Source organism: Macaca fascicularis, chromosome 10 (assembly GCF_037993035.2).
Source record: "Macaca fascicularis isolate 582-1 chromosome 10, T2T-MFA8v1.1".
NCBI classification, from domain to species: domain Eukaryota; kingdom Metazoa; phylum Chordata; class Mammalia; order Primates; family Cercopithecidae; genus Macaca; species Macaca fascicularis.
In genome coordinates this window covers 13,974,140-14,083,933 of record NC_088384.1, presented here as the reverse complement: position 1 = coordinate 14,083,933, position 109,794 = coordinate 13,974,140, and the positions used below count along the sequence as shown (strand labels likewise).

At 60.6% G+C, this 109,794-nt stretch overlaps 2 protein-coding genes and 1 long non-coding RNA gene across 11 annotated transcripts; 2 read left to right on the top strand and 1 right to left on the bottom strand.

Moving 5' to 3' along the window:
* Positions 1 to 48,359: 48,359 nt before the first annotated feature.
* On the top strand, positions 48,360 to 74,695 carry GGA1 (golgi associated, gamma adaptin ear containing, ARF binding protein 1). 4 transcript variants are annotated; one of them, XM_005567350.4, is made up of 17 exons: positions 48,360 to 48,426; positions 53,362 to 53,446; positions 56,399 to 56,474; positions 58,227 to 58,325; positions 60,018 to 60,141; positions 60,590 to 60,690; positions 61,429 to 61,509; positions 63,048 to 63,188; positions 63,273 to 63,354; positions 64,693 to 64,800; positions 65,508 to 65,660; positions 70,525 to 70,589; positions 71,060 to 71,232; positions 72,023 to 72,219; positions 73,125 to 73,294; positions 73,532 to 73,642; positions 73,728 to 74,695. In XM_005567350.4, the coding sequence occupies exons 1-17, from the start codon at positions 48,384 to 48,386 to the stop codon at positions 73,836 to 73,838; spliced, it is 1,920 nt and encodes a 639-aa protein (XP_005567407.2). In that variant the 5' UTR covers positions 48,360 to 48,383; the 3' UTR covers positions 73,839 to 74,695. The 4 variants fall into 4 exon arrangements, 2 of the variants coding, with proteins under 2 accessions (XP_005567407.2, XP_045219613.1); XM_045363678.2 differs by having other exon boundaries at positions 53,297 to 53,446; XR_012418759.1 differs by lacking the exon at positions 71,060 to 71,232.
* Positions 69,489 to 80,726, bottom strand: LOC123567192 (uncharacterized). The gene is made up of 3 exons (XR_006690037.2): positions 80,544 to 80,726; positions 70,762 to 70,871; positions 69,489 to 70,295 (listed from the first exon to the last, which is right to left on the bottom strand). It is a non-coding gene; the product is annotated as an uncharacterized lncRNA (long non-coding RNA).
* Positions 80,727 to 80,792: 66 nt separating this feature from the next.
* Positions 80,793 to 109,201, top strand: SH3BP1 (SH3 domain binding protein 1). 6 transcript variants are annotated; one of them, XM_065522157.2, is made up of 19 exons: positions 80,793 to 80,970; positions 82,227 to 82,269; positions 82,473 to 82,577; positions 83,654 to 83,730; positions 84,010 to 84,121; positions 84,212 to 84,288; positions 84,760 to 84,904; positions 85,752 to 85,820; positions 85,986 to 86,076; positions 86,478 to 86,623; positions 87,925 to 88,036; positions 88,381 to 88,462; positions 88,556 to 88,636; positions 89,440 to 89,556; positions 91,214 to 91,311; positions 91,604 to 91,781; positions 94,535 to 94,629; positions 96,034 to 96,282; positions 96,313 to 96,829. In XM_065522157.2, exons 1-19 carry the CDS (start codon positions 80,912 to 80,914, stop codon positions 96,474 to 96,476), a joined length of 2,100 nt encoding a protein of 699 aa, XP_065378229.1. In that variant the 5' UTR covers positions 80,793 to 80,911; the 3' UTR covers positions 96,477 to 96,829. The 6 variants fall into 6 exon arrangements, with proteins under 6 accessions (XP_065378229.1, XP_045219612.2, XP_065378230.1 ...); XM_045363677.2 differs by lacking the exons at positions 96,034 to 96,282; positions 96,313 to 96,829 and adding an exon at positions 107,848 to 109,201; XM_065522158.2 differs by lacking the exon at positions 94,535 to 94,629.
* The last annotated feature ends 593 nt before the right edge of the window (positions 109,202 to 109,794 follow it).

The window sequence follows — 109,794 nt, the reverse complement described above, 5'->3', positions numbered from 1 at the left end:
TTAGCCAGGATGGTCTCGATCTCCTGACCTGGTGATCCGCCCGTCTCGGCCTCCCAAAGTGCTGGGATTACAGGCTTGAGCCACCGCGCCCGGCCGGACATGTAGGTTTCAAAACCAATACATGGATTCAAAGAAAAGATTTCAAAGTATTTACAACAAATTGTCAAAAGCAGAGAAGAGCTGGGTGCAGTTGCTTAAGCCTGTTATCCCAGCACTTTGGGAGGCCAAGGCGGGTGAATCACCTGAAGTCAGGAGTTAGCCACCAGCCCGGCCAATGGTGAAACCCCGTCTCTACTAAAACTACAAAAATTAGCCGGACACGGTGGCTCACGCCTGTAATCCCAGCACTTTGGGAGGCCGAGACGGGCAGATCACGAGGTCAGGAGATCGAGACCATCCTGGCTAACACAGTGAAACCCCGTCTCTACTAAAAATACAAAAAATTAGCCAGACGTGGTGGTGGGCACCTGTAGTCCCAGCTACTCGGGAGGCTGAGGCAGGAGAATGGCGTGAACCCGGGAGGCGGAGCTTGCAGTGAGCCGAGATCACAACACTGAACTCCAGCCCGGGCGACAGAGCGAGATTCCGTCTCAAAAATAAATAAATAAAAAATAAATAATACAAAAAGTAGCCGGACATGGTTGCGGGCACCTGTAGTCACAGCTACTCCAGAGGCTGAGGCAGGAGAATCGCTTGAACCCAGGAGGTGGAGGTTACAGGGAGCCGAGATCAGGCCACTACACTCCAGCCTGGGCGACAGAGTGAGGCTCCGTCTCAAATAAAAAATAAATAAAAGTGGAGAAGGACTGGGAGGGCTGAGTGGGGGACATGGAGGATTAAAATGCTTTGCTGTTGACTTCTGTTACTTATGTAACTGGCATGCTTACTATAGACAATTAGAGATATTAAATAAGAAGAAAAATAATCACTCATAATGCCACCGGCAGGACGGAACCGGCTTACTCTATTGGCACATTTCCTTCCAGGCGGTTCTCCACAGATTTATATTATAGACATCCCTCTGTCTGCGCATTTGTTTATCTTTCTTCATTTGGGAAACATTAAAGACCACAAATTTATATTTCAGAACCATACTTTAACGCCTGTGAAATATTCTACCTTTCAACAACTGGATTTATTTAACCAATTTCTTTCTGTTGAATACTCACATTAATTCTAAATTTTTGCTATTAAAAATACTGCTGCATTAAATCTATTTGGACATAAAGTTTGGCTGCATTGTGACAACTTATGGAGGGCAGATTCCCAGAAGAACTTTTCTAGAGCCCAGGATTTGGTGAGCCAGTGCCTTTTCCATCAGAGTTGGCGGTGGCCACTCCGGGCAGGATGTGGGGAGCTGGCCTTGCCCAGGGCCCTCGGTGCCAGGAGTCTGCAGGTGGTTCACTGCCCAGTGCCCATGTAGGACACCACCTTCAGTCCCCTGCCAGCCCGGAGTGGGGAGTGACTTCCCCCTTTCACCCACAAGGAAATTAATCCTCTCTTGGCCTTCCTCCCAGAGGCATGGTAAAACCCCAGTGAGATAAGGAATTTTAAAACGCTTTCTCCCTGGAAACTAATCAACAGAAACTATACCTTTTAAAGGTGGCACTTTTCTGATTATCATAATAATATTATCTCACCATAGAAGGTTCCAGAAAGTACACAAAGTTAAAGGAACTTAAAGTTCACTTGTTTTAAAAGAATGTTCAAAAGCAGGAGAACATGACCATACATATGATTTATATACTTTGCTGTGTATATGTTTTATACCAATGAAAGATTTAAAAAAAAAGAAAAAAGAATGGCTGGGCGTGATGGCTCACCCCTGTAATCCCAACACTTTGGGAGGCTGAGGTGGGTGGATTGCTTGAGTCCAGGAGTTCGAGACCAGCCTGGACCACATAGTGAGACACTCTGTCTCTACTAAAAAAAATTTTTTTTAATTAGCCGGGAATGGTGGTACACGCCAGTAGTCCCAGCTACTTAGGAGGCTGAAGTAGGAGAATCACTTGAGCCCTGGAGATCCAGGCTGCAGTGAGCCGTGATTGTGCCACTGCACTCCAGCCTGGGTGACAGTGACGAACCTTGTCTCAAAGGAAAAAAAAAAAAAGAAGAACAGAAATCCCGATACTCACTTCTGTAACCTTGTCCTCTTAACAATGGCTACCTTCTGAAGGGCATTCTGCACTTTGCAAACCACTTTCTCCAGCCCTCATCTCTGTTCTCACCCCATTTTTCAGGTGGGGAATTAGGGATCCCAGGACTCATGTGACTGGAAAGTAGCAGAGCTTACTGTCTAGCAGCCAATCCCTGGCTTAGGCACCTGCCAAGGTGTGTGGCACTGCCCTCACTTAGCAAAAAGAACATTTGACCTCCAGTGTGACCTCGAGCCCTCTGTGTGGTGGTCGCCTCTGAGATGGCCCCAATGATCTCCAGCTCCTGGTAATCACACACTTGCCTAATCAGCTCCCTTGAGCATGGCTGGACACGGGACTCGCTTCTAACTAAAAGAATACTAGAATATGGCAAAAGTCATGGGATGTCACTTCCAAGGTTAGGTTACAAAAAAACTGTTGTCTCGGTGTCTCTCTCGCCCTCTGCTCTGCTCTTGCCCTGGGGAAGAAGCAATGAAACCACCCTGTGAGTAGCTCTATGGAGAGGCCCATGTGCCAAGGAACTGACGTCTCCAGTCAACCACCAATGAAGACCAGGACCTGCCAACAGCCACGTCTTGGCATTGGATGTCACCCCACGCCAGCCTGGAGACAACTCGTGCAGCCGACACCCTAACTGCAGCCTTGTGAGACCCAGAGCTAGAGGCTCCCAGCTAAACCCCAGATGGATTCCTGCCCCAAAGAAACCATGAGAAACGTGTTTCTTATTTTAAGTCCCTACATTTTGGGTTAACTGATATATTTTGCCAAGCAATTGTTACTGGAAGGTTGGTAGGAGGAAAAAATATTCCTCCCTCCCTCCTGAGTAAAGAATCTTTGGTCCATAGATGTCCACAGATATTCTATACTACTATGCTGATTTTTTTTTTTTTTTTTTTTTTTTTTGAGATGGAATCTTGCTCTCATCACCCAGGCTGGAGTATAATGGCACCATCTCGGCTCACTGCAACCTCTGCCTCCCAGGTTCCAGCAATTCTCCTGCCTCAGCCTCACAAGTACCTGGAATTACAGGCACCCACCACTACACCCAGCTAACTTTTTGTATTTTTAGTAGAGACAGGGTTTCACCATGCTGGCCAGGCTGGTCTTGAACTCCTGACCTCGTAATTCGCCCTCCTCGGCCTCTCAAAATGCTGGGATTACAGGTGTGAGCCACCGTGCCCGGCCTATACTAATCTTTTTAAAGAACCAGACCTTGGTTTTTGTTTCCTTCATATTTTTTTTCTGCATTTTTTTTTTCCAGACAGGGTTTTACTCTGTTGCCCAGGCTAGAGTGGACAGTGGTGCAAAGACGGTTCACTGAAGCCTCGACCTCCCAGTCTCAAGCAATCCTCCTGCCTCAACCTCCTAAGTAACTGGAACCACAAGTACATGCCACTATACCTAGCTAACTAAAATTATTTTTTTCTTTTTTCTTTTTTTCTTTTTTTTTAGAGATGGAGTCTCACTGTGTTGCCCAGGCTGGTCTCAAACTCCTGGGCCCAAATGATCCTCCTGCCTCAGCGACCCAAAGTGCTGAGATTATAGGTTCGAGCCACTGCACCTGGCATTCTTTTAGTTTTTCTTTTATTTAACTGCTGTTTTTGTAGTTTGTTGGGTTGAATGCTTCACTCACTTGTTTTTCATCCTCTCTGTTTACTAGTAAATGTATCGAAGGCTCTAAATTTTCCTCTGACTGCCGCTTTGGCCATTTCTCACAGGTTCTGAGGTGTTCCCCTCAACGCTGTAAATGTTACCCTTGAATTAAGACAGAGGGTCAGAAAGTTGTTCTCAGCATTCAGTAACTGTGCTTAATAAATCTTTACTGACTGATTAACTGGATGCCAGTCATCCGCACCGTCATCTTCAGGGAGGAGTTAGAATGTGAAACATCAGTAAAACAGGATTGACTACGTAATAATAAATGATGCTACAGGCCAGGCACGGTAGCTCACACCTGTAATCCCAGCACTTTGGGAGGCCGAGGCATGTGGAACACCTGAGGTCAGAAGTTCGAGACCAGCCTGGCCAAACATGGTGAAACCCCCGTCTCTACTAAAAATACAAAAATTAGCCGGGTGTGGTAGTGGATGCCTGTAATCCCAGCTACTTGGGAGGCTGAGGCAGGAGAATCGCTTAAAACCAGAAGGTGGAGGTTGCAGTGAGTAGAGATCGTGCCACTGCACTCTGGCCTGGGCAACGGAGCGAAACTGCGTCTCAAAAAAAAAAAAAAAAAAAAAGCCACTTGGCAGATAGTATGGGACTCAAATCTTGGTTCTACCTCTTCCTAACTGTGTGACCTTGGGCCAAGTCAGTTGACCTCTAAGTTCAGATTCCTCGTGTGTGAAATGAGAACACTAAGTATAAAGGCAGATAAAGTCCAGCCCTTCATTAATACTTAACGGGTGCTGTTTATTATTATCAGAGAGCCCAGTGCCCCACCTGTGTCAGCTATGCAGGAGGCAGTCATCTCCACCTGGCAGATGTGTCTCAGCCCTAAGGACTCTGGGAATGTTCTCCTTACAAGGCCCCAGGGTTCCATTATGACTTTCGTCTGCCTGAGGCACTTCCGCCCCTTCCTACACACATATACATAGTTAATATACATAAATATGTGTGCACATATATGTAATTCTATTTTACAGCTTCATCAAATGAATATATTCATATTATACATTAAAAATGTGGGAGCCAGGTACAGTGCCTTAAACCTGTAATCTCAACGTTTTAAAGGCCAAGGCAGGCGAATCGCTTAAGCATAAGACTTTAAGACCAACCTGGGCAACATGGAAAGACCTCATCTCTACAAAGATATTTTATTTTTTTTAATTTTTATTTTTATTTTGAGATGGAGTTTTGCTCTTGTCGCCCAGGCTAGAGAGCAGTGGCGCAATCTCGGCTCACTGCAACCCCCACCTCCTGGGTTCAATGATTCTCCTGCCTCAGCCACCAGAATAACTGGCCGCGATCCCGCCCCCAGCAGCCGCCCCGGCCCGCCCCCTGCGATCCGGCCCCCAGCAGCGGCCCCGGCCCGCCCCCTGTCGGCTGGGAGCCAGGGCGGACTCACAGCCTGTTTCCGACATTCCGAGTAATGTCATCTCCCCCTCTGAAAATTATGAACTCTTTCACAAACGGGTGTACACCCCTAGTGTGTACACCCTCAGAGGGTGTACAACCGTCTGTATTGGGAATCATATCATCCTCTTCCCCCCGAATATTAAGAACGGTAGCCCAAGAATGTTTCTCCTACATGTGATGTTGGGTGTCCTATCCTCCTCTCCCAAGTGGATATTCGCAGCAATATCAATGGGGGCGTGTACACTTTTTGTGATATTTAAGGTAATATCATCCTCCTTCCAGTGGATATCAGGAACAAATCTATTAATTATTAATATTAATAAATATAATAAAAATTAATAATAATAATAGAAATTAATGATCACAATGAAGATAGTAAACACTCATAGTGGTTTAAAATGTGAACGATTTGTAATATTAATTAATAATAATATCACTATTAATAATCAAATAATGATATCAGAAATTAATTTTACTTATATCCATACACAGTGATGCTGGTAACAAACTAATACTTAGTATTAGGGACTAATCAGATTGTTAAATGACATTAATATTAATCATTAATTTTTAGCCTGCATACTCATGTGTTTGAAATGATTATCCGTAATTAATGATGGTATCCTATTAATTATTAGTAAGATTGATAATTATTAAAATCGATCATTAATGTTTAATAATCATATTATTACTCCTAATACCACAGGCAGGGTACACCTACCTGTGATGTTCCTAATATCCTGGGACGGAGAGCATTATTTTAGTTTTAATATCGCACTAGCTGTACACACACCCCGTGACCCTGATCCTAATATCCCGGGGAGTAGAGTACAACATGACTCCCAACATCGCCGTGACTGGACAGCCACCCAGTAATATTGCTCCTAATATTCCCGGAAGAAGCCTATTCTATGACTTCCAATATCGCAAGGAGGGTACAGCTCTTCTGTGATATTGTTCCTACTATCCGGAGGGGGAGAGGATGATAATAATGATTCGCAGGCTGTGTTCACCGGCCCTGTGATATTGTTATTAATATCCTGGAAGGGAGAGGGTGATATTACACTCCGTACAGCAGGAAGCGTACACACAGCCTGGGATATTGTTCCTAATATCCAAGGAGGGCACAGGCTATTATTACTTCCAATACCGCAGAGAGTACATTCACCCTGTTACATTCTTCTTAATATTCGAAGGCCGAGAGTTTGATATTACTCCCAGTATGGCAGAGACTGTACAACCCCGTGTGATACTCTTCCTAATATTCGGAAGAGGAGAAGATGGTGTTAATCCCCAAATGGCAGAAGGTGAACACAAACTCTGCGATATCGGTGACGCACCCTCAGCGTCTTGGGGACTAAGAGCCAAACACCATGGCCCTCGGCTATTGGGAGCCACATCGCCAGGGAGTGAGCCAACCCCTGGGATCCGAACCCCAGCAGCCGCCCCAGTCCGCCCCCCGGTGGCTGGGGGACCCATCGCCACAGGGAGAGCCACGACCCCCGATCCGGCCTCCAGCAGTCGCCCTAACCCGCCCCCCGGCGGCTTGGGGACCCATCGCCGGGGGATGGTCCACCACCCCCGAACCGGACCCCAGCAGTCGCATCGGCCCGCGCCATCCCGGCTGGGGAACGCAACGCCGGGGGGTGGCCCACCACCGCCGATCCGGAACCCAGCAGCCGCCCCGGAACGCCCCCCGGCGGCTGGGGGCCCCATCGCCGGGGGGAGGCCCACCACCCCCGATCCGGACCCCAGCAGCCGCCCCGGAACGCCCCCCGGCGGCTGGGGGCCCCATCGCCGGGGGGTGGCCCAACACCCCCGATCCGGACCCCAGCAGCCGCCCCGGAACGCCCCCCGGCGGCTGGGGGCCCCATCGCCGGGGGGAGGCCCACCACCCCCGATCCGGACCCCAGCAGCCGCCCAGGAACGCCCCCCGGCGGCTGGCGGCCCCATCGCCGGGGGGTGGCCCACCCCCCGCGATCCGGACCCCAGCAGCCGCCCCGGAACGCCCCCCGGCGGCTGGGGGCCCCATCGCCGGGGGGTGGCCCACCCCCGCGATCCGGACCCCAGCAGCCGCCCCGGAACGCCCCCCGGCGGCTGGGGGCCCCATCGCCGGGGGTGGCCCACCCCCCGCGATCCGGACCCCAGCAGCCGCCCCGGAACGCCCCCGGCGGCCGGGGGCCCCATCGCCGGGGGTGGCCCACCCCCGCGATCCGGACCCCAGCAGCCGCCCCGGAACGCCCCCCGGCGGCCGGGGGCCCCATCGCCGGGGGGTGGCCCACCCCCCGCGATCCGGACCCCAGCAGCCGCCCCGGAACGCCCCCCGGCGGCCGGGGGCCCCATCGCCGGGGGTGGCCCACCCCCGCGATCCGGACCCCAGCAGCCGCCCCGGAACGCCCCCGGCGGCCGGGGCCCCATCGCCGGGGGTGGCCCACCCCCGCGATCCGGACCCCAGCAGCCGCCCCGGAACGCCCCCGGCGGCCGGGGGCCCCATCGCCGGGGGGTGGCCCACCCCCCGCGATCCGGACCCCAGCAGCCGCCCCGGAACGCCCCCCGGCGGCCGGGGGCCCCATCGCCGGGGGGTGGCCCACCCCCCGCGATCCGGACCCCAGCAGCCGCCCCGGAACGCCCCCCGGCGGCCGGGGGCCCCATCGCCGGGGGTGGCCCACCCCCCGCGATCCGGACCCCAGCAGCCGCCCCGGAACGCCCCCCGGCGGCCGGGGGCCCCATCGCCGGGGGGTGGCCCACCCCCCGCGATCCGGACCCCAGCAGCCGCCCCGGAACGCCCCCCGGCGGCCGGGGCCCCATCGCCGGGGGGTGGCCCACCCCCCGCGATCCGGACCCCAGCAGCCGCCCCGGAACGCCCCCGGCGGCCGGGGGCCCCATCGCCGGGGGTGGCCCACCCCCCGCGATCCGGACCCCAGCAGCCGCCCCGGAACGCCCCCCGGCGGCCGGGGGCCCCATCGCCGGGGGGTGGCCCACCCCCCGCGATCCGGACCCCAGCAGCCGCCCCGGAACGCCCCCGGCGGCCGGGGGCCCCATCGCCGGGGGTGGCCCACCCCCCGCGATCCGGACCCCAGCAGCCGCCCCGGAACGCCCCCCGGCGGCCGGGGGCCCCATCGCCGGGGGGTGGCCCACCCCCCGCGATCCGGACCCCAGCAGCCGCCCCGGAACGCCCCCGGCGGCCGGGGGCCCCATCGCCGGGGGGTGGCCCACCCCCCGCGATCCGGACCCCAGCAGCCGCCCCGGAACGCCCCCCGGCGGCCGGGGCCCCATCGCCGGGGGTGGCCCACCCCCCGCGATCCGGACCCCAGCAGCCGCCCCGGAACGCCCCCCGGCGGCCGGGGGCCCCATCGCCGGGGGGTGGCCCACCCCCCGCGATCCGGACCCCAGCAGCCGCCCCGGAACGCCCCCCGGCGGCCGGGGGCCCCATCGCCGGGGGGTGGCCCACCCCCCGCGATCCGGACCCCAGCAGCCGCCCCGGAACGCCCCCGGCGGCCGGGGGCCCCATCGCCGGGGGGTGGCCCACCCCCCGCGATCCGGACCCCAGCAGCCGCCCCGGAACGCCCCCCGGCGGCCGGGGGCCCCATCGCCGGGGGGTGGCCCACCCCCCGCGATCCGGACCCCAGCAGCCGCCCCGGAACGCCCCCCGGCGGCCGGGGGCCCCATCGCCGGGGGGTGGCCCACCCCCCGCGATCCGGACCCCAGCAGCCGCCCCGGAACGCCCCCCGGCGGCCGGGGGCCCCATCGCCGGGGGTGGCCCACCCCCGCGATCCGGACCCCAGCAGCCGCCCCGGAACGCCCCCGGCGGCCGGGGGCCCCATCGCCGGGGGTGGCCCACCCCCGCGATCCGGACCCCAGCAGCCGCCCCGGAACGCCCCCGGCGGCCGGGGGCCCCATCGCCGGGGGTGGCCCACCCCCCGCGATCCGGACCCCAGCAGCCGCCCCGGAACGCCCCCGGCGGCCGGGGGCCCCATCGCCGGGGGGTGGCCCACCCCCCGCGATCCGGACCCCAGCAGCCGCCCCGGAACGCCCCCCGGCGGCCGGGGGCCCCATCGCCGGGGGGTGGCCCACCCCCCGCGATCCGGACCCCAGCAGCCGCCCCGGAACGCCCCCGGCGGCCGGGGGCCCCATCGCCGGGGGGTGGCCCACCCCCCGCGATCCGGACCCCAGCAGCCGCCCCGGAACGCCCCCCGGCGGCCGGGGGCCCCATCGCCGGGGGGTGGCCCACCCCCCGCGATCCGGACCCCAGCAGCCGCCCCGGAACGCCCCCGGCGGCCGGGGCCCCATCGCCGGGGGTGGCCCACCCCCGCGATCCGGACCCCAGCAGCCGCCCCGGAACGCCCCCCGGCGGCCGGGGGCCCCATCGCCGGGGGGTGGCCCACCCCCCGCGATCCGGACCCCAGCAGCCGCCCCGGAACGCCCCCGGCGGCCGGGGGCCCCATCGCCGGGGGTGGCCCACCCCCGCGATCCGGACCCCAGCAGCCGCCCCGGAACGCCCCCGGCGGCCGGGGGCCCCATCGCCGGGGGTGGCCCACCCCCCGCGATCCGGACCCCAGCAGCCGCCCCGGAACGCCCCCGGCGGCCGGGGGCCCCATCGCCGGGGGGTGGCCCACCCCCCGCGATCCGGACCCCAGCAGCCGCCCCGGAACGCCCCCCGGCGGCCGGGGGCCCCATCGCCGGGGGGTGGCCCACCCCCCGCGATCCGGACCCCAGCAGCCGCCCCGGAACGCCCCCGGCGGCCGGGGGCCCCATCGCCGGGGGGTGGCCCACCCCCGCGATCCGGACCCCAGCAGCCGCCCCGGAACGCCCCCCGGCGGCCGGGGGCCCCATCGCCGGGGGTGGCCCACCCCCCGCGATCCGGACCCCAGCAGCCGCCCCGGAACGCCCCCCGGCGGCCGGGGGCCCCATCGCCGGGGGGTGGCCCACCCCCGCGATCCGGACCCCAGCAGCCGCCCCGGAACGCCCCCCGGCGGCCGGGGCCCCATCGCCGGGGGGTGGCCCACCCCCCGCGATCCGGACCCCAGCAGCCGCCCCGGAACGCCCCCGGCGGCCGGGGGCCCCATCGCCGGGGGTGGCCCACCCCCGCGATCCGGACCCCAGCAGCCGCCCCGGAACGCCCCCGGCGGCCGGGGGCCCCATCGCCGGGGGTGGCCCACCCCCCGCGATCCGGACCCCAGCAGCCGCCCCGGAACGCCCCCGGCGGCCGGGGGCCCCATCGCCGGGGGGTGGCCCACCCCCCGCGATCCGGACCCCAGCAGCCGCCCCGGAACGCCCCCGGCGGCCGGGGCCCCATCGCCGGGGGTGGCCCACCCCCGCGATCCGGACCCCAGCGGCCGCCCCGGAACGCCCCCGGCGGCCGGGGGCCCCATCGCCGGGGGGTGGCCCACCCCCCGCGATCCGGACCCCAGCAGCCGCCCCGGAACGCCCCCCGGCGGCCGGGGGCCCCATCGCCGGGGGTGGCCCACCCCCGCGATCCGGACCCCAGCGGCCGCCCCGGAACGCCCCCCGGCGGCCGGGGGCCCCATCGCCGGGGGGTGGCCCACCCCCCGCGATCCGGACCCCAGCGGCCGCCCCGGAACGCCCCCGGCGGCCGGGGGCCCCATCGCCGGGGGTGGCCCACCCCCGCGATCCGGACCCCAGCGGCCGCCCCGGAACGCCCCCGGCGGCCGGGGGCCCCATCGCCGGGGGGTGGCCCACCCCCCGCGATCCGGACCCCAGCGGCCGCCCCGGAACGCCCCCCGGCGGCCGGGGGCCCCATCGCCGGGGGGTGGCCCACCCCCGCGATCCGGACCCCAGCGGCCGCCCCGGAACGCCCCCGGCGGCCGGGGGCCCCATCGCCGGGGGTGGCCCACCCCCCGCGATCCGGACCCCAGCGGCCGCCCCGGAACGCCCCCGGCGGCCGGGGCCCCATCGCCGGGGGGTGGCCCACCCCCGCGATCCGGACCCCAGCGGCCGCCCCGGAACGCCCCCGGCGGCCGGGGGCCCCATCGCCGGGGGTGGCCCACCCCCGCGATCCGGACCCCAGCGGCCGCCCCGGAACGCCCCCGGCGGCCGGGGGCCCCATCGCCGGGGGGTGGCCCACCCCCCGCGATCCGGACCCCAGCGGCCGCCCCGGAACGCCCCCGGCGGCCGGGGGCCCCATCGCCGGGGGGTGGCCCACCCCCCGCGATCCGGACCCCAGCGGCCGCCCCGGAACGCCCCCCGGCGGCCGGGGGCCCCCATCGCCGGGGGGTGGCCCACCCCCCGCGATCCGGACCCCAGCGGCCGCCCCGGAACGCCCCCCGGCGGCCGGGGGCCCCATCGCCGGGGGTGGCCCACCCCCGCGATCCGGACCCCAGCGGCCGCCCCGGAACGCCCCCGGCGGCCGGGGGCCCCATCGCCGGGGGTGGCCCACCCCCGCGATCCGGACCCCAGCGGCCGCCCCGGAACGCCCCCCGGCGGCCGGGGGCCCCATCGCCGGGGGGTGGCCCACCCCCCGCGATCCGGACCCCAGCGGCCGCCCCGGAACGCCCCCGGCGGCCGGGGGCCCCATCGCCGGGGGGTGGCCCACCCCCCGCGATCCGGACCCCAGCGGCCGCCCCGGAACGCCCCCGGCGGCCGGGGGCCCCATCGCCGGGGGGTGGCCCACCCCCCGCGATCCGGACCCCAGCGGCCGCCCCGGAACGCCCCCCGGCGGCCGGGGGCCCCATCGCCGGGGGTGGCCCACCCCCGCGATCCGGACCCCAGCGGCCGCCCCGGAACGCCCCCCGGCGGCCGGGGGCCCCATCGCCGGGGGGTGGCCCACCCCCCGCGATCCGGACCCCAGCGGCCGCCCCGGAACGCCCCCGGCGGCCGGGGGCCCCATCGCCGGGGGGTGGCCCACCCCCGCGATCCGGACCCCAGCGGCCGCCCCGGAACGCCCCCCGGCGGCCGGGGGCCCCATCGCCGGGGGTGGCCCACCCCCGCGATCCGGACCCCAGCGGCCGCCCCGGAACGCCCCCGGCGGCCGGGGGCCCCATCGCCGGGGGTGGCCCACCCCCGCGATCCGGACCCCAGCGGCCGCCCCGGAACGCCCCCGGCGGCCGGGGGCCCCATCGCCGGGGGTGGCCCACCCCCGCGATCCGGACCCCAGCGGCCGCCCCGGAACGCCCCCCGGCGGCCGGGGGCCCCATCGCCGGGGGGTGGCCCACCCCCGCGATCCGGACCCCAGCGGCCGCCCCGGAACGCCCCCGGCGGCCGGGGCCCCATCGCCGGGGGTGGCCCACCCCCGCGATCCGGACCCCAGCGGCCGCCCCGGAACGCCCCCCGGCGGCCGGGGGCCCCATCGCCGGGGGGTGGCCCACCCCCCGCGATCCGGACCCCAGCGGCCGCCCCGGAACGCCCCCCGGCGGCCGGGGCCCCATCGCCGGGGGTGGCCCACCCCCGCGATCCGGACCCCAGCGGCCGCCCCGGAACGCCCCCGGCGGCCGGGGGCCCCATCGCCGGGGGGTGGCCCACCCCCCGCGATCCGGACCCCAGCGGCCGCCCCGGAACGCCCCCGGCGGCCGGGGGCCCCATCGCCGGGGGTGGCCCACCCCCCGCGATCCGGACCCCAGCGGCCGCCCCGGAACGCCCCCGGCGGCCGGGGGCCCCATCGCCGGGGGGTGGCCCACCCCCCGCGATCCGGACCCCAGCGGCCGCCCCGGAACGCCCCCGGCGGCCGGGGCCCCATCGCCGGGGGGTGGCCCACCCCCCGCGATCCGGACCCCAGCGGCCGCCCCGGAACGCCCCCGGCGGCCGGGGGCCCCATCGCCGGGGGTGGCCCACCCCCGCGATCCGGACCCCAGCGGCCGCCCCGGAACGCCCCCGGCGGCCGGGGGCCCCATCGCCGGGGGTGGCCCACCCCCGCGATCCGGACCCCAGCGGCCGCCCCGGAACGCCCCCGGCGGCCGGGGGCCCCATCGCCGGGGGGTGGCCCACCCCCCGCGATCCGGACCCCAGCGGCCGCCCCGGAACGCCCCCGGCGGCCGGGGGCCCCATCGCCGGGGGGTGGCCCACCCCCCGCGATCCGGACCCCAGCGGCCGCCCCGGAACGCCCCCGGCGGCCGGGGGCCCCATCGCCGGGGGGTGGCCCACCCCCGCGATCCGGACCCCAGCGGCCGCCCCGGAACGCCCCCGGCGGCCGGGGGCCCCATCGCCGGGGGGTGGCCCACCCCCGCGATCCGGACCCCAGCGGCCGCCCCGGAACGCCCCCGGCGGCCGGGGGCCCCATCGCCGGGGGGTGGCCCACCCCCCGCGATCCGGACCCCAGCGGCCGCCCCGGAACGCCCCCGGCGGCCGGGGGCCCCATCGCCGGGGGGTGGCCCACCCCCCGCGATCCGGACCCCAGCGGCCGCCCCGGAACGCCCCCGGCGGCCGGGGGCCCCATCGCCGGGGGTGGCCCACCCCCGCGATCCGGACCCCAGCGGCCGCCCCGGAACGCCCCCGGCGGCCGGGGGCCCCATCGCCGGGGGGTGGCCCACCCCCCGCGATCCGGACCCCAGCGGCCGCCCCGGAACGCCCCCGGCGGCCGGGGGCCCCATCGCCGGGGGTGGCCCACCCCCGCGATCCGGACCCCAGCGGCCGCCCCGGAACGCCCCCGGCGGCCGGGGGCCCCATCGCCGGGGGGTGGCCCACCCCCGCGATCCGGACCCCAGCGGCCGCCCCGGAACGCCCCCGGCGGCCGGGGGCCCCATCGCCGGGGGTGGCCCACCCCCGCGATCCGGACCCCAGCGGCCGCCCCGGAACGCCCCCGGCGGCCGGGGGCCCCATCGCCGGGGGTGGCCCACCCCCCGCGATCCGGACCCCAGCGGCCGCCCCGGAACGCCCCCGGCGGCCGGGGGCCCCATCGCCGGGGGTGGCCCACCCCCGCGATCCGGACCCCAGCGGCCGCCCCGGAACGCCCCCCGGCGGCCGGGGGCCCCATCGCCGGGGGTGGCCCACCCCCCGCGATCCGGACCCCAGCGGCCGCCCCGGAACGCCCCCGGCGGCCGGGGGCCCCATCGCCGGGGGTGGCCCACCCCCCGCGATCCGGACCCCAGCGGCCGCCCCGGAACGCCCCCCGGCGGCCGGGGCCCCATCGCCGGGGGGTGGCCCACCCCCCGCGATCCGGACCCCAGCGGCCGCCCCGGAACGCCCCCGGCGGCCGGGGGCCCCATCGCCGGGGGGTGGCCCACCCCCGCGATCCGGACCCCAGCGGCCGCCCCGGAACGCCCCCGGCGGCCGGGGGCCCCATCGCCGGGGGGTGGCCCACCCCCGCGATCCGGACCCCAGCGGCCGCCCCGGAACGCCCCCGGCGGCCGGGGGCCCCATCGCCGGGGGTGGCCCACCCCCGCGATCCGGACCCCAGCGGCCGCCCCGGAACGCCCCCCGGCGGCCGGGGGCCCCATCGCCGGGGGTGGCCCACCCCCGCGATCCGGACCCCAGCGGCCGCCCCGGAACGCCCCCGGCGGCCGGGGGCCCCATCGCCGGGGGTGGCCCACCCCCGCGATCCGGACCCCAGCGGCCGCCCCGGAACGCCCCCGGCGGCCGGGGCCCCATCGCCGGGGGGTGGCCCACCCCCCGCGATCCGGACCCCAGCGGCCGCCCCGGAACGCCCCCGGCGGCCGGGGGCCCCATCGCCGGGGGGTGGCCCACCCCCGCGATCCGGACCCCAGCGGCCGCCCCGGAACGCCCCCGGCGGCCGGGGGCCCCATCGCCGGGGGGTGGCCCACCCCCGCGATCCGGACCCCAGCGGCCGCCCCGGAACGCCCCCGGCGGCCGGGGGCCCCATCGCCGGGGGGTGGCCCACCCCCGCGATCCGGACCCCAGCGGCCGCCCCGGAACGCCCCCGGCGGCCGGGGGCCCCATCGCCGGGGGGTGGCCCACCCCCGCGATCCGGACCCCAGCGGCCGCCCCGGAACGCCCCCGGCGGCCGGGGGCCCCATCGCCGGGGGGTGGCCCACCCCCGCGATCCGGACCCCAGCGGCCGCCCCGGAACGCCCCCGGCGGCCGGGGGCCCCATCGCCGGGGGTGGCCCACCCCCGCGATCCGGACCCCAGCGGCCGCCCCGGAACGCCCCCGGCGGCCGGGGGCCCCATCGCCGGGGGTGGCCCACCCCCGCGATCCGGACCCCAGCGGCCGCCCGGAACGCCCCCGGCGGCCGGGGGCCCCATCGCCGGGGGTGGCCCACCCCCCGCGATCCGGACCCCAGCGGCCGCCCCGGAACGCCCCCGGCGGCCGGGGGCCCCATCGCCGGGGGTGGCCCACCCCCGCGATCCGGACCCCAGCGGCCGCCCCGGAACGCCCCCGGCGGCCGGGGGCCCCATCGCCGGGGGGTGGCCCACCCCCGCGATCCGGACCCCAGCGGCCGCCCCGGAACGCCCCCGGCGGCCGGGGGCCCCATCGCCGGGGGGTGGCCCACCCCCGCGATCCGGACCCCAGCGGCCGCCCCGGAACGCCCCCGGCGGCCGGGGCCCCATCGCCGGGGGTGGCCCACCCCCGCGATCCGGACCCCAGCGGCCGCCCCGGAACGCCCCCGGCGGCCGGGGGCCCCATCGCCGGGGGTGGCCCACCCCCGCGATCCGGACCCCAGCGGCCGCCCCGGAACGCCCCCGGCGGCCGGGGGCCCCATCGCCGGGGGGTGGCCCACCCCCGCGATCCGGACCCCAGCGGCCGCCCCGGAACGCCCCCGGCGGCCGGGGGCCCCATCGCCGGGGGGTGGCCCACCCCCGCGATCCGGACCCCAGCGGCCGCCCCGGAACGCCCCCCGGCGGCCGGGGGCCCCATCGCCGGGGGGTGGCCCACCCCCGCGATCCGGACCCCAGCGGCCGCCCCGGAACGCCCCCGGCGGCCGGGGCCCCATCGCCGGGGGTGGCCCACCCCCGCGATCCGGACCCCAGCGGCCGCCCCGGAACGCCCCCGGCGGCCGGGGGCCCCATCGCCGGGGGTGGCCCACCCCCCGCGATCCGGACCCCAGCGGCCGCCCCGGAACGCCCCCCGGCGGCCGGGGGCCCCATCGCCGGGGGTGGCCCACCCCCCGCGATCCGGACCCCAGCGGCCGCCCCGGAACGCCCCCGGCGGCCGGGGGCCCCATCGCCGGGGGTGGCCCACCCCCCGCGATCCGGACCCCAGCGGCCGCCCCGGAACGCCCCCGGCGGCCGGGGGCCCCATCGCCGGGGGGTGGCCCACCCCCGCGATCCGGACCCCAGCGGCCGCCCCGGAACGCCCCCGGCGGCCGGGGCCCCATCGCCGGGGGGTGGCCCACCCCCCGCGATCCGGACCCCAGCGGCCGCCCCGGAACGCCCCCGGCGGCCGGGGCCCCATCGCCGGGGGTGGCCCACCCCCGCGATCCGGACCCCAGCGGCCGCCCCGGAACGCCCCCGGCGGCCGGGGGCCCCATCGCCGGGGGTGGCCCACCCCCGCGATCCGGACCCCAGCGGCCGCCCCGGAACGCCCCCGGCGGCCGGGGGCCCCATCGCCGGGGGTGGCCCACCCCCCGCGATCCGGACCCCAGCGGCCGCCCCGGAACGCCCCCCGGCGGCCGGGGGCCCCATCGCCGGGGGTGGCCCACCCCCGCGATCCGGACCCCAGCGGCCGCCCCGGAACGCCCCCGGCGGCCGGGGGCCCCATCGCCGGGGGTGGCCCACCCCCGCGATCCGGACCCCAGCGGCCGCCCCGGAACGCCCCCGGCGGCCGGGGGCCCCATCGCCGGGGGGTGGCCCACCCCCCGCGATCCGGACCCCAGCGGCCGCCCCGGAACGCCCCCGGCGGCCGGGGCCCCATCGCCGGGGGGTGGCCCACCCCCGCGATCCGGACCCCAGCGGCCGCCCCGGAACGCCCCCGGCGGCCGGGGGCCCCATCGCCGGGGGTGGCCCACCCCCGCGATCCGGACCCCAGCGGCCGCCCCGGAACGCCCCCGGCGGCCGGGGGCCCCATCGCCGGGGGTGGCCCACCCCCGCGATCCGGACCCCAGCGGCCGCCCCGGAACGCCCCCGGCGGCCGGGGGCCCCATCGCCGGGGGTGGCCCACCCCCCGCGATCCGGACCCCAGCGGCCGCCCCGGAACGCCCCCGGCGGCCGGGGCCCCATCGCCGGGGGTGGCCCACCCCCGCGATCCGGACCCCAGCGGCCGCCCCGGAACGCCCCCGGCGGCCGGGGGCCCCATCGCCGGGGGTGGCCCACCCCCCGCGATCCGGACCCCAGCGGCCGCCCCGGAACGCCCCCGGCGGCCGGGGGCCCCATCGCCGGGGGGTGGCCCACCCCCGCGATCCGGACCCCAGCGGCCGCCCCGGAACGCCCCCGGCGGCCGGGGGCCCCATCGCCGGGGGGTGGCCCACCCCCGCGATCCGGACCCCAGCGGCCGCCCCGGAACGCCCCCGGCGGCCGGGGGCCCCATCGCCGGGGGGTGGCCCACCCCCCGCGATCCGGACCCCAGCGGCCGCCCCGGAACGCCCCCGGCGGCCGGGGGCCCCATCGCCGGGGGGTGGCCCACCCCCGCGATCCGGACCCCAGCGGCCGCCCCGGAACGCCCCCGGCGGCCGGGGGCCCCATCGCCGGGGGGTGGCCCACCCCCCGCGATCCGGACCCCAGCGGCCGCCCCGGAACGCCCCCGGCGGCCGGGGGCCCCATCGCCGGGGGGTGGCCCACCCCCCGCGATCCGGACCCCAGCGGCCGCCCCGGAACGCCCCCGGCGGCCGGGGGCCCCATCGCCGGGGGTGGCCCACCCCCCGCGATCCGGACCCCAGCGGCCGCCCCGGAACGCCCCCGGCGGCCGGGGGCCCCATCGCCGGGGGTGGCCCACCCCCGCGATCCGGACCCCAGCGGCCGCCCCGGAACGCCCCCGGCGGCCGGGGGCCCCATCGCCGGGGGTGGCCCACCCCCGCGATCCGGACCCCAGCGGCCGCCCCGGAACGCCCCCGGCGGCCGGGGGCCCCATCGCCGGGGGTGGCCCACCCCCGCGATCCGGACCCCAGCGGCCGCCCCGGAACGCCCCCGGCGGCCGGGGCCCCATCGCCGGGGGTGGCCCACCCCCGCGATCCGGACCCCAGCGGCCGCCCCGGAACGCCCCCGGCGGCCGGGGGCCCCATCGCCGGGGGTGGCCCACCCCCGCGATCCGGACCCCAGCGGCCGCCCCGGAACGCCCCCGGCGGCCGGGGGCCCCATCGCCGGGGGTGGCCCACCCCCGCGATCCGGACCCCAGCGGCCGCCCCGGAACGCCCCCGGCGGCCGGGGGCCCCATCGCCGGGGGGTGGCCCACCCCCCGCGATCCGGACCCCAGCGGCCGCCCCGGAACGCCCCCGGCGGCCGGGGGCCCCATCGCCGGGGGTGGCCCACCCCCGCGATCCGGACCCCAGCGGCCGCCCCGGAACGCCCCCGGCGGCCGGGGGCCCCATCGCCGGGGGTGGCCCACCCCCCGCGATCCGGACCCCAGCGGCCGCCCCGGAACGCCCCCGGCGGCCGGGGGCCCCATCGCCGGGGGGTGGCCCACCCCCGCGATCCGGACCCCAGCGGCCGCCCCGGAACGCCCCCGGCGGCCGGGGGCCCCATCGCCGGGGGTGGCCCACCCCCCGCGATCCGGACCCCAGCGGCCGCCCCGGAACGCCCCCGGCGGCCGGGGGCCCCATCGCCGGGGGGTGGCCCACCCCCCGCGATCCGGACCCCAGCGGCCGCCCCGGAACGCCCCCGGCGGCCGGGGGCCCCATCGCCGGGGGTGGCCCACCCCCGCGATCCGGACCCCAGCGGCCGCCCCGGAACGCCCCCGGCGGCCGGGGGCCCCATCGCCGGGGGGTGGCCCACCCCCCGCGATCCGGACCCCAGCGGCCGCCCCGGAACGCCCCCGGCGGCCGGGGGCCCCATCGCCGGGGGTGGCCCACCCCCGCGATCCGGACCCCAGCGGCCGCCCCGGAACGCCCCCGGCGGCCGGGGGCCCCATCGCCGGGGGTGGCCCACCCCCGCGATCCGGACCCCAGCGGCCGCCCCGGAACGCCCCCGGCGGCCGGGGCCCCATCGCCGGGGGGTGGCCCACCCCCGCGATCCGGACCCCAGCGGCCGCCCCGGAACGCCCCCCGGCGGCCGGGGGCCCCATCGCCGGGGGTGGCCCACCCCCCGCGATCCGGACCCCAGCGGCCGCCCCGGAACGCCCCCGGCGGCCGGGGGCCCCATCGCCGGGGGGTGGCCCACCCCCGCGATCCGGACCCCAGCGGCCGCCCCGGAACGCCCCCGGCGGCCGGGGGCCCCATCGCCGGGGGTGGCCCACCCCCCGCGATCCGGACCCCAGCGGCCGCCCCGGAACGCCCCCGGCGGCCGGGGGCCCCATCGCCGGGGGGTGGCCCACCCCCGCGATCCGGACCCCAGCGGCCGCCCCGGAACGCCCCCGGCGGCCGGGGGCCCCATCGCCGGGGGGTGGCCCACCCCCGCGATCCGGACCCCAGCGGCCGCCCCGGAACGCCCCCGGCGGCCGGGGGCCCCATCGCCGGGGGTGGCCCACCCCCGCGATCCGGACCCCAGCGGCCGCCCCGGAACGCCCCCGGCGGCCGGGGGCCCCATCGCCGGGGGTGGCCCACCCCCGCGATCCGGACCCCAGCGGCCGCCCCGGAACGCCCCCGGCGGCCGGGGCCCCATCGCCGGGGGGTGGCCCACCCCCGCGATCCGGACCCCAGCGGCCGCCCCGGAACGCCCCCGGCGGCCGGGGGCCCCATCGCCGGGGGGTGGCCCACCCCCGCGATCCGGACCCCAGCGGCCGCCCCGGAACGCCCCCGGCGGCCGGGGGCCCCATCGCCGGGGGTGGCCCACCCCCGCGATCCGGACCCCAGCGGCCGCCCCGGAACGCCCCCGGCGGCCGGGGGCCCCATCGCCGGGGGTGGCCCACCCCCGCGATCCGGACCCCAGCGGCCGCCCCGGAACGCCCCCCGGCGGCCGGGGGCCCCATCGCCGGGGGGTGGCCCACCCCCGCGATCCGGACCCCAGCGGCCGCCCCGGAACGCCCCCGGCGGCCGGGGGCCCCATCGCCGGGGGGTGGCCCACCCCCGCGATCCGGACCCCAGCGGCCGCCCCGGAACGCCCCCGGCGGCCGGGGGCCCCATCGCCGGGGGGTGGCCCACCCCCGCGATCCGGACCCCAGCGGCCGCCCCGGAACGCCCCCGGCGGCCGGGGGCCCCATCGCCGGGGGTGGCCCACCCCCGCGATCCGGACCCCAGCGGCCGCCCCGGAACGCCCCCGGCGGCCGGGGGCCCCATCGCCGGGGGGTGGCCCACCCCCGCGATCCGGACCCCAGCGGCCGCCCCGGAACGCCCCCGGCGGCCGGGGGCCCCATCGCCGGGGGGTGGCCCACCCCCCGCGATCCGGACCCCAGCGGCCGCCCCGGAACGCCCCCGGCGGCCGGGGGCCCCATCGCCGGGGGTGGCCCACCCCCGCGATCCGGACCCCAGCGGCCGCCCCGGAACGCCCCCGGCGGCCGGGGGCCCCATCGCCGGGGGTGGCCCACCCCCGCGATCCGGACCCCAGCGGCCGCCCCGGAACGCCCCCGGCGGCCGGGGGCCCCATCGCCGGGGGTGGCCCACCCCCGCGATCCGGACCCCAGCGGCCGCCCCGGAACGCCCCCCGGCGGCCGGGGGCCCCATCGCCGGGGGGTGGCCCACCCCCCGCGATCCGGACCCCAGCGGCCGCCCCGGAACGCCCCCGGCGGCCGGGGGCCCCATCGCCGGGGGTGGCCCACCCCCCGCGATCCGGACCCCAGCGGCCGCCCCGGAACGCCCCCGGCGGCCGGGGGCCCCATCGCCGGGGGTGGCCCACCCCCGCGATCCGGACCCCAGCGGCCGCCCCGGAACGCCCCCGGCGGCCGGGGGCCCCATCGCCGGGGGGTGGCCCACCCCCGCGATCCGGACCCCAGCGGCCGCCCCGGAACGCCCCCGGCGGCCGGGGGCCCCATCGCCGGGGGGTGGCCCACCCCCGCGATCCGGACCCCAGCGGCCGCCCCGGAACGCCCCCGGCGGCCGGGGGCCCCATCGCCGGGGGTGGCCCACCCCCGCGATCCGGACCCCAGCGGCCGCCCCGGAACGCCCCCGGCGGCCGGGGGCCCCATCGCCGGGGGGTGGCCCACCCCCGCGATCCGGACCCCAGCGGCCGCCCCGGAACGCCCCCGGCGGCCGGGGGCCCCATCGCCGGGGGGTGGCCCACCCCCCGCGATCCGGACCCCAGCGGCCGCCCCGGAACGCCCCCGGCGGCCGGGGGCCCCATCGCCGGGGGGTGGCCCACCCCCGCGATCCGGACCCCAGCGGCCGCCCCGGAACGCCCCCCGGCGGCCGGGGGCCCCATCGCCGGGGGTGGCCCACCCCCGCGATCCGGACCCCAGCGGCCGCCCCGGAACGCCCCCGGCGGCCGGGGGCCCCATCGCCGGGGGTGGCCCACCCCCGCGATCCGGACCCCAGCGGCCGCCCCGGAACGCCCCCGGCGGCCGGGGGCCCCATCGCCGGGGGTGGCCCACCCCCGCGATCCGGACCCCAGCGGCCGCCCCGGAACGCCCCCGGCGGCCGGGGGCCCCATCGCCGGGGGGTGGCCCACCCCCGCGATCCGGACCCCAGCGGCCGCCCCGGAACGCCCCCGGCGGCCGGGGGCCCCATCGCCGGGGGTGGCCCACCCCCGCGATCCGGACCCCAGCGGCCGCCCCGGAACGCCCCCGGCGGCCGGGGGCCCCATCGCCGGGGGGTGGCCCACCCCCCGCGATCCGGACCCCAGCGGCCGCCCCGGAACGCCCCCGGCGGCCGGGGGCCCCATCGCCGGGGGTGGCCCACCCCCGCGATCCGGACCCCAGCGGCCGCCCGGAACGCCCCGGCGGCCGGGGGCCCCATCGCCGGGGGTGGCCCACCCCCGCGATCCGGACCCCAGCGGCCGCCCCGGAACGCCCCCGGCGGCCGGGGGCCCCATCGCCGGGGGTGGCCCACCCCCGCGATCCGGACCCCAGCGGCCGCCCCGGAACGCCCCCGGCGGCCGGGGGCCCCATCGCCGGGGGTGGCCCACCCCCGCGATCCGGACCCCAGCGGCCGCCCCGGAACGCCCCCGGCGGCCGGGGGCCCCATCGCCGGGGGTGGCCCACCCCCGCGATCCGGACCCCAGCGGCCGCCCCGGAACGCCCCCCGGCGGCCGGGGGCCCCATCGCCGGGGGTGGCCCACCCCCCGCGATCCGGACCCCAGCGGCCGCCCCGGAACGCCCCCGGCGGCCGGGGGCCCCATCGCCGGGGGTGGCCCACCCCCGCGATCCGGACCCCAGCGGCCGCCCCGGAACGCCCCCCGGCGGCCGGGGGCCCCATCGCCGGGGGGTGGCCCACCCCCCGCGATCCGGACCCCAGCGGCCGCCCCGGAACGCCCCCGGCGGCCGGGGGCCCCATCGCCGGGGGTGGCCCACCCCCGCGATCCGGACCCCAGCGGCCGCCCCGGAACGCCCCCGGCGGCCGGGGGCCCCATCGCCGGGGGTGGCCCACCCCCCGCGATCCGGACCCCAGCGGCCGCCCCGGAACGCCCCCGGCGGCCGGGGGCCCCATCGCCGGGGGTGGCCCACCCCCGCGATCCGGACCCCAGCGGCCGCCCCGGAACGCCCCCCGGCGGCCGGGGGCCCCATCGCCGGGGGGTGGCCCACCCCCGCGATCCGGACCCCAGCGGCCGCCCCGGAACGCCCCCGGCGGCCGGGGGCCCCATCGCCGGGGGTGGCCCACCCCCCGCGATCCGGACCCCAGCGGCCGCCCCGGAACGCCCCCGGCGGCCGGGGGCCCCATCGCCGGGGGGTGGCCCACCCCCGCGATCCGGACCCCAGCGGCCGCCCCGGAACGCCCCCCGGCGGCCGGGGGCCCCATCGCCGGGGGTGGCCCACCCCCCGCGATCCGGACCCCAGCGGCCGCCCCGGAACGCCCCCGGCGGCCGGGGGCCCCATCGCCGGGGGTGGCCCACCCCCGCGATCCGGACCCCAGCGGCCGCCCCGGAACGCCCCCGGCGGCCGGGGGCCCCATCGCCGGGGGGTGGCCCACCCCCCGCGATCCGGACCCCAGCGGCCGCCCCGGAACGCCCCCGGCGGCCGGGGGCCCCATCGCCGGGGGTGGCCCACCCCCGCGATCCGGACCCCAGCGGCCGCCCCGGAACGCCCCCGGCGGCCGGGGGCCCCATCGCCGGGGGGTGGCCCACCCCCGCGATCCGGACCCCAGCGGCCGCCCCGGAACGCCCCCGGCGGCCGGGGGCCCCATCGCCGGGGGTGGCCCACCCCCCGCGATCCGGACCCCAGCGGCCGCCCCGGAACGCCCCCGGCGGCCGGGGGCCCCATCGCCGGGGGTGGCCCACCCCCGCGATCCGGACCCCAGCGGCCGCCCCGGAACGCCCCCGGCGGCCGGGGCCCCATCGCCGGGGGTGGCCCACCCCCGCGATCCGGACCCCAGCGGCCGCCCCGGAACGCCCCCGGCGGCCGGGGGCCCCATCGCCGGGGGGTGGCCCACCCCCGCGATCCGGACCCCAGCGGCCGCCCGGAACGCCCCCGGCGGCCGGGGGCCCCATCGCCGGGGGTGGCCCACCCCCGCGATCCGGACCCCAGCGGCCGCCCCGGAACGCCCCCGGCGGCCGGGGGCCCCATCGCCGGGGGTGGCCCACCCCCGCGATCCGGACCCCAGCGGCCGCCCCGGAACGCCCCCGGCGGCCGGGGGCCCCATCGCCGGGGGGTGGCCCACCCCCCGCGATCCGGACCCCAGCGGCCGCCCCGGAACGCCCCCGGCGGCCGGGGGCCCCATCGCCGGGGGGTGGCCCACCCCCCGCGATCCGGACCCCAGCGGCCGCCCCGGAACGCCCCCCGGCGGCCGGGGGCCCCATCGCCGGGGGGTGGCCCACCCCCCGCGATCCGGACCCCAGCGGCCGCCCCGGAACGCCCCCGGCGGCCGGGGGCCCCATCGCCGGGGGGTGGCCCACCCCCGCGATCCGGACCCCAGCGGCCGCCCCGGAACGCCCCCGGCGGCCGGGGGCCCCATCGCCGGGGGTGGCCCACCCCCCGCGATCCGGACCCCAGCGGCCGCCCCGGAACGCCCCCCGGCGGCCGGGGGCCCCATCGCCGGGGGGTGGCCCACCCCCCGCGATCCGGACCCCAGCGGCCGCCCCGGAACGCCCCCCGGCGGCCGGGGGCCCCATCGCCGGGGGGTGGCCCACCCCCCGCGATCCGGACCCCAGCGGCCGCCCCGGAACGCCCCCCGGCGGCCGGGGGCCCCATCGCCGGGGGGTGGCCCACCCCCGCGATCCGGACCCCAGCGGCCGCCCCGGAACGCCCCCCGGCGGCCGGGGGCCCCATCGCCGGGGGGTGGCCCACCCCCCGCGATCCGGACCCCAGCGGCCGCCCCGGAACGCCCCCCGGCGGCCGGGGGCCCCATCGCCGGGGGGTGGCCCACCCCCCGCGATCCGGACCCCAGCGGCCGCCCCGGAACGCCCCCGGCGGCCGGGGGCCCCATCGCCGGGGGGTGGCCCACCCCCCGCGATCCGGCCCCCAGCGGCCGCCCCGGAACGCCCCCGGCGGCCGGGGGCCCCATCGCCGGGGGGTGGCCCACCCCCGCGATCCGGCCCCCAGCGGCCGCCCCGGAACGCCCCCCGGCGGCCGGGGGCCCCATCGCCGGGGGGTGGCCCACCCCCCGCGATCCGGCCCCCAGCGGCCGCCCCGGAACGCCCCCCGGCGGCCGGGGCCCCATCGCCGGGGGTGGCCCACCCCCCGCGATCCGGCCCCCAGCGGCCGCCCCGGAACGCCCCCGGCGGCCGGGGCCCCATCGCCGGGGGTGGCCCACCCCCGCGATCCGGCCCCCAGCGGCCGCCCCGGAACGCCCCCGGCGGCCGGGGGCCCCATCGCCGGGGGTGGCCCACCCCCGCGATCCGGCCCCCAGCGGCCGCCCCGGAACGCCCCCGGCGGCCGGGGGCCCCATCGCCGGGGGTGGCCCACCCCCGCGATCCGGCCCCCAGCGGCCGCCCCGGAACGCCCCCCGGCGGCCGGGGGCCCCATCGCCGGGGGGTGGCCCACCCCCGCGATCCGGCCCCCAGCGGCCGCCCCGGAACGCCCCCGGCGGCCGGGGGCCCCATCGCCGGGGGGTGGCCCACCCCCCGCGATCCGGCCCCCAGCGGCCGCCCCGGAACGCCCCCGGCGGCCGGGGGCCCCATCGCCGGGGGGTGGCCCACCCCCGCGATCCGGCCCCCAGCGGCCGCCCCGGAACGCCCCCCGGCGGCCGGGGGCCCCATCGCCGGGGGTGGCCCACCCCCCGCGATCCGGCCCCCAGCGGCCGCCCCGGAACGCCCCCCGGCGGCCGGGGGCCCCATCGCCGGGGGGTGGCCCACCCCCGCGATCCGGCCCCCAGCGGCCGCCCCGGAACGCCCCCGGCGGCCGGGGGCCCCATCGCCGGGGGGTGGCCCACCCCCGCGATCCGGCCCCCAGCGGCCGCCCCGGAACGCCCCCGGCGGCTGGGGGCCCCATCGCCGGGGGTGGCCCACCCCCCGCGATCCGGCCCCCAGCGGCCGCCCCGGAACGCCCCCGGCGGCCGGGGGCCCCATCGCCGGGGGGTGGCCCACCCCCCGCGATCCGGCCCCCAGCGGCCGCCCCGGAACGCCCCCCGGCGGCTGGGGGCCCCATCGCCGGGGGGTGGCCCACCCCCCGCGATCCGGCCCCCAGCGGCCGCCCCGGAACGCCCCCCGGCGGCCGGGGGCCCCATCGCCGGGGGGTGGCCCACCCCCCGCGATCCGGCCCCCAGCGGCCGCCCCGGAACGCCCCCCGGCGGCTGGGGGCCCCATCGCCGGGGGTGGCCCACCCCCCGCGATCCGGCCCCCAGCGGCCGCCCCGGAACGCCCCCGGCGGCTGGGGGCCCCATCGCCGGGGGTGGCCCACCCCCGCGATCCGGCCCCCAGCGGCCGCCCCGGAACGCCCCCGGCGGCTGGGGGCCCCATCGCCGGGGGGTGGCCCACCCCCGCGATCCGGCCCCCAGCGGCCGCCCCGGAACGCCCCCCGGCGGCTGGGGGCCCCATCGCCGGGGGTGGCCCACCCCCCGCGATCCGGCCCCCAGCGGCCGCCCCGGAACGCCCCCCGGCGGCTGGGGGCCCCATCGCCGGGGGTGGCCCACCCCCCGCGATCCGGCCCCCAGCGGCCGCCCCGGAACGCCCCCGGCGGCTGGGGGCCCCATCGCCGGGGGGTGGCCCACCCCCGCGATCCGGCCCCCAGCGGCCGCCCCGGAACGCCCCCGGCGGCTGGGGGCCCCATCGCCGGGGGGTGGCCCACCCCCCGCGATCCGGCCCCCAGCGGCCGCCCCGGAACGCCCCCCGGCGGCTGGGGGCCCCATCGCCGGGGGGTGGCCCACCCCCCGCGATCCGGCCCCCAGCGGCCGCCCCGGAACGCCCCCGGCGGCTGGGGGCCCCATCGCCGGGGGGTGGCCCACCCCCCGCGATCCGGCCCCCAGCGGCCGCCCCGGAACGCCCCCGGCGGCTGGGGGCCCCATCGCCGGGGGGTGGCCCACCCCCCGCGATCCGGCCCCCAGCGGCCGCCCCGGAACGCCCCCGGCGGCTGGGGGCCCCATCGCCGGGGGGTGGCCCACCCCCCGCGATCCGGCCCCCAGCGGCCGCCCCGGAACGCCCCGGCGGCTGGGGGCCCCATCGCCGGGGGTGGCCCACCCCCGCGATCCGGCCCCCAGCGGCCGCCCCGGAACGCCCCCGGCGGCTGGGGGCCCCATCGCCGGGGGTGGCCCACCCCCGCGATCCGGCCCCCAGCGGCCGCCCCGGAACGCCCCCGGCGGCTGGGGGCCCCATCGCCGGGGGGTGGCCCACCCCCCGCGATCCGGCCCCCAGCGGCCGCCCCGGAACGCCCCCGGCGGCTGGGGGCCCCATCGCCGGGGGTGGCCCACCCCCCGCGATCCGGCCCCCAGCGGCCGCCCCGGAACGCCCCCCGGCGGCTGGGGGCCCCATCGCCGGGGGGTGGCCCACCCCCGCGATCCGGCCCCCAGCGGCCGCCCCGGAACGCCCCCCGGCGGCTGGGGGCCCCATCGCCGGGGGGTGGCCCACCCCCCGCGATCCGGCCCCCAGCGGCCGCCCCGGAACGCCCCCGGCGGCTGGGGGCCCCATCGCCGGGGGGTGGCCCACCCCCCGCGATCCGGCCCCCAGCGGCCGCCCCGGAACGCCCCCCGGCGGCTGGGGGCCCCATCGCCGGGGGGTGGCCCACCCCCCGCGATCCGGCCCCCAGCGGCCGCCCCGGAACGCCCCCGGCGGCTGGGGGCCCCATCGCCGGGGGGTGGCCCACCCCCCGCGATCCGGCCCCCAGCGGCCGCCCCGGAACGCCCCCGGCGGCTGGGGGCCCCATCGCCGGGGGGTGGCCCACCCCCGCGATCCGGCCCCCAGCGGCCGCCCCGGAACGCCCCCGGCGGCTGGGGGCCCCATCGCCGGGGGTGGCCCACCCCCCGCGATCCGGCCCCCAGCGGCCGCCCCGGAACGCCCCCGGCGGCTGGGGGCCCCATCGCCGGGGGGTGGCCCACCCCCCGCGATCCGGCCCCCAGCGGCCGCCCCGGAACGCCCCCCGGCGGCTGGGGGCCCCATCGCCGGGGGGTGGCCCACCCCCGCGATCCGGCCCCCAGCGGCCGCCCCGGAACGCCCCCGGCGGCTGGGGGCCCCATCGCCGGGGGGTGGCCCACCCCCGCGATCCGGCCCCCAGCGGCCGCCCCGGAACGCCCCCGGCGGCTGGGGGCCCCATCGCCGGGGGGTGGCCCACCCCCCGCGATCCGGCCCCCAGCGGCCGCCCCGGAACGCCCCCCGGCGGCTGGGGGCCCCATCGCCGGGGGGTGGCCCACCCCCGCGATCCGGCCCCCAGCGGCCGCCCCGGAACGCCCCCGGCGGCTGGGGGCCCCATCGCCGGGGGTGGCCCACCCCCGCGATCCGGCCCCCAGCGGCCGCCCCGGAACGCCCCCGGCGGCTGGGGGCCCCATCGCCGGGGGGTGGCCCACCCCCCGCGATCCGGCCCCCAGCGGCCGCCCCGGAACGCCCCCGGCGGCTGGGGGCCCCATCGCCGGGGGGTGGCCCACCCCCCGCGATCCGGCCCCCAGCGGCCGCCCCGGAACGCCCCCCGGCGGCTGGGGGCCCCATCGCCGGGGGGTGGCCCACCCCCGCGATCCGGCCCCCAGCGGCCGCCCCGGAACGCCCCCCGGCGGCTGGGGGCCCCATCGCCGGGGGTGGCCCACCCCCGCGATCCGGCCCCCAGCGGCCGCCCCGGAACGCCCCCGGCGGCTGGGGGCCCCATCGCCGGGGGTGGCCCACCCCCGCGATCCGGCCCCCAGCGGCCGCCCCGGAACGCCCCCGGCGGCTGGGGGCCCCATCGCCGGGGGGTGGCCCACCCCCGCGATCCGGCCCCCAGCGGCCGCCCCGGAACGCCCCCGGCGGCTGGGGGCCCCATCGCCGGGGGTGGCCCACCCCCCGCGATCCGGCCCCCAGCGGCCGCCCCGGAACGCCCCCCGGCGGCTGGGGGCCCCATCGCCGGGGGTGGCCCACCCCCCGCGATCCGGCCCCCAGCGGCCGCCCCGGAACGCCCCCGGCGGCTGGGGGCCCCATCGCCGGGGGGTGGCCCACCCCCGCGATCCGGCCCCCAGCGGCCGCCCCGGAACGCCCCCGGCGGCTGGGGGCCCCATCGCCGGGGGTGGCCCACCCCCGCGATCCGGCCCCCAGCGGCCGCCCCGGAACGCCCCCCGGCGGCTGGGGGCCCCCATCGCCGGGGGGTGGCCCACCCCCCCGCGATCCGGCCCCCAGCGGCCGCCCCGGAACGCCCCCGGCGGCTGGGGGCCCCATCGCCGGGGGGTGGCCCACCCCCGCGATCCGGCCCCCAGCGGCCGCCCCGGAACGCCCCCGGCGGCTGGGGGCCCCATCGCCGGGGGGTGGCCCACCCCCGCGATCCGGCCCCCAGCGGCCGCCCCGGAACGCCCCCGGCGGCTGGGGGCCCCATCGCCGGGGGGTGGCCCACCCCCGCGATCCGGCCCCCAGCGGCCGCCCCGGAACGCCCCCGGCGGCTGGGGGCCCCATCGCCGGGGGTGGCCCACCCCCCGCGATCCGGCCCCCAGCGGCCGCCCCGGAACGCCCCCGGCGGCTGGGGGCCCCATCGCCGGGGGGTGGCCCACCCCCCGCGATCCGGCCCCCAGCGGCCGCCCCGGAACGCCCCCGGCGGCTGGGGGCCATGGTGCACTCACAGCCTGTTTCCGACATTCCGAGTAATGTTATCTCCCCTTCTGAAAATTTTGAACCCTTTCACATACGGGTGTACACCCCTAGTGTGTACACCCTCAGAGGGTGTACAACAGTCTGTATTGGGAATCTTATCATCCTCTTCCCCCCGAATATTAAGAAGAGTAGCCCAGGAGTGTTTCTCCTCCATGCGATGTTGCGCGTCCTATCCTCCTCTCCCAAGTGGATATTCGAATCAATATCAATGCGGTCGTGTACACCTTTTGTGATATTTAAGGTAATATCATCCTCTCTCCGGTGGATATCAGGAACGAATCTATTAATTATTAATATTAATAAATATAATAAAAATTAATAATCGAAATTAATTATCACAATGAAGATAGTAAAAATAGTGGTTTAAAATGTGAACGATTTGTAATATTAATTAATAATAATATCACTATTAATAATCAAATAATGATATCAGAAATTAATTTTACTTATATCCATACACAGTGATGCTGGTAATAAAATAATACTTAGTATTAGGGACTAATAAGATTGTTAAATGACATTAGTATTAATCATTAATTTTTAGCCTGCATACTCATGTGTTTGAAACGATTACCCGTAATTAATGATGGTATCCTATTAATTATTAGTAAGATTGATAATTATTAAAATCGATCATTAATGTTTAATAATCATATTATTACTCCTAATACCACAGGCAGGGTACACCTACCTGTGATGTTCCTAATATCCTGGGACGGAGAGCATTATTTTAGTTTTAATATCGCACTAGCTGTACCCACACCCGGTGACCCTGATCCTAACATCCCGAGGGGTAGAGTATGACATGAGTCCCAACATCGCCATGACTGGACAGCCACCCAGTAATATTGCTTCTAATATTCCCGGAAGAAGTCTATTATATGACTTCCAATATCGCAAGGAGGGTACAGCTCTTCTGTGATATTGTTCCTACTATCCGGAGGGGGAGAGGATGATAATGATTCGCAGGCTGTGTTCACCGGCCCTGTGATATTGTTATTAATATCCTGGAAGGGAGAGGGTGATATTACACTCCGTACAGCAGGAAGCGTACACACAGCCTGGGATATTGTTCCTAATATCCATGGAGGGCACAGGCTGATATTACTTCCAATACGGCAGAGGGTGTACATCCACCCTGTGACATTCTTCTTAATATTCGAAGGCCGAGAGTTTGATATTACTCCCAGCATCGCAGAGACTGTACAACCCCGTGTGATACTCTTCCTCATACCCAGAAGAGGAGAAGATGGTGTTAATCCCGAAATGGCAGAAGGTGAACACAAACTCTGTGATATCGGTGACGCACCCCCAGCGTCGTGGGGACTAACAGCCAATCACTCTGGCCCAGGGCTATCGGGAGCCACATCGCCAGGGAGTGAGGCAACCCCCGGGATCCGGCTCTAAGTAGCCGCTACGCCCCGCCCCCCGGCGGCTGCGGGACAAATCGCGGGGGGGAGGGCCACGACCCCCGATCCGGACCCCAGCAGCCGCCCCGGCCCGCGCCCCCGCGGCTGGGGGACCCATCGCCGGGGGGTGAGCCACCCCCCGCGATCCGGCCCCCAGCAGCCGCTCCTGCCTGCCCCCCGGCGGCTGGGGGCCCTATCTCCGGGGGGTGAGCGTCGACGCCCGATCCGGCCCCCAGCAGCCGTCCCGCCCCGGCCCCCGCGATCCGGCCCCCAGCAGCCGCCCCACTCCCTCCCCCCCCAGCTTAGGATGCTGAGGCAAGAGAATCACTTGAACCTGGGAGGTGGAGGTTGCAGTGAGCTAAGATCACGCCATTGCACTCCAACCTGGGTGACAAGAGTGAGACTTCACCTCAAAAGAAAAACAAAAACTTTAAAAACAGAAATTCTTCCTTAAAGAAATTCTCTGATCGGCCGGGCGCGGTGGCTCAAGCCTGTAATCCCAGCACTTTGGGAGGCCGAGACGGGCGGATCACGAGTTCAGGAGATCGAGACCACCCTGGCTAACATGGTAAAACCCCGTCTCTACTAAAAAATACAAAAACCTAGCCGGGCGAGGTGGCAGGCGCCTGTAGTCCCAGCTACTCGGGAGGCTGAGGCAGGAGAATGGCGTAAACGCGGGAGGCGGAGCTTGCAGTGAGCTGAGATCCGGCCACTGCACTCCAGCCTGGGCGACAGAGCGAGACTCCGTCTCAAAAAAAAAAAAAGAAATTCTCTGATCTACCTTTTCTGATTACGGGTCATAAGGCCCTCTTTTCAGAAGGGGTCCTGCCCCATTTGTTGAAGTAAGAAATGCTGCACAGACAGGCCAAGAATCATCTGAACAAACAGGCCTTGTGGGGGTTCCACACTTCGTCTGGTAATATTAGATCAGATCCTTTTTGCCCATTCACAGTTCTTTTTTTTTTTTTTTTTTTTTTGAGACGGAGTCTCGCTCTGTGGCCCAGGCTGTAGTGCAGTGGCCGGATCTCAGCTCACTGCAAGCTCCGCCTCCCGGGTTTACGCCATTCTCCTGCCTCAGCCTCCCGAGTAGCTGGGACTACAGGCGCCCGCCACCTTGCCCGGCTAGTTGTGTTTTTTTTGTTTTTTTGTTTTTTAAGTAGAAACGGGGTTTCACCGTGTTAGCCAGGATGGTCTCGATCTCCTGACCTCATGATCCGCCCGTCTCGGCCTCCCAAAGTGCTGGGATTACAGGCTTGAGCCAACCGCACCCGGCCCCATTCACAGTACTATGCAGAGGTCAATCATACAGGCACAATTAAGTCCCCATAAAAGGCACAGGGGGATCGCGTTTGGGCATCTTCTGAGAGAGCTGAACACTTGGTGGTCCTAAAGGATGGTGCCCCCAGGTGGGAGGGGACGCTCTGTGTCCCTTCCCCATAATCTGCCCTATGCATCTCTTCATCTGTGTGTTTTATAACATTCTTTGTAATAGACCAGTAAACCTAAGTGTTTCCCTGCTTCAGCAGTCTGTCCATTTCCTAGCAAGCAACTGACACTTGTTTGGTTTTATAAATTAAGGTTTCAATTCTTGGCCAGGCGGGGTGGCTCATACCTCTAATCCCAGCACTTTGGGAGGCCGAGGGGGGTGGATTACCTGAGGTTAGGAGTTCAAGATCAGCCCTGCCAACATGGTGAAATCCCGTCTCTACTAAAAATACAAAAATTAGCTGGGCATGGTGGCTCATGCCTGTAATCTCAGCTACTCAGGAGGCTGAGGCACAAGAATCGTTTGAACACAGGAGGTAGAGGTTGCAGTGAGCCAAGATCTCAGCACTGCACTCCATCCAGCCTGGGAAACAGAGCAAGACTCCTCAAAAAAAAAAAAAAAAAAAAAAAGAAATTCAATTCTTGTATAATATGTTGCTAGTGGGAATGTAAAATGTTGCAGCTGCTATGATAAATAGTTTGGCAGTTCCTCAAAAAGCTAAACATAGAATTACCCTATGATCTAGCAATTCCACTCCCAAGTATGTACATACCCAAAAGAATCAAAAGCAGGAACTCAAACTAATATTTGTAAACCAATGTTCATAGCAACATTATTCACCAGACCAAAGGTGGAAAAACCCAAGCATCTACCAACAGATGAAAGGAGCTGGGCATGGTAGCTCATGCCTGTAATCCCAACACTTTGGGAGGCTGAGGCAGGAGGACTGATTGAGGCCAGGAGTTCAAGACCAGCCTGGGCAACATAGTGAGACTTCATCTCTACAAAAAAAAGAAAAAATTTTTTTAATTAGCCAGGTATGGTGGTACACACCTGTAGTTCCAGCTACTTGGGAGGCTGAGGTGGGAGAATCATTTAAGCTTAAGAGGCCAAGGCTGGGCCGGGCCCAGTGGCTCACGCCTGTAATCCCAGCACTTTGGGAGGCCGAGGTGGACGGATCATGAGGTCAGGAGATTGAGACCATCCTGGCTAACACGGTGAAACCCCGTCTCTACTAAAAATACAAAAAATTAGCCAGGCGTGGTGGCGGGCGCCTGTAGTCCCAGCTACTCAGGAGGCTGAGTCAGGAGAGTGGCGTGAACCTGGGAGGCAGAGCTTGCAGTGAGCCGAGATCATGCCACTGCACCCCAGCCTGGGCGACAGAGCGAGATTCCATCTAAAAAAAAAAAAGAGGCCGAGACTGTAGTGAGCTACGATTGCACCATCGCACCCTAGCCTGGGCAACAGACCAAGACCTTGTCTAAAAAAAAAAAAAAAGAAAAAAAAAATGGATAAACAAAATATGGTATATATAGACAGTGGAATTTTTTTTTTTTTTTTTTTTTTTTTTTTTTGAGATAGAGTCTTGCTCTGTCTTCCAGGCTGGAGTGCAATGGCATGATCTTGGCTCACTGCCACTTCTGCCTCCCAGGTTCAAGCAATTCTCTTCCTCAGCCACTCGAGTAGCTGAGATTACAGGCATCTGCCACCACGCCCAGCTAATATTTGTATTTTTAGTAGAAACGGGGTTTCACCATTTTGGCCAGGCTGGTCTTGAACTCCTGACCTTGTGATCCACCCACATCAGCCTCCCAAAGTGCTGGGACTACAAGAGTGAGCCACGGTGCCTGGCAGATGATGGAATATTATTTAGCCATCAAAAAGGATGAAGTGCTGATACATGCTACATGCTACAGCATGGATGAAACTTGAAAACATTATGTTCAAAGAAAGAAGCCAAACACAAAAGGACAAATATTGTATGATTCTACTTATATGAAATTTTTACAACAGACAATTATGGAGACAGAAAGTAGATTAGAAGTTACCGGGGCTGAGGGGATGGCAGAATAGTGGAGTTACTGTTTAATGGCTCACTGAGGCTTCACCCTCCGGGGCTCAAGCCATCCTCCCACATCAGTCCCCCAAGTAGCTGGGACCACAGGCACACGCCACCACCACCACACCCAGCTGATTTTTTATTTTTTATGGAGACTGGTTTTCACCACGTTGCTCAGAGTGTTCTCAAACTCCTGAGTTCAAGTGATCCACCTGCCTTGGCCTCCCAAAATGCTGGGATTACAGGCATGAGCCACCTTGCCCAGCCTTTATAATGCAATATACTAAAAATTTTTCACACTTTAAATGGGCCAATTGTATGGTGTGTGAATTATATGTCAATAAAGCTATTTTTTAAAATCATGTTTTCCCTGGAGTTCTTAATGGCAACTTATTTTCACTGCCTTTCCTTTTAAGGCCCCAACTTTTTTTTTTCTTTTGAGACAGAGTCTTGCTCTGTCACCCAGGCTGGGGTGAAGTGGAGTGATCTCAGCTCACTGCAACCTCCACCTCCAGGATTCAAGCAATTCTCCTGCCTCAGCCTCCTGAGTAGCTGGGATTACAGGGGCCTGCCACCACACCGGGCTAATTTTTGTATTTTCAGTAGAGACCGGGTTTTATCATGTTGGCCAGGCTGATCTTGAACTCCTGAGCTCTTGATCCTCCCCCATCGGTCTCCCAAAGTGCTGGGATTACAGGCGTGAGCCACCGCGCCTGGCCTAAGGTTCCAACTTTTAAGGTGAGTCCCTGCCACAAGTACAGCCACTACTCCCCATCCCCCGCCCACTCCCTGAGACGGGAGTCTTGCTCTGTTGTTCGGCCTGGAGTGCAGTGGTGCAATCTCAGCTCACTGCAACTTCCGCCTGCCAGTTCAAGCCATTCTCCTGTCTCAGGGGGAGTTACAGCCACCACTTTTTTAGATGGTTGTCAACGGGGGGTGGTTTCGATGTTTGAAGAGAGAAAGCATTTGCCTCCCCCTGCTGGCCACTAAGAGAACAATCTAAATTAGGAAGAGAAACAGCTTGTCAATTGATAAACCTCTGCTTAAAAAAAATGACAAATTAAGACAAGCATGTGATTAAAACACTTTACACAGCTCAAAAGGGCTTTACAGGGAAAAGCAAATCTCCCTCTTTTCTCAGTCCCCACAGCCAATATCTTTCTCATGCTTCTTTCCAGGGATATTCTATGTGCCACACAGGTGAAAATATGCCAGACACTGGCTGCATCTTTTTTTATTATTATTATTTTATTTTTTCGAGATGGAGTCTTGCTGTGTCGCCCAGGTTGGAGTGCAGTGGCGCGATCTCGGCTCACTGCAACCTCCGCCTCCCGGATTCAAACGATTCTCCTGCCTCAGCCTCCCGAGTAGCTGGGATTACAGGCGACCCCCCCACCACGCCCCCAGCTAATTTTTTTGTATTTTTGGTAGAGATGGGGTTTCACTATGTTAGCCAGGACGGTCTCGATCTCCTGACCTTGTGATCAGCCCACCCCGGCCTCCCAAAGTGTTGGGATTACTGGTGTGAGCCACCTGCTGGATTTTTTTTTTTTTTTTTTTTTTTTTTGAGACAGTCTCCCTCTGTCGCCCAGGCTGTAATAAAATGGTGAGATTTTGGCTCACTGCAATCTCTGCCTCCTGAGTTCAAGCGATTCTCCTGCTTCAGGCTCCTAAGAGTAGCTGGGATTACAGGCGTCCACCACCATGCCTGGCTAATTTTTTCGTATTTTTGGTAGAGACGGGGTTTCACCATGTTGGTCAGGATGGTCTCAATCTCCCGACCTCGTGATCCACCCACTTTGGCCTCCCAAAGTGCTGGGATTACAGGCTTGATCCAGCGTGCCTGGCCCTTTTTATTTATTTATTTATTTTTTATTTTTTCCAACAGGATCTCACTCTGTCACTCAGGCTGGAGAGCAGTGACTCAAACATGGCTCCCTGCAGCTTCAACCCCTTAGGCTCAAGTGATCCTCCTGCCTCAGTCCCCCAAGTAGCTGGGACTAGAGGTGTGTACCACCACATCTGGCTAATTTTTATATTTTGTGTGGAGACATGGTCTCGCCATGTTGCCCAGGCTGGTCTTGAACTCCTGGGCTTAAGCGATCCTCCTGCCTTGGCCTCCCAAAGTGCTAGGATTATAGGCATGAGCCACTATGCCTGGCCCATACTGGCTGTTCTGTACTTTGGTTTTATTCCCTTAACGTGTCTTGGAAATTGTTCCATGTCAGTGAAACACTTTTCTCTTTCTAAAGGCTGGGATGTATTCCACCGTTGAAATTTTCAGCCAGTCGCCTACTGGTGAACATTTAGGTTGTTTCTAGTCTTTGACTTTTACGAGCAAAGCTGCTTGATCATCTGTGAACGTGGCCCTTTGTGCAAGCGCGTCATGATTTCTGGGGCATAACTGAGCGCTGACTTTGTGCATACGCTATCACTTTAACCACATGCCAACCCCTGAAGTAGGTATTACAATCTCCATTTTACAGAGGAACAAACTTACAGAGGTTAGGTAATTTGCCCCAAGTTGCCCAGGAAGTAAGAACCCAGGTCTGGGATCAGGGTTGATGGTAGCCCATCAGCGCTTTTGTGCAAATTAAGAAAAGGTATAACCCCACCCCAGGATGAGGGGTTTGGCAGATGGAGGTGAGCTGGATGTCTGATTGAACATTTAGCCAGGTGCTATGCGCAGTGCACAACCTGCCAAACCCTTCCCAGTGGCGCTGTGGGGTTCTTGAGTTGTCACCTGAAGGTGAATTGTGGGTTCGGGTCTGGAGGTCAGTGAAAAAGTGATGCATGCGAACTGGATAAAGACCAAGTGTTTGTTTGCATTCATTCCATTCATTCAACCACCATCTCCTGAACGTCTGTGTGCAGGGCCCATGGATACACAGAGAAGCAAGTGGAAATGGCCCCTGACCCAATCCAGCCCCCTACCAGCAGAAAAAGAGACCCACGGCCGGGCGCGGTGGCTCAAGCCTGTAATCCCAGCACTTTGGGAGGCCGAGACGGGCGGATCACGAGGTCAGGAGATCGAGACCATCCTGGCTAACACGGTGAAACCCCGTCTCTACTAAAAAAATACAAAAAACTAGCTGGGCGAGGTGGCGGGCGCCTGTAGTCCCAGCTACTTGGGAGGCTGAGGCAGGAGAATGGCGTAAACCCGGGAGGCGGAGCTTGCAGCGAGCTGAGATCCGGCACTGCACTCCAGCCTGGGCGACAGAGCAAGACTCCATCTCCAAAAAAAAAAAAAAAAAAAAACAAAACAGAAAAGAGACCCACGGCAAAAGGCAGCCCAAAGGGAAAAGGTGTTTCATGTGGGCAGAGAAAAGGCCCACAGGCTGGGAGGCAGGTGACACAGCTCTGGGGCTACTGGTTCTGTGACTTTCAGCAAGCCACTAATCCACTCTGGACTCAAATTAGACTTGGACAAGCACCTTCTATCTGCAGGCTGCCAAAGAGAATAGAACAGAAAATGCCAGTCAGTATGCCTGGCACGCAGGGTTAGCATTGCTGTGTGAAACTTGATTATGTGTGTGTGCGCGCGTGTGTGTGTTTAGGTCTGAGTCAGAGATGGATTTTTTGTTTTTGTTTTTTCTCTTTTTGAGATGGAGTTTCACTCTCATTGCCTGCGCTGAAGTGCAGGGGCGCAATCTCGGCTCACTGCAACCTCTGCCTCCGGAGTTCAATTGATTCTCTTGCCTCAGCCTCCTGAGTAGCTGGGACTACAAGCACACGCCACCATGCCCAGCTAATTTTGTATTTTTAGTAGAGATGCTGTTTCTCCATGTTGGTCAGGCTGGTCTTGAACTCCTGACCTCAGGTGATCTGACCACCTCGGCCTCCCAAAGTGCTGGGATTACAGGCATGAGCCATGGCATCCAGCCTAGTCAGAGATGGATTTTCCATGACACTAACAGACCTTGAATTCCAGGGCCCCTCCCTTATCTTCGGAGAGGCCCTAGCAATGTATTCATATGTTCAACAATTTGCCAAAGTAAGAGGATTTTTCGTTTGTTTTTTTGTTTGTTTGTTTGTTTTCGAGACGGAGTTTCACTCTTGTTGCCCAGGCTGGAGTGCAATGACATGATCTCACTCACTGCAACCTCCGCCTCCCAGGTTCAAGCAATTCTCCTGCCTCAGCCTCCCGAGTAACTGGGACTACTGGTGTGCACCACCACACCCAGCTAATTTTTGTATTTTTAATAGAGACAGGGTTTCACCATGTTGGTCCGCTCGCCTCGGCTTCCCAAAGTGCTGGAATTACAGGCATGAACCACCACGCCCAGCCCAAAAGTAAGAGTTTTAAGTCACAATCACGGCCACTGCTATCTCTTTACACTGACTTGCTCTCTGTCACACTCTCCCTGGTGAAGGGGATACTGAGGTGGCCATAAGCATTTTTGAGAGCCCACTAATGGGAGGTTGAGTTGGGCATACACTTAATTTGAAATTGGTCAGGCGTGGTGGCTCACACCTGTAATCCCAGCACCTTGGGAGGCTGAGGTGGGTGGCTCACTTGAGGTCAGGAGTTCAAGACCAGCCAGCCAGCCCAACATATAGTAAAACCCCATCTGTACTAAAAATACCAAAAAAAAAAAAATTAGCCAGGTGTAATGATGGGCACCTGTAATCCCAACTATTCGAGAGGCTGAGGAAGGAGAATCACTGGAACCCAGAAGGCAGAGGTTGCAGTGAGCTGAGATCACGCCACCGCACTCTAGCCTGGGCAACAGAACAAGACTCCGCCTCAAAAAAAAAAAAAAAAAATTGAAATCACTGGGTTATAGTTATAAGGTTCACAGTCACTTCTATGAATAGTTACGTGATTGCTAGTGACCCTAGTGTAGGAATGGCTTCCAGAAATACTCCTGGTACCCCCCTGACACACCTGGTATCCTGACCTAAAGGTGCAGGGACAGGGATCGCTCTGTGACCACGGTATACATCCTAGACGCCCGACATAGGAAGAATATAGTCCTGGGAGGAGAAACAAGGTCTGCATTGTAGGGAAGCAGAAGTTTGTAGAAAATTCTTCAAATTTATCAGATGCATTAAATTATGAATGGGCTGGGCGTGGTGGCTCACTCCTATAATCCCAGCACTTTGGGAGGCCAAGGCAGGTGGATCACAAGGTCAGGAGATCGGGACCTTCCTGGCTAACACCGTGAAACCCCATCTCTATTAAAAATACAAAATATTAGCCAGGCATGGTGGTACGTGCCTGTAGTCCCAGCTACTTGGGAGGCTGAGGCAGGAGAATTGCTTAACCCTGGGAGGTGGAGGTTGCTCTGAGACGAAATCGCACCACTGCACTCCAGTCTAGTGGACAGAGCAAGACTCCGTCTCAAAAAATAAATAAATAAATAAATAATAGAAAATAAAATAAAATAAAATCATTGCTACATAACAAGCATGTGGCCCAAAATTGTAGGAAAAAAAATGTATTACAGTGGCATATCAGGTGCTTAAAGTAAAAATATCTTATTGTTCTGATTTAATAATTATGGTATTTGCCAACATTTTAAAGTTTTTAATTTGTTTCTCACTCTAAATAAATATATAAGCAGGGCGCAGTGGCTCACGCCTGTAATCCCAGCACTTTGGGAGGCCAAGGCAGGTGAATCACCTGAGATCGGGAGTTCGAGACCAGCCTGACCAACATGGAGAAATCCGTCTCTATTAAAAATACAAAATTGGCCGGGCGCGGTGGCTCAAGCCTGTAATCCCAGCACTTTGGGAGGCCGAGACGGGTGGATCACGAGGTCAGGAGATCGAGACCATCCTGGTGAACACAGTGAAACCCCGTCTCTACTAAAACTACAAAAAACTAGCCGGGCGAGGTGGCGGGTGCCTGTAGTCCCAGCTACTCGGGAGGCTGAGGCAGGAGAATGGCATGAACCCGGGAGGCGGAGCTTGCAGTGAGCTGAGATCAGGCCACAGCACTCCAGCCTGGGCGACAGAGCGAGACTCCGTCTCAAAAAAAAAAAAAAAAATACAAAATTAACTGGGCGTGGTGGCGCATGCCTGTAATCCCAGCTACTCGGGAGGCTGAGGCAGGAGAATCGCTTGAACCTGGGAGGCGGAGAGTGCGGTGAGCCAAGGTCCTGCTATTGCGCTCCAGCCTGGGCAACAACAACGAAACTTCGTCTTAAATAAATAAATAAATATACATACATACTTACATAATTTTGCATCAGTCATTTTATATCATTTTTTCTTAGAAGTTCCCCAATTTTTTTACAAATTTCAGGCTCCACAAAACCTGAATTCACCCCATCCTGATGTAAAATGTATTTCTTTTTTTTTTTTGAGACGGAGTCTTGCTCTGTCACCATGGCTGGAGGGCAGTGGTGCCGTCTCAGCTCACTGCAACCTCTGTCTTCCGGGTTCACACCATTCTCCTGCCTCAGCCTCCTGAGTAGCTGGGACTACAGGCGCCCGCCACCACGCCCGGCTAATTTTTTTCTATTTTTAATAGAGACAGGGTTTCACTGTGTTAGCCAGGATCTGCCTCGGCCTCCCAAAGTGCTGGGATTACAGGCGTGAGCCACCGTGCCCGACAAAATGTATTTCTTAAATTGGATATCTGCCAAAAAAAGATCGAAAAGCTCTGGACTAGACAGATGATCTCAAAGATTTCTTTTTTCTTTTTTTTTTTGTTTTGAGATAGAGTCTCGCTCTGTCGCCCAGGCTGGAGTGCAGTGGCCGGATCTCAGCTCGGCCATGTACATGTTATTTCTAACTTCCAGCAACAGAGGCTGGAGAGGTGAAGCGACTTACCCAGTCACACAGCTCTGCACTCTCCTGCCCCGCACTTCCTCCCCTCCAACGTTGTCATGCTCCCCGGTTCTAAAGATTTTAGTTAGCAGGCTGGGCGCAGTGGCTCACGCCTGTAATCCCATCACTTTGGGAGGCCGAGGCCTGCAGATCACTTGAGGTCAGGAGTTCGAGACCAGCCTGGGCAACATGGTGAAACCCTGTCTCTACTAAAAGTACAAAAATCAGCCAGGTGTTGGTGGCAGGTGCCTGTAGTCCCACCAACTCGGGAGGCTGAGGCAGAAGAATCACTTGATCCCAGGAGGCGGAGGTTGCAGTGAGCCGAGATTGCACCACTGCACTCCAGCCTGGGTGACAGAGCGAGATTCCATCTAATAAATAAATAAATAAATAAATAAATTAGCCAGGCACGGTGGCTTGTGCCTGTAATCCCAGCTACTTGGGCAGGCTGAGACAGGAGAATTGCTTGAACCCGGGAGATGGAGGTTGCGGTGAGCTGAGATCAAGCCACTGCACTCCAGCCTGAGCCACAGAGTGAGACTCCATCTCAAAAAAAAAAAATTGATTTAGCAAACACCATCTACCCTGACCCACCTTTGGGGAGGAAATTCCTCCTCATTCTCCATTCACTTCCCCTTCTGTCTCACCCTCATTCAGCCACCTGTCAGATAACTGGTCTCTCGGCCTCCTCTGCAGCACTTTAAATAAACCCACACAGCACTTCGGACAGCCCCGCCAGCCTACAGCTTCTTGGCTGACTGTCTTTGTGGCACCATCCAATCTGAAAGTATACTGTTCATTTATGGACTGAGTAATTTACTTGAATGTAAATTCTACCAGGGCAGGGCCTTGCCTCTCTTACTCCCCCCAACTTCCTCCCCTCTCCTGCCACAGGGCTTGGCACAAGGTGGGCGCTGAATCATTAATTGCTTTCTTGTGTAACCTCGACCTCAAAGTCATGCTGTAAACTCCAAGTGCTAGAGCACAAGAATGAAAAGTAGCAACTGTCCGTCAGACAACTAACACGGGGCAGTATCTGCATATTGCCTTCCCATTGGTGAAATCCGCTGTCTCTAGTTTCCTTCTGGCCAGTGGGGTAAGGGCATAGTATCAGCCTCAGTGTCCACACCCCTGTAATTTACATCTTCCTACTCAATGAAAAGGTGTGGGGCGGGGTGGGGAAAAGGGAGTTGCCCAGACTCTTCATTCCCCAGCTCTTTCTGTCCCCCAACTGGTTGGTACACAATTCAGTCACTGGCAAACATGACCCTGTCTGGTACACCTGAGTACCTAGAGTAGGGAAAGGCTGATATTATGAAGAGCTGGGGCAGAGGAGGCTTGGGACCAGAGTCCTACTCTGCAGCAGAGATGGTCCACACCATGTAATCAGACCTTGAGGTGAGTCTACATAAGCTCATCTCAGATCTAAGGTCCTTGGGGAGCCAGAGCAGGCAGGAACAGTTGGCTTGGGGAGCATGAGATGGACTGAGCAGAGGTTAGGTTCTCTAACTTTGGGCGGACATTCCCGGGCTGGCTAACTACAGCCTTGACCTCCTGGGCTCAAGGGATCCTCCCGCCATATGGAGCAGCTGGGACTATAGGTGCATACCACCACACTCAGTGCTGAGCTAATTTTTTTTTTTTTTTTTTTTTTCTGGTTGCCCAGACTGGTCTCAAACTCCTGAGCTCAAGTGATCCTCCTGCCTTGGTCTCCCAAAGTGTTTGTATTACAGTCATGAGCCCCCTGTGCCTGTGCCCAGCCTCTCCAAGGGGTTTTGACATGGTAGTCACCTAGAGGAAACCAGCACAGTACAGCCTGCAGTACCTTGGAAGTCAAGCAGAACTTGGCCCCAGCTCCCCATTTATGGCTTCAGGCAAGAGTTTTTGTAACCTTACTGGCCCTCTAGTTTCCTCCTCTGTAATTTGGGAAGACTAATACCTACCTTAAAGTACTAGTATGATACGGCTGGGCGCAGAGGCTCATGCCATTAATCCCAGCACTTTGGGAGGCCGAGGCAGGCGGATCACCTGAGGTCAGGAGTTTGAGAGCAGCCTGGCCAACATGGTGAAACACCGTCTCTACTAAAAATACAAAAATTAGCCGGGCTAATTTTTACCCGGGTGGCAAGTGCCAATAATCCCAGCTACTTGGGAGGCTGAGGCGAGAGAATCGCTTGAACCTTGAAGTTGGTAGTTGCAGTGAGCCGAGATCGCACCACTACACTCCAGCCTGGGCAACAGAGCGAGACTCTGTCTCAATAAAAGAAAAAAGAAAAAAAAAAAAGAAAAGTACTGGTATGATACAGATGAAAAAGCCATGGCACATAGTGGATGAGTCAATAAATGGTAGCAAATTATCTTGATTTGGAATCAGATCAAAGGTAGTGAAATGAACTGTCACATGGGAGATTCCCAACTGCCCCTCAATCTTCCCAGGACATGAAAAAGCCCAGTGAACAAATCCATTTCGTTAGTGGCCACAGTCCCTTCACTCCCACCCTGAAATGGCCCAGCTTTCCCTTGCAGCAGATTTTTTTTTTTTTCTTTTTGAAATCTCACTCTGTTGCCCAGGCTTAAGTACAGTGGCATAATCATGGCTCACTGTAGCCTCAACCTCCTGGACTTAATCCATCCTCCCACCTCAGCCTCCCTAATAGCTGGGGCTACTGGCAGGCGCCATCATGCCTCGCTAATTTTTTTTTTTTTTTTTTTGAGACAGAGTCTCACTCTGTTGCCCAGGCTGGAGTACAATGGCACAATCTCAGTTCACTGCAACCTCTGCCTCCCAGGTTCAAGCAATTCTCCTGCCTCAGCCTCTCGAGTAGCTGGGACTACAGGCACGTGCCACCACGCCCGGCTAATTTTTTGTATTTTCAGTAGAGACAGGGTAGGGTTTCATCATGTTTGCCAGGATCTACTGACCTCATGATGATCCGCTTGCCTCTGCCTCCCAAAGTGCTGAGATTACAGGCGTGAGCTACTAGCCCTTTTTTTTTTTTGAGATGGACTCTTACTCTGTCGCCCAGGCTGGAGTGCAGTGGCGCGATCTCAGCTCACTGCAACCTCCCAGGTTCAAGCAATTCTTGTGCCTCAGCTTCCTGAGTAGCTGGGATTACAGGCACGTACCACCACACCCACCCAACTAATTTTTGTATTTTTAGTAGAGACGGGGTTTCACCGTGCTGACCAGAACATGAACAGGCTGGTCTTGAACTCCTGACCTCAAGTGATCTACCCATCTTGGCCTACCAAAATGCTGGGATTATAGGCTTGAGCCACCCCGCCCAGCCTGCTTCTGTGCTTTCCATCCTTTGACGGCAGGGACTTGTTCTAATGTGGGCTCTTGTGATGGAGACACGTGGGGGCCTTGGCCAACCACATCCTTGCTCAGAGTCTCAGATTTCTCATCTGTAAAACAGCAAGAATAGAACTTAACTCTGAGGTCTGTGTGAACATCAAAGGCAATAATGACAACCATGGTCCTCTGTGCCCCCCTCCCCTGAGGTTCTCATGCCCAGAAGGGACATGTAGGATCTGACTGGAGTCACAGGGGCTGAAGTTGGGGCCATGTCTCAGTCTGTTTCCTGAACCTTCTACAATCCCCCTCCAAGAAAGAATTGCATGTCCTCCCCCATATCTCTCCTCCATGTTTGCAAGGATGCCCACCTCCCCAGCTCCTATTCCCTCGCCCCAGCCCTCCCTCATCAATGTTTCCAGTGTTAGAGGGGTTCTCCTAGGAAGGAGCTGAGGTGTTAAATCCTTAGAAGTCAGCATGGCTCAGGGGATTATAGCTGAGCTTTACCTGCCCTTCTCAGGGGTTCCTCAAGTCTCTCAGAGCAACACATTTGCTCATGGTGGGGAATGGGTGGAAACGTCTGCCACAGGCCAAATCCCTGCAGTTCGTCCAAGTTTCCTGTGTTGGTCCTCCTTCCGTTCAACATCCTTAGTTTCCTCCTACTGTACCTCCTACACTGATCCCCAGTTTGGGCCAGGCCCTTCACACATAGACACAGCTCCTGAGCCTACCTTACCATGCTCTGCTCCCCAGAACTCAGAGGGACACCCTAGAGCCTTTGTTACAAGCACAGCCTGGCTCACCTCTCAAACCCCATACTCACTGTGCAATGTTGGGCATATTCATTCATTTATTTGATGCATATTTATTGAATACCTATTGTGTAACAGTTACTGTTTTAGGACTCGGGGATATATTTTTAGTGAAGTAACTAAATAAAATCCCTTGCCCTTGTGGAGCTTACATTCTGGTGGGAGAGAGAGACACAAAACACAACAAAGAAATGATGTAGTGGAAATAAGCGTTCACGAGAAAAGTTCAGCAGAAAATGTGGTAGGGAGTATGTGGCAGGGGATTAATTTTGCAGACACACTTGTTCAAGATCATCCAGAAACAGTGAAGTCAGAATTCGCACCTAAATCAAATCTATGTTGTCTTTAAAAGTGACTCCTGGCCGGGCGCGGTGGCTCACGCCTGTAATCCCTGCACTTTGGGAGGCCGAGGCGGGCGGATCACAAGGTCAGCAGATCGAGACCATCCTGGCTAACATGGTGAAACCCTGTCTCTACTAAAATACAAAAAATTCGCCGGGCGCGGTGGCGGGTGCCTGTAGTCCCAGCTACTCGGGAGGCTGAGGCAGGAGAATGGCGCGAACCCGGGAGGCGGAGCTTGCAGTGAGCCGAGATCGTGCCACTGCACTCCAGCCTGGGCGACAGAGTGAAGACTCCGCCTCAAAAAAAAAAAAAAAAAAAAAAAAAGTGACTCCTGACAGCCTAGATGTGTCCCTAAATGAATGCAGTAAATGCAGTGTGTGTTTTATTTCAGTAATAATTCATTTCAGGCTGGACGTGATGGCTTACGCCTTTAATCCTAACACTTTGGGTGGTTGAGGCAGGCAGATCACCTGAGGTCAGGGGTTCGAGACCCGCCTGGCCAACACGGCGAAACCCTGTCTCTACTAAAAATACAAAAATTAGCCGGGCATGATGGCGCATGCCTGTAATCTCAGCTACTCAGGAGGCTGAGGCAGGAGAATCGCTTGAACCCAGGAAGCAGAGGTCGCAGTGAACTGAGATCGTGCCACTGCACTCTAGCCTGGGCGACAGAGTAAGACTCTGTCCCAAAAATAAATATAATAGGCTGGGCGCAGTGGTTTATGCCTGTAAAACTTAGCACTTCGGGAGGCTGAGGCGGGTGGATTACCTGAGGTCCAGAGTTCGAGACCAGCTTGGCCAACATGGTGAAACCCCGTCTCTACCAAAAATACGAAAAAATTAGCTGGGCATGGTGGCAGGCACCTGTAATCCCAGCTACTTGGGAGAGTAAGGGAGGAAAATCACTTGAACCCGGGAGGCAGAGGTTGTGGTGAGCCGAGATCGCATCACTGCACTCCAGCCTGGGAGACAGAGTGAAACTCCGTCTCAAAAACAAAATAAAACAAATATATATACATATAAAATTCATTTCAGCAATAAAGGACACAAAAAGCTATAAGTATACACTACGTTACAGCTTTTATCGAGGAATGCAATAAACATACGTATCACTTCCCTGTATAATCTCAATGGCCTGCGGGAGAGAATTTAGACAAGCATCCCAGTTGCTGAATGGTTGAGTTTAGGGGAAAAACTGACCCAGCACAACCCCCTCATCTCCTGGATGAGGTTACTGCGTTTCTGCAAGGTGAATCGAGGTCAGTCGCCAAGGCAGAACCGGATTCGCCAGATTCCCTAGTCTTAGTTGAGCTTTAACCCTCCCAGGCACAGGACCGCTGGAGACGTCGCCACGGGCCGGTTTCCCAGCCGGCCAGGAGGGGGCGACAGAGTGTGATGGACCCAGGTGAGTCGGGGACCAGGAGCCGCCAGGTCGTGACGACACAAGGTGAAGGAGGTCTTTGATGGAGGGAGATACAGGAGAAAAGGCGCCGAGCTTAGGAAGTCTGTTCGTACTGTCCTCCTCGATTCTGGTCTGGCCCCCACTGCTATCTTCTTCCCACTGCTGGACCTTTCTAAAACAAAAGCCTGACTTTGCTACCATCCGTAAAACTAACGACACCTCCAACGTTGCTCACAGTGGAAAAAAAAAAAAAAGGCAGCAAAACATGGGACCTAGGTGATCTTGCCCCAGCCTAATTCCAAGATATCTCCTGCAAATAGATATCTATTTGCAGATATCTGGGAGCCGTATTGAAATACTTCCAATTCCCTGGACTTATTCTACTTTTTGGGGAGCCGGGGGTGGGGACGGAGTCTTGCTCTGTCGCCCAGTCTGAGTGCAGTGACGCAATCTCGGCTCACTGCAACTTTCACCTCCCGGGTTCAAGCGATTCTCCTGCCTCAGCCTTCTAAGTAGCTAGAAATACAGGCACGCCCGGCTAATTTTTTTTTTTTTTTTTAGTAGAGACGGGGTTTCACTGTGTTAGCCAGGTTGGTTTCGATCTCCTGACCTCGTGATCCGCCCGCCTCGGCCTTCATCTTACTTTTTCTCCCTGAATATCTTTTCGCACCAGCTCTACGTGGAGAAATCCGACTTTCAGCCAAATACAGTATCACTTCCTCTTGAAACCTCCCCTGACACGACCCCTCCCCTGACAACACTCCCACCCACCCCACCCCAGTTTGGGGGAGGAGCCCCCTCCTTTGTTCCCACTACCCCGTGGGCTTCCCCTATCACACTGTGTAATAAATATCTGGCCTTGTCTATCTCCTCCCGTGCCCTGTGCTTTGCATTTGCAAAGAGCTCATTAAACGTTTACTGGATGAATGGAGGAGACGGCACAGGGTTCAGCCTCTGCCACTTCTGCAGCCTCCGAATTATCTGGTGGGTTTGTTGCAAGGAGTCAGGAGTAAATGGATTAATTACAAATAGTGCTTAGGACAATGCCCAGAATACTGTAAGCACTCAAGAAACTGATTTATTTTCGTCATTTTCACAGCAGCCAAGGTACATAGCGACGTACCTTATCGCCCTTTTAAGGGCCTTTCCCACGTTCGCCTCTGAGCGGAAGTACCCGCTCAGGGCTCCGGAAGTGGCCTCAGAGCCCCTCAACAACATGCCTGCAGAGCATTCTTCCGGAGGCGGTCACAGACATCTCCGTGACGCAGAACGAGTTAGAGCGTCCCTTGGAGTTTCCATGGTGCTGCCCTTACCCTCCAGTCTCTCCGCTTCCCCTCCCGCCTGAGCGCCGGGAACGGAAAGGCAGGCGGCTGGTCCCAGCCGCGACGTAGACACCGCTTGCGGAAGGGGCTGGCCGAGTACGTGACGCTCTAGGCGACCTCGTTGGCCTCTCTATGGTGCCAAGCGCGCCCGTGCGGACGTTGCCCCTTTAATCGACAGAGGGCGGTGCCCAGGAGGTCCCGCGAGAGCTGGGGGGGCGGGGGGGCGGTGCCGAGGCTGGGGGCCGGTGGCGGATGGAGCCCGCGATGGAGCCGGAGACTCTGGAGGCGCGAATCAGTGAGTGTCCGGGAGGGGCGCGGACCGGAACCGGAACCGGAACCGGGGGCACGAGGCGGGCCCCTTCACGGTGGGGGCGGGGTACGGGGCGCCCCCTCCTCACGCCCCGCCCCCGGCCCGGGAGGGGCGGTGTCCTCAGTCGGCCCCTCAGACCCTGGAGTGATGGAGGACCCGGTCCTCTGCGCGGTCCAGCGGTTGGAGCGGGCGCCGCCCACCTGTCGGATCCCTGGGCCACGACCCCTGGGAGGGGGAGTGAGCTGCGCCCCAACCCCCCAGGCTCACATTGCTTCGCGGAGTAGCGGCCCGGGGAAGGAGCGCGCGAGCGGTGCCCCGGGGTTGCATCTCACACCCGGGAGGGAGGGACCCTACAGTTCTCAGGCCCCGAATCCTCCACTCTCTGGCCCTGCATGGCGTTCCTGGAGCACGCAACTACTCACATTTGCTCATTACCCCGTCCTGGAAGGGAGGACCCTTTTGATTCCTCCCGCAGGTCCCAGTCTCTGGCCACACAGTGAGAAACCCCCACACCCTACAGGCTTGGAAGAGTCTTAGACTCCAGAAGTATTAATAACTCCAAGCTCCCTGTCACTACCTTCAGCCTGGCCCCTCAGCCTCCAAGATGCCTTTCCCAGCTCTTGCTGAACTTCCTTCAAAGGCCTCTACACCCCTTTTTTTCTTGTTTCTCCTCAGACACAGCTTCCTATTGCTTAGGCTTCCTAGCCCCCGACCCCTCCACCTGAGCTCCTTAACCCATAGCCCTGATGATCCCCCGCTGTCACAGCCCCGCTCCTGGACTCTGCCCCTGAAAGTCGTGGCTGGCTTCTCCCTGGTCTAGTGAGGGCTGTCTCCCAAGGCTTTAACTGCTGTTGGGGCCTCATCGTTGCCAAGGCCTCAGGGAAGCCTCTTGGACCCGGGCACACCGGCCACTGTCTAGCGTGGCTTGGGGTCATGGCCAGCCGCTTTTAAGGCAGGCTTGAGCAGAGTTGAACCATGAGGTTGGCCCCAGAACCAAACCTCTGGGGATGTTGGAGAGTCATCCTGGCCAGCAGAGAGGCAGGGGGTGGAAAAGGGGCACTCAGCAGCCCTTGACCGTTGTGAATGCCACAAGTGTCCGCCTGGATCTCAGCAGCAACTGGGCTGGGGGGATGGGTGGGCCCCTGGCTCACTGATCTCAGACACAGGACTTGAGCTGTGGGTCATACAAAACATTCTCAGGTTTAGCAACAGTGCAGGTTTTCTGAGAGTCCAGAGAGTGTAAAACCAGGCAGAAGTTAGAGATACCTGGGTTTGGCTGGGCCCTGACACATTGGGGCTGGAATTTTCTCCTTTCCTTCCCCTTTGTGTCCTAGGAGAATTGTAAGATCTTCCCTCTTCCCTTGTGGAGGCTGGAGGTAAAAGGTAGCTTCTTTATTTATTTATTTATTTTTATTTTTATTTTTTATTTTTTTTGAGACGGAGTCTCACTCTGTCATCCAGGCTGGAGTGCAGTGGCACCATCTCAGCTCACTGCAAGCTCCGCCTCCCGGGTTCGCACCATTCTTCTATCTCAGCCTCCCAAGTAACTGGGACTACAGGCGCCTGCCACCACACCCAGCTAATTTTTTTTGTATTTTTAGTAGAGACGGGGTTTCACCATGTTAGTCAGGATGGTCTCGATCTCCTGTCCTCCTGATCCACCTGCCTCGGCCTCCCAAAGTGCTGGGATTATAGGCGTGAGCCACCGTGCCCGGCTTTTTTTTTTTTTTTTTTTTTTTTGAGACAGGTCTTCGCTCTTGTCACCCAGGCTGGAGTACAGTGGCACAATCTCGGCTTGCTGCAACCTCCTCCTCCCGGGTTCAAGTGATTCTTCTGCCTCGGCCTCCTGAGTAGCTGGGATTACAGGTGTGCACCACCACACCCAGCTATTTTTGTATTTTTAGTAGAGACGGGCTTTCACCATGTTGGCCAGGCCGATCTCGAACTCCTGACCTCAGGTGATCCGCCCACGTCGGCCTCTCAAAGTGTTGGGATTACAGACGTGAGCCACTCATCCGCCCACATCGGCCTCTCAAGGTATTGGAATTACAGGCGTGAGCCACTGCGCCCAGCCTGGTGAGGTAAATGATGTTATTGCCAGAGTGGCAGGGTGGAGCCTTACCCTGTTGTGAAACACCTCCCTCCCTCTCTAGGTGTTCTCCCCAACTGGCTGCAAGGGAGGGTATTGCCCTTAGATAGAATTAAGAGGGCCGAGGGTCAGGGGCCAAGGGCCAAGGAGGTCGGTCGGATCTCCTTGGACCTGGAGGCCCTGGCTTTCAGCCAGATGCAGGGGGAGAAAGATGATGTCTCATGATGCCAGCGCTTCCTCTTCACTGGCGTCGGACCCGGGAACAGTCCAGAATCAGCTTCTCTGACCTCACTCCCACTCACATGTCTCTGACACTTGAAGGACTTCCTGTTTTAGGGTCTTCCCGCTGGGTGTCACAGCCTGGGCAGTGATTCTCTAACTTTAGACTGGTGTTCCCCAGCTTTTGGGGACTCGGAGGCAGAGTAGACAGTTACCCTTACCCCTGGGGTGGGGAGGGTCATATTCGTGGTATCCCCAGGAGGTCACCAGGGGCTTCGTTTTTCTGAAGGACTGGAGGGTCTTGTGGAGCTCCTGGGACAGAGATCTAGATCCAGAGAGAACGTTCATCCTTCTGATCTCAGTTCAGCTCTGAGAGCCCTCCCAGAGAGCAGCTCCCAAGGGCTCCAGAGTCCTCCGAGAGCCCTCTGGGAGAGCAGCCCCCCACCCCCTAGGCTTTCTGCACTTCTCCTTGCTTTGCTTTGCTCTGTAACATTTCGCAACAGTCTGCAGTACTGCTGGGTTTGTTAATCTCAGTATTCATTGTTTCTCTTGCTGGGCAGTGAACTTCAGGAGGGCAGGATTTTGTCTGTTCACTGCTGGAGCCCCAGCACCCAGAATACTTAAATCTGAGTTGGATGAATGGCTGCCAGCCACTGGGATTCCAGGGCTTTGGGCCCCCTGCCATAACATATGGCCCAGGGCAGGCGTCACATGCTGGGTCAGTCCCCAGCCTCCTGTTCACACATCCTTCTCTGTTCTGCCTCCTGGGCTGTCCTTCCACACCCTCAGCTCAGTGCTTAGGCTTGGGCAGAACTGGCTGGGAAGGGGTGATAGTTAGAGGTGGGGTGTGGAGAAATGAAGATCGGGCTCTGGCTGTCCCCATGGCCTTCCCATGCAAAAAGTATTTTGTCATCCAAAATCCATATTTCAGCAGGTGCAGTGGCTCATGCCTGTAATCCCAGCACTTTGGGTGGCCGAGTGGGTGGATCATTTGAGGTCAGGAGTTCGAGACCAGCCTGACCAACATGGTGAAACCCTGTCTCTACCAAAAATACAAAAAAATTAGCCAGGCATGGTGGTGGACACCTGTAATCCCAGCTACTCTTAGGAGTCTGAAGCAGGAGAATCGCTTGAACCCAGGAGGCAGAGATTGCAGTGAGCCAAGATCTCGCCATTTTACTCCAGCCTGGGCGACAGAGGGAGACTCCTTCTCAAAAAAAAAAACAAAATCCAGCAGGTGGCTCACACCAGTAATCCCAACACTTTGGGAGGCCGGGGTGGGCTGATCACAAGGTCAGGAGATCGAGACCGTCCTGGCTAACATAGTGAAACCCCATCTCTACTAAAAATACAAAAACATTAGCCGGGCGTGGTGGCGGGCACCTGTAGTCCCAGCTACTCGGGAGGTTGATCCAGGAGAATGGCGTGAACCTGGGAGGCCGAGCTTGCAGTGAGCTGAGATCGCACCACTCACTCCAGCCTAGGCGACAGCACGAGACTCTGTCTCAAAAAAAAAAAAAAAAAAATCCATATTTCATTCCAACTTTACAAGATGGGGAAATCGAGGTTCAGGGAAGCATGTAACCTAGATTGTTGTTTAACCAGTATTGGGGGTTAAAGGGGTGACCGTCCGGTCGTGTTCACACCCACTTCATGTAGACCTGTTGGCCCTCTTTCCTTGCCACTACCCATTTCTGGATTCAGACTTCCCCAGAACCTCACCCCTTGCCTGCCCTCAGCTGACTGCTCATTCATTCATTCATTTGCCAAGGGGAGACAGGTGTGGACATGAGTGGCTGGGATGCAGTGCCGTAGCAGGCTGGGGGACATGAGAGAACCGATCCAGCACTGCTACCCTGGGCAGGAGTAGAGGATTAGGGAAGGGGACACCGGAGCCACTCCCAAGGGAATGAAGGCTTTCTGAACCTGTTGTGATGGTAAGACCCATAATCCTTACTGAGGCCCCTCATTCTCTGCCTCATGCAGCTACCCACATCTTTCCTGCCCATGCAGCCACGTGCGGGTCAGAGGTGGACCAGCTCCAGCCTGGGTGACTCCTGGCCCCTGCTTGTGTGTTGCCTCTTCCAGGCAGTCTCCCTAACCCCAAACTGAACTGAGTCCCCTCCCCTGTGTCTCTGCAGCTCCTTGGCTTCCCTCTGTCACACTTTATTGAGAACCTAGCTTCCCTTAGCACACTTCCCGGCTACACGGCTCCTTGAGGGCGGGACTCTGATTTTTTTCTCCCTTACTTCTGGATCTCCTCTGAGCATAAATTCCATGAGAATTATGGAGACACTGTTCTCAGCAGAATCAGAGGAGATGGGGCTGGCCTGATGGGTCCAGCTGCAGGGGTGGGGGGAATGGGGAGGAGGGAAAGAGCCCTGACCATAGTCTCTAAAAGTGGGGCCCTTAGGAGAGCAGCTGTGCTCATCTGTCTGTTTACACCCGCGCTCAGGTCTTGAGGCTGTCTGGGCAGGAAGGCAAGGGGAGAGCTTTCCCACGTGCTCAGTCGCACTCCCCTCCCACTCCTGACCACACCTTTGTCAGGGTCAGGAGCGGAAGAGCAGGAATCCCACTGCCAGGCCACAGTGACCCCAGCTCTCCTCTTCCAGATAGAGCCACGAATCCCCTGAACAAGGAGCTTGACTGGGCCAGCATCAACGGCTTCTGCGAGCAGCTCAACGAGGACTTTGAGGGGTAGGTAGCCGGCCCCGCTTGTTTGCACTGCCCTGCACTCTCCAGAACCCAGTCTCGGGTACAGAAGCCTGAGTGGGTGGACACCCGGTTTTCATTCTGAACATACTCACAAAGTGATGAGGATAAGGTCACTTGGTACTGAATGCTGTTTGGGTGTCACTCTCTGGGGTGGGCCTTGCTGGTTCCATGTAACAGGTAAAGAAATCAAGGCTCAGAGGACTCAGATCTGCCCCCACATCTCACAGGGAGAAAATGCTAGTCCTGAGCTTGGTAAGACCCAGGCCTGCTGGACCCGCAGCCAGTGCTTTGTGGGGAAGGGCCCCCCAGAGGGAGAACTGCGTGTTCCCCAACTGGGAGGAGGCCAGTAGGCCCTTTCCTCAAGGAAGAACCAGAACTTCCTGTGTTAGAATCACCTAGAATGTTGGCCAGGCACAGTGGCTCATGCCTATAGTACCAGCACTTTGGAAGGCCGAGGTGGGCGGATTACTTGAGGTTAGGAGTTTGAGACGAGCCTGGTCAACATGGTGACACCCCGTCTCTACTAAAAATGCAAAAATTAGCTGGACATAGTGGTGCATGCCTGTAATCCCAGCTACTCAGGAGGCTGAGGCAGGAGAATTGATTGAACCCAAGAGACAGAGATTGCAATGAGCCGAGATTGCGCCACTGCCCTCCAGCCTGGGCAGCAGAATGAGATTCTGTCTCAAAAAACAAAGAATTACCTAGAATACTTGTGAGAAATGTACATTCTTAGCCAGGCATGGTGGCGCACATCTGTAATCTCAGTTACTGGGAAGGCCAAGGCGGGAGGATCCCTTGAGGCTACCCTGGGCAACATAGCAAGACCTCATCTCTTAAAAAATTTTTTAAAAAAGGGCCGGGTGCGGTGGCTCATGCCTGTAATCGCAGCACTTTGGGAGGCCTAGACGGGCGGATCACGAGGTCAGGAGATCAAGACCATCCTGGCTAACACGGTGAAACCCTGTTTCTACTAAAAATACAAAAATTAGCCGGGGGCGGTGGCGGTGCCTGTAGTCCCAGCTACACGGGAGGCTGAGGCAGGAGAATGGCAGGAACCCGGGAGGCGGAGCTTGCAGTGAGTGGCGATCGCGCCACTGCACTCCAGCCTGGGCGACAGAGAGAGACTCCGTCTCAAAATAAATAAATAAATAAATAGATAGGCCGGGTGCGTTGGCTCATGCCTATAATCCCAGCACTTTGGGAGGCCAAGGCAGGCGGATTACCTGAGGTTGGGAGTTCAAGACCAGCCTTACCAACATGGAGAAACCCTGTCTCTACTAAAAATACAAAAAAAATTAGTCGGGCATGGTGGTGCCTGCCTGTAATCCCAGCTACTTGGCAGGCTAAGGCAGGAGAATCACTTGAATTCCGGAGGTGGAGGTTGCAGTGAGCCGAGATCGTGCCATTGCACTTTAGCCTGGGCGATGAAGTGAAACTCAATCTCAAAAAAAAAAAAATAAATAAATAAATAATAAAAAATAAGGCCAGGCGTGGTGGCTCATGCCTATAATCCCAGCACTGTGAGAGGCTGAGGCGGGCGGATCATGAGGCCAAGAGATCGAGACCATCCTGGCCAACACGGTGAAACCCCGTCTCTACTAAAAATACAAAAATTAGCAGAGTGTGGTGGTATGTGCCTGTAGTCTCAGCTACTTGGGAGGCTGAGGCAGGAGAATCACTTGAACCCGGGAAGCCGAGGTTGCAGTGAGTCGAGATTGCACCAGTGCACTCCAGTATGGTGACGGGGCGAGACTCCATCTCAAAAAAATAAATAAAATAAATGCCCATTCTTGGGCTGCCCCCAGACTCGACTCTCCAGTGAGGGGTTGGGAGTGGACAGTCTTTTTTTTTTTTTTTTTTTTTGAGACAGAGTCTTGCTCTGTCGCCCAGGCTGGAGTGCAGTGGCGCCATCTCAGCTCACTGCAAGCTGTGCCTCCCAGGTTCATGCCGTTCTGTCTCAGGCTCCCGAGCAGCTGGGACTACAGGCACCCGCCACCATGCCTGGCTAATTTTTTTGTATGTTTTAGTAGAGACGAGGTTTCACCGTGTTAGCCAGGATGGTCTCGATCTCCTGACCTCATGATCTGCCCGCCTCGGCCTCCCAAAGTGCTGGGATTACAGGCGTGAGCCACCGCGCCTGGCCGGAAGTGGACATTCTTAGTGGCCTCCCTTGGTGATACTAAAGTTTCGGGACCACAGACAGTGGTATGTGTGTGCTTTGGAGTCATGTTGCTTGGGTATGAGTCCCGTCCCCTCTCTTAGCTGAGCAACCTTGGGTGAGTGGTTGTCTCCGAGAGTCAGTTTCTTCACACTTGAAGGAACTTCCCACGGTGAGGTGGGAATGACAGTGCTGCCTGCCTTATGCAGCTTAGGCAGGAAAGTGCATGTGAGCCTCCTCACACGTGACCAGTTCAGCACATGTGAGCTCTTACCGTCGATGGCAATGGGTCTTTTACAGTCTGGTAGATGAATGTCACCACCTCCACCATGAAGCTGCTCTGATTTGCCACAACAGAACATCCTTTGCCATCTTGAGTTCCTGGGGAACTGTGTCAGCCCGTCTCTCGTGGCATATTGTACTTGTTTCTATGGCAAGCCAAGCCAAGGACGTGACACGTCAGAGTTCTTAGGCCAGCCCAGGAGCTGAGCTCACACCTTTTGAAGGTCCCCGCCTGCACTCTCTGCCTGGCCCCGCCTTGCCACAATCCCAGGCCGTATCTGATCTGGAGGGGGAGCTGGGCCTTTGCATATGCCTGCAGAAACCTTGGAGGGCCGCAGTCTCAGCGGCAGGCTGGAGTGGTGACCCTCCCCTAGGGTGACCAGGGCTCCTTGGAGGAGGGCTGCAGTCCCGGCGGGCTGGGGTCACGGCCCTCCCCTAGGGTGACCGGGACTCCATGGCGACTCTGGCTCTGTGTTGTTCCTCCCACCCAGGCCTCCACTCGCCACCCGACTGCTGGCCCACAAGATCCAGTCCCCGCAGGAGTGGGAGGCGATCCAGGCCTTGACGGTGAGAAGGGGAGAGACCACCATCCGTCCCCGGCCATGTGATGACACCAAGGGAGGCCAAGACTGAAGTTCTTGGGGTCCATAAGGCTCTTCAGAGCCCAAGAGAGTTGTGCTAAGATGGCCCAGGATAGAGGTCCGGGCCCGCCCCAAGGGTCCCACCACAGCCAGCAGGCTGGCCTCCCACCGCAGCATGCATACACATAGGCCTCTTGCTGAGCAAAGGCCCTCTACGGTCATCTGGTCCAGGGGTTCCTTGCTTCAGCTGCACATCGGCTGCCTTTCAAGGAAGCGTATTTAACACATGGAATCAGGGCTCCACCCAGACCTGCCAAGGCCACACTCCTGGAGTATCTGCATCCAGAGATCTGCACGTTTGTAAAGCTAAGGGGTGGCGCTTGGGCTCAGGCCTGAGGTTTCGCATCTGTTCAATAGCAGAGGAGAGAGGGGTGTACGTCTGTGGCCTCCAGCATGGGCCACATACCAACCCACCATAAAGCAAAGCTGATTTTAAGTGGTGGTAGAGAAACAGTTTCTCTCTTTTTTTTTTTTTTTTTTTGACGTGGAGTCTTACTCTCGCCCAGGCTGGAATGCAGTGGCGCGATTTTGGCTCACTGCAAGCTCCTCCTCCTGGGTTCACGCCTTTCTCCTGCCTCAGCCTCCCTAGTAGCTGGGACTACAGGCACCCGCCACCTCGCCCAGCTAGTTTTTTGTATTTTTTTTAGTAGAGACGGGGTTTCACAGTGTTAGCCAGGATGGTCTCGATCTCTTGACCTCGTGATCCACCCGTCTCTGCCTCCCAAAGTGCTGGGATTACAGGTTTAAGCCACCGCGCCCAGCCAACAGTTTCTCTTTTAGTACTTATGTGTTTAATTGGGTGCAGTGGCTTATACCTGTAATTTCAGCACTTTGGGAGGCAAAGGCAGGAGGCTTGCCTGAGGCAAGGAGTTCAAAGCTACAGTGAGCTATGATTGTGCCACTGTACTCCAGCCTGGACAACAGAGTGAGACCCTGTCTCTAAATAATAATCGTTATTGTTATATATTTGTTTTAACATTTTTTCTTGAGTATAACTAGTCCTATGATTTCATAGATATACCTTAGGATGAGGCCAAGGTAGATGTTGCTCATATAAGGTTTTTTTAAAAAAGGAAAAATAGGCCAGGCACAGTGGCTCACGCCTGTAATACCAGCACTTTGGGAGGCCGAGGCGGGTGGATCACCTGAGGTCAGGAGTTCGAGATCAGCCTGACCAACATGGAGAAACCCCGTGTCTACTAAAAATACAAAATTAGACAGGAGTGGTGGCGGGTGCCTATAATCTCAGCCACTCGGGAGGCTGAGGCAGGAGAATCACTTGAACTCAGGAGGCAGATGTTACAGTGAGCCGAGATCATGCCATTGCATTCCAGCCTGGACAACAAGAGTAAAACTCTGTCTCAAAAAAAAAAAGGAAAAATAGTAAGAAAATAATGTACAGTTGGTACTCAGATGTGGGGCCTAAGCTATGAACGGGACTAGAGCATCGCTACAGGTTGGGCATTGCTGGGCACTGCAGGTCACCTGACCCTATCTCCCAAGGGGGTGATGATCAATCCCAGAGGCCGCTGTGACTCAGAATCTTCCATCCTCACAAGCCGTTCCCTCCCTTCTGAATGCCCACCCATGGGCTTCTGGCCCCTGGCCAAGGCTTGGGAGGGAGGCTGTGGCCTCTGATGCTCCTGGGCGTCCCCTCCCATCCCCCATCCCTGCACAGGTGCTGGAAACATGCATGAAGAGCTGCGGCAAGCGGTTCCACGACGAAGTGGGCAAGTTCCGCTTTCTCAACGAGCTCATCAAGGTCGTGTCTCCCAAGGTTGGTGCCCCCAGCCCAAACTCAGACTTGCCCTATCAGATGTGGGGAGAGGAAAGGGGACCTTCAGACTGTGGAGCGACTTTTCCAGGGAGCCTCCTGCTGGGGTGTCACCTCAGCCCCCCATTAGAACTCAGACATAGGACAAACACAGATCCCCTCATACTTGATTCTGGGACAGCCTGGGGTCTCAGAGGAGTGTTTCCAGGCTGGCCAGGGGCGGGGCAGCCATGGAACTGCCCGGTGCTTAGGGAGAAATGATCCCAGGGAATACGTACAGCCGACAGATGGCTGTATGTGTCAGCGATCTCTGGCCTGAAATCACTCCCTGTGGACTTGGCCATAGCACCCTACCTGGTCTCTGGCAGGTTTCCCTGTCCCCACCACACAAGAGCACCCTCCCTGGACCTCAGCATCCAAGGCCACAGACCTGAGTGATGGAGCCTGCTGGCTCCAGATGGGCCATCATCCCCAGCTCAGCCCAAGGAATCTTCCCACAGACCGTGAACATTTCTTTTTTTTAAAGTTTTTTGGAGACAGAGTCTTCCTTTGTCACCCAGGCTGGAGTGCAGTGGCACGGTCTCTGCTCACCATAACCTCCGCCTCCTGGGTTCAAGCAATTCTCCTGCCTCAGCCTCCCAAGTAGCTGGGATTACAGGCGCACGCCACCATGCCCTGCTAATTTTTTATATTTTTAGTAGAGATGGGGTTTCACCATGTTGGCCAGGCTGGTCTAGAACTCCGGACCCCGTGATCCGCCTGCCGTGGCCTCCCAAAGTGCTGGAACTACAGGCATGAGCCACCATGCCCGGCCTACCTACCAGAAACTTTTTTTTTTTTTGGACAAGGAGTTTCACTCTTGTCACCCAGGCTGGAGTGTAATGGCACGATTTCAGCTCACTGCACCCTCCACCTCCCGGATTTGAGCTGTTCTCCTGCCTCATCCTCCCGAGTAGCTGCAATTATAGGCGCCCACCACCACGCCCAGCTAATTTTGTATTTTCAGTAGAGGCAGGGTTTCACCATATTGGTCAGCTGGTCTTGAACTCCTGACCTCATGATCCACCCGCGTTGGCCTCCCACAGTGCTGGGATTACAGACGTGAGCCACCGCCTCCGGCCTACTGTGAACATTTCTCAAGCTGTTTGAGTGACAGCCCACCCCCTTGGCCCTTCTTTGCTCAGACCCATCCTTTGACCAGAGCTACTGAATGGCCCATATGGCCTCCCATTCTCCTCCCAAGAGGGGACTCTGGTGTGAGAGCCACTTTCCCCAGCCCAGTTTGCTGGTAGGAAATGGGGAGTAGGCCCAGGGCCTCCCAGTTCCACCCTCACCCCTCCCTGGGCAGCCTGGAGGCCTCTGGCTCCTCCTTCCTGGGATGTCAAGGCTAAGTTCCCAGAGCCAACCATGAGCAGGCCTGTCCCTCATGTCAGTTCTGCATCCTCACCATGGTGCCACCCAGCAGGTGGGGAAACAGACACTGAGGGCTGACCCAGCTAATAAGTGGCAGGGGTAGTAGGTGAACTCAGTCTACCTCAGGCTGGTTGGGTGGGGCTGTGAGGACCCTGTAGGCCAGAGGGCTTCCTGGGGAGTCCTGCCTCGAGTCCTGGGGAGGCAGTAGGGTGTGGACAGGGCTTGAGGCTGAAGTGAGTGGGGCCGGGCAGTATCAAAGGCCTCCCTACTGTGTCCCTGAAGTATCTGGGCTCTCGGACATCGGAGAAGGTGAAAAACAAGATCTTGGAGCTCCTCTACAGCTGGACAGTGGGCCTGCCCGAGGAGGTGAAAATCGCAGAGGCCTACCAGATGCTAAAGAAGCAGGGTAAGGCACACAGAGGGTGGGGGGGTGACCAGGGCCTGCCCTCCCCTCCCCCACCATGAGCTGGGGCTCCAGCAGCTTCAGGGGCTTCTGAGCCAGCAAGGTCATGGGTCTGTCCTTTAACTCCTGGAGAACATACAGCTAGTGTGGCCTTCTGTGCTCTGCCCGAGGCTAGCTTGGGTGGAAAGAAGGTGAGTTCGAATCAAGCTTCCCCTCAAAGAGTGGTCTCCAGGGAGTAGCCTCAAAATATGGGTCCCCAAACCATCTCCCCCAGGCAATTTTGATGGAGTAGGTAGGAGCAGGCCCAGGCCACCAAGAGTCCAGAGCCAGCGTGCTGGCAACAGACTGACCTCCCTCTTCTGTCCTGCCCTTGCCTGCCCCCGTCCCCGTGTCACCCCTACCCCTGGGCCTGGGACATATTGACAGCCTTTCTGACACTCATCTAATCCAGGAATTGTGAAGTCCGACCCCAAGCTTCCAGATGACACTACCTTTCCCCTTCCTCCTCCACGGCCCAAGAATGTGATCTTTGAAGATGAGGAGAAATCCAAGGTGAGACTCCAAGGAGGCACACTGGGGACTCCAAGCCCAGGTTGGGGTCCATGGGTTCTGGCCCCTAGCTGCTCTGGCATCAGCTGTTGGAACAGAGGCACACAGTGAGCCCAGGCATCGTTGTGGATGGTGGGTGCTGTTTACTGGGCACTTGATGTGTGCTGAGTGTGTCCCATACAGCATCCCCACGTTTAATAAATAGGAGTGTGTCTAGTGTCCCTGGAGTTTGTTTGAGGGCATTTCATAGGTTGATCAGGAGTTTACATATCTCTACGTATTTTGACCTTTTCAATAAGAATTTTACTAATTTTTTGTTAATGTTAATAAAATTAAAACTTGTGGGTGAAAAATTAAACAGCCCAGGAGGAGGTAAGATTAAAATAAAGAGGTTAAAGTTAAAGCTCCCCTCTCCCCAGTCCCAGCCCTAGCGCTGGAGGGTATCTACTGCTAAGGCTCTCGTACATTGTCCCAGAAAGGTTCTCAGCCATGGGGATATAAGGAGCAGCATTTGTTGATTACTTATTTCTGCCAGGCGCTGTGATGTGCACCTTACACGCAGTGTCTCCACTGGCCTGTGGCCACCCTATCAGATGTCAATAAATTCTCACCATTTCACAGAGAGCTTAAGTAACTTATTCATGTCCCACAGGCAGGAAGCGGGGAGCCATCATGTGACTCCAGTCTTCTGACCCCTGGCCCAGGTGTTGCCCTCACGGTCACATCCCTCTGTCTCTGCAGATGCTGGCCCGCCTGCTGAAGAGCTCCCATCCCGAAGACCTCCGCGCAGCCAATAAGCTCATCAAAGAGATGGTGCAGGAGGTAGCAGCTGAGCCTATAGCACAGGGAGGAGGCGGGATGGGGGTATTGAGCTGGGCCACCGAGATGGGACTGTATGTGTCTTCACGTGGAAGGAGCCCTGCAGTGACCCAGGGCTGGCACAGCAGAGAAGCTGATGGCTGGGCGACCAGGGTGTGCAGGGAAGGATTCCTGGCAGCCTGGGTGACTTGCTCTGGATGGGCCTTTGGGAGGCTGGCTACCTCTTTGTCAAAAGTTAGAAACGAATTAGGCCTTAGTGTATTTTTAAAAATACATAAATATATGTAAGTATGTATATGTGTATGTATATGAGGAGATTTCTTTTGAGACAGGGACTCACTCTCTTGCCCAGGCGGGAGCACAGTGGCATGATCATGGCTCATTGCAGCCTCAACCTCCTGGGCTCAAGCAGTCCTCCTACCTCAGCCTCCCAGGCCTCTGGCACTAAATACATGTGCCACCACACCTGTATAATTTTTGTATTCTCTTTTTTGTGGAGAAGGGGTTTTGCCATGTTGCCCAGGCTGGTCTGGAACTCCTGGGCTCGAGCAATCTGCCTGCCTTGGCCTCCCAAAGTGCTGGGATTACAGGCATGGCCAAATGTTTAATTTTTAAGTAAATATACATATGTTGCCTGGGTGCCTGCTGAAACTTTTTTTTTTAATTGAGACAGGATCTCATTCTGGAGTGCAGTGGCACGATCATGGCTCACTGCAGCCTTGACCTCCTGGGCTCAAGCCATCCTCCCACCTCAACCTCCCGAGTAGCTGGGACCAAAGGCACATGCTCCAACACCCAGCTAATTTTATTTTTTGTAGAGACAGCGTCTCCCTTTGTTGCCCAAGCTAGTCTCGAACTCCTGGACTCAATGTCCCTCCCATCTCAGACTCCCAAAGTGCTGAACAAAAAGTTTCAAAACTGGATGTGGTGGCTCATGTCTGTAATCCCAGCACTTTGGAGGCCAAGGTGGGAGGATGGCATGAGGCCACCTTTCACTCTGCAAAGGAGGGGCACGCACAGTAAGCAAAGGGGCAGGGGAAAGCCAGGCCACTCCCGACAGCAGCTTTTAAAGGCACGGGCTCCCCCATCTGCCAGGCACCAACACTGGAAGGGTCTTCGTGCTCGTTTCTAGGCTGTACCTGATGACCACAGAGGTCCCCTTCCACTGTAAAGTACAGGAACCTCCTTTGAAAGGGCAAACACAAGGAGGGCAGGAGTCACTGAGAACCACAGTGGAGGTGTAGGGCCCTGGGCCTTCAGAAGCACCTGGTGAGGGGCTTGGAAACCCAGGTTCCTGGGCCATCTTGGGAGATCCTGATGAGCTTGTGCAGAGGCCTGGACACTGGGGGCTTCTTGGACCACAGTGCCCTTCCTGGGCATGAGGGGCTTCTGGCAGGGCCTGCTAGAGCCCCACCCGGAGTCTGATCCCACAGTCACCCAGCTGTCAACCCAGATCCCAGCACACACTCTCTCAAGTGGCAGGGGGCGGTGCCTTGTCCAGGCCAAAGGTTCTCAGGGGCCCTTGGCCAATGTGTCCCCAGGACCAGAAGCGGATGGAGAAGATCTCGAAGCGGGTGAATGCCATCGAGGAGGTGAACAACAATGTGAAACTGCTCACAGAGATGGTGATGAGCCACAGCCAGGGCGGCACAGCAGCCGGCAGCAGCGAGGACCTCATGAAGGTGCACCTGCCTCCCTGACTCCCCCACTCCCCGCCCACTCCACAGCCCACGCAGACCCTGACCCGCCCACCCTGCTGCCCTCAGGAACTGTACCAGCGCTGTGAGCGGATGCGGCCCACGCTCTTCCGACTAGCCAGCGACACAGAGGACAATGATGAGGCCTTAGGTGAGCCCGGGGCAGGTGCTGAGGTCAGGTCCCCCACTCTCTCTCCATCTCCTGCCCCGACCTCCCCCAGGCCTGCTAAGTATCTGCAGTTGGAAGGAGCCACCACCAGGGGGCCCCCCTTCTCCAGCACCGACCCTGGGTTTTTCCACTCTGAGGACACAGAGGGGCTGCCCCGCAGTTGAGAGGCCCTGTGGGCCAGCCCCCTTAACAGGCACCTCATTTACTGCCTGCAGCTGCACAGGAGGCAGAACCATCCCCTTTTCACAACTGGGGCTAAGGGAGGAAAATGACTTGCCCAGATCACAGAGCAGAACCGTGGCAGAGCCGGGGGAGACGGAGGGCCATCTACCCCTAGACCTTCCTCCCTGGTGAGGGCGAATGGAAGCTAAGAGTGCATCCCACGGCCCTGGGCAATTCCAGACCTGAGCCTGAAGGCTTCTGCCAGGGCCACATACCAGGTTCTTTTCCTTGATCTCTGCCCACGTGTCAACCTAGGCCACTTGGGCTGCGGTCTGGGTACCATCCACTCCCTCGTTAAGCAGGAGCCCCACCCAAAAGGCTCACTGCCCAGATTGCCCCACACCCTGGCACCCGGGCAGGCAGTGTTGCTGAGGGCCTCATTGGTGCCAGGCACTGTTCTAGGCCCTCAGGAATCTGGCACTGACCAAAGTTTGCAAAAGGCCGGGTACGGTGGTTCACACCTGTAATCCCAGCACTTTGGGAGGCCAAGGTGGGAGGATTGCTTTAGGCCAGGAGTTCAAGACCAGCCTGGGCAACATAGACCCAGTCTCTATTTCAAATATATTTGTATTTTAAAAAAAAAAAAAAAAAAGGTTGACAAAAGCTTCCTTGTGGTAGTTTAGCGAGAGGAGACAGACAATAACCAAGTCCATGAGCACCGACAGTTTGTCACGGTGGTGAGTGACATGGAGGAAGGGAAGCAGGGAAGGGATGAGGTAGTGCAGGAGGGGTTTAGGACAGGCCGCCCTGAGGTGAGCCTTGGGTGAAGACCTGAAGGCAATAAGGGATGAAGCTGTGCAGAGATCCGGGACAGCCAGAGAGCACAGCTGGAGTGGAGGCCTGGAGGCGGGAGCAGGCCCAGTATGTTAAGACAGCCCAAACAGTATGGCAGGGAGCGAATGAGGGGAGGGTGGGAGATGAGACCAGGGAGGTAGCGGAGGGCCAGAGCCTCAGCAGACAAGATGGGCTGTTCCCCTGCCCCTGCCCCTACCCCTTCCGCTCACACACAGGCTGTGATGGATGTGGGGTCCTCGTCTCCTGCCGCCCAGAGGCCCCCACAGTCCTTCAGCCTGGCCTCTCCCCTCCTGCCTGTTCCAGCGGAGATCCTGCAGGCCAATGACAACCTCACCCAGGTGATCAACCTATATAAGCAGCTGGTGCGGGGTGAGGAGGTCAACGGTGATGCCACAGCCGGCTCCATCCCTGGTGAGAAAGTGGGGCAGGAGAGCTGGGAGGGCACCCATCAGGCTGGAGGGGCACAGAGAGTGCAGGGTGGTGTGCTGTTCTCAGAGCTGCTGGAATGACTGCCAGGGTGACCCTGGCCCCTTAAGATGGGAAGGCCCCAGTGAGGGAGCTGGGGGTGAAGTCTGTGCCAAGCCTGCAGCTGTGGGGGAAGAATCTGGATGCTGCGGGGGGAGCTGAGGGTTTGGTGAGGACAGTCAGAAGAAGGCTTTCTTTGACAAATCTGGCACCTGTTGTATAGGGCTGGATGACACCCCCGAGGCTTTATTTATCAGAAAGTGGGAGGGGGTTTAGGAAAGTAAACATTACAGACTCAGTTCTAATAAGGGTAAGATAGGAGCCTTGGGGGTTCACAAAAGGGGTTAGAATTGGTTCTGTTAGGGAGAAGTGGGGATGGAGGCGCCACACGGAAGCAGCCAAGTTTCAGCAGGGCCTTAAGGATGGGTAGCAGTTTGCCCAGTAGAGCTAAGAAGGAAATACATTCTGGACAGAAGTACCAACATATGCCAAAGAGAGGTCCTGTTGAGCAGCTTCCAGGCAGGGGCTGGTGTGGCCAGAGGCAGGAGGCTGGTGATAAAGCATCAGGGTTAGGTGCTGCTCCCCCGCAACCCGTGGGCTCCAAAAAACACGTGTACACCCAGGACTTGCCAGCCTCTTCTTTCCCACCCCAGGGAGCACCTCAGCCCTGCTGGATCTCTCAGGCCTGGATCTCCCGCCTGCGGCCACCACCTACCCAGCCATGCCCACCCGCCCTGGCGAGCAGGCCAGCCCCAAGCAGCCCAGTGCCTCAGTTTCCCTGCTTGACGACGAGCTCATGTCTCTGGGTGAGGAAGGGGCCAGGCCTGGAGGAGGGCGGGCTCAGCAGCAGATGGGGCATGATCCCAGGGCGCACTCACAGCTAGCAGAATACCAGCACCATGTACCCCAGGTGTCAATCCTGTGGGGCACGTGGATGAGCATTAGGCCCACTTCACAACGGAGGAAACTGAGGCTCGGGGAAGTTAGGAGCTTGTGCGAGGCCACACAGCCAGAGGGTGAGGCTGGCAGCCTCTAAGCCAGCCTCAGATAAGCTAACCAGCATTCAGGCTCTGGCAGCCTGGGGGGAAACCAGGGGATTTCCCTGCAACAGGTTAGAGCCTGGAATTGGGAACTGTCTGGGCAAAAGTTCAGCAGTTTCTTCATCCACCAAGAGGAAAGGGAGGGTTCCACAGCACCCAGAGGCTCCAGAGAAACTAGCCAGAGCATGAGGGACTCGGTGATCCAAGTTGGTCCAGGGCCAGGCCTGCTGTTACTCCCGGGCAGGCTCAGGCTCACCCCGGGGAAGCAGCAAAGCGGTCCCAGCTGCCCAAACCACGTTTGGGTTTCAAGCTGCTCTCAGGGCAGCAGCCCTATCCGAGACCTGAGATCAGAAGAGCCTCCTCTTGAGAGCCACTGAAGGGATGAAGAGCAGAAGTGTTAGGGCCCATCAAAGGAATCCTCAGGGATGTGTTGGAAGCCAAGAGTCAGACTGTGGTCTCCTGAGCCAGTTCTGAAGCAAAAACCAGACCCGAAGGCCTTGAAGAAGTTATGGGGGCCCGGGGTGTCCTGGGCGGGGTCTGCCTGGGTTCCAGGAGTGCTCCCTTAGGTGGTGCCCACTACTGCATTCTGTCATGTGTTAGGTGGTCCTGTCTTAGGTGACCCTGTGTTAGGTGGCCCTGCCTTAGGTGACCCTGTCTTAGGTGGTCCTGTCTTAGGTGACCCTGTCTTAGGTGGTCCTGCCTTAGGTGACCCTGTCTTAGGTGGCCCTGTCTTAGGTGACCCTCGCAGTCTCCGCAGGCAGGCACCGTTAATAGCTCCACTGCACGGCGATGAGGAAATGGCAGCACAGAAAGGCATGGTGGAGGCCGGGTGCGGGGGCTCACACCTGTCATCCCAGTACTTTGGGAGGCCAAAGCCGGCGGATCACGAGGTCAGGAGATCGAGACCATCCTGGCTAACATGGTGAAACCCCATCTCTACTAAAAATACAAAAAAATTAGCCGGGCGTGGTGGCAGGCACCTGTAGTCCCAGTTACTCAGGAGGCTGAGGCAGGAGAATGGCGTGAACCCAGGTGGCGGAGCTTGCAGTGAGCCGAGATCATGCCACTGCACTCCAGCCTGGGCGACAGAGCGAGACTCCGTCTCAAAAAAAAAAAGAAGAAGAAAGGCGCGGTGGCTCACGCTTGTAATCCCAGCACTTTGGGAGGCCGAGGCGGAGGGATCACTTGAGGTCAGGAGTTTGAAACTAGCCTGGCCAACATGGTGAAACCCCGTCTCTATTAAAAATACAAAATTAGGCCGGGCGTGGTGGCTCAAGCCTGTAATCCCAGCACTTTGGGAGGCCGAGACGGGCAGATCACAAGGTCAGGAGATCAAGACCATCCTGGCTAACACAGTGAAACCCCCGTCTCTACTAAAAAATACAAAAAAATTAGCCAGGCGAGGTGGCAGGTGCCTGTAGTCCCAGCTGCTCGGGAGGCTGAGGCAGGAGAATGGCGTGAACCTGGGAGGCGGAGCTTGCAGTGAGCCCAGATCACGCCACTGCACTCCAGCCTGGGCAACAGACCAAGACTCCATCTCAAAAAAAAAAAAAAAAAAAAAAAATTAGCTGGGCGTGGTGGCACATGCTTGTAATCCCAGCTACTGGAGAGGCTGAGGCAGGAAAATTGCTTGAACTGGGGAGGCGGAGGTTACAGTGAGCTGAGATGGCGCCACTGCACTCCAGCCTGGGTGACAGAGCAAGGCTGCATCTCACCAAAAAACAGAAAAGGAAAGGCTGGGTGACTTGTGCAGAAAGGACTCCAGGACTTGAGCTGGGCCCTGATCCTGAAGCCACACTCTGAGCTGCTGGGCTGCTCTAACTCATCGTTCATAAGCAAGGAAAGGGAAGTGAGGACCCGGAGTGTGGAGGGAGAGCTGAAGGAGAAGGAGAGCTGAGGGGAAAGGAGGCCCAGTTGTGAGCTCCCTTTGTGAACCCAGCAGCCAGCATCCTCCCTGAAGCCGCTTACAAGCCCCATGCAGCTGCCCCCTCTTCATTCAGAGCCAAGGGTGACTGCAGGGAGAAGACCTTTACCCCGTTCTACAGAGAACAGGGTAAAGGTCAAGGGACAGGAACGCTCATGCAAGATTTATCTTCTCCTGTGGAGCCAGCCCTGGGCAGCAGCTACCTGAGGGGCAGTGGTAGGGAAGTACTGCAGGGCCACCAGCCCCCAGCCAGTAGCTGCAGCAACACCTCTACGGGAAAAGCGAGGTGCGACCGCACTTCCTGTCCCCGCACTGCACTGGCACAGTCCTCAGCTACCAGCTTCCTTCTGGTTTCCTCTCAGAGGCAAAGCATGGGGACACAGGAGCCAGAAGTGCCAGGGCAACCTGCAGCCTGGGCCTGGGGAATGGAGGAGGCCCTGGGGCCACACAGGGGGCTGGTCCTCACTCTTCTTCATGGCAGGGGTGGGAGACAGGTTCCTGTCCGTCAAGGAGGGTGTTCAGGCAGCCTTAACCTCCCCCGTCTCAAGCGCGCCTCCCATCTCAGGCTCCTGAGTAGTTGGGACTACAGGTATGTGCTGCCACGCCCAGTTAATTTATTTTTTGTAGACACAGGGTTTCACCTGTGTTGGCCAGGCTGGTATTGCACTCCTGGCCTCAAGTGATCCACCCACCTCGGCTTCCAAAAATGCTGGGATGACAGGCATGAGCCGCTGCACCCACCTCTTTTTGGTTTTGAGATGGGGGTCTCACTGTATTGCTCAGGCTGGTCTCAAACTTCTGGCCTCGACTAATCCTCCCATTTCAGCCTCTCAAGTAGATGGGACCAGAGGCACTGGCTAATTTTTTTTCCTTTTATTCTTTTTTTTTTCTTTTTTTTTTTTTTTTTTTTTTTGAGACAGAGTCTCGCTCTATCACTCAGGCTGGAGTGTAGTGGCGTGATCTCGGCTCACTGCAACTTCTGCTTCCCAGGTTTGTGCCATTCTCCTGCCTCAGCCTCCCTAGTAGAAGGGACTACAGGCACCTGCCACCACACCCGGCTAAATTTTTTTTTTCTTTTTTGAGACGGAGTCTCGCTCTGTCGCCCAGGCTGGAGTGCAGTGGCCGGATCTCGGCTCACTGCAAGCTCCGCCTCCCGGGTTTACGCCATTCTCCTGCCTCAGCCTCTTGAGTAGCTGGGACTACAGGTGCCCGCCACCTCGCCCGGCTAGTTTTTTTGTATTTTTTAGTAGAGACGGGGTTTCACCATGTTAGCCAGGATGGTCTCGATCTCCTGACCTCTTGATCCGCCCGTCTCAGCCTCCCAAAGTGCTGGGATTACGGGATTGAGTCACTGCGCCCGGCCTTTTTTTTTTTTTTAGTGGAGACGGGGTTTCACCATGTTAGCCAGGATGGTCTCAATCTCCTGACCTCATGATCCGCCCGCCTCGGCCTCCCAAAGTGCTGGGATTACAGGTGTGAGCCACCACGCCCGGCTATTTTCCTTTTATTCTTTAGAAATAGAGTCTCTGTGCTGCCTGGGCTTATCTCAAACCCCAGCTTCGGCTTCCCAAATAGCTGCGATTACAGACATTAGCCACTGCACCTGGCTGGTGTCTGCATTTTACAGCAGAGGCTGTCACCCCCCAAGATCACACAGCCAAGTGGCAGAGTTCTGTTCAAATGCTTGTAGTCAGGCCATGCTCTGTCCGAGTCCAGACTCTGCCACTTTCCAGCTGCGTGTTGTCGGGCAGGTTATTTACCAAGTCTGAGTCCATTTTCTTACCCCTAAAAGAGGGCTGAGAAGCTCACCCCTACCTTTGAAGGTTGTTTGAGGATTAAGCAAGACCAGCATCTGAAGGGCCTGACGCATCTAGAGCATCATCAATGTACTTTATCTCTGGCCTCTTAAGAAATGCATCTAGAAGATACCCAACTGTCACAGCTTCCTGGTACCTTTGCCTTGCCTGTCAGGTAGCACTTCGGTTTGGACCTCATGTTTTCAGGATTTGCTAGAAACAAGATCCCTTATCTTCTCTAGGTCAGATCTGGGGTGAACTTGGCGGACAGTATTCCAGGGCAGGCAGAGGTCAGGCTGGCTGGTGACCTGCTACCTCCTTCCCATCGGCAGCTAGTTCCAGGGCCATCCACAGGGCCCCCCAGCCCTCCATAGTACCAGTGAGCCTCACTGGCATGTGCCAGGGCCAACAGTGTCTTAAGCGTCACCCCCAGTCCAGCCCTGTCCTCGTATTCTTGGAGACACTGTGGCTTAGCCAGCACGGTGCCTAGCCCATGGTCATGCAGCAGGCGTCCCTCGAGTGGACCAGTGGTGGGCACAGAGCTGCTCTCTGCTTGCCTGGATGCATGAGGAGAGGAACCTCTTCTCCCTGCAGCCCAGCCCTGTTCTCTGCTGCCAGATGACAAGTGAAGATGAAAGTCCTGATGTCTGTTGTCTGTGTGCACAGTAGCTTTGGAGTGGCCTGGCCAGGAAGAGGGGAAGCGTGTGTGGGGTCAGCACAAGGGGCTGCTGGGATCTTGGTTTCTAGTTCTGCTCTGCTGCTGGTTCCCTCTGAGAGTGTGAGTTTCTCCCCTCTGTGCCGAGCGTCAGAAAGGGGCAGGGAGCCCCACGCCAGCACACATGGCCCCTCGGCTGTCTAGCGTCTGCAGGGTCAGCCCAGCTCCTTCACCTCTCTCCTGCTTTCCCCTCAGGCCTCAGTGACCCCACACCCGCTTCAGGCCTGAGCCTGGATGGTACCGGATGGAACAGCTTCCAGGTAGGAGGGGACTACAAACTAGCCTGGCCTGTCCCAGTCCCAGGGTCAGGGCAGCTGGGACAAGCAGCCTGGGGAAACTGAAAGGATGGGTGGGCTCTGCTCAAGGGCCCAGGACCAGGGGGTGGTCCAGAGACCTGGAGGCACCCACCCAGGGTAGAGGGCCTCTCCTTACCTCCAGCTGTGTCTTCACCACGTCTCAGCCTTGGGGCTGCAGCCCAGCCTTTAGGATTGGGATTGAGATGGGCACTCCCTCTTCCTTTCCCTTGAGGGTGACGGAGGCCCCTGGAATATAGAACCTCAACCAGACCCAGCCACCCTGCATCATGGACACGGGTGGTCTGGGGTCCTCACCTCTGTGACTGCTTTCCCAGATGTCATTTGCAGGGAGGACACTGAGCCTCAGGGCAGGATCAGGTGATGCTGACACCTCTCTAGACAGCCCCACCCCACCTGCATCCTTTTCCCCACAGTCGTCGGATGCCACTGAGCCCCCAGCCCCTGCTCTGGCCCAGGCCCCCAGTATGGAAAGCAGACCCCCAGCGCAGACATCCCTGCCAGCAAGCAGCGGTCTGGACGACCTAGACCTCCTGGGGAAGACCCTCCTGCAGCAGTCGCTGCCCCCGGAGTCCCAGCAAGTGCGGTGGTGAGGGCCCACCATGGCTGGCATGGGGTGGGGAGCACTTCCTGTTCCCACAAACCAGCAGCTTCTCCTGGGCTTGTCCAGGCCCAGCAGGGAGAGGCTCGTTGCTGTCTTATTCTATAAGCAGCAGATGCCAAGCACTGCACCTGCTTCTGGAAACACAGCAGTGCCCAAGGCAGACCTGGGCCCAGCTCACAGAGCACAGTTTATGAGACCTAGGCCCACTGGCCTGGCCTCCCCTCAGGCTTTCCCAGCTCCCTTGAGAAAGGCCCAGAAGGCCAGCAGAAGGGAGGACACTGGGCTGGAGTGAGCAGGTGGGGTACAGGGGGTAGGGAGAACAAGAGCTGCTCCTTCTAAAGGTAAGAAGACCCAAGGCCAGAGAGACAGCCACGTGTCAGGGACAGAGCCAGGAAGCCCAGCCTTTCCTGTGCCCCTGATCTCTCCATCACCAAAGAATCACTTCTTTTTCTTTTTTTGAGAGGGAGTCTCACCCTGTCCCAGGCTGGAGTGCAGTGCCATGATCTCGGCTCACTGCAACCTCCATCTCCCAAACTCAAGCGGTTCTCCTACATCAGCCTCCTGAGTAGCTGGGACCACAGGTGCGCGCTACCACACCCAGCTAGTTTTTTGTATTTTTTATAGAGACTGGGTTTTGCCATGTTGCCCAGGCTGGTCTCAAACTCCTTAACTCAAGTGATCTGCCCGCCTCAGCCTCCGAAAGTATTGGAATTACAGGCGTGAGCCACCACGCCTGGCCAAGAATCCCTTCTTAATGCACTGTCCCCCCATTAAGGGAGAAGCAGCAGCCAGCCCCCCGGCTCACACTCCGGGACCTGCAGAATAAGAGCAGCAGCTGCAGCTCCCCCAGCTCCAGCGCTACCAGCCTTCTCCACACCGTGTCCCCAGAGCCCCCCAAGCCTCCGCAGCAGCCCATACCAACCGAGCTCTCACTGGCCAGCATCACTGTGCCCCTGGAGTCCATCAAGCCCAGTGAGTAGGGCTGGGGCAGGCTGGGCTGGGCTGGGTCAGCTTGCTGCCCTGTCAGGAGCTCTGTCTGGGGAAGCTGGTGGGAAAGCGGGGCTCCCCTGGCTCTGCCACTGGCCAACCAGTGGGGAGCTCTGAACAAGGCCCTGCCCTTCCCAGGAGTTAGTTTCCTTATCTGCCCCAGAGTAATCAGAGGACTGCTGTACAAACTCCAGGCTTATACAAGCAAGAAGACCTCTAGGGAATGGACTCTGGGGCTCTCCCTCCCCAGGAAGGCAGGGCTTAGGACACAGAGAGGTTTGGGGTCTCCCCCAAATTACAGAACTGAACCATGATAAAGACCCAGATCCAAGGCTGGGCTTTTCCAGCCCCAGAGCCGTAGCGGGACCATGGCCCAGCCCCAGGCCCCGAGCAGACACATGAGGCCTGGTGGTCCTCAGATTCCCCTCTATGAGCTCCCTGTGACCAAAGACACTACCCCCGCAGTGTCTCCCAGCAGTGGGCAGAGCTGGCCCTTTCACCAGTAGGAGAACCCTGAGCTCAGAGAAGGGGAGTGACTGCCGTGAGGTCACACAGCGTGAGCCTCACCCTCGCCCAGAGTCCCTCACCCCAGCACTCCAGGCAGCAGCCACACAGCACTGGGGGAACCTGGGCTGTGATTCAGCTCTGGGGTGGGTGTCCTGCCTTCACTATCAGACTGGGGGTTCACCTGCCCTCTCTGGGCACCGCTCTGCACCGCTCTGCGCCCCTGGCTGCACTGCCGCCCATGGTCCAGGTAAGGCCCCAAGGGAGGGCTTTGCTCTTGTAGCCAGTACAGCAATCAGCTCCTGAGGTGAGCCAGGTGGGGGCCGGGGGCTGAGCGAATGTGCTCCAGCTCAGCTGTCCCATCTCCCTCCCACCTTCTCCCACAGGCAGCATCCTGCCCGTGACTGTGTATGACCAGCACGGCTTCCGCGTCCTCTTCCATTTTGCCCGTGACCCACTGCCAGGGCGCTCCGACGTGCTGGTGGTGGTAGTTTCCATGCTGAGCACCGCCCCCCAGCCCATCCGCAACATCGTGTTCCAGTCAGCTGTCCCCAAGGTGACAAGCCAAACAGGGCATGCTTCTGTCCTCTCAAGGCAGGGTGACATGGAGCTGGGTGGGGAGCCACCTGTCAGGGGACAGGTCTCCCTCCCTTGTTGCGTGTTCAGGGGGTAGAAGGGACCAGAAGGACTGAACCCCAGGACCCCCGGAGGGGAGCTGGCAGGCTGGGCCTGGTTCCTCGGAGCAGGGCAAGCAGCCAGGGCTAGCTGTGCCCATCCTGCTGTCTGCCTGCAGGTTATGAAGGTGAAGCTGCAGCCACCCTCCGGCACGGAGCTGCCAGCGTTTAACCCCATAGTCCACCCCTCAGCAATCACCCAAGTCCTGCTGCTTGCCAACCCCCAGAAGGTAAGGCGCCCCGAGGCGGTGCTGCAGGGTGGAGGCGGCCACTTCTCCTCCTCTGACCCCTCTGCCTTTGCCACCTCTTCCCCAGGAGAAGGTTCGCCTCCGCTACAAGCTCACCTTCACCATGGGCGACCAGACCTACAACGAGATGGGGGACGTGGACCAGTTCCCCGCACCCGAAACCTGGGGGAGCCTCTAGAACAGAGAGGGGCTGGGGAGAGGAAGGGGCAGAGGGACCGGTCACTGTCCAGCCTGGAGGGAGGCAGTGGTGGCCAAGGACACCCTTTGTTGCCCATGGCCATTCACCCCCAGGCCTGGTGCTTCTCCCCACACCCTTGTAGCCCTCAAGTGACTCTTCCCCCTCCTGCTCAGCCCTGCCCCTGCTGAGCCAAACCCAGTAGGAGGCTGGGCCTGGGTTTGCGCCACTGGGGTCTCCATCACCGGGACCTGGAGAGGGAGGGGCTGTGTAGCCTTGGAAGAACTTGGGGTCATGGGGAGGAAGCACAGCTGTCGGGGAAGGGCCAGGACCTCAGGCCCAGCCCCAACTCCAGCTGGGGTGGGGTCTTCCCTGCCTGTGTCTTATGCCTTATGGGAAGGCCCAGCCATAACTCGGGGGCCATGCTGGAGCTGGGGACCAGCTCAGGCCTCCTCCATAGGAACCCAGTGACTGGGGGGTGACGCCTACACCCCCAGCTGTTTGCACTCTGGTGTGTGGTTTGACTCTGCTTTTCTTCCGGATTGGCCCTATGGTCACAGCCACAGGGGACCAGGCTGGGGGAACCTCACCTGGCCCCTACTCCTCCTGGGGGTCTCCCTTTGCCATTGGGCCTCCGGAGGGACTGTGGGGGCCCAAGGGTAATGCCCGAGGCCATGGCCCCAGTGAGGGGCTGTGGGGCGCCTAGAGTTCTCAGTGTGTCTCCTTCATTCATTGGCCTCTGCTGGGGCCTCCTATGGGTGTCTCACGTCTGTCTATCCATCTGTCCGTGGTCAGAAGTGGGGTCAGTGTGTGAGTGAGAGCAGGAGTATTTATGAAAATAAAACGTCGTTTTTCCTGGACCACCTGCTCTCGTGGCCCTTTGGAGGTTGAGGGAGACGGGAGGGGTTGAGTTCGAGGTCCCCAGGGCTGCCCTGTAGACCTCTCCACTTCCATCTTTGGAGGTCAGGCCGTGGGCCCCCTCCCCACCGCCCCCAGGCCCTGCACCGGAAGAGGCCCTGCAAAGGGGCCTGTGGCCAGTGCTGAGTCATCAGAGAGGGCGCTGGGCTGTGGCGGACCAGGACCGTCCCAGCTGGAAGTGGGCGACCGCCAGGGCCTGGCAGGAGCCCCAGCTGCTACAGACACTGAGGGGGAGGCCCCTGGCTGCTCACGACTTCCTCCTGCTGTGCTCAGCCCTCCACACAACCTCGATGCTGCAGCACCCCGGAGGGAAGTCCAAGCCCAGCTTCTCCCTCTCCCCAGACGTCGCTCCCTTGCCCAGCACCAATCGCAGTTTGTTTCAGAGCCCACCCAGGGACCCTGAGCTGGGCCCCTGCCACTCCCAGCGGCAGCTCTCCCCGACATAGTGCTATCAGAGTTTTCCCCAACCAGGAGGCTGGGGTCCAAGCTTGGGCGTGGCTTCGAGGCCACACAGCTGGGAGAGCCCTCCAGCGAGGGGGCGCAGGTCCAGGCAGATGGGCCCCGTTGTGTGGGAGGCCAGCCCCGCGTGTGGCTCTGCAGGAAAGTGTTCCCTGCTCAGATGAGTCGGGGGAGACTGCCCACGGTTTCTCCTGAACTGACGAGCCCATACTAGACCCTGGGAAGTCCCTCATTTAAGAAGCCATTTTCACTTTGTCTAATCTAGTGTTTCCCAATCAGAACTTGGCCACTGAACCCTTCTCCTTAGATATGGTTGTGACATGCTGGAGAATTGCCCAGCACACCCGTCTCCCAGCCTGTACTCTCCTTAACACTCATCAGCAAGCAAGGGGCCCCTCTCTGCTGGGCCCACACTGGAAGCACAGGCTGAGAGCTCCTCCATGTCCACCTGACTGCTGAGGGGACAAGAGGCATTAGCTGCGCCCTGCGGGAGCCTCCTATCAATCCCTACAGTGGGACTCCCACCCTGGCACAGCCCTCCAGACAGATGTCTGGCCCCTGGAGGCTTCCAGACACCCTGTCCCAGCCACGTGGCCTCGTTCCTGTTCCCCTCCCCTACCCTGCAGGACTCACACTTGTGATGTCTCCTGAAGATAACTCAGGTTGGAAATTTATTCTACCTGAAATGAAACCATATCACCTGCAGCATCCACCTGGGGTGCTGGAGTCCCACCTCCAGCACAGTCTCATTACTGGCCATGGCAGGGAGGACTACAGGTTGGCGTGGGGAACAGGTGGGACTGTGAGCTGGGAGTCTGGGGGCTGGTTCTGGCTGGGTCACTGGCTTTCTGTGTGATTTTGAGGAAGGTGCTTTCCTTTCTGGAAGAGGGGAGAGGGACTCAATGAGCTATAAGGTCCCTCTGAGGAGTCCTTGGGCAAAGGAGCCAGGCTGTCAGCTTTGGAGGGACCCAGGATGTTGTTCCGGGGATGGGGAGGTGGGGTCCCTTCAGCCTTTGGACCTTCTTCCTTGCCTCGTCCTTAACCCAGCCATCCTGTCAGTCATGCCAGTGTTTCCTGAGCAGCCCTTGGACCAGCCCCTGTCCTAAGAGTTCACAAGCTGGCAAGGACTTGGGAGCTAGTGTGGCACCCTGAGAGTGAAGACATGAGGTACCACAGAAGCCCTGCATCTGTCAGAGAGTCTGGGGTGGGTTTAACCAGAGGAGAGGACCCTGGGCCTCCACTTCCCCAAATACCGTGTTGCTGCACAGAGGTCCGGGCCACTACACCCTGCAGTCTCGGGCTGGGATGCAGTGCACTGGGGAGGCGTGTGCTCTGTCTCTTGAAGGGTGACCCCCAGTGCTATGCCAAGACCAGTGGGACTTCCCAGATCTCGAAGCCACACTTCCATTTCTGTTGGTTTGGCCGAGGCAGCAGTTAATTTTGGTTTTCAGCAACCGCAGCACACTCTTTGTTTATGGCAGCCAGGAGAAGTGGTAAGGGCCTGGGAGCCTGGGAGCCTGCTCCTGCCTAGTCAGTTTTTTTGTTGTCATCGTTGTTGTTTTTATGGAGTTTTGCTCTTGTTGCCCAGGCTGGAGTGCAATGGCACAATCTTGGCTCACTGCAACCTCTGCCTCCTGAGTTCAAGCGATTCTCCTGCCTCAGCCTCCCAAGTAGCTGGGATTACAGGCGTGCACCACCACATCCTGCTAATTTTGTATTTTTAGTAGAGACAGGGTTTCTCCATGTTGGTCAGGCTAACTCCTGACCTAAGGTGATCCACCTGCCTTGGCCTCCCAAAGTGCTGGGATTACAGGTGTGAGCCACCGCACCCGGGCCCCAGTCAGTTTTTTGGGGTTTTGTTTGTTTGTTTGAGGCAAGGTCTCTGTCACCCAGGCTGGAGGGCAGTGTTGTAAAAGCAGCTTCCTGCAGCCCTGACCTCCTGGGCTCAGCCAATCCTACCCTCTGAGCCTCCTGAGTAGCTGGGACCACAGGTGCATGCCACCACGCCCAGCTAATATTTTTATTTTTTGTATAAACGGAGTTTTGCCAGGTTGCCCGGGCTGGTCTAGAACTCCTGGGCTCAAGCGATCCACCCGCCTCAGCCTCCCAGTGTTGTGGTGAGCCACTGTGCCTGGTCTGCCTGGTCTCTCGACATACCCCCTCCCCCAGTATCTTTGGGCCTTCCAACCAGGGCACTGGCCTAGCAAGGCAGGCAAGAGGAGCCCCCAGACCTAGTACAACGCTAGACCTGATGCCTGTAGCCTCCCGCATTAAGCCTCTGAACTGCCCTGTGAAATGGGAAGTGAGGCTCAGAGAAGTCACACATTAGGGGCTGAGCCTGGGCCAGCAGTCTTGAAGTGTCTACCAGGATGGAACATTGCCCCCTACCTCCCAAGTCCTCCCCCTAGCCTCTGTCGGGCTGTCCTCTGGAGCTGGGCTAAGGGTACACACTCCTCCAGGGCTATCGCGATTAAAATGGAGTCCTCAGGCCTTAGGGCCACCCCAGGACTTCCTGGAAAGTCCTTTGGGCTTGGGGAAGGAGGTGAGGGAGTTTTTAGAGCCCCACAGATCTCACTATGCCCCAGCTGCTCTGGGTGGAAGTCCACACAGAGGGCAGCACCGTGGGATGCTACAAACAGGCAATTTGTCGAAGTGTCTAAAATAGGATGTTTTTGCTCCTGCAACCCCTGCTACCGACCCCTGCTACCACCACCACTCAGCTGCTGACCTCCCTGCCCACATCCTGCTCAAGCCTTACCAGCACACGCTACCCAGACTGTCCCAGGCTTTTGCAGACAAATCTGCACAGAGGCTGCCGGGCCCTCAAAGCAACCACAGGGGTTAAGGCGGAGCCAGCATTTCTGGAGCTCCCAGGCGATGCTTCTGGGTCTGGCACAGCAGGAGAGCCCTTGTGGGCTTAGGAGACTGTCGGATCTGCTTCCTAACTTGGCCTCTACCACTTTCCCAGCTGGGGACCTTAGGCCAGGTGCCTTGGGTTATTCACCTGTAAAATGGGGACAGTGATAACAGCCTCATGGGAGGATATGCCATAGCCCATGACAAAAAGTCCCATTGTCCCAAGGCAGCTAGACACACACGGGTCGCTGGGGCGGCAGGAATGGGGGTAAGGGGTCTTTCCATTCCTGACTTGGCAAGCTGAATAACGATGGTAACAAGAAACAGCACAAGGCACTTTATAAGCATCTTGCATCTATTAATTCACTTAATCCTTCTATGAGGTAGGTACTATTATTTCCAATTTACTGAGGAGGATGCTGAGGCTCAGAGAGGTGAAGTGTCCCATGTAAGGTCACCCAGCTAGTGAGAGCCAGAGCCTGGCCAGCTAACCTCCACACCCTTAAGCTCTCTCTGTTCCTGCTGCCTGAGCCACTGTGACAGGCACACTGTTGGGCCCCAGAGGATTTAGCAGGAGCCAGCTAAGACCAGCCTGGTAGAGAACCACCCAAGTCAACAGGCCCCTGGATTGGGGAAGGGCCCCATGAGGGGTTGGCTGGGGATCTCTGAGGTCCCCCTTCTGTGTCCGCAGTTTAGAAAGGCCATGATCCCAACACCCACTGATCAAAACTTCTGAGTCCGTAAGTCTCTGATTACAACATCCTTCTAAGGAACAGCCTGTAACTCTAACCCAACCTTTGGGGAGTCCATCCTTCTATGATTCAACATCCAAGTGTGACAAGGGAGGGCCTAAAATCTACCCATCACCCAGCTAGGAGGCACAGCCGTCCCACGCGAATCCAACTCAAAGGCCCAGGGCACCTTTCCTGCCCAGAACACTTGGGTCTGGCTGGAGGGGAGTCTGGAGACCAGGGCAGGGGTGCGGGGCAAGAGCTCAGTTAGCCTGATAATATGGCTCGGGTAGTTTCCACCATAGCTGCTGCTACAACCCACATGTACTGACCCCTCCCCAGGCCAGAGCTGGGGCTCAGGACTGGGCACATCTAGGAGGGACAGAAGTATAAGCCAAACCTTGCCTTCAAGGACCTTCAGCCAGCTAGAGAACCAGACAAGCCCAGGCCCAGTGTGGTCTGGGCTGGAGGCTTGGCTGGAACAGAGTGGGGGCACCACATAGTCCAGAGACTTCCCAAGAGACAGGAAGGATGGCACCTGAGGTTCCCTTGCCATGCCACCCATAGTCACTGGCCAGCAGTCTTCCTGTTGGGAAAAGGGAGATGGGGGAAGGAACCTTGCCTGACATCTCATCCTGGCCTGAGCTTTGATCTTGGAGCCTCCCAACTTCCTACCAGGATTCCACACTCAGGTGGGCTCCCGTCTGGGAGGCTCTGGCCATAGCAGGCAGCTGTTGGGTTCCCTTCTCAGCTCCTCCCACCCCAATGAGGCCTGCCTCATTAGGGAAGAGAGAAGCAGCCAGTGAGTGTGCCAAGCCCAGTGCTGGGCACTAGGAGAATGGAGATGTGTGGGGCCAAGGTCCTGCCTCTGAGAGACGCCCAGTCTGCACCGGAACACAGTAGTGGCTCTAGTCTCAAACTAAACTGAAACTAACAAAGCAAAGTGCAGAGGGTGTGGCAGGACTCTGCGGCACACCCTCCCCTCCTCCCCACCCCTGCGGCTCCTGATGCCACAGCAGTGCAGGGTAAGGAGAGCCTACTGTCTCCCAAAGGCTCTCACATTTTGTATAACCAGCAGTTATGGAGCAACTACTGTATGCCTAACTCTGTGTTGAGGGGAGGGCCAAAGAGAACTACTGAGTTTGGGGGCCGTCAGAGCAGCACCCACATCATTGCCCTACAAGAAGGAAGAGGGACTGAGGCCATTTGCCAGGAGGAATGAGAGGAGATGAGCTTCACAGATGGAGCAAACTGCCGGGAGATGTGGAGAACAGGGTGTCGGGAACTGCTCTGGGAGGGTTCCTGGTGGCTGGGGGGATGGCACACACCTCCCTTAAAAGGAGCAGGCAGGGGTGTCTTGTCCACTCTGCGGGATGGGCAGGCCCAGGACAGCTGGCCCATTAGACCATTAGAGACAAGCGAGTCTGGAGTTCCAGGGACTTGTCCACGGCCACACAGCAGCCCTTGGCCCCAGGAAGCCAAAGCTTCCAGCCAGTCATCGAGTGGTGGGGGGTTTAGTTCCAGGGGGCCAGAGGTCCTCTGCGGGAGGGAGTGCAGGGCAGTATCCCTGCAAGTCCAGAGGGGCCAGGACAGGTCAGAAAGGCCCATCCCTCCTTCGCTTGGCACCCTCTTTCCCCTTTGCGAGGGATGCAAAGGTTATTTATACCCTGGGCCTGCCGGCTGCGGGTGGGGCAGGCACCCCATCTGGGGCGGGCTGCGGGCGCGGGGGCAGGAACGGGCTTACCTGCTTCCCGCCACCAGGGCTGGGCGGGGCGCTGCGGGGAGGAGGAGCGGGGCACAACCTGTGGACGGCCGCGGCCGGCGGACTCACAGCAGCGGGGGCCCGGCCGGGGGTCGCCGGGGGGCCCGGAAGCCGGGGGAGGGCGAGGAAACCAACTTGGAGAGAGGAGTGACCTGGGGGCCGGGGGCGGAGTCGTGAGCGGGGGAGGAGAGAGCCGGCCGCCAGCGAGAGCCGCGCGGCGGCCCAGGAAGCGAGAGCGCCGCCCACCCATCCGGGGCGAGAGCCGCGCCGCAGGAGAGGCAGGCTGGGCCGGGGGCTGCCCGGGCCCGCGACCCCCGCCGTGACCCCGCAGCCCCCAGCCCGCCCCCAAGATGATGAAGAGGCAGCTGCACCGCATGCGGCAGCTGGCCCAGACGGGCAGCTTGGGACGGTGAGTGTCACCCCCTTCCAGCCCCACTCTTACCCCGGCAGGACCTGAGGGGTCGTAAAAGGGTGGGGGGAGACGGGGATGGGGGAGACTGGGGACAGCTGAGCAGCCACTCTCTGAGCGGCCAGACCCTCTCTTCCTCCCTTCTGAACGCCGCCCCCGTCTCTCGGGCAGAGCTGGAGGAGCAGGGGTGGCCTTTGCGGGAAGGGATGCCCCCCCTTACTGGATTGGAGGGGGCTTCAGGCGGGAGAATGCTCTCTGCCCTAGGACACAGATTTCTCTGCCTCCACGAGTCTCTAAGTGGATGGTCCTCCTGACCTCACTTGTTCCCTCTGGACAATGGGGCAGTTCACCACCTCTGCTTGCTGGGCTGGGGAGGGAGGAGGGTCCATTTAGGGCCGCAGACCTGGGGCGAGGGGAGGAGACGGGTCCTGGCCTGGCGGGAGGAGGGGCCTGCCCCTGGCCTGCGGCGTCCGTTCCCTTACCCCTCCCCCCACCTCAGGGGCCTCCTGCTTCTCTGTCTTGTTTCTGCTTTTCCCAGACTCAGGTGGAAACATCCCCAGGTCTCCCAGCTCCCACCCCCAGCCTCTGAGCCGGTAGCACGGACGCCGGAAGTTTGGGGAGCCTCTGAGGGCCTGTCTTCTCTGCTCCTCTTCCCCTGCCTCAGGAGTTCCCCATTCTCTGGGTCCGGGGAGGGGACCGGGTGTCCAGAGACCTAGTTCTAGTCTCCCACTGGCACAGATGCCTACGTAGCCTGGGCAGTTAGGCCACCTTGCCATGGGCCTCGGCATCCCCCATGTGTCCCCAGGTGGGGTCCAGGGGCCTGTGCACCCCTGCCCACAGCTGTAGTCCAGAGTGCTGTGTGACTGAGCCTAGGACTCTGAGCTCCCGCACTTCCCGTTCTTGGAGCCAGCTAATACTCCTCATCCTGGGGTGGGCCGAGGATTTGGGAGTGGGCAGAAGAGAGGCTTCTGTGTCCCAAAGCTAGGCCCTGGGTGGGTCTCCCAGCCTCCCCTTCAGTTTCATCTGTCCGCCCTCTTTCAGGACACAGCCCTGGGTGGAGGAGGAAAAACCCATGTATCCTATTCCCACCCCCATGGAATGTGCTCTGACTGGGATGAGGCAACTGGGCCACCCAGGGCGGGCCGCACCTGGGAGGGACAGTGGAGGCACTGGGGTCCAGGTGCCCTGCTGCGGGGAGGGGGAGTAGGGGGCGTTCTAACCCAGGCAGGCTCAGCAGAAGCGCTCTCCCCCCGCAGCACCCCGGAGACCGCTGAGTTCCTGGGTGAGGACCTGCTGCAGGTACGTGCCTGGGCCGGGCGGGTGGGAAGGCAGGCCTGTGCAGGCTGTCGGAGCAGAGGGCCAGGGCGGGGATGCCAGCTAGGGGCCCGGGTTGAGTCATTCCTCAAGCTGTTGGCCATGGGGTCCCCAGGGGACAGGAGAAAGTTTCCTGCTCAGGGGGAGACAACTTTTCTTGATCCTTAACCTCCAAACCTCCTTGCCAGGTAGAACAGCGGCTGGAGCCGGCCAAGCGAGCAGCCCACAACGTCCACAAGCGGCTGCAGGCCTGTCTGCAGGGCCAGAGTGGGGCAGACATGGACAAGCGGGTGGTGAGTCGGGGGTCCTGGGAAGGAGGAGCCTGAGCAGGAGACTTCCGTCCAATGGGGAAGCAAAGTCGGGGCTGGGGTTTCCTTGCCAGTCTGAGTGGCACCAAGGGCATGGAGACTGCTCTGTTCCAAGGCCTCTCTGGCACTGCACTCAAAAGGCCCTGTACCTTCCCTGTCACCTTTACCCCACTTTCCTGTGCACCAATCCCCATAAGCCAAGGCCAGGCCTCTGCCAGCACCTGAACTTCTCTGTCCACTCAGCATGCAGAGCAGGCTCTCAATGGGGCAGCCTCAGAGGGCTTCCTGAAGGAGGTAGCAATTGAGCTGGCTTTTGAGGGATACTCATGTATTAATCAAGGGGCAGTGTTTATTGGCTGATAACTGCCAGCCTATTGCTAACATATTAGCGCATTGTCTCATGGAACACTGGCAACAACCCTAGGGAAAGGCACTGTTTTACAGATGAGGAATTGGAGGCTTAGAGGTAAAGTCACTTGCCCAAGGTCATATAGCCAGTAAGTGGCAGAACTGAGGTTTGAACCCTGGTCTCTGATCCCAAAGCAGGCATTCTCCGTAACTCCAGATGGGGTGGGAGTGTGGGGCCATGTTTTGGAATCAGTTGACAATTCAGTGTGGCCAAGACAAGGAAATTGGGAGTCATAGGGCGTTTGAGCTCAGCAGTGGCTAGGTCAGCCACATATACCCTGGCACAGGGGAAAGAGCCCCCATTCCCAGGCCAGCTCCCCCTCCCATTCTCCCTCCACCCGTGTGACCTGGGGCAAGCTCCCTGCCCTCCCTGCATCTTAGTTTCCCAGTCTGCAGTAGGACTTGGTCATCCCTTCCTGCCCAGTCAAGTGGCTTCTGGGAAGAGGAAAAGGGCACTCCAGATGGGGAGGGGCTCCATCCATGGTCTCAGGGAAATGTCACCCACACCATGCCTTGTCATCTTGTTTCCACTCTCATCTGGGACTGTGGCATTCCTGGGTTCCCTCCTCACCTGCCCCCAAGGGGCTGGCCTGCTGCTCAGGCAGGGTGGAGGGAGGCAAGGACACTCACTGCCGGCCCCAACCTCCCTGCAGAAGAAGCTTCCCCTCATGGCTCTGTCCACCACGATGGCCGAGAGCTTCAAGGAGCTGGACCCTGATTCCAGCATGGGGTGAGCATAGACGGGGCCCTGCCCTCACCTGGGGCTACCAAGACATGATCTCAGCTGGGAGGGGTCCAGGTGGTGAGGGCATCCACATCGGAAGAATGACCAGGCCGGGGACAGTGCTCAAGTCAGTGAGGGCGGCCAGGCCTGGGAGGGTGTTCGGCCTTAGCAGAGATGAAGGATATCTAGGAGGGGCCGGAATTGAAGGAGGAGAGGCCCCACCAGGTGTTTCCAGTGGAGGTGAGGGCAGCGGGCGCCTGGGCCCATGGGGTGCCGTGTCCACAGGAAGGCCCTGGAGATGAGCTGTGCCATCCAGAACCAGCTGGCCCGCATCCTGGCCGAGTTTGAGATGACCCTGGAGAGGGACGTCCTGCAGCCACTCAGCAGGCTGAGTGAGGTGAGCCTGTGCCCTGCTCCCGGTCCCCACCTTCCCCGGTTGCTGGCTCCGTCCTCCCCCAGCACACTGACCCCCCATGCCCATCCTCAGGAGGAGCTGCCAGCCATCCTCAAGCACAAGAAAAGCCTCCAGAAGCTCGTGTCCGACTGGAACACACTCAAGAGCAGGTGGGAGCCCCGGCCACTCAGGGGCCTCATATCTGGGTCAGCCCACAGAGGTGGTCGTAGAGCTTTGAGGCCCTGGCCACACCAGGAGGATGCTGTGGGGTCCGCTAAGTACAGTGTGTATACTTGCGCATGCCTGGTCCCTGGAAACACAGGTGGTGAGGGTATCTGTGAGGGTGTGCCCGTGTGTGTCACAGCTGGTGCTGGGGCCACCCCAAAGCGTAGGACCGCCATAAACAGTCCTGCGGCTGTCCCTGTTCTCGGCTCTGCTGGGTGGCTGTGATCACCAAACCCGCCACCAGGGGGCAACCCAGCGCACTCGTAGCCCAGCCTGGGCTGAGGCCCCAGCCAGTGGAGCTCTCAGATCTGCAGCTCCAAATCCTAGAATACCATGTGGTCTGCTGTATGGAGGGGACACTTGGCTCTGGACATGCAACAGGGCAGGTGACCAGCTCCCCTTGGGATCATCCCCAGGCTCAGTCAGGCAACCAAGAATTCAGGCAGCAGTCAAGGCCTGGGAGGCGGCCCGGGCAGTCACAGCCACACGACTATGGCCAACAAGGTGGAGACGCTGAAGGAGGAGGAGGAGGAGCTGAAGAGGAAGGTGGAGCAATGCAGGGTGAGGGCCACATGGGTCTCCTGGATGTACAGGGGTGGCAGGGGTGGGTCCTGGCCCCATCTCACAGGCAAGGAAGCTGAAGCTCAGAGGGGTGACATGACTTGCCTAAGGCCATGTGGCTAGGAGGCAGCAGAGCTCCGCCATTCCCTTGTACCCTCTTCTGTCTGTACCCCATGCGTAACATGGGGAGGCCAAGACTTGGTCTGTTCCCTGAGTCTCCGTGTGTTTGCTGAACGAGTAAGTGAATGAATGAAGAGTGAATGAATGATTGGATGATAACAGCACTGTGCAGGGCCGGGCGCGGCGTCTCACACCTGTAATCCCAGCACTTTGGGAGGCAGGCAAATCATGAGGTCAGGAGTTCAAGACCAGCCTGGCCAACATGGTGAAACCCCATCTCTACTAAAAATACAAAAACTTACCTGGGCGTAGTGGCGGGCACCTATAATCCCAGCTACTCGGGAGGCTGAGGCAGGAGAGTTGCTTGAACCCAGGAGGCGGAGGTTGCAGTGAGCCGAGATCACACCACTACACTCCAGCCCAGGCAACAGTGCAAGACTCTGTCTCAAAAAAAAAAAAAAAAAAACCGCACAAAAAAACAAACAAAACAGGGCACTGTGCTAAGGCTATGGGGACACAGAGATGGGGACGAGAAGCCAGAAAAGTTTGAGGGAGTTCCCATGGGCTGGCCCCAAGCACCAACCTTGGCAGAAGAGAGGAGCCTGGCTGGGACTTCCACCTGCAGTTGTGTGGCCTGGGGCACAGGTCACCAACCCCTCCAAGCCTCCTCTTTCCCTCTAGACCCCCTGCCTCACCCAATGTAAGCTCTCCCCTCTCTGTCCCCAAGGACGAGTACTTGGCTGACCTGTACCACTTTGTTACCAAGGAGGACTCCTATGCCAACTATTTCATTCATGTGAGTCCAAGACCGGGCCCCATCCATCCAGAGCTCGGGGCTAAATGCCACAGCCAGGGTCCAGTGGGGCTCTGTGCTATGGTGGAGGGGGTGTCTGCTCTCAAGGACCCTAGAGAAGGCTCAGCTTCCCTCACTTCCACTCAGGGTGTCCCTTCGCCCCCACAGCTCCTGGAGATTCAAGCCGATTACCATCGCAGGTCACTGAGCTCTCTGGACACGGCCCTGGCTGAGCTGAGGGAGAACCATGGCCAAGCAGGTGGGGACGTAGGCCCGGCGATACCACACCCCTGACCCCGCCCTGCTCGGGGCTTACTGAGAAGCTTCCACTTCATCCTGAAAGGCAGCAGAAAGCTGTGGCTGGGGTCCGAGAGCTGGGTTTAATCTGTGATGGAGAGGCTGCTCTGGCTGCCATGTGGAGGGTGGAGTGAAGGGGGCAGGACTAGAGCCAGGCCTGTGAGGCGGAAGGAGGCAACAGTAGCCTAGACTAGGACAGAGGCAGTGGAGGCGGGCCGATTCGAGAGATGTGATGGATGATTTCAGATGTGGGCCTGGATAGTCGGTGGCAGGTGGTACCACCTTGAGGACATCAGGGGGGTGCCCCTGCCTGACTGCTTGGGTGGAAAGGCCCTGGGCCGCTGATCTGTTTCATCCCTGCAGACCACTCCCCGTCGATGGCAGCCACCCACTTCTCCAGGGTGTATGGGGTGTCGCTGGCAACCCACCTGCATGAGCTGGGCCGGGAGATTGCCCTGCCCATTGAGGCCTGCGTCATGATGCTGCTTTCTGAGGGCACGAAGGAAGAGGTGGGGCCCCCTGGGGCAGGTGGGGAAGGAGCACTGGGGCCCTCATTCTGTCCCAAACCCCCCACATGCTGCCCTGTCGTGGTGCCTGAAATTCCCTCATTCGAGCCCAGTTCCCTGGGAGAAGACATGGTCACCTCCTGCGGCATCCACACTACCTCCCGCGTGTCGATGCTCGCGTGGGCCAGGCGCTGTGCTAGAAGCCTTTGCATTCCTCGCTCCATTTCACAAGAGGGAGACAGAGGTACAGAGGTAACCATGCCCAGAGTCATATGAGAAGGTGACTTCTCAAACCAGGGGCTCCACTGCCACACACTGGCTGGATCTGCTGTGAATACATTGCCCCCCTGTCCTGCAGACAGACCCTGGAGGTGGCAGATACCCCAAATTAGTTTTGAGCTACTCAGCAATCCTGCTGGGGCCTCCTTTCTCCCTTACACTTCTTTTTTTTTTTTTTTTTGAGTTACGGGGTCTTGCTCTGTTACCCAGGCTGGAGTGCAGTGGCGCGATCTCGGCTCACTGCAGCCTCCACCTCCTGGGTTCAAGTGATTCTCCTGCCTCAACTTCACAAGTAGCTGGGACTGCAGGCGTGCGCCAACACGCCCAGCTAATTTTTGTATTTTTTAATGGAGATGAGAGTATGTTGGCCAGGCTGGTCTTGAACTCCTAACCTCAGGTGATCCACCTGCCTCGGCCTCCCAGAGTGCTGGGGTTACAGGCATAAGCCACTGTGCCTGGCCCTTTTTTTTTTTTTTTTTTTTTTGAGACAGGATCTCGCTGTCACCCAGGCTGTAGTGCAGTGGTATGCTCCTGGCTCACTGCAGCCTCTACCTCCCAGGTTCAAGCAATTCTTGTGTCTCAGTCTCCCAAGTAGCTGGGATTACAGATGCCCACCACCATGCCCAGCTAATTTTTTTTATTTTAGTAGAGATGGGGTTTTACCATGTTGTCCAGGCTGGTCTCGAACCCCTGGCCTCAAGTGATCCACCTGCATGGGCCTCCCAAAGTGCTACAATTACGGGCATGAGCCACCGCGCCTGGCCCCTCCCTTCCACTTCTGACTGGGCTCCCATTTCCCCATGATTTTTCCCACCTCCTCCCAGACTTCCCAGCCCTGCCCTTTGCTCAGAATTCTAGACCTTGAAGGTTGAGGCCTGTGGACACCATGGTGCCCACACTGCCGGCCACACCAGTGGGGACACAGGCCTAGCGAGGGCCAGTGACACACCCCAGGCTACAAGGCCCCTGGGTATCCTGCCCTGCCCACCCCTCTGTGACCCTTGCCTGCCCCCTCTTGAACCCAGGGTCTCTTCCGTCTGGCTGCTGGGGCCTCAGTGCTGAAGCGTCTCAAGCAGACGATGGCCTCGGACCCCCACAGCCTGGAGGAGTTCTGCTCCGACCCACACGCCGTGGCAGGTGCCTGATCCGGGGAGCCCTGGGCAGGAGGTTGGGGGGAAGGGGTGCAGTGGCGTGAAATGATCCCAAGATAAGCCTGGCTTCAAGACATGATATTCTGTTGAGGAGACTGAGGACGCTCAGGGGTTCTTAATGTGGGATCCATCATGAGCCCCCCAAAATGTTTGTACATTTTTCTGGGGAAATGATGGCTAGCCTTCATTTTCTCAAAAGGGCCTGCAGCCCAAAGAAACTGTCAGATCTAGACACATTAGTGTGAACAAGGGCCGGAGGTTCCTTCTACAGGGAAAGTGGGAGAGCGGGGTGGGGGCTGCCTCTGACCCTCCCCCACACTCCTGCTTCAGGTGCCCTCAAGTCCTATCTGCGGGAGCTGCCAGAGCCCCTGATGACCTTCGACCTCTATGACGACTGGATGAGGGCAGCCAGGTGAGGATGTTGGAGGAGGGAGGGGATGGGGAAGAGGAGGATGCAAAGGGGTAGCCCTGCGCTGGCTGACAGGTCTCTCCACTCCCTCCGCAGCCTGAAGGAGCCAGGGGCCCGGCTGCAGGCCCTCCAAGAAGTGTGCAGCCGCCTGCCCCCCGAGAACCTCAGCAACCTCAGGTGAGCCCAAGCCCGCCCCCCCAGCCTGCCACAGAGCCAGAGCCCAGCTGGGGTCAGGGACCCTGGGCTTGAGCCTGGCCTTGTCACTATATTTTAAGAAATATTTCTGCAAATGCAGCTTTGATGGATTAGTCATTTACATATATATATACATACTGTTTTTTTTTTTTTTTTTGAGACAGGGTCTCACGCTGTCGCCCAAGCTGGAGTGTAGTGGTGCAATCTCAGCTCACTACAACCTCCGCCTGCTGGGTTCAAGCAATTCTCCTGCCTCAGCCTCCTGAGTAGCTGGGACTACAGGCACCTGCCACCACACCCGGCTAAGTTTTGTATTTTTAGTAGAGATGGGGTTTCACCATGTTGGTCAGGCTGGTCTCGAACTCCTGATCTCAGGTGATCCACTCACCTTAGTCTCCCAAAGTGCTGGGATTACAGGCGTGAGGCACTGCACCCGGCTGAATTAGTCACATACATATTTTTATGTAAAGCATTGAAGTGAATGAGACCTTGAACTTTTGAAGCCATACTGCCTGACTTCGCATGCCACTTCGGGGCAGGCCACTCGGCGTCATCATCTGAAAAATGCAGACTGTAATAGTCCCTACCCTGTAGGGTGGCTTCGAGGACTCAACTTGGCTCAGTGCCGGCCGCAGGGTTGGCGCTCAGCGGATAAGCTGCTTTAACTGTGACAGTGTTAAGACCATTCTGGGCGGTGTCTTTCACACTCTTTGGAAACCCTGAGCTGGAGAATTCTCAGGGCTGGGTGCGTTCTGCCCCTGGCCTAAGCCTACCTCTGCCCTTAGGTACCTGATGAAGTTCCTGGCACGACTGGCCGAGGAGCAGGAGGTGAACAAGATGACACCCAGCAACATCGCCATAGTCCTGGGACCCAACTTGCTGTGGCCACCTGAGAAAGAAGGGTGAGGGGCCGTGGGCTGGGGGAGGTGGGAGGAGGAAGGCAGATCCCACCCCAGCCATCTGTTGTCTTATTTTTCCCCTGGGCCTCGGTGTCCCCATTTTTGGAGTGGGTTGAGCAGCTCCTGTTTTTGCGGCTGCCGTGAGGAACAGGCCGAAGGGGCCGTGCAGGCCACAGGGCTTTGGAGAGAGGCATTCTGGCCAGTGGTGGTCATGAGATGTTTAGTGGCATGGGAAGCTGGGAGCCCAGAGATTGGGTTCGGGTTCTTTGTTTTGTTTTGTTTTTTGTTTTTCTTTTTTTTTTGAGACAGAGTTTCACTCTTGTTGCCCAGGCTGGAGTGCAGTGGCACAATCTCTGCTCACTGCAACCTCTGCCTCCCCAGTTCAAGCGATTCTCCTGCCTCAGTCTCCCAAGTAGCTGGGACTACAGGTGCGCACCACCACTCCTGGCTAATTTTTTGTATTTTTAGTAGAGACGGGATTTCACCGTGTTAGCCAGGGTGGTCTCGATCTCCTGACCTCGTGATCCACCAGCCTTGGCCTCCCAAAGTGCTGGGATTACAGGTGTGAGCCACCGTGTCCGGCTCAATCAGGTTCTATTAATAGCTCCACCCCTGGCCGGGCGCAGTGGCTCAAGCCTGTAATCCCAGCACTTTGGGAGGCCGAGACGGGCGGATCACGAGGTCAGGAGATCGAGACCATCCTGGCGAACACTGTGAAACCCCGTCTCTACTAAAAATACAAAAAAATTAGCACACTGTGAAACCCCGTCTCTACTAAAAATACAAAAAAATTAGCACACTGTGAAACCCCGTCTCCACTAAAAATACAAAAAAATTAGCTGGGCGTGGTGGCGGGTGCCTGTTGTCCCAGCTACTCAGGAGGCTGAGGCAGGAGAATGGCATGAACCCAGGGGGCGGAGCTTGCAATGAGCAAAGATTGTGCCACTGCACTCCAGCCTGGGCAACAGAGCGAAACTCCGTCTCAAAAAAAAAATAAAAATGAAGAAACAGGCCGGGCACGGCGGCTCATGCCTGTAATCCCAGCACTTTGGGAGGCCGAGGTAGGTGGATCACCTGAGGTTGGGAGTTCGAGACCAGCCTGGCCAACATGGTGAAACTCCGTCTCTACTAAAAATACAAAAATTACCTAAGCGTGGTGGTACACGCCTGTAATCCCAGCTACTCAGGAGGCTGAGGCAGGAGAATTGCTTGAACCCAGGAGGTAGAGGTTGCAGTGAGCCCAGATTACACCACTGCACTCTAACCTGGGCGACAGAGCAGGACTCCGTCTCAAAAAAAAAAAAAGAAGAAATAATAAAAAGTGTAAAGTGCAGTGCTATGTGAGGAGTCATCATTATTTACCTGGCCATAGATGGCAAGATTTCCTCCCACGTGCTGATTGCATTTGTTTGGTAGAGGCTGTCTAGATGACAACCATGAGGGAAAGAGTCCTTGATTAATTAGTGGTGTCTGTCAGGGTGAGGAAAGGGGGACATTTGGCACGTGAGTGACACATTTACCATCAACTGGTGGTTTGTGGGCTTTTTGAGAACAAGGACTCAATATGATGGATCGTTGTGTCTCCACTGCCCAGCACAGGACCAGACAGAGAGTTGGGGTCACAAACCCTTTGCTAAGCAGATGCATCTCTTTGTCCCAGGGACCAGGCCCAGCTGGATGCGGCTTCCGTGTCTTCCATCCAGGTGGTGGGTGTCGTCGAGGCGCTGATCCAGAATGCAGACACCCTCTTCCCTGGAGGTAAAGCTCCTGCCTGCATGGATCCCCTGCTGGGTGCCCTCCTTCTGCCCTGCTCCCTCCCCTGCAGCCCCACAAACTCACCATGAGTCCAGGAGGAAGTCTGAGCCTCAGTTTCTCATTTCTACAATGGGGATGGTCTGCCTGCTTTGTGGGGTTGTGATGAGACCCACACAGGAGTGGGGAAGCTGAGCATGGTCCACATGGGTTCAGGGGAAGGGGGAATGGTCCCAGCCAGTGGAGTGAGGAGTCTGGCACGGTCTCTGAGAGCCGTCTCCACTCCTTCTGTCTCCAGACATCAACTTCAACGTGTCAGGCCTCTTCTCAGCTGTTACCCTCCAGGACACGGTCAGTGACAGGCTGGCCTCTGAGGAACTTCCACCCACTGCTGTGCCCACCCCAACCACCACCCCGGCTCCGGCTCCAGCTCCAGTTCCAGCCCCAGCCTTGGCCTCAGCAGCTACCAAGGAAAGGTGAGGACTGAGGGGCATGAATGGCTCCTGTGGTGCTCCCACAGACAGTCTGCCTGAGGCACCATGTCTCAGAGCTGGAAGCTGAATTTTTAGAAATGTAATTATTAGTGTTTTCATCCCAAAGACCAGATCTCCTAGTTTGGAGAGGGTAGGGCGGAGACTCAGAGCCAGTATTTGTCTCAGCCACTGATGTGTGCCCTGTTCATCATGTGGCAATTTCCTGAGCACCTACTGTGTACCAGGCTTTGTGTCCAATTCTAGGGAACTCGAGAGATGATCGTTTTGGAATCTGAAAATACCTTCGAGAGTTGTTTTGTTTTGTTTTGTTTAAGACAGAGTCTCACTCTGTCGCCCAGGCCGGAGTGCAGTGGCACAATCTTGGCTCACTGCAACCTGTGCCTCCCAGGTTCAAGTGATTCTCATGCCTCAGCCTCCCAAGTAACTGGGATTACTTGGGAGACAGGTGCCACCACACCTGTCTAATTTTTGTATGTTAAGTAGAGACGGGGTTTCACCATGTTGGCCAGGCTGGTCTTGAACTCCTGGCCTCAAATGATCCACCCACCTTGGTCCCTGAAAGTGTTGGGATTACAGGTGTGAGCCACTGCACCCGGCCTCTTTTTTTGTTGTTGTTTGTTTATTTTTTTGAGACGGAGTTCGCTCTGTTGCCTAGGCTGGAGTGCAGTGGCGAGATCTTGGCTCACGTGCAGCTTCCACCTCCTGGGTTCAAGCAATTCTCCTGCCTCAGCCTCCTGAATAGCTGGGACTTCAGGCATGCACCACCACAGCTGGCTAATTTTTGTATTTGCGGTAGAGACAGGGTTACCCCATGTTGGCGAGGCTGGTTTTGAACTCCTGGCCTCAAGCAATCCGCCTGCCTCAGCCCCTCAAAGTGCTGGGATTACAGGCATGAGCCACCATGCTTGGCTGCAGTCTTCTCTTTGATCGTTTAAATCTGGAAGGGCTTTATGGTACCGTGGTGCCTCCATACCAAGCAGCTGCTGTTCAGGGTACCACAGAGCACTGCAGCTCACACCTTGAATTTCCTGACGAGCAAGACAAATGCTCACATTGCAGGGCACAGGGAGAGAGAGACAGCATCAAGCACAGCCACCGGTGCGTTCTCTCTATAGTGTCAGGTGGAGAGGCGCTGCCAAGGGAGGGGGAGCAGGATAAGAGAGAGCACAGGGGGCTACTTTAGCCGTGGGGCCAGGAAAGGCCTCCCTGAGGAAGAGACGACCAAGCAGAGACCCGAAGGCAGTGAGGAATGAGCCTGGGACCCCCTCTGCTTCTCACCTGCTCTCTGGCTTCCAGTGGCCAAAGCATCTCATAAAGATGGCGTGGAAGCAGACTGGGCAACATAGCAAGACTGTGTCTCTACAAAAAATAAATGAGGTCGTTGTGATGGTACACACCTGTGGTCCCAGCTACCCAGGAGGCTATGTTGGGAGAATTTCTTGAGCCTAGGAGGTCGAGGCTACAGTGAGCAATGATGATGCCGTTGCACTCAGCCTGGGCGACAGAGTGAGATCCTGTCTCACAAAGAAATGACCGGGTGTGGTGGCTCACGCCTGTAATCCCAGCACTTTTGGAGGCCAAGGCAGGTGGATCACTTGAGGTCAGGAATTTGAGACCAGCCTGGCCAACATGGTGAAATCCCATCTCTACTAAAAATGCAAAAAATTAGCCGGGCATGATAGCGCACACCTGTAATCCCAGCTACTCGGGAGGTTGAGGCAGGAGAATGACTTGAACCAGGGAGGCGGAGGTTGTGGTGAGCCAAGATCGCGCCATTGCACTCCAGCCTGGGCAACAAGAATGAAACTCTGTCTCAAAAAAAAAAAAGAAAGAAGGAAAGAAAAAGAAATGGCCAGGTGTGGTGGCTCACACCTGTAATCCCAGCACTTTGGGAGGCTGAGGCAGGTGGATCACTTGAAGTCAGGAGTTTGAGACCAGCCTGGCCAACATGGTGAAACCCCATCTCTACTAAAAATGCAAAAAATTAGCAGGGCATGGTGGCACGCACCTGTTATCTCAGCTACTCGGGAGGCTGAGACAGGAGAATCCCATGAACCCAGGAGGTGGAGGTTGCAGTTAGCCAAGATTGTGCCATTGCACTCCAGCCTGAGCGACAGAGCGAGACTTCTTCTCAACAACAACAAAACAAGGCTAGGTGGTGCACACCTGTAATCCCAGCACTTTGGGAGGCAAAGGTGGATAGAAGTTCACTTGAGGCCAGGAGTTCAAGACCAACATGACAAAACCCCATCTCTACTACAAAAAAAAAAAAAAAAAAAAAAAAAAAAAGCCAGGCATGGTGGTGTGTGCCTATAATCCCAGCTACTTCAGAGGCTGAGGCAGGAGAATTGCTTGAACTTTGGAGGTGGAGCCTGCAGTGAGCTGAGATCGCGCCATTGCACTCCAGCCTGGGCGACAGAGCAAGACTCTGTCTCAAGGAAAAAAAAGCACATGGAGGCCTTGAGCTGGGGCAGAGGTCAGGCCCTATGTCCCACCTCCCATCCTGTCCCCATCCTGGCCCTACCTGCCAGGCAGGTGGGGCTCCCTCCTGGTTCCTGGAGGAACATGGACTCTGTCACAGGGTCACAAAGCAGCCAGGGCCTCAGTGGATGGTGGGGACAGGGTGATAGTGCTGGGAGGATCCAGACTCCACCTGGCAGTTGGAGACTTGCCAGGATTCCATGAGACTTCTGGGAGGTGACCAAGTCTGCCACATCCTCTCCTTCCCTCTGCAGGACAGAGTCTGAGGTACCCCCCAGACCAGCCTCCCCCAAGGTCACCAAGAGCCCCCCGGAGACAGCTGCCCCGGTGGAGGATATGGCTCGGAGGAGTGAGTTGGTTGTGGGAGGGGAGGAGGGGACAGAGGGTGGACAGGGAGAGGGGACAGGCAGTCCCAGGTCCTCCTATCTTTTTAGGCAGCCAGGGGAGGCCAGGAACCAAGGTGATAAAAAGCCCAGGTTTTGCCACCTGGCACTCTGGGTTTAGATTTGAGCTCTTTGACCTTGGGCAGGTGAGTTCACCTGTCTGAGCCTCACCTTCCTCCTCTGTGTAATGGGACAGTGTCTGCACTTACCTTATGGGGCTCCACGGAGCCTTCAGTGGTGCTACTGGAAGAGTGCCTGGCCCTGGCATACAGCAAATGCCCACTAAAGGGGAGCCGGCGTGAGTGCTAGGGTACTGGAGTCCCGTCCCTCCAGAGGCCCAAAAGTCACAGATTACAGTGGAAGGAGAGAGTCGTTAAAGGGCAGTGAAGGGGCGAGGCACAGTAGCTCACACATGTAAACCCAGCACTTTGGGAGGCTAAGGCGGCTGGATCACTTGAGGCCAGGAGTTCAAGACCAGCCTGGCCAACATGGTGAAACCTCATCTCTACTAAAAATACAAAAATTAGCTGGGCATGGTGGCGGGTGCCTATAATCCCAGATACTTAGGAGGCTGAGGCAGGAGAATCACTTGAACCCGGGAGGTGGAAGTTGCAGTGAGCAAAGATCACGCCACTGCACTCACAAGAGTGAGACTCTGTCTCAAAAAAAAAAAGGGCAGTGGCAGTGAAGGAGAGGAGGTGGCAGGGATGGGAAGAAACCAGGGGCCTCCTGAGCCCTTCTGGTACGCTCACCTGTCAATTTGACCCAGAGCCGGCCAGGTGAGAGAGTAACTGACACCTTCGGGTGGCCCTGCCCAGCCCCAGAGGTAGTGGAGGCAGTGGACAGCCAGGAGTAGGCGGAACAGCTCTGGGAGCCTTGTGACCAGGGCTGGCAGGTAGTCTACAGTAAAATAAAAATGAACAAGATAGGCCGGGGACGGTGGCTTACGCCTGCCATCCCAGCACTTTGAGAGGCCGAGGCAGGAGACTCGCTTGAGCCCTGGAGTGCAAGACCAGCCTGGGCAATACAGTGAGACCCTGTCTCAAAATTTAAGAATTTTAAAAATTAGAAATAAATGGACAAGATAATTTCAGAGGACAAAAACTCCTGCAAAGAAAATAAAACTGGAAAATGTGACGGAGCAGCTCGGGTGGGGCACGGGGTGGGGCTCTAACTAGGGTGCTCAGGGAGGGCTTCCAAGGGGGCGAAGGGCACAAGGAGAGGCCTAGATGATGAGGAGCCAGCCGCGGAAACGGTGTTCCCGGCAGAGGGAATGGCAGATGCAAAGGTTGTGAGGGGGCACGGAGCTTGGTGGATTCACCACAGCCACGTGGACGCTCAACATCTCTCACCCTTTCCTTCCTCAACAGCCAAGCGCCCAGCACCAGCCCGGCCCACCATGCCGCCCCCCCAGGTCTCCGGCTCCCGTTCCTCCCCTCCAGCCCCACCCCTGCCCCCTGGCTCTGGAAGCCCTGGGACCCCCCGAGCCCTGCCCCGACGTCTGGTTGGCAGCAGCCTCCGAGCCCCCACAGTGCCACCCCCATTACCCCCCACACCCCCTCAGCCTGCCCGGCGCCAAAGCCGGCGTTCACCAGCCTCCCCCAGCCCGGCCTCCCCAGGTCCAGCCTCCCCCAGCCCAGCCTCCCCAGGTCCAGCCTCCCCCAGCCCAGTCTCTCTGAGTACCCCTGCACAGGTGGACCTGGGGGCTGCCACAGCAGAGGGAGGAGCCCCTGAGGCTGTCAGTGGGGTCCCCACTACCCCAGCTATCCCCCCTCAGCCCCGCCCCAGGAGCCTTGCCTCAGAGACTAACTGAGTGGCTGGTTTCTTCCTAAGCAGCCCCCAGCATCCCCTCCCTCCACACCTGGCCCTCCCAGGACAGCTCTCACCCCCCACAAAGGGGCGTGGGCCTCCAGCCTTTGCCCACAAGTGCCTCAGTGCCCACTGGGTCGGCCCCCATGGCCAGGAGGGCTCAGGACAGTCCCCCACTTCCTGACCTTTTCCTCATCCACCCTGGGCTTGGGGAGCCCCTGCTGGACTCTCCACTCTCCGGCAGGTCCTCGGGGAGCCACCGGAAGGAAGGAGAAGCTTCCCTGCTCCTAGGGGACCGATTCTTCTCTTGCCAACATATTTTTTGTAAGGCTGGTAAATAAATTATTTTGGACAAAACTGGAGCAGCTGCCCAAATGATAGTTTTATTTTCTGTTCTTGAAATAAGCCAATTTTATAAAGGCGAAAAAAATACATATTCTTTGCCTTTCTTCTTGTCTGAAATGAGATCACAGCAGACATGCAGACATTTTTAGAGCTTTCTCTGCACTACATGCTGTGCTTTTCTGTGGATGATTTCCACTTAATCTTACCATTACCTCTTAACCAGTGAGGACACTGAGGCTCAGACAGAAGTGACCTGCCAAGGTCACACGGCAGTCAGGCAGGGGCCTGGGATTAGAGCCTAGGTCTGACTTCAAAGCCTGGCTTGTCCCTCACATTCTGGACAATTCACTTTAACTTCTTGGTATCCCTTTTCCTCATTTGTGAAACTTTGTAACAATTCCCTCCATGGAGGCATTGCTCTCCAGTGAAAACCAGAGCACCGCCCTTGGCCTAACACTCCCACTGTTTCCTGGACCCCTCACTCCTTCCGGGAGGAGGCTGGGAAGGCTCCCCAAGGAGCAGGGATGGATCTGTCCTCAAACCTTCCCTGGATCTGCTCTGTGCCAGGCCCTGAGCTAGCTCCCAGACTTAACTCTGTACCCAAAGAGTTCCCGAACAGACAGGCAGAAGTGACCATTAGAATCAAGTGTCTGGCCAGGCACGGTGGCTCATGCCTGTAATCCCAACACTTTGGGAGCCCCAGGCAGGAGGATCGCTTGAGCCCAGGAGTTCTAGACCAGCCTGGGCAACATAGTGAGACCCTGTCTCTACAAAACAAATTTTAAAAATTAACTGGGCATAGTGGCGTGTGCCTGTAGTCTCAGCAACTAGGAAGGCTGAGGCACGAGGATCGCTTGAGCCAGGAGTTCGAGGCTTCAGTGAGCAGTGATCATGCCACTGCACTCCAGCCTGGGTGACAGTGTAAGACCCTGTCTCAAAAACAAAATCAAGTGTCATTGCACTGGGAGCCCATATTAGCCAAGTTAGGGGTGGCCATATAACCTAGACTCAGGTGTATGGGGTGGGTGGTTAAGGAAGCCTTCCTGGAGGAGGTGATTTTTAAGGGAAGTCTTTCAGGAGCTGACCTGAAGGTGAATTTTATTTATTTATTTATTTTATTATTTATTTTTTATCTTTTTTGAGACAGAGTCTGACTCTGTCGCCCAGGCTGGAGTGCAGTGTGCGATCTCAGCTCACTGCAAGCTCCGCCTCCCGGCTTCAAGCGATTCTCCTGCCTCAGTCTCCCGGGTAGCTGGGATTACAGGCGCCCACCACCATGCCCGGCTAATTTTTTTTTTTTTTTTTTTTTTTTTTGTATTTTTAGTAGAGACGGGGTTTCACCATAGCCAGGATGGCCCTGATCTCCTGACCTCATGGTCCACCCATCTCAGCCTCCCAAAGTGCTGGGATTACACGCGTGAGCCACCGAGCCCAGCCCTGAAGGTGAAATTTTTTTTTTTTTTTTTTGAGACGGAGTCTCGCTCTGTAGCCCAGGCTGGAGTGCAGTGGCCAGATCTCAGCTCACTGCAAGCTCCGCCTCCCGGGTTCACGCCATTCTCCGGCCTCAGCCTCCCGAGTAGCTGGGACTACAGGCGCTGCCACCTCGCCCGGCTATTTTTTGTATTTCTTAGTAGAGACGGGGTTTCACCGTGTTAGCCAGGATGGTCTCGATCTCCTGACCTCGTGATCCGCCCATCTCGGCCTCCCAAAGTGCTGGGATTACAGGCTTGAGCCACCGCGCCCGGCCTGAAGGTGAAATTTTTAAAGGAAAAAGGAACATTCAGGCCAAGGAGACTACCTATGTAAAGGTCAGGAGCAAAAGGCTTAGGGCACTTGGGGAGTAGGAGGTAGTTGAGCTTCAAAGGTTGGGTTACAAGGCACGATTTTTCCCAAGTCTTTGGAGCTCCAGTTGTTCCTGGGGGTCACAGCCTTCTCTGAAATTGGCAGACAACTTCAAAACTATGACACTACAGGCCGGGCGCGGTGGCTCAAGCCTGTAATCCCAGCACTTTGGGAGGCCGAGACGGGCGGATCACAAGGTCAGGAGATCGAGACCATCCTGGCTAACACCATGAAACCCCGTCTCCACTAAAAATACAAAAAACTAGCCGGGCGAGGTGGCGGGCGCCTGTAGTCCCAGCTACTCCGGAGGCTGAGGCAGGAGAATGGCCTAAACCCGGGAGGCGGAGCTTGCAGTGAGCTGAGATCCGGCCACTGCACTCCAGCCCGGGCTACAGAGCAAGACTCCGTCTCAAAAAAAAAAAAAAAAAAAAAAAAAAAAACTATGACACTACAGCTCATAATTCATTCATCCCCACACTGCAGACCAGTGGCTCCTCAAAGGTCCCAAGACCTGTAGTTGCCTCCAGATCACAAGGCCCCCTCCCTAAGATAGGGACCCAGCCAACCTGGGTCACCCCATCACTATCCTGGGCAATTGGCTACGGCCACTCTGCCTCCTGCCTTCCCAGGGCGTAGTCCGGTGACAGCCCGCCTGCCTCTAGCCCAGTGCTTCCCTACCCTAGCCTCACAGCAGAATCCCTGTAATTCAACCAACCAACCAAAAAATGCCCAGTCCTCACCCAAAACAGTTACACGAGAATCTGTCCTGCTACACATCGGTGATTTTAAAAGCATTTGTCAAAAGACATTGAACTGTACATTTAAGATCTATGCGTGGCCGGGCGCGGTGGCTCAAGCCTGTAATCCCAGCACTTTGGGAGGCCGAGACGGGCGGATCACGAGGTCAGGAGATCGAGACCATCCTGGCTAACACGGTGAAACCCCGTCTCTACTAAAAAAAATACAAAAAACTAGCCGAGCGAGGTGGCGGGCGCCTGTAGTCCCAGCTACTCGGGAGGCTGAGGCAGGAGAATGGCGTAAACCCGGGAGGTGGAGCTTGCAGTGAGCTGAGATCCGGCCACTGCACTCCAGCCTGGGCGACAGAGCGAGACTCCGTCTCAAAAAAAAAAAAAAAATCTATGCATTTTACTATATGTAAATATCTGAAAATAAGTTTCCAGGGGACTCTAACGCAGTGTGAAGAACTACTGGTCTAGACCGAGGACTCCAGCACCCAAGAAGACACCATGTGCCCCCTACCCCATCATACCCACACGTTTCTTGGGACTTCGCTCAGAACTGTAGCGTCCACGATTCAGAGGGCAATGAGATTTGACCCAAAGGCAGTTCATTTAGCATGGGCTTTTCTCCTAGCAACCAGCTCGCCTAAGCTTCTGATTGGCTGGAGGCGCGGGGCCTTCGCTTCGCGTTTTCTGTTTGTAGATTCTTATTGGTTAAGAAGAGCGTCAGTCTCCCATCCCGTAAGAGTGTAGTCCGCGTTGAAACTCGGCGGCGACTGGCCCAGCAGAACCAGGGACGGGGAGAGGGATCAGGCTAGCTCTTCATTGGTCCCTTCCCCTCGTTGTTGGCCACGATTCCGCCCCTTTCTCCAAGTTCCGTTCGCTCGCGGCCTAGGTTCTCTCCCAGACTCTCGCCCCCATTGGCCGCAGGCCACGCTTTTGCCCCGCCCCCGGTCCTTCCAGCGCGCCAATTGGCGGCTGCGGGGAACGTGCCAGGACGAGCGCGCTGTGCCCGCGGAGAGAGCGCGGCGCGGAAGGCCGGCGGCCAGCCGGCTGCATGGCGCGCTGCGAGAGGCTGCGCGGAGCGGCCCTGCGCGACGTGCTGGGCCGGGCGCAGGGGGTCCTGTTCGACTGTGACGGGGTGCTGTGGAACGGCGAGTGCGCCGTGCCGGGCGCCCCGGAGCTGCTGGAGCGGCTGGCGCGGGCCGGCAAGGCGGCTCTGTTTGTGAGCAACAACAGCCGGCACGCGCGGCCCGAGCTGGCCCTCCGCTTCGCGCGCCTCGGCTTCGGGGGGCTGCGCGCCGAGCAGCTCTTCAGCTCCGCGCTGTGCGCCGCGCGCCTGCTGCGCCAGCGCCTGCCCGGGCCTCCGGGCGCGCCGGGCGCCGTGTTCGTGCTGGGCGGCGAGGGGCTGCGCGCCGAGCTGCGCGCCGCGGGGCTGCGCCTGGCTGGGGACCCGGGTGACGACCCGAGCGCGGGGGACGGCGCGGCCCCGCGCGTGCGCGCCGTGCTCGTGGGCTACGACGAGCGCTTCTCCTTCGCCAGGCTGAGCGAGGCGTGCGCGCACCTGCGCGACCCCGAGTGCCTGCTCGTGGCCACCGACCGTGACCCATGGCACCCGCTGAGCGACGGCAGCCGGACCCCTGGTGAGCGCAGGAATGGCGGGGAAACTGAGATGGAGGCGATTTGCGCATTCGCCTCCACGCCTAAGGGTGAGGGGCGGGGAAGAGGCGTCTCCAGGTGGCAGGTGGGGAACAGGAGGGTGCGAGGGAGGCCCAGGGTGCTTTGGTGGGTGTAGGGGGATGATACCTGTAGCCGCCATCCTGTGAGGGGCAGAGTGTGGTCCCTGTTGGACAGATGAGGAAACTGAGGCCCATTGTAACTCAGGGAGTTGGGCGGAATTCTGCCCCACCCACCATCGCTCTGGGGTTGGAGAGGAAGCCTGGGAGGGTTGTCCCTCGTTGTGAGGGTTGAAACTCCATTCCCAGAGGTAGGGTGTAGGCAGGTGTGTGGAGAGCAAAGGCGGTGGAGTTTGACCTCAGTTCCAGGTCCATCTCCAGCTCCACAGCTGTGTAATCATGTTCAGTTACATAACCTGCAAGCATCTCTGCCTGGGTGAAAAATGGCAGCGCTCACCGTGCCCGGTGATGGTGATCAGGGTGGGTGCCTGGCACGTAGTAGGTGTTCAGATGATGTAAGTTGTAGCCAGAGTCCACCATGTTACAGAGAACTTAATGAAACAGCTTGGCGTGTGTTCTTCTTTGGTTTCCAAATTGCTCTGGAGATGGGAGTTATTGTCCCATTTCTCAAAGAGACTGAGGCAGCCGGATGCAGTGGCAACGGCCTGTAGTCCCAGCTACCTAAGAGGCTGAGGCGGGGGAGGATTGCTTGAGCCTAGGAGGTCAAGGCTGTAGTGTGCTATCATTGCATCTGTGAAAAGCGACTGTACTTCAGCATGGGCAACATAGTGAGACCTTGTCTGTAAAAGAAGAGGAAAGAAACTGAGGCTAAGAGAAGGGAAGTGAGCTGCCCAAGAACGTATATAGTGAGCCCCTCCACCTCCTGTGTCCCCACACACCTGCCTCCATCCTGCCTCTGGTAATTGGTGTTTCAGCCCTCACACATAGGGACAGTTCTCCCAGACTTCCCTCCAACCCCACCCCAATGATGGGTGGGGCAGAAATCTGCCAGCAATTCACTGGCAGAGTGATAGAGCGCCGGAACCTGAATTTGGGCTTTGTGACACAGACCTCCAGTCCAGGGCACTCTTAACTGCTGTCATCTTGCTAGTTCAGCCTTCCAGGGGAGACAGAAGCAAAAGGAGGCCCCTCCATTGTGGAGGGATTGAGTTAGACAAGATCAGGTGGCAGCAGAGGCTAATTGGCAGTGGTCAGTGTGTGTGGACAGGTTAATAGCCCAGTCAGTAGACTGGGGCCGTGGACAGATCTCTGTCACTCCCTCTCTGCTGGCCACTGACCCATGTAGTCATTGATATTAAATCCTGGGGGTACAGGATGGTATTGAGTGAAGAGAAGTAAACACAGGATTATGGTGGGGTGGTGAGCAGGGCCTAGTGCCAGGGGCATCTGGGAAGACTCCCTGGAGGAGGCATGATGCGGAGCAGAGTGATAATACACCAGGAGATGTAAACCCAGTGTTATGGCATGGCAGAGAGGGATTCCGTAGTCCTTGGCCTCTCCTGGCTGTGCTGCACACCTACTTGGTATGTGGGCCCACCTCAGCCTCAGTTTCCCCATAAATCTGTGTTGAGGGCTCTCTGGTCGGGGCTCTCAGCTGCAGCAGCTCCTGCCTGCCTTAGGCCATGCTATGAAAAGTTTTTCCCAGGAGGCCTCAAGGCTCAGGTTAAGGCTGTGGATTAAGAGGTTCTCCAGGGCACAGGAAGGCTGGTTGTCAAGGAGCTAGGGAGAAACCAGGCCCTGCCCATGCCTGCCTTGCAGGCCTCTGTGGAATCCAGACCCCTGTGGTCTCAGTAGCCACCCGGCTGTGCCCACCCATCCTGCTGTCACTCCCACAGCCTAGAGGGGGAGGCAGAGGCTTAACAAACACGGCTCTGCAATCATGTTTGTGCACAACTTAACGATGCAGCTTTCAAACGGTGTGGTGTGGTGTGGTGTGACGTGACAGTATTAAAAGCCCTCATGATGCTTATGTCTGAAATAATGCAAATATCTGACCCCCAATTCCTCCTCCCCCGCCCCAGGGACCTCCGAAATTGTGTGTTTATCTTGTCACCACATGGCAGCCACTTGAGCTGACAAATAGAAAGGCCTGCTGTCTTAGGAATACGTCATCAGCATAACATGCAGAGCCGTGGATTAGAGTGGAGGGGAGTGGAATGATGGTGGCCTGAGAGACGTCGGCCTGAGAGAGGCCCAGATGCCCCTGCTAGGAGGCTGGCTCCCTGGGGTCAGGATCTTTGTAATGTTGACTGCTCTGTACCCTGTGTCTAGCATGTAGTTGGGCCTTAGTGAGTATTAGCTGAATGAAGGAAGTGAGACACAGGGCCCAAAGGTGATCAACTCCATCCTGGTGGGGAAGGACAGAGTTGGGGCCATTCTTGAGCTCAAAAGAACATTTTGGGATGACTCAGTGAAAGCCCTTTCCGTCCCAGAAGGAATTGCTCACCAGCGGAGCACATGGCTTTTATTCTCTTTTTTGTTTTTTTTGTTTTTTGTTTTTTGTGTTTGTGTTTTTGAGACATAGTTTCACTCTGTCGCCCAGGCTGGAGTGCAGTGGCGCCATCTCGGCTCACTGCAACCTCTGCCTCCCAGGTTCAAGCGATTCTCCTACCTCAGCCTCCCCAGTGGCTGGGATTACAGGCGCACACCACCACGCCTGGCTAATTTTTATTCTCTACCAAGTTCTTAAAACAGGCAAGTCACAAATGTCAGATGAGGGGAGAACTCCCAGGGGTGTTGCCCTGGGCCAGCGTGAAAGCATGAGTTCTGGCCCACCTCGGCCTTGATCTTATGACCCTGGGAAGTTCCTCTTCCTCATCTGGGGGCAGCAGGGCTGAGGACTCTTGCTCTCCCCACCTGTTTTCCCCTTTGTTCCCCTTCCTCATCTTTGCCTTTGGCTTAACTGAGTGGAGTGTTGTCGGCTATGGGAAGGGAGATAGGAGGCCCAGAGCATTTGGGGTCAGACCAGTGGCGCACTGAGAAATGTGGAATAGCAGGGAAAGCCATGATTATACCGTGTGCTGGCTTCTGTGGTGTAAATACTCCCAATACAACCGATCTTGAGCTACCAACGTTAAGTCAGTCCCTGAAGGTAGGGTTGGGAAGAGATGTGCAGTAGCACACACCTTCTTACAGATTTCCACCATCACAGGTATGGTGGAACTTCAAGAGCAAAACGAGCAGAGGCTAGTGTAGTTCAATAACTAAGAAGTGATGAGTTTTGAGAACTTATTTATTTATTTTTTTTTTTTGAGACGGAGTCTCGCTCTGTAGCCCAGGCTGGAGTGCAGTGGCCGGATCTCAGCTCACTGCAAGCTCCGCCTCCCGGGTTTACGCCATTCTCCTGCCTCAGCCTCCCGAGTAGCTGAGACTATAGGCGCTCGCCACCACGCCCGGCTAGTTTTTTGTATTTTTTAGTAGAGACGGGGTTTCACCGGGTTAGCCAGGATGGTCTCGATCTCCTGACCTCATGATCCACCCGTCTCGGCCTCCCAAAGTGCTGGGATTACAGGCTTGAGCCACCGCGCCCGGCCAAGTTTTGAGAACTTATTAACGTTTGTTTTAAACATTATCATTTAGGCCGGGTGCAGTGGCTCACGCCTGTAATCCCAGCACTTTGGGAGGCCAAGGGGGGCTGATCATTTGAGGTCAGGAGTTCGAGACCATCCTGGCCAACATGGTGAAACCCTGTCTCCACTAAATATACAAAAATTAGCCCGGTGTGGTGACACGTGCCTGTAATCCCAACTACTCCGGAGGCTGAGGCAAGAGAATGGCTTGAACCCAGGAGGTATAGGTTGCTGTGAGCTGAGATCGCTCCATTGCACTCCAGCCTGGGCAACAGAGCGAGACTCCATCTCTAAATAAATAAATAAATATAAAAAGCATTATCATTTAGTTGTAAATTTGTAAGCTGAGTTTTTTTTAGACAGGGTCTCACTCTGTTACCCAGGCTGAAGTGCAGTGACATGATCACAGCTCACTTTAACCTCAAACTCTTGGGCTCAGGCTCTCTTCCTGCCTCAGCCTCCTGCGTAGCTGGGACTACAGGTCTATACCCCTGCACCCCACTATAATCCTGTGTCTACTTCTCTTCACTCAGTACCATCCTGTATCCCCAGGATTTAATATCAATGACTGTCCGGGTCAGTGGCCAGCAGAGAGGCAGTGACAGAGATCTGTCCACGGCCCCAGTCTACTGATTGGGCTATTAATCTGTCCACACACACTGACCACTGCCAATTAGCTTCTGCTGCCACCTGATCTTGTCTGACTCGAACCCTCCACAGTGGAGGGGCCTCCTTTTGCTCCCGCCTCCCCTGCAGGGCCAAATTCGCAAGATGACAGCAATGAAGAGTGCCCTGGACTGGAGGTCAGTGTTACAAAGGCCAATAATTTTTTTTATTCTTTGTAGAGACGGGGTTTCATGGTGCAGGCTGGGCCTTTTATTTGTTTGTTTATTTTAAATGCAGCTGTGCCTGAAATAAGTTGACTTTTTTTTTTTTTTTTTTTTTTTTTTTTTTTTTTGAGTCGGCGCCTTGCTCTGTTGCCCGGACTGGAATGCTGCAGTGGTGCAATCTCAGCTCACTGCAGCCTCCTCCGCCTCCCAGGCTTAAGTGATTCTCCTGCCCCAGCTTCCCGAATAGTTGGGATTACAGGCATGTGCCACCGCACCTGGCTGATTTTTGTGTTTTTAGTAGAGGCTGGGTTTTACCATGTTGGCCAGGCTGGTCTTAAACTCCTGACCTCAGATGATCTACCCCCCTCAGACTCCCAAAGTCCTGGGATTACAGGCGTGAGCCACGGCGCCCAGCCAACTTTTCTTTTTTCTTTTTTTTTTTATTTTTTAAATATATATGTATATTTATTTAAGTAGGAGTGGGATCTCCCTATGTTACCCAGACTAGTCTTGAACTCCTGGGCTCAAGCAGTCCTCCCACCTGTGCTTCCCAAAGTGCTGGGATTACAGGCATGGGCCCCTGTACCCAGCCATAAGTTGACTTTTTTTTTTTTTTGAGACGGAGTCTCGCTCTGTCGCCCAGGCTGGAGTGCAGTGGCCGGATCTCAGCTCACTGCAAGCTCCGCCTCCCGGGTTGACGCCGTTCTCCTGCCTCAGCCTCCCGAGTAGCTGGGACTACAGGCGCCCGCCACCTCGCCCGGCTAAGTTTTTGTATTTTTTAGTAGAGACGGGGTTTCACTGGGTTAGCCAGAATGGTCTCGATCTCCTGACCTCGTGATCCGCCCGTCTCGGCCTCCCAAAGTGCTGGGATTACAGGCGTGAGCCACCGCGCCCGGCCAAGTTGACTTTTAATAGTACCTTCCTTTGGCTGGGCACAGTGGCTCACGCCTGTAATCCCAGCACTTTGGGAGGCCGAGGCGGGCGGATCACGAGGTCAGGAGATCAAGACCACGGTGAAACCCTGTCTCTACTAAAAATACAAAAAATTAGCTGGGCGTGGTGGTGGGTGCCTGTAGTCCCAGCTACTCAGGAAGCTGAGGCAGGAGAATGGCGTCAGCCCGGGAGGCAGAGCTTGCAGTGAGCCAAGATCGTGCCACTGCACTCCAGTCTGGGCGACAGAGTGAGACTCTGTCTCAAAAAAAAAAATAGTACCTTCCTTTAACGCCCAGCTCATAAAATTCCTGCAAGGGAAACAATTTGTACTCCCAGGTCAGAGCTGGGTTGGACCCACGCAAATGCAAATCCTTTTGCTGCCACTTAGGAAGCTGTACAACCCTGGGCAAGTTACTTAATGTCCCTGAGCCTTGGCATTCTCATCTGTAAAATGGGCTTCCATAAACACCCAGCACAGGCCAGGCAACCGGTTTAGAATGTGCTTAGTAAATGGTGATTATCATCATTTGTTCAGGGCCATTAGCATGAAGGCAGAATGTTCAGGCACAAAGACATGTCTGTGGGACAGGCACAGTGGACTTTTTGTGTGAGGCAGGATGGTACTGGGCTGGGAGACAGGACTGTCCTTTAGTTCTATACAGTCCTCCTATTGTTGGACACTTGGGCGTGTTCCACAGTTTGACTTATCAGTTACTGTAGCCCCAGACATCTTCCAGCCTGCAGCTTTTTGTCTCCAGTTGGAATTCTCTTCTTGTGATCACTTTCCCGGGGGAGGCGGACTGGGTCAGAGGTGCGAACGTTTCTGTGCCCCGCTGTGTTCCGAAGGGACTGTGCCAGTTTCTGACGCCAGCCGCGTGACTTCTTGCAGCAGTAACCACAATGCTATTTGTTAAGTGCTGCTCCATTTACAAATCACTTGCCCCTGTGATGCCCAGCGCCCCTTTGGAGGTAGGCCTTGCTTGGATTCCACTTTTGCAGGAGTCCGGAGAAACTCGGGGTGGTCGAGTGGTTTGCCCAAAGGCCCACAGCTGCCAGGGTGAAATCGCGAACCTCAGGCAGGACTGACCGAGCCAGGCCCTGTTTACCTGCAGTAGCTCCACCCGTCCTCACAATACCCACATGAGATAAGTGCCGTAGACATCCCCGTATTAGATATGGGAAAATCAAAGCACAGAGAGGATAGCTAGCCTGTCAAGAACGGTGGAGATGGAGTCCAGATGCCGGCATCTGGTTGCCCTCTCTACCCTTAGCCACTAAATAAGACTCGGAAGTGGGCTTTCTGGCTCGTGTCAGCAGCTGATTTGACCCCAGCACAGTCTGCCTCCCTGGACTTCCAGTTTCAGGGCCTGACGCTGTCCCTGCCGCCCGCCTGCTGACTGCGTCTCCATCTCTCTACAGGCACCGGGAGCCTGGCCGCTGCGGTGGAGACGGCCTCGGGACGCCAGGCCCTGGTGGTGGGCAAGCCCAGCCCCTACATGTTCGAGTGCATCACAGAGAACTTCAGCATCGACCCCGCACGCACACTTATGGTGGGTGACCGCCTGGAGACCGACATCCTGTTCGGCCACCGCTGCGGCATGACCACCGTGCTCACACTCACGGGAGTCTCCCGCCTAGAAGAGGCCCAAGCCTACCTGGCGGCTGGCCAGCACGACCTCGTGCCCCATTACTATGTGGAGAGCGTCGCAGACTTGACAGAGGGCTTGGAGGACTGAGCCCACTGCACCTGCAGCCACAGGCCCGCCCCTCCCCACGCCCTGATCCTGTAGGTCACGAGCCGTGTTACACACCACCGGCTCCTTGGCCCAGTTCTGCACCGGGGTGGGGCTGGGACCTGGGGAAGGTTTGAGGGACCCTTGCAACCCCCTCCCAGCAGTGGCTGGGCACTCTTTGCTGCCCCAGAAGTTGGTCTCCTACAGATTCATCTTGGCCTGACCCAGCCAGGTGGACTTACTTCCTGCCCTGTCACCTCCCCTCCTTGAAATCTGGGCCCTGGTGCCCGCTGAAGATTTCCTCTAGCCCTGAGCACTTAGTCTTCTCCCCCTTCCCTGGGTCTTCTAGAGCTCTCTCTGCCCCTCAGGTCCTGGCCTTTGGGTCCTTGTCAACCAGAGGTCTGGGGAACCACAACCCTTACTGTCCTGAGTGCCGGCAAAGGCTAAGTGATAGTGACCTCATCGATGTTGGGTCCTGTGGGGTACCAGTTTAGGTTCCTAAGTAACAGTGACCCTTTTCGTCCTGGAGCCCGAGTGGACCAGTCGGAAGCCTAAGTGACGATGACCCTCGCATGTCCTAGGTCCCTGGGTGGACCCATCAGGACCCCAAGTGATAGTGACCCAGTGGTCTTTTAGATCCTCAGTAGAACAATCCAGAAGCCTAAGAGACAGTGGCCCCTTGATAATCTGGGTCTCACGGGACCAGCCAGGGGTCCAGGTTTCAGTCCGTAAATAACAGTGGTCCATGTCCTGAAGACACCCCTCCGCTACAAAGACTGTGACGCTCTGGGGCTTCTGTGGCCAAGCCCCACCCTTTCCTGGTCATGGTACCCGTACAGTGTTAATGGCCACAGCTCAAAGGGGGCTTTCATGTCTCCCTGTGCAGTCAGTGTTTGCAGTACCACCTCTCTCCCGTGCCCACTCTCAGCTATTTATTTATGTGTGCCAGTGACGGTGGGTGGGGACTGGGCCTTCCCCGCCACCTCCACCCCTGTTGTGACCTGTCCTTCCGTACTTAATAAAGTGCGCGTGGGAGTGTTCACCTGTGTTCGAGTCCATGTTTGGGGAGAGAGGAGGACCCCCTGCTGGAGCCTGCTCTCCCTGGAGCTGGCCTGCCACATTGTTCCCTGCATGAAATGACCCATTCCCGTCCCTGAGTGTCTTCTGCGTGTGGCGATACTTTGAGTCAAGAGCACTTTATATGTCGCTGAGTCTTGGTGTACCGACTGACTTCAGTGCTTTGGAAAACCCAGCATGTCTGAATTACTCATTCCTTTACAGCAGGAAATGGGGGATCAGAAATGGCGATGTTAACTTACCAAGGGTGAACAGCTGGACGCTGTGCTCGCCTTATGCAGGATTTGAACATGCATTGGCTGACTGTAGGAAGCTGTAGCCCCCTCTCTGGAGACACTGAGAAGGGAGACAGGAGGGCGGAGCATGAGGTCTCAACCTCAGGGAGCTCAGGGGAGATGCTCTTTGAGACATCCCCACACCTGGGATGCTGCCAGTGACAGTCTGCCCTGCTGGTCCCGAGCTCCTCCAGGCAGAGGCTGTGTGTCTCCCTCGTTGCTGCATCCCTGGGGCCTAATGCAGAGTAGGTGCCCAGCCATGAGCTAGCGGGGGTCCAGGG

Excerpts from the sequence above, each read along its gene's own strand:
- GGA1 (XM_005567350.4), top strand. The coding sequence starts at position 48,384 with ATGGAGCCCGCGATGGAGCCGGAGACTCTGGAGGCGCGAATCA. Across the intron at positions 60,691-61,428 it reads AAGATGAGGAGAAATCCAAG|ATGCTGGCCCGCCTGCTGAA; the intron begins GTGAGACTCCAA and ends CTGTCTCTGCAG. Across the intron at positions 61,510-63,047 it reads TCAAAGAGATGGTGCAGGAG|GACCAGAAGCGGATGGAGAA; the intron begins GTAGCAGCTGAG and ends ATGTGTCCCCAG.
- SH3BP1 (XM_005567355.5), top strand. The coding sequence starts at position 80,912 with ATGATGAAGAGGCAGCTGCACCGCATGCGGCAGCTGGCCCAGACGGGC. Across the intron at positions 86,624-87,924 it reads CTGAGGGCACGAAGGAAGAG|GGTCTCTTCCGTCTGGCTGC; the intron begins GTGGGGCCCCCT and ends TCTTGAACCCAG. Across the intron at positions 89,557-91,213 it reads TGGCCACCTGAGAAAGAAGG|GGACCAGGCCCAGCTGGATG; the intron begins GTGAGGGGCCGT and ends TCTTTGTCCCAG.